General features: G+C 43.6%; 6 protein-coding genes across 8 annotated transcripts in view; 3 read left to right on the top strand and 3 right to left on the bottom strand.

The window, feature by feature from the left end:
• LOC307227595 (NADH-ubiquinone oxidoreductase 75 kDa subunit, mitochondrial-like) overlaps positions 1–6,987 on the top strand; it is a 9,786-nt gene extending 2,799 nt beyond the window's left edge. Inside the window, exons 5-19 of the mRNA XM_079996966.1 lie at positions 396–472; positions 579–660; positions 816–946; positions 1,347–1,532; positions 2,214–2,348; positions 3,606–3,720; positions 3,825–3,970; positions 4,476–4,604; positions 4,733–4,862; positions 4,942–5,102; positions 5,559–5,713; positions 5,788–5,963; positions 6,067–6,201; positions 6,616–6,688; positions 6,789–6,987. Coding sequence (XP_079853092.1) covers positions 396–472; positions 579–660; positions 816–946; positions 1,347–1,532; positions 2,214–2,348; positions 3,606–3,720; positions 3,825–3,970; positions 4,476–4,604; positions 4,733–4,862; positions 4,942–5,102; positions 5,559–5,713; positions 5,788–5,963; positions 6,067–6,201; positions 6,616–6,688; positions 6,789–6,880 — 1,923 coding nt within the window. The 3' untranslated portion in view covers positions 6,881–6,987. The remainder of the gene's footprint in view (positions 1–395; positions 473–578; positions 661–815; positions 947–1,346; positions 1,533–2,213; positions 2,349–3,605; positions 3,721–3,824; positions 3,971–4,475; positions 4,605–4,732; positions 4,863–4,941; positions 5,103–5,558; positions 5,714–5,787; positions 5,964–6,066; positions 6,202–6,615; positions 6,689–6,788) is intronic.
• An 874-nt stretch (positions 6,988–7,861) lies between these two features.
• ddx4 (DEAD (Asp-Glu-Ala-Asp) box polypeptide 4) lies at positions 7,862–18,813 on the bottom strand (the record flags this gene model as incomplete). Its single annotated transcript, XM_080023863.1, has 23 exons — positions 7,862–7,998; positions 8,082–8,189; positions 8,277–8,547; positions 8,616–8,715; positions 8,910–9,055; positions 9,138–9,304; positions 9,629–9,758; positions 9,878–10,032; positions 10,226–10,378; positions 11,872–12,014; positions 13,043–13,081; positions 13,162–13,200; positions 13,291–13,323; positions 14,724–14,759; positions 15,154–15,174; positions 15,252–15,299; positions 16,039–16,098; positions 16,309–16,329; positions 16,422–16,457; positions 16,568–16,630; positions 16,820–16,856; positions 17,498–17,607; positions 18,780–18,813. The coding sequence occupies 23 exons, from the start codon at positions 18,811–18,813 to the stop codon at positions 7,924–7,926; spliced, it is 2,025 nt and encodes a 674-aa protein (XP_079879989.1). The 3' UTR covers positions 7,862–7,923.
• A 1,133-nt stretch (positions 18,814–19,946) lies between these two features.
• On the bottom strand, positions 19,947–43,149 carry kpnb3 (karyopherin (importin) beta 3). The gene is made up of 26 exons (XM_079996965.1): positions 43,069–43,149; positions 40,369–40,449; positions 37,008–37,200; positions 36,712–36,814; positions 36,537–36,633; positions 36,265–36,369; positions 35,970–36,092; positions 35,478–35,598; positions 33,442–33,529; positions 33,240–33,346; positions 32,931–33,055; positions 30,947–31,036; positions 30,655–30,828; positions 30,176–30,394; positions 29,642–29,725; positions 29,393–29,525; positions 28,768–28,889; positions 28,391–28,487; positions 28,005–28,177; positions 27,610–27,721; positions 27,105–27,160; positions 23,774–23,896; positions 23,043–23,262; positions 22,391–22,619; positions 21,341–21,482; positions 19,947–21,240 (listed from the first exon to the last, which is right to left on the bottom strand). Exons 1-26 carry the CDS (start codon positions 43,144–43,146, stop codon positions 21,154–21,156), a joined length of 3,282 nt encoding a protein of 1,093 aa, XP_079853091.1. The 5' UTR covers positions 43,147–43,149; the 3' UTR covers positions 19,947–21,153.
• Positions 43,150–46,381: 3,232 nt separating this feature from the next.
• LOC307247992 (ubiquitin-protein ligase E3A) lies at positions 46,382–58,997 on the top strand. The gene is made up of 11 exons (XM_080024173.1): positions 46,382–46,466; positions 47,423–47,467; positions 47,902–48,200; positions 49,497–50,743; positions 50,860–51,004; positions 51,221–51,426; positions 56,088–56,252; positions 56,362–56,517; positions 56,621–56,694; positions 57,608–57,751; positions 58,825–58,997. The coding sequence occupies exons 1-11, from the start codon at positions 46,390–46,392 to the stop codon at positions 58,943–58,945; spliced, it is 2,679 nt and encodes an 892-aa protein (XP_079880299.1). The 5' UTR covers positions 46,382–46,389; the 3' UTR covers positions 58,946–58,997.
• A 3,971-nt stretch (positions 58,998–62,968) lies between these two features.
• LOC307247945 (cyclic nucleotide-gated channel alpha-3-like) lies at positions 62,969–73,102 on the bottom strand. The gene is made up of 9 exons (XM_080024103.1): positions 72,964–73,102; positions 68,140–68,324; positions 67,595–67,648; positions 67,114–67,257; positions 66,404–66,460; positions 65,954–66,097; positions 65,141–65,242; positions 64,598–64,704; positions 62,969–64,510 (listed from the first exon to the last, which is right to left on the bottom strand). The coding sequence occupies exons 2-9, from the start codon at positions 68,217–68,219 to the stop codon at positions 63,147–63,149; spliced, it is 2,052 nt and encodes a 683-aa protein (XP_079880229.1). The 5' UTR covers positions 68,220–68,324; positions 72,964–73,102; the 3' UTR covers positions 62,969–63,146.
• A 7,136-nt stretch (positions 73,103–80,238) lies between these two features.
• LOC307247942 (transmembrane protein 131-like) lies at positions 80,239–122,346 on the top strand (the record flags this gene model as incomplete). Of its 3 annotated transcripts, XM_080024098.1 has the most annotated exons (41): positions 80,239–80,368; positions 81,109–81,170; positions 83,956–83,990; positions 90,358–90,426; positions 91,391–91,511; positions 92,449–92,565; positions 93,256–93,378; positions 93,672–93,752; positions 94,772–94,922; positions 95,615–95,671; positions 95,780–95,841; positions 96,820–96,928; positions 97,109–97,217; positions 99,041–99,194; positions 99,796–99,966; positions 100,139–100,249; positions 101,089–101,223; positions 104,333–104,437; positions 104,604–104,690; positions 105,142–105,294; positions 105,440–105,515; positions 107,620–107,734; positions 107,915–108,053; positions 108,664–108,773; positions 108,943–109,009; positions 109,240–109,391; positions 109,887–110,029; positions 110,136–110,322; positions 110,417–110,602; positions 110,762–110,923; positions 111,632–111,969; positions 112,181–112,353; positions 113,476–113,600; positions 113,738–113,871; positions 114,427–114,588; positions 117,216–117,354; positions 117,552–117,673; positions 119,528–119,609; positions 119,860–119,957; positions 120,046–120,224; positions 120,304–122,346. In XM_080024098.1, 41 exons carry the CDS (start codon positions 80,239–80,241, stop codon positions 120,589–120,591), a joined length of 5,319 nt encoding a protein of 1,772 aa, XP_079880224.1. In that variant the 3' UTR covers positions 120,592–122,346. The 3 variants fall into 3 exon arrangements, with proteins under 3 accessions (XP_079880224.1, XP_079880226.1, XP_079880225.1); XM_080024100.1 differs by lacking the exon at positions 81,109–81,170 and having other exon boundaries at positions 80,283–80,368; XM_080024099.1 differs by lacking the exons at positions 80,239–80,368; positions 81,109–81,170 and adding an exon at positions 82,366–82,465.
• Between the last annotated feature and the right edge of the window lie 20,897 nt (positions 122,347–143,243).

Here is a 143,243-nt window from a genome sequence, read left to right as displayed (position 1 = left end):
CCGGCTCAGCGCTAGGAATCGTACAAGTGTGTAGAATCGTACAAGTTGTGTGTTTGGTTGAATTCCTAACCTGGTGAGGGAAAGACAACAAGGAATACTTTTCTTGCCTTCAACAGCCATGAAGTACTTTGAGCAAGTCCGATTTTCTGTTTTCCTAAATTCTCAAGCGCTTCACCCTGACCCAGTTCGTTTTTTATCCAAAATACATTACAACACAGACATTTCCTGTCATCTTATTCGGGCAAGTTAAACGGAAAACGGAAGCTGAATTATGACGCGTTTTCCGTTCACGCATCACAGCCAAGTTGCCTTTTTGTATTTGTGATGTTTTCGCGCAGGTGAATGTTATTTATCTATTATATGACTAGTGTGCACGCTGTCGTCTGTTTCCCCAGCCGGTGGCAGCCTGCGCCATGCCAGTCATGAAGGGCTGGAACATCCTGACCAATTCAGAGAAGACGCGGAAAGCCAGGTACACACTCGCACAAACCAACATTGTCCTCAACTGCCTTCAACTTTGTAAATAAAAAAATAAAAAAAACTCCTCCTCTCATGTGCTACTATTTCTTTGCCGACAGAGAGGGAGTGATGGAGTTCCTGCTGGCCAACCACCCCCTAGACTGTCCCATTTGTGACCAGGGAGGAGAGTGTGACCTCCAGGTACCTCTGGGATTAGAGCATGTTACGAAACCCGAACGATGCTAAAACTACACCATCACTCTGTTCGGACGAGTCACATGTGTATGAGGTAATAGTGGGCCCCCGGAAGCCGTTGTTTCCAGAATTTTAACCCCCACCCCGCTCGGTTTAACCAGGACCAGTCGATGCAGTTCGGCTCCGACCGCAGCCGGTTTTCCGAGGACAAGAGGGCGGTGGAGGACAAAAACATCGGGCCGCTCATCAAAACCATCATGACGCGCTGCATCCAGTGCACGCGCTGCGTCCGGTGAGGGCGAGCGCAGGCAGAACGAGCTGGCGGGAAGTATGCGCCAGTGAGAGTTGATGGGCTAGAAAAACTGCATTTTAGGAGCAATTTTTAATTATAAGATCTTTTTGGATTCAGGAAGTAAACTTTTTCGGTTCTGTGTAATATCTAAAATGGGTCGGGGAATTATTCATACAGAAAATAAGCGGGTTCCGACCGCATCTCGGGACATAGATTTTTCTCAGCCAGTACCTGTAAGACTTTGATTCGCATTAAACCGCGAGTCCTTCCGGTGAATTGTAAATGAGGGTGAGCACTTTCGCAGCCGGCGATAAATAACTTTGTCTCCATTGTTATTATAAACGTATATTCAACAATCAACAGTGGATTCCAACGTGTGTCATGTGTCATCTCGTTTCAGTTTCGCCAGTGAGATCGCTGGCGTGGAGGACCTGGGAACAACCGGGAGGGGCAACAACCTGCAGATCGGGACGTATGTGGAGAAGATGTTCATGTCGGAGCTGTCGGGCAACGTCATCGACGTGTGTCCGGTGGGAGCGCTCACCTCCAAGCCCTACGCCTTCACAGCAAGGCCCTGGGAGACCAGGTAGAGGACGTTACACTTCACTCTTCCTTCGCTAGTCCCGAGTCCTTCCTAGAGGGTTTCAAGACTTCCGCCCTGCAATGCTTTAGTGGCTTTAAGGGCTTTAACTTCGTGTGAGCCAACGGTTTGAGCCACTCCAGTCCCTTGATCTTTAAAGCCGTTCCAGTCCACGCCGTATTCTCAGAGTACATATTTCATTGGGTCTCCCCCGCTGAATATTCACATTGAACAGCCGAATCAGATTCGACTGACTGAAAATTCTCGAGTCGGGTACAGCCCTAGAAATAATTATTAATAATCTGACGTACACAAGAAATTTCCCCTATGTTTGATGGGCTGTCCCTCCCTATTTTTCTTTTACCGCGCAACAACTTTTTTTAGTTACTTAAAAAAAGTATAAAAAAATATATATTATATTTCAGAATAAAATAATATTTGTTTAACTGATGGTATTAATCGGTCAAAATTCTTATCGCCGATTAACGGTTAAACAGTTAAATATAAATATTCCTAATTCCATGTATATGCGTAATACATAATATATGAGATAGAAGTGAGGTGAAGAGGTATTTTCTAAAAGCTAGCTGAACACAGTATCTGGAATTTTTTGCGCCACATGTCCGCCCAGCTCTACTTCTTCTGATTTCACCGCCCTCTCCTCTCTCTCTCTGTCTTCCTCCACAGGAAGACGGAGTCCGTGGACGTGCTGGACGCGGTGGGAAGTAACATCGTGGTGAGCACCAGAGGCGGGGAGGTGATGAGGGTGATGCCCCGGCTCAATGAAGAGGTCAATGAGGAGTGGATCTCCGACAAGACCAGGTCAGCAGACGCACGCACACACAATGCCTCAATGTTGCTTTGTTTCTAGCCTCTCATGTAAGTCGCTTTGGGCAAAAGCATCTGCTAAATGAAAACTGCTGAGTGAAAAAGTATTTAAAATAGATAGGATTTGTTATCTTAATATATAAACTAGGGTTCGACCGTTATAAAGGATTTCCGATGTATCATGCCGATATTGGCATTTTATTAGATATCAGATGTAGGCTTGTAATGTCATAAACCTCCAGCATGAAAAGAGTCCCTCGTTAGGGCTGGGCGATATACCAAATGTTTTACGGTATATCGATATATTTTCAAACGGGATAGACTGTAGGATGAGACAATACTGTTTATATCAATATTTTAGTTATAAGTTTGATTTTGCGTTAAAATACATAAGCTGTTTCTTCTGTAAAGCCGTGCCACTCTCTCACGCTCTTCGCACAACACTGGAGGGGGAGGGATGGAGGGAGAGTCCACTTATAACACGTGACTTTGGGCTTCAAGTAGCTTTTTTGGGCTTTTTTTTTTTTTTTTTTTTAAATGTGGTTGCTTGCTACGGAAATCTGACAAGCGACTTCGCTTCGACATCGCTTTTTTCCCCCCAAACCAGAGGTGTCCAATTACCGGGCCGCAGACCGTTGCCAGGCGGTGGGGCATTTACCACAGGGCCGTGAGAAGGCGGGAGCGAGAATTTTTTCAGAAGCGATTCTGTCCGTTCTGTGGAGCCGCTCTTTTGTCTTTCTCAGGGAAGAAAGAAGAAATGTGTGAAAGGGACAGGAATCTGTTCAGAGACGGATTGCTTTGATTTCAGCTGTCATGCACCTTTATTGTGCAAATGCAATTTTATTTTCTTTGCACATTCTATTTATGAAAATGAAATAAAAAATAAAAAAAAGTAAATTCTTCATTTAAAGGCAGTAATGTATCCTGGAATTACTATAACACTTTTTTAGAAATGATATTGTCGTAAAGGATTTTGATTTAACAACATTGAATATCGGGACAAAATATCAGCATCGACAGCCTCTGTAAAATAAATATTGCTATTGGCCCTTAAAAAAAAACATCCACACTGTGGTCAGTATTTAAGATTTGAGTTCCTATTAAGTCTCAAATTTGGAAGAGATTGTTCCAGGAGTTGTTAAAATCTGTCAACGTTGCCATGAAATTTATGTTACGACTACGTTCTGTAGGTCTGGGAGGTAGTTGTTTCAGTTGAGTTTAAAGTGTGTGTGTGTGCGCGCGCGCCCTCAGGTTTGCGTACGACGGTCTCAAGCGACAGCGGTTGACTCAGCCGATGGTGAAGGACGCGACTGGTCAGCTGAGCCCCACCACATGGGAGGACGCCCTCACTCGCATCGCCGGCGCAGTAAGTCGGTATCATCAGGGTTTGTGATGAGGACGTGGCAGATTAAAGCCGCGTGTGTCGAAGGCGTGTGTGGGTTTTTTTTTTAAATGTTTTGTGCTGTGTAGTTGCAGGGGGTGCAAGGCGACGAGGTTGCGGCCATAGCAGGAGGCATGGTGGACGCAGAGGCCCTGGTCACCCTCAAAGACCTTCTCAACAGACTCAACTCTGAGAGCCTCTGTACGGAGGAGGTGTTCCCCATGGGTGGAGCCGGGTCAGTGTTACTGTCGTTAACCGAAAGAAAAAATAATCCAAATTGGAATTCAATCAAAACTTTTATTATCTTGGTGAACTGAAATGTGTTATCATAATTATAATATAAATATATTATTTAAATGGTGTGAATTAGCCATGTTAAGATAATAACATGACTGTTAGCCCACTAGGTGGTGCTGTTACTTCACTTCTAGAATGAGGTCAAGTCTTCGTAGAACTCAAACTCAACTTAATATGAAACCTTGAGATGGTATAGATGGTTAACCTCATTTGAAAAATGGAAACAAAAATAACCTTGTTGTGTGGTGTGTTGGACTAGTTCTTATTTTTGCTCATCCCCGAGAGGCTTTTGAGACATCATTTTTATTTATTTTTTGGTTCAGTCCCTGGAAGCATCGAAGCGTACTTTTTTCCCCGCCTCCCAAAGTCCCCCACACCGAGCAGGACCATCTCTGATACAGCAGCTGTGAATCTGTAGCTTCTCCGACACCTTTCTCCAACAGCACCGACCTTCGCTCCAACTATTTGCTGAACAGCCGCATCGCCGGCATCGAGGAGTGCGACCTGCTGCTGCTGGTGGGAACCAACCCGCGGTACGAGGCCCCGCTCTTCAACGCCCGAGTCCGTAAGAGGTGCGACCCGTCAGGGAGCTTTTCATTTGTTATCCGAGCGGGAAAAAATGCCTTACTGCGACTTCGTTGTGATCGATATTGTCGGTCGTGAGGTCTGACGATCTTGTGCTTCCTTCTCTCATTCGCAGTTGGCTCCACAACGAGTTGCGTGTGGCTCTGGTGGGTCGCAAGGTGGACCTGAGCTACACGTACGACCACCTGGGAGAGGAGGCCACTGTGCTGCAGGAGCTGGCCAACGGCACACACCCCTTCTGCCAGGTGTGTATAGATGACACACAGACACACCATCTGAGGACATGCCTTATGTACACACTAACCACGCAGCCCGTTCCTCCAGGTGCTCTCGGCGGCCAAGCGGCCTGTGGTGCTGGTGGGCAGCGGCGCTCTGCAGAGGGCCGACGGGGCAGCCATCATGGCGGCCATCTCCACCGTGGCTCAGAACGCCCGGGCCAGCAGCGGCGTGGAGCAAGGCTGGAAAGTCCTCAACGTCCTGCATAGGTGCCACAGAATGGAGGGATGATGAAAAGGAAAGGGGTGTGGGGGACGGGGATGCTGTCGACGTGAATGGATGTGATGTTTCACTCAAATACGCAGTCTTCCCATTTCAGGGTGTTCGCCGATCCTTGAAAAGATTTAATTTCGACACCACACCGGTGTCAAATCGAGTTTCATCTCTCTAGTCAGCGCACGCATTTTACATTGCGACCCCCTGACCATTTTCCAGATTGCATATTTCGATTTTAAATATTGTCTAATTAAAATCGAAATAGGGTTAGATTATCTCCTCGTCCCAAAGAATACAAAATGGGGTCAACTCTATGTTCCCTCAAAAGATTTTTAATTTTATTTATTTATTTGTTTGGTTTTTTTTTGAGGAGCAAACAGCCTACGTTTTTGATAATTTTCAGGTAGATTTCTCACCGTATAGTTGGAATTTTGTGTGTGCGTGTTCAGGGTGGCCAGTCAGGTGGCGGCGTTGGACCTGGGTTACAAGGCCGGAGTGGAGGCCATCAGGATGAACCCACCCAAGGTTTTGTTCCTGCTGGGAGCCGACGCAGGGTGCATCACCAGGGCAGACCTGCCCAAAGACAGCCTCATCATCTACCAGGGTACACACACAGTCTGAACCACTGTTCTACATTCACAGTATCTAAAGTAAACACCCACACCCCATCCCCCTCAGGTCACCATGGTGATGTGGGAGCGCCCATGGCTGACATCATTCTGCCCGGCGCGGCGTACACGGAGAAGAACGGCACGTACGTGAACACGGAGGGGAGGAGCCAGCAGACCCGTGTGGCGGTCACGGCGCCAGGCATGGCCAGGGAGGACTGGAAGATCCTGAGGGCCTTATCAGAGGTAGAAAGACCACCTGGGGGGAGTTAACTGAGACGGAAAATGTCTGTGGTATTGTGCGGCTTCAGTGCCTACATGCATAAGGTGTGTGTCTGCGTGTGCGTAGCTGACCGGGGTGCCGCTGCCCTATGACACCGTGGACCAGGTTCGAGCCAGGCTGGCCGAGGTCTCCCCCAACCTGGTGCGCTACGACGACGTGGAGGTGGCAAACTACTTCAAGCAGGCCAACGAGCTGGCTAAGGTACATGCAAATGAGATTTAAAGTAGCTTGACCTTTGGCCCTGATGAAAGGTAGACGCAGACAGAACTGTGCACGGGATCAAAACCCTTAAAGTATTTGTATAGGGTAGTTTTTATTGTGAACTACCTTGGTACCTGATAGCTCAGACAGCTCTTTGCACTGGGCTTATCATCTTCCATTCCTTAACTACATCCGGTTGCTTAAAATAAACTTATAAGTCTACAAAATAAAGTTCACTATCGTGTGTCATGCTGTGAAAAGTGAATTGTGGTTTGAATTCAGTTTGAAATGTTTTGTATATTGGTCAACTTACCAACACAACCAAGCTGCATGTCTCACCATGCCATCACAATGCCGGCCGAAGATTTTTGATAACGCAAAACAATTTGTTGTAATGGATTATTTCCGTTCCAGACTGTGAGTCAAACCCTCCTGGCTGACCCTCTGGTACCTCCACAACTCACGGCCAAAGACTTCTACATGACAGGTGACCCAGTGCCCCTGCCCCGTGTATTTTCACAAGAGTTCTGAGAGTAACGAAACATGCCATTTAATCACTTTGTGTATATCCATACCCCCCTCCCCAGACTCCATCAGCAGGTCCTCTCAGACCATGGCTAAATGTGTGAAGGCCATCACCGAGGGAGCGGACGCTGTAGACGAGCCATCCATTTGCTGAACGCACACCACAAATGATGATTGTGATGACATGTCCACACACCCAGTGCCATCACTCACTTTAACTGACATGTGTTCAAACATAAACAAGAGGGGGTGTCGCCTTTATTTAAATGTGTTCCTGATGCTTGTGTACAAATATTGATACAGTACAGCCTGAGGGAAGACTAGGGGGGGGGGGCTCATGCACTGTACTGAAACGCAAATGAAAACATCTATTCTACCTCTTGACTCATGTCTGGAATTCATTTGTGGATTTGAGTTTGCTAAAAAAAAAAAGCACCCTTCAGCCTCTGAAATGTTTCCACCGAAGTTTTTAAAAGATTATCAAGGTGCACAGCTATGTGTTCTAGTTGAGTAACTACTGCCATTGAAATTTCCATTTTAGATTAACTTCCTTGCTGCCATAAGTTTTAAAATGTTCTTTATTGTAATCAATATCAGGTTTTCCTCCTGTTAAGACTGCCAACTATGTGTTTTGGGATCTCCAGGCAGACAATGCAATTCATACTTTTACCCCATTCGAGCCTGCTCTAGTAGAGTAACCTTACTATGCACAATAGGATCGTGTACTAATCCCACTTAAAAAAAAAAGTAATTCCAATCTGGGAGTTGGAAACCCTGGCCTAGACCCACAGGTTCAATAGCCAATACCACAATGTTATCGATTTATCCATGAAGCAAACTGAATTTCTTAATACACATTTAGATAGAAGACTGGAAAATGGTATTTGAGTTTACTCTATACCTTTTATTTGCAAGGTAATGTTTTGAGCACCCGTGAACATCCTCTAATTATCCAATAGTGTGGCAGTCAGATTGAACACAACTTTGTATTTATAAACAATACAGAATGTCACAGGAAAAATAAAACAAATAAAACTCAATGCCTTCCAAATACTTAGAGTAAACAACTGCATGCACATGACAAACAAAGCAATTTAACAATAATTGAACCTGTGAAGTCAATTTTAAATTGTTAGTCACCCTTTTACATGGAACACAAAAGATGCAATTGAAGGAATGACGGGGCAGCGCACCAGTCTACTCCCAGTCATCCTCCCCAGGAACGGCGGCTGCTGGGCTCAGTGCAGGTTTCCCACTGTGGAAATGTCCTCCCTAAAAGGCAGACAATGCAGGTGCACAGAAGGAAGACATTGCACAAAAGGAAAACAGTTTAAAAAGCGGTCGAGGGAACCTACCGTCCTAGAATCTGTCGCGGCAAAGACCCCGCCTTGCGGGTTGAACCCTATGGTGGCTGGGGCACGGAACCAGGAGTCCTCCAGCCACGAGGGAACTTCCTGCTGCGCCTGTCCATCAAATTAAACCAATGCAATCCATTAATGTTGGGATGTTTGGGGAAGGGGGATCAGACAGTTTGAGGAGTTGTCACCTACACAGGAGAGGATTTTGACCAGGGAGCGGGCCAAATCCCTGTCCACATCGGGGTCATAGAAAGACACGGCCTTCCCGGTGTTCCCACAGCGGGCGGTTCTCCCAATGCGGTGGACGTACTCATCAATGTTGTTGGGGAGGTCAAAGTTTATGACATGTTGCACGTCCGGTATATCCAGGCCTCTGGCCGCCACCGAGGTGGCAACCAGCACGTAACATTCCCCTGAACGGAAATCTCCAAGTGCCTGCTCGCGCTCCCGCTGTTCACGGTCCCTGATAGATCAAACGTAGGTTAAGGGAAATAAAACGTTAAATAAATCACCACAGCATGTTGCACTTACCCGTGAATACTTGTCGTGGGAATCTTCTCCTGGCACAAGAATGCAGCGATAAAATCAGCCATTCTTTTGGTCTGTACAAAAACCATTGTGCGCTCAGTTCCTGGGGAAATAAATATGTACTGTATATATATATTTGTTTCCAGCCTTACCATCCCAACCGAATAGCGTTATTCTCAATGGCAGATAAACAGAATATAAAAGTCTTAGTCAAGTATCCTAAACATGCTGTGAAACGAGACCCAAGTAGCATCTTTGATCGTCTGAAAATGTAATTGACGAAGTGAAAACCCGTACCAGTGGACCAGATTATCTCAAGGAGTTTCTCCCTCTTGGCGAACTTCGTGACCTCAACAAGTTTCTGCTCCACGTCACTACAAGCTCCGCCCACTATCCCCACAGCCAGGAACAAATATTCTTTGTTCAGGAAGTCAGCTGCCAACCTGTTCAGAACCACCTCAATGTTCAGTTATTAATATTGATGACAGCAGCTTGTTTAAATTGATCAAGGTTTCTTCGGCAGACCTCTGGATGTCCTCGGGGTAGGTGGCACTGAACATCAGGGTCTGGCGGTCCTCTTTGGGAGGCATGCCAGGGAAGCCCACCAACTTGCGCATGTCTGGCTCAAAGCCCATGTCCAACATGCGGTCTGCCTCGTCCAACACCAGGTAACGAATCTTACTCAAACCAACCTGCAAAGGGGGGAAAAACAAACAAACAAACAAACAAACAAAAATAATTTTAAAAAAATAAACACTGGTGAGCGCACCAATATCGCCTACCATTTCTGTACTACTTGACTGTCTATGCAGCCATTAATTTCGATTTCACTTTTGGCAGTTAGCATTTAACTCAAGCATATCCCGTCGTTGACCTTAAAGCTGTTTTCAGCAAGTGAATTAGTTTTTCAACATTGAGCTGACAGGTCTTTATGCAGCCCTAGAGGGAAACTTGGATGAGAGCAATGGGTAGAATTAACTGATGTGTTGACAAGAGCTCCATGAACAAGATGTTACCTTTCCTCTTCCAATCATGTCTAACAGCCTTCCTGGTGTCCCGCAGAGCACATTGCATCCCCTGAGGAGTTCTCGGATTTGGTGCCCGGTGTTGATGCCACCATAAATCACCACTGGACGCACACAGGTCCTGCAGAGCAAAGACCGAAAGGTTAGATGCGTATTTAACTGCAGCAGGTTTCCTTTGCAGAACAGAAGCATATAAATCAGACTACATGTTCAAGTTCCCACAAAACACATACTACACACCCATGTGCAAACTTCCGAGCCTCCATGAATATCTGATTGATGAGTTCCCTGGTTGGGGCAACGATGAGCGCTTCGGGCTCCTGCAGCTCGCTGAAGGAAGAGGCTGTGACGCCATCAGACATGAGCTGCTGCAGGATAGGCAACAAGAACGCAGCCTGGAGGGACGAGACCATCATCAACATCCTGACACAGATGACACAACAGCTGGGTAATGGACATTTTATCACAACTAATCACGATAACATACTTTAATATTATGTCAACATCACAATATCCTTATTTGACTGAGATATTTTACAAAACAACAATTAACGCAACAGATTCCTTGCCGAGCCAGGTGGGTCGTACCGTCTTGCCAGATCCAGTTTGAGCACAGGCCATGAGGTCCCTGCCAGCAGATATGATTGGGATTGCATGCTTCTGCACTGGAGTGGGCTTCACATAGCCAGATTTGCTGACATTCCTCTTCAGGGACTCACACAGAGAGGTTTCCTCAAACGTCTAAAGAGAAAAATATTTGAAGAGATATCTATGGTTTGGGTCACAACACTGGTCAAATGCAGTTTTAGGAAGACCATCAACTCCGAAAGGAGGTTGTGAAATATGTAGGTGGTTTTCAGTCCCTTGAGTTCACTCAAGGTATTTCAATTCCACTAGGAATTCACAAAAAAGGTGACTTTCACAGCTTGGACATCTAAACTGAATACATTATATACATACATTTGAGTTTAAACTGAAAATGCATTCAAAAATACTGCGTACCTGTTGTGTATAATTATTAACCCCCACATGACAAGAAACTGATTACATGTTATACTAAACAGCCATTTTTCAAGGTACATGTATTAAAAACCTTTAAAAAAAAAACACGATAAAAGATAAGGGAGTCGTCAAAGATTAGAAAAACTTAAGTCTCCTGCAGAAACATGGCCAAAAACATGACCGGGCAAAACACCAGCAGCAAATATACAATCAAATATGTTGAAATATGACAAGTATTTCAAGAACCGTGAAAAAAGCTCCCTTTCCAGGAACCAGGGAAAAAAAGCCTAGAAACAAGACCTATTGGTTTCTTGGGACACACCCCACAAGACTAGGATTGGTTCCGTGCACTGAAAGGGGCAGGACATGTACTAGGAGGAGGGAACATCTTTGGTATATAAGGAGGTCCAAAAGCACAGTTCTTCAGTCAGGCTCCGGACCCCACTCATTGTTTATTTCTGTACTTGACTCTCAGATACACAGTAAACCTTTTCGCATCACTCTGCTCGGTTCCAGTGTTTTCTTCTAAGTTTTTGAGGCCAGAACAGATAGAAACGTCATCCAGAGATCCAGACCTTTTACTAGCCCAGGTCTGGACCTTCTTGGTCACGACAGACCCAGAGGACCAAAGATGAGAATCTCTGCCATAGACTAGATCTGTGAAAACAGTTTAAAAACTGAACTCAAAATATAATGAACACCAAATATCTAATTTCTGAAAAATGTTGTAAATAGCCAAGTTTATGGCCACTGTTTCATTGTTCAAGAGTAACATTAGCATATACAGTTCACCTTGAGACGAAACTTTGACTTCTTACGGTTGGAGAGTTATGCATTATTACCCCAAGTTTTAAAACCTTTCGTCACTAAATTATTTAATTCTCATAGGCATATTGTATTCGCCCCCGCTGGGTGGTTAACACATTGTTCTGTGGTGTGACTAACTCAGAACACAAATTTATTTTCACTTTACAGGTACTTTAAACTGAATTTCAGTTTGTTGTTCGAATTTAGAACACAACATTGAAGGTCTTGAGCTACTCCAAGCAAGTGTCAAATAACTCAATGGAATTAATCGTTAATAAAGTTGACTGGCCACGGTGGGAGTACTTTTGAGTGATGTACCCCGATTAAAAGCCACCGTCACACAATTAATTCCCCCTCTAACACCATTATCTTGCTCCCTGGTACGCTGTCCTAATAATGGGGTACTTCTGGGTGAAGTCACTTACCATGATGGCCTGTGGAGGGTTGCTGCCGCTCACGTCAACCAGAATGTCGTCATACTTGTCAAAGTTTATACCAGACTTGTAGTGAGAGAAAATAGAGGTCTCTTCCTCGGACAGAGGTGGGGGGATGTACGTCACTTTGGGCTCTGAAAACAGAAAGAAAAAAAATGAACACTTCGACCGAACAATACTTAAGACCACCAAACCTTGTCATAAATATACTTTTAGAAAGCAGCAAGGGAAATCTTAGTGCTTCTTGTAGTTTTCCATAATCCATGCCTTATGCTTTGTCTATGCTTTAGCAAAGCTACGTAGCGAAGGGTGTTATGGGTAACCGTAGGTCGCAGATGCCAATGTGCACACCTCCCAGATACTGACAACACGATGTTTTCAAAGTCAGTTGAGCGCTACCAAAAATGTTTTTTTGCCCATTACATATACTAGGAATTTATTCTGGTGAAGTTTGGTGCATTTCACTTCAGACGATTAGCATTAAACAAAAAACATTGTACCAGAGACATGGAGCTGCTGTCGAATATGCTTATTGATCAAGACCCATTTTAAATACAAATGCTGGGGTAGCTGTAAGCATCGCACCAGGCAATAAAACCAGCTTCTGCTGTCCACAAAAATTCCACCTGCCTGGTGGACCCCGCCAAGTGTCACACAATCAAACTGTGTGTTAATAATTATTTTGCAGTTTTAAATATTCTGCCTCTACGACATCGATACATCTGGGACATTTCACCACGTAGCTGGTTAGAAAACAACGCTTCTCGCCCACACGTTGCGCCAACGTGCCTGGTTTAATACTATTGTAAGGGTACATCAAACAATCAGCTTAATGAACTGCTGTTTTGTCTATTTTATCTGTTCATTTAAGCCTTGACATTTTTTTTGTTCTAAAAATTTTTACTTTGAATATTTAACTTTTAGAATGTTTTAAGGATGTCAAGGAATCATACCAAATCACATTAGTAGTATGGGGATAAGTGGCTTTTAAAAATGTCTGCTCTCCATCTTTCCACATTGGGTTAAGGCTTTGTTTACATTTCATACCTGTGTAGATTGTATTTAATCAATTTTTTCGTTAAATTTCTGTATGCAGTGGCAACAGCAGTTTTCCTCTGGGACCAATAGTTTCAACAATTACATCTCAGGCTCATTTACTTACTTTTATCAGGGTCATCTTTGTTTTCACTGTCCTTTGAACCTAAGAAAGGGCAGATATTTATATTGTGCAATTTTTTTAAATCAATTGACTATGTGATGCAACAAAAGGTATAACGAAACCTTTAAAGATGATTTCGTCGTCGTCGTCCCCTCGGTAACCTGCAATAACAGAACACAAGTTCAGGTGAAACCAGTTTAATGTGTACTAACCAATATCATTCAAGCTTCGTTGCAACAGGTTTCCCTCACCTCCAAAGCCTCCTCTTTCATTCCGTGACTCGACTTGAAAGGAGAAATTTGGAACATTTAGTACCAGCCCCAACAAAGACATGTTCAGCTGAAGTTATACTTTTTTCCCCCAATATAATATTTAGAAATGTGCCTCTCTGGGATCAATAAAGTACCCATCTTATGACACCTCATCAGTAAAAGATGTTTGAGAAATTTGTAAATCATAATTACTCGCACTCGGGGAAAAACAAAACCAAAGTAAAAACAAGCTCAAAGCAAAAACAAGTTCAGTCATACCTGACCAATGTTGAGTCAGAAAAATACTTCCACCTAATATTTTAAGTGTCTTTCTTCGGAACACCTATTGAACGTACTTAGATGTTTAGTTCTTTATGCAGAGTCCAACCCATTCTGGCATTACCAAATTCAATTCAAGGACTCTCAAAGTAGTTATTAAGCACTATTTTTTTATTTTCAAGGACTTAACGCAAAACAAATATAATCAATTTTCAATGTGATCTTTGAAAAGATCTATAACCTTAGTCTCATTGTCTGAGACATATACAGTATACTACTACAATTCTACAACCATGCTGGATTAAATGTACATTTCCCTGGCATAAAGTGCTGTAAAAGATATTATGGAAACTGTAAAGAGCAAAACCAGGGAGAATACCACAGGACTTAAGTGATGTCCAAGGACATTTCAAGCACTAAGGCACAAAAGGGGCTATTTTCACGCTATTCCAGTACTTCCAATTCCCAAGGACGAAATTCAAAGAACTTTCAAATAGATTTCTTTACATCTAGAGCCCTTATTTTCCTTTCTTCTGCCAAGACACTATGGCACCATGAAAAAACACTGCACAATACAGATAATCCGTACCACGGTTATAATCAAGCAGATATAGGTCACTGTTTTGACATATTTAAGGGCTGTTCTTTGCACGGTAGTCTTTGTATAATAAAGGTTTGCTAGTCATGATTTAGTCACGGTAGAATTGCGTTTCCTCCATGTACTTCTAGGGCTGTCCCCTACTGATTCAGCTGTTCAATGTGGGGGGGGGGGCGCATGGAGAGCTGTGTGCAGCGCAGATTTTCCACACAAAAATATATTTATGATTCCCTCATTTATAATTCCCATTGAAATGTTATCCCTGTGCATATTGTGAACTTCAATCCGTTTTACCCTGTTATTGTAATGCACACTTAAAAAAAAAACTTTCGATGTGAAGAATTTGAGTCGACTAAAGGATTTCTGACTGATGATTGGACTCGTTGACTTTTAGAGGGCAGCCCTATGTACTCATTGTTTATGGTTCTAAGACACATCAAAGCACTAACTAAATCAAAAAACAGCCATTACATCACAACTGACATTTTGTTAATTTTACTGAATGGTATAACCGCTAAGATGTGCATTCTTCATTGGGTGTTGAATGAAGTCATACCTCGGCGGAAACCTCCTCTTCCACCACAGTCACCACCTAGAAAAGAGTTCCAAGCACTCGCAGTGAGTGGGACATCTAACTAATCTGAATTGTACAAGGGACTGGAGATTCCCCAATTATGATTACACAATTAAGGTATTTCAACTGACTGGCCATTCTGTACAATCATTGCACGAATGTTTTTTTTCCTTTTTTTAAACCAATGTTAGAAATGTTGCAATAAATCAAATGTGAATTTGGTCAGATTACATCAGCATGGCTGTGAAAAGTGACCTTACCTGAACCCCCCATTTAATGTCAATACATAGCTCATTAGACAGCATAGGTCAACATATATAATTACACTATTATAGAAAGAACTATAATAGCCCAAGATGAACAAAACAAATAATTGTTAGTTGCCATCACTTTAGAAACAAAAAATACTTACCATTTTCACTGTCTCCAAATTCTGTGAAAGGGTTTTTTATAATTCATAAATCAAGAACAGCATATTATTTAACCAAATGAAAGTACAAGGACAAATACCTGATGTGAATCCAGATTCTGCACAGTTCCTGAATCCTCTACCGCCACCTAGTGGTATTAACATATATTACAAGATCGATGGGCACCATCAATTATTTCTTCAAGTTCAAGAGATTAATTGTCACATACAGTCGTACATATTTGCAGTGAAATGTCATGACACCCGGTGATTACGTACAAGCTCTATAAGCTTGGAAAATACTCAAATGTGCGTAATCGACACGTGGTGCTCGCGCAGGCGGCCGCGCCACAATCGCGATTCTGGGTTCTATAACATGCTTCCTCTTGTCTGAGCCAAGTAGATTCAAATGTGTCGTTGTGGGCGTGTTCTTGGTGATGGAACTAAGGAAAAGTAAACATGTATTGTAAAATGTCAAGTTTTTCCAACTGACTGCACACTGTTAAAATGTTTAAATATTTTGATCTTTGTAAACTGAAATACAAAGTTCTGATGCACATTCATAATGAACTGATTTCAGAAGAATCTGAAAGTCCAGTAACTCATTCTGATTGAGTAGCTTTGGATGTCTTCTGAAGGAAACTAACAAATTATACAAATTTACTTACAATGTGGTAATCATGGCGAGAAAAAAGTTAACCCTAAAACTTTGCTTTTCACTTAACGGAGTCTAGCACAGGGCTTAAATTAACTTTACACTACCAATCGCTGTCAAATTCCAGGCCAGGTAAAGTGAGATTAAAAGCCAGCTCTTCTTTGATGAGCTGTTATATTATAACTGCGTTGACAGAATGCATGTCTGATCATGTAATTAGACACATCCTTCACCTCTGCCTCCTCTTCCTCTGAAACCTGTATTGCCATTGTTCCAGTAGCTGCCTTTGCCATCTACGGAACACACAGTGGAAACCACAATGAAACAACAATCGGTGCATTGAAGTCATTCGGCTCAGATACAAAACATTGCTTCGGTTTGCGACTTAAAATGTACACCTTGATTCCTCAATTTCCAAATGACTTGTGAACCGCATGTCATATTCAGACTGACCATTGACCAAAACACAAGCTGGCCCAGTGAAGACTGCTGCAGGCACTTACCGTTCCCATTAATATCAGGCCCTGCGCAAGAAAAATGTGTATTGTTAGTAATGAACTGTGGTGCAATCAGCCTTGGAATTTCTTTCCCTTTCAAGACTATTAAAGCTAGACACCTGAAGAAAATGCACTCTTGAATCCTCTTCCACGACCTGGAAGGAAAAAAAAAAAAAAAAAAAAAAAAAAAAAAAAGTGCATTCCATTCATCTCCAGTACAATGTTATTACAGAGGAAATGTATATTACAAGGACTTTTTGCTCACCCCTTCCTATATCATCTCTTCCCGTGCCTCCAAAAGCGTAAGTCCATGCACTGCCTTGATTTTCTGGGGTTTTTTTTTTTAAAAGAACATTAGACCCACCCCCACCATTCTGAGTTAGGAAAAAACTTTGCCTCCGCTGTTCCCCAAGGTCAATCCATTTGAGAACTGCATTGGCCTAAATTAAAACAAAAACAAAAAAAACAAAAAAACCGACCATCTTGCAAGAACAAGTGTTGTTAGTGATAAACCTACCGAAGCTTGGTTTTTGGCTTGAGACAGTGGGCGTTCCCTGCCAATGCAGACGATTGCAATGAAATTGCCATTTCAACACTGATGTTTAAATCGAACAGTCACTAGAAGGCGGTTCAAGTGCACTTTACCTCTTCCTGCCAGTCTTCCATGACGTTAGTCTGTAAACAAAGCAATCAATCGACCCGTTCAGCGAGCGTTTGCGGAGCAGAAACATTTTGATGGAAACGTATTAAACAAACAATAAACAAAACAAAAAAAACTAAAAAACCGAGCATGCAGTTCACGATCTCAAGATGCGGGTGTGAAACGGTCGCTTTAGACGCGCCAAACCGCGTGCACGTGGCCACATGGCTTTTAGCTCAACCACAAAGTTCAGGTTAAAACAAACAAAAAAAAGAACATGTCACCATTAAAAACAAAAATAAAAACAAAAATAAAAAACACTGGGATACGGGTGATAATGTGGGCTGCTTTATAACATGGACAACGCGCTCATTTCGCTGTTGGAACGTGCTAGGAACAAACAACCGTTTTCGCCCTTCGGGGGCAAATTAGTTCACCGCCTCTTTTCAATTAGCGACGTTCTCTCCTACGTCCAGCTCGGCGTACAAGGCCAAGTCATTGCTGGCAATTCCCTCGACACCCCCATAGCACGGCCGTTTAACCTCTTTTCGGAACCTGGCGCAGCGGCTCCTTCCACTCGGCGTCGTCCTCTCGCACCTGCCGCCGAATGGACGAACTGATTCGCCTCAGGTCCAGCTTGGCGGGCGGGAATCTTCCTCGACCGGCTATTGGCCGCGACACATGTCAATCACCACGCCTGCCCGTATCTACCAATCACCGCATTTCTCTCTCTCTCCGTTCTTTACGCGCATTGTAAGCCCCTCCCCCAACTTAAGACCGAAGTTTATTTTCGTTATAATCATTATTTTTATTATTATTATTATTATTATTATTTTTGTGTATTGCGATCGGGTCAATGAATTATTTTTGGTGTCCGCATTAATTACCATGGGAAATATACCATTAATCAAGACACTCTACAAAGTGCGCATCATTTGAAACCGCTTTCAATTATTTGAATCAGGTTCATTCGTTCTAGGAGTTTTGTGGCCTCAAAGTTTAACCAGATCAGGCGGTGCAGCCGTGTTTTAGACCTGGTGGGGGGAGGCTTTTTTCACGGTTCGTACCACCTGACATTTTAAACAACTGTCCAAAATCGAACAAACGAAGTCTTTCAACTGATATAGACATACGTGAATAAACAAAAGGAAAATATTATCTACAAAATAAACTATAAACGCACGTATCTGATTATTTTGTTACTCCCCTCCCCTCATCTACCCACATATCAGATCCATATTGTCCAATGTATCGGATTATTATTAGCCAATCCATATTAACCAAGGATATGGAACCAGAAACTCGCACCATCGTCATCTCACTTTTAGATGTCACAGCAATTCCGTCTTAACCTGCATTAAGCGAACGATAAAGCCGAACAGGTTTCTCTTGTTTTCCTCTGCACTTCATAGACTTTATAGAAGAAGAAGAATCTTTATTCATCACATAACACACCACACTACAACACATGCATATATATATATATACACACACACACACACGAACATGCTTTTTGGGTGGTGGCCGGTGAAATGTGGCCTCTGCACTTGACCCGTCCTGGCTTGTCCTTCCTCCAGGGGGGCAGCCAGGAGCAGTGGGCAGCATTCGACGACGTGCCCGGGGACCTGCTTCTCAAATGTCCATAGCCGGTCAGACGATGATGTTGTGCACGTTCCTTACTGACGTGAGGTGGAGGAAACCCCATGTGAGCACGGGGAGAACATCCTGTATGTTCTCCCCGTGCTCACATGGGGTTTCCTTCACACGGAAAGGCCCCTATTTGGGAGATAACCCCGCCGGAGCACGGTGCCAACGACGCCCCAGACGGGAATCGAACCCAGGATCTTCTTGCTGTGGGGCAGCAGTTCCATGAATGAGTTCCCGGTGTTTTATGCACGCTCTGTATTAATTTTCTTCCATATGTTTTTACGCCGCCTGACTACTTGTACAACACTTTAAAGTGCCATGTGATTAAAGTTTCATACCATGTCCACCGCTCCGGGGTGTTAAAAACCATGCCTAACGCGATGCACCACAAGGTATGAACATTTATCGCTTTAGATTCTGTGTTTGTTAAAATACCAGAGCTGTGGACATTTTTTGGGGTTTAGATGATGTTTGGTTAATATACCAGAGGGTGCGGTACCCTTTTGTAAATGTTCATCCATATCAGCAGTTCAAGGATCTCTGCAGAAAGGACTGTTCATTCTGGTACAGTGGTACCTCGACTTACGACTGTAATTGGTTCTATAAGAACGGTTGTATGTTAAAACAGTCGTATGTCGAAGCAATTTTTCCCATATAAATTATGAAATCATCAAGGGTGAAAATAAACAAAATGCACAGCACAAACACAGTAAAGATGAAAACAATATCAATGAGCCACGAACTACGTACACACACACGATGTAGGTCGCCTGCTGACTGGCCGCCGACGCGCCAACTGCAAATTTCCACGGTCGTATCTTGGAGCAGTCGGTCGCAAGTCGATACAAATTTTCGTGACTATCGCCACTTGTATCTTGGATTAGTTGTAAGTAGATGCAGTCGTAAGTCGAGGTACCACTGTATTACAATTCAATTCAAGGAATTTCGAGTACTTTAGGCACTTTTCTCAGATTTTAAAGGACTTCACGCAAAACAAAGACCACATATATAATCTAATCTTTTTCTCAGTCTATTATTTATATTAGTTTATCTATTATAAGTGTATATTTCCAATCATGCTGGATTAAATTGACATTCTCCTGGCATCATCTGTTGTGCCAGCAATTCTGGAAAAGCACTTTTCAAGCGCTTCAGCACAAAAGGGGGCTATTTCAATGTGATAAATAAAATAAGTGCACATGGATGGCAAAAATCCATTGAATAGCTGTTTTTGTTTACTTTATGGATGAAGAAAACAAATTGGCATTTTAACAAAACCATCTTTTCAGATGCTTTTGACCTGCTCAGATGTTTTAGGGAAAGGACGACACAGACAATGTTATCAATTGGAATTTTTAATGTCGGTAGTTTTCATAATTCCATCAAACACCTGCAGGGTTGCAAGGGTTCTAAACCAAAATGTTAGCAGAAGGTGGCACGCATTTTATAAAAAAAGAAAAAACAAAAAAGAAAATAATCTACAATTCATGCTCCAACTTGCCAAACACTGCGGCTGAGACCCACTAAAAAAAAAAAGAGGAAAAAAAAAAAAAAGTTATTGCGCTTCCTCTCAAGTGCCCCTGACCAAACTTCCTGCCATCAAACAGTTCTAAGCAAACAGTGAGTAGAACAGCACTTCTCCTTCAACAGCTGACGTTAATTTGGGAGCGGCTTCCAAAGACGCCTACTGGGTCAGGGCAGCTCTTCCAGGTGACCGTGTTGATTTCCCAACTTGTTACCGATTCAGATTCTAGGAGTTAGCCACTCTTGACATATCAGTCTTCAACATACGCTCTGAGCTGTGGCGAGCACAGGCCACTTCCCCCAGGTAACACTGGGAATAAAGAATGGACAAAAGAAAAAAAAGATAGAAAATAAAATATAAGAATTCACAGGAGACGGGCAGTGATCGCCCAACGTGCACCTCCACCTTCGTCCATTTTCACAGTCCTCAAGTGTCATATCCAGTTCACGTTTCACCGACCCAGGCCCTTCGGAGCCTGACCGTCCAAGTTTTCGCCGGGCGACGTCGAAAAATGAGTCTCTCCGGGCAGAGTCAGACGAAGGAATACACCACTCCCCACAACAACAACGACAACAACAACAAAAAAAGAAAAAAATAAAAAAAGTCTGAACACAATTCAACCAGATCTTAATATTCAACATAGGGGGGGAGGGCCCTAATAGACTCCATTTATCCCATTCCCTTTGCGCAGATGAGAACCGACGACCCTCCACTGGGAAGGGAGAAAGAAAAACAAGTCTGCTCAGTGACTTTAGTGAGTGACTTCAGGTGGTGTGGTATCGTTCTCCACGTCGGTAGAGGGAGTAGGAGGAGACTGTGTGGTCAGACAGACTAGGTCGCCCAGAAAAGGGAGGGATGAGGCGAGGGGGGCTGGGGGGGCCGGCTGCAAAGAAGTCCATATACACACACGCTACAGTTTGGAGCAGGAGGAAGAGGAGGGATTCTATGGAGCAGATCCAGGTGGTTTAATCATGATCAGGTGTTGTGTTTCTTCTTCTTGGAGGAAATGGGGGCAGAATGGGTGAGGGGCGTAGGTGGCTCAAGCCGTGTTGAGAAGGTCCTGTATGGCTTTCGTGTGAGTCTTGCTCAGCGTGGATACGCACTGCGTCCAGAGTCCTCCAGACACCTGCGGGAGGAGCGACAAGCATGTAGACAGTGGTTAGAACACCAAAAAAATAAAATGAATCACATTTTTACTTGGGCCAACCGATTTGTGCGCAGCTCACCTGGACCTGTCGGATGACGTTCGCAAGGCGCTTGCTGCACGCGTCCTCACTCTTGACGGATTCGTTCGCTACTCCCTCTGCGATGATGAGGAATATTTTGGGGAGATTGGCGTTGTCTGGTCCGAGGACAATAGGATTGTTGCTGGAGTAACGGAGCGGGAGAGAGGGATCGATCAGAGCGATAAGAATGTGACATAAGAAATATAAAAACACATACGACAAAAGACGCAAATCTTCTCTCCTGTCATGCCCCAGGTCATTCCATGAAAGGAGCGCCATTTGGCTCCACGACATTTAAGTCTATAAAACAAATTATCTGTTAACATGTTTGCCATTAATTTAAAGTTCATTATTAACATAATAGGAAAATGTTACTTAAGTTTTTTTCTTAAATAATGTATTTTCATATCTGTATATAGTCATGGAAGTTGCATCACAAATATTCCAGAAAATTACATTATTATAAGAATGTCGGTTTCCCATCCACCTATCACATCAAAACATTATTTTTAGTGAAAATATGATTATTTATTTGGGTCCCTCAGTTTTGCTCTCCGTCAGACTTATTTTCCCTCCAAAACGACTGACCTGTTGCTTTAAGAGACAAAAGGGTAGTGACAATTTAAGCCTTCAGCGGAGCTCAATTCAAAAGCAGGTAAATTATGAAATTTTTTATTACCAATAATTCCATGTTTTAGAATGTTTGATGGGTCTGTCAAGCATCCTCTACTCACCCCGCCACTGATAACAGTGAGAGGAAACTTTTTTTAAATGAATTATTTGTGAAACATGTCATTCACTTAATTATTAGTTAATGACTTGTACCTGGGGTATAGTTTTGTGTGGTGGACACACACACACACACACACACACACACACACACACACACACACACACACACACACACACACACACACACACACACACACACACACACACACACACACACACACACACACACACACACACGTCAAAAAATTGATTTTGTTATTGAAACTTTGAAAATTAGAAAGGCCAAACAGCACCTATCTCATGGAATGACTCGCCTACCTCTCGATAAGGTCACACAGGAAGTCGAAGGTGTGCACCGCCTCCTCCTTGTCCTCGTTGAGGGGCAGCCAGCCGAGCCAGTGGGGCAGGATCTCGCTGACGTTGGCGCACTCGGGCCGAAACCTCATCACCTTGCCGACCGCCGAGATGCAGTTCTCCGTGGCATTGACGTTCTCCTTGGAGCGCGATTCGGCTGCCTGGATCACCGCCACCAGCATCGGGATGGCCTCTGGAGGGAGGAGAGGGCGTGGACAGGTGAAACACAAAATAAATAAAGTGTAACTAGATTACATCATTAATAATAATAAAAAAGTAATTTGTCAATGTAATGTTGCAGTGATACAACCTCCACGATTGAGGGTCATTGTATTCATGCTCAAACAGGCAGCGTCACCAGATTTGTTGTTTTTTTTCATTTTATGTGCACAGTCAACCGTTATATTCTACATTCCCCATATATTGCCATTTTCTTTGCCATTTTTTTTTACGCCTATTTTTGCCCACCTCAATTTCCCTCCGGGGATGAATAAAGTATCCATCTATGGTAATATGAAAATGCTTTTCCTCTCCAAATTGAGTGTCACTGTTCTCAGGTGTGGGTTGACTGAACTTCTACGACCTATCGGACATTGTGATCAGCTCCTTGCGCTACCTGTGCAGAACGGCCAGTAGCTCTCTCCTCCGTATTGGGCCATGACTCCTACGCCGTAAGCAGCTGCTTGCCGCACCTCGGGGCTGGAGTCACACAGTGACTGCAGCATGGGACGCAGGAAGTAGTCTGCATATTTAAAGGAGGAGGGACTGCAGTGCTCCACCACGTCGTCAAAGATGCACAGGCCCCACTGTCTGTCTGCCCAGGGCCTGTTGGGACACTGTACAGGGGAGACCATTATCAATCCATCACTTTCACTTAACAGAATAGATATTCAAACTTGGATTTGCCATGTCAATTTATACATTTGTGGGATTTAGAGAGTAGATGGATATAAAAAGGGAAACTGACTTAATAAAAAAAAAATATAAACTATCTGACATGTTTGATCCAACTCTTGATTTGAATCAGATTTGGTTTGTAAGACACTCTGATACGTAATTTTAGCCTGATAAAACTGATATTTTAAATATCAGTAAGCAGTCCAACCCTAACAGACTGATCCTCTTAAAGCTGCATTCGGTAACGTTCACGCTAATGAAATTGAGTCAGAAGACCTCCCGTGTAACATGAAGGATTGATAAATACTACAGCTATGTGTGCTTTTTAGCCAACTGTCTTCTTCTACATTCCAGACGTAAAATTTTTTTTTTGGTAGGAAGAACAACGGGTTACTCCACTGTCGAGTGAATGAACTGGCAGTGCAGGTACAGAATAATGCTGCTACTCACTATTAGCTGAACGATGAGCTGGAGGAGCTGCTCAAACCAAGGCAGCACCTTCTCTTTGTAGCTGCTGAACACAGAGTGCAAGATGTCTGACACTTTGGTCAGGATGTAGACGTCATTTTCATCCTTAAAGCGGGGTGGGGAAAAAAATAAATAAGAATGTATGAAATCTGTGCCTGATCCAATCTTCTGATCCATAGTTAAAACAAAAAATTGCAGCATCCCCCTCCTCAATTTGTTTTTGGGCTGAATTTACTCAATCGGCTGAAAAAGACACCCACTGTGCATTATTTTCCATTCCCTTTAAGTAGTCCCTGATGAGAAGCATTTCAGCCGCTGTCAACCAAACTAGCGATAGACGTTCACATTGGTGCCCACTTTTCTACGTTTTAGGTTAGCTGCTATAGTGTTGTATAAATAGAGATGGACACAAGGACACAGGCCAAATTGAAAAGGGAATTATGTTAAAATTATATACATTCAGTGCATTTTCTATAGAGCAGCTGGTTGGATGGAGGAAGGTACAGTGTCTGGGGTACAACTTGGGCAGCGAGCAGGTGCTCCCTCAGATAAAGTAGGCAGCGGCAATTGCAGCCTGCCCAAGGTACAAAAAAACCCCAAAACAAACAGGTGAGGAGATTTTTGGGCAGGGCAGGCTTTCACAGGCGCTTTATAAACTTCTCAGCGCTGACTGGTCCCCTCGAATGGAGGGTTGGGCACTGTTTTAACCCAGGAGGTGAGCAAGGCCAAACAGCAGTGCTGTACCTCGTCACTGCCTGGTGGTCAAGTGGGCGATCAGCACTCTATAGTGTTACCTCCTGGGGCGCCCTTTCACTCTCTATTCAGACCAGGCCCCGCTTCGATGGCTTCATCGCATGAAATATGCCAAGGCCTAGATCATAGTGTGGTATCTGGCTTTAAAGCCTTTTAAGTTCAAATTGATCAATAGGCCGGTTGGCTAAGATGGTAATGGCTGACATTTTTTCTCGCTCTCGGAAGGGAGGGGATTAGCTTTCGGCCGGGCAGTTCTCCAGCCTAAGTCGGACGCTGGGGGTATGTGGCAGTGGGTAGTGGTTTTGGCGGCATACTATATGCTTGTGGAAAGAGCTAGCACTGGCCAGCGAAAGGGGATGCACCTGCAGGAGACTGCAGATTCTCTCTCTCATTGAAAGACAAATGTTGTGACTTTTTGTTTGAATGAACACCCAGCAAAGCTGGTTTTCATTGTACAATCGCGCTACCCCTTAAAAGCTGCTTTCACACTTGCGTTGCAGACAATATCCAGATCAGGTCCGGACATTGTGCAGAGTTTACTATTTCTTTCAGGTAGCAAAAACAAATTGTCTGTCAGACACGTTTACACTACCTGGAAATAATCAGTTTGGTTAAGACGAGGGGCGCGGCCTGGGTAAGCATACAGGAGGCAGGACATGACGTGGTGAAGCTGCAGAGTTTTATAACCAACCCAAGATGGCGGACGAGGCTACAGACTTATCAGTAACTGACATTTTTGCATTGACACTCCATGTATTTGGACATATCCATAATGTAAACCAGAGTGGAAAGGAATAAAGAAAGCAGAAAGGAGTACACAGCAGCTATGCGCTGTGCACCAAGAACCGCACAAAGGTAAACACTTGGGGATGAAAGAGACCTCATCAAGACGCCCACGCGCTCGCTGTCAATGATCTGGACAATTACCTGCTTTGTTCACACATACCGCTCAATTGGACATTACCCAGACTTTGTACCTGGGTGCTGGCTGGGTAAAGTCTGGGTCAAATTATTCGGACATTTGCGTTTAGGCCTAGAGCTCATCTGGGTATCGTCCAGATACACTACTCACAAAAAGTTAGGGATATTTGGCTTTTGGGTGAAATTTCAGGATGAACCTAAAATGCACTATAACCTTTAAAGGTAAACTTTACTTGACCTTCTCTAAACTTTTGAAGCTGTTCAATGTTTCAGTACTTTTTGTACAACTTGCTGTTCTCTAACAAGGAGCTGAACGGCAAAATTCACAACAGGTGTTTGATCAATGAATCGACCAATACATTTCCTGGTTCAATTGGAATTGGTATTTAAACAGTCCTCTTTATCATGTTGTTCACATTTTGACATCATGAGACCAAGACGACACCTAACAATTGAGCAACAGTTCCTCGCCATTGCGAGGCTTCAAACAGGATGTTCTCAGAGGGAAGTGGCCACTGAGCTTAGAGTGTCACAGAGTGTCATCAGCAGGTTGCAACAGAGATACAGAGACTGGAAGAGTCACAGAAAGGCATAGAAGTGGACGTCCTTTGGCCACATCCCACACTGATGAGCGCTTCATTGTGAACAGTGCCCTGCGAAACCGGATGATGAATGCCACTCAACTCCAGGCATATTTAAGGGAGGTGAGAGGCACCCAAGTGTCACGTCAGACCATTCTAAACCATTTACATTGACGTGTTCTACGTGCTAGACGACCTGCAAGGGTACCTGACCACGCCACCAGGGACAGACATCATTGTCTTGAATAGGCCAGGGAGTATTTACACTGGACGAGGGACCAGTGGGCCTCAGTGCTGTTCTCTGATGAAAGTCGATTCACGTTGAGCAGAAATGATGGCCGCCAACGATGTTGGAGACGTCAAGGAGAGCGCTATGCATCAGCCACTGGCCTAATTTCATCTTCATGGATGACAATGCTCCAGCTCATCAAGGTCGCATCATTAGGGAACGGCTGCTGGAGACTGGGGCACCTCAAATGGAGTGGCCTGCACTTTCTCCAGACCTGAATCCCATAGAAAATCTATGGGATCAGCTGGGCCGCCGTGCAGAAGCTTGTAACTCTGTGCCCCAGAACCTCAATGACCTGAGGACCGCCCTTCAAGAAGAGTGGGGTGCCATGCCTCAGCAGACAATAAGTCGACTTGTGAACAGAAAGAGACGTTGTTGTCAATCTGTAATTGATGCTCAAGGGCACATGACAAGTTATTGAGACATTGACATTTTTTGTTGTGGTATACCCACCGCTGTTGTTGGCTTTTGTTTCAATAAATTGTTTAAGAAGAGGAAAAACCCATTGCATGCTTCTACTTAAATGCCCTACTTTCGTGATATAATATCACTGTCGCGTGAACTTTTTACATTTTCCATAAATTTCACCCGAAAGCTAAGTATCCCTAACTTTTTGTGAGTAGTGTAATTTCAGGGTTGCAGTGCATGTGTGAAAGCAGCTAAAGACAAGAGGACTTGCGACACAGTTTTCCTTCTTTGCTCATTTAGAAGGAGTTTATTTCCCACAGCTCGGACCTTTACACGAGATACAGAAGGTAAAAATAGTTACCTCGTCTTGCAGGCCTTCTTCTACCTGCTCATCATAGTCTTCATCCTGTCTTTTGGCTGTGAAGGATACGCAGGTTGGGATCAGTGCCAACCAAGACTGAGCTGCTTTGATTGTAAATTAAATTCTTATTTTTACCCCAAGTAGTGAAGGTATTTTTATCTTAAACGGCATTAATTACTCAGGAGTTTTGCTGGAAAATGAACAGAATCTTTAAAAAAAGATACAGATAAAAAGAGACAACAAAAATCCATATAATGTAAAATTTTATATCATATAACGTTATCACGCAGCAAGAAACATCGACAAGGCTTAAGGCCTAAATTCTGAATGTAAACCACTTCAGAGGAAAACTCATTCCCCATCGCTCAATCATCGGAGTCGCAACAAATGATAGCTGGTTGTCAGCTCAATCTTAATCTGTAGGTTAGGAAACATCGCTAGTAAATAAGAGACCCAGGTGAAATAGTCTTTCTAAGGACTGTTACTGGTAGGACTGCCCCCTCACCCTGTCTGAGCTCCTGGTTCTTAAAGTGCTCATCCAGCTTCCCTTTCAGAATGCCACCCAGCTCCTCAAAGTGTTCGTTGTTCAGGCAACCGTCTCCCATCAGCTCGATGCACTGCAGCAGAGGGAAGAAGAGGGAAACTCCTGTGTGATGCAATTTTCTTTAGTAAAAAGCACTAGCTGACCTATAGTTAAAAAAAAAAAAAAAAAAAAAATATATATATATATATATATATATATATATATATATATATATATATATATATATATATATATATATAAAAAAACAAAACCCCAAACATAAGTAACAGTCCCACAATTACAACGCTCAAATCTTTTGTTTGCTTTTGAAGCATTGTGTAACTAAAATCCCTGAATGCACACTCTCGAGGGGTTACCTTGGCAAATGAGTGCATGATCTCAGACAGGACGTCCGAGTCGGGCTCTGTGCCAATGGCCTTGATGAGCGCGTCGCACATGAAGTGCCACATCTGGGTGAGGTACTCTGGCCCCCGCACCCGCGCACACTCCAGCAAGAGTGGCATGGACTCGGCCGCAGCCACACGCACACGTGGGGAGGGGAGGGGGGTCAAGGATCATACTGACAATAGTTCGTCAACGTCACGCATAGATGAGGCTTAAAAAGAGAATTGATGTTACCAAACTGATGCAACCAAAACACAGAATGCGGTCGTGTGAAAGAACATCCAAGACCAACTCTTCACTACAAATGAATGAACTGGGTCTGATGCTCGAAAAGTCAAAATATGGACTGAAAGGATATCATCATGGAAGTAGAACTTGAGCAGTGGAACCATCAGCTTCACCACCTGCTCTGTGTATTCCACAAAGCCTTCCTTTAGCTCTTTTGCATAGCACACCTGGAAGAAAAAAGGGGGCATGGGGTTAAAAAAATATTCAAACTTTAAAGTGTTGACAGAAGAAAAAATAAAATAAAATCACATAAGCCTGAAATACAACCGTCATTTGGACTTTTAAGATTTGCCATTTTATTCAAGTAATAGGACAATTGGCGAGAAAATAGCTTAATTTCAATGTAAATTCTTGCTTAGCGCCTGAAGCCAACACAGGTTTGACAATTTTGAATGACATTCATGGGGCTGCATGCTGTTAATGTGTGCGTTTATTTCTCTTTCTCACCAGCATCTGGCATGCGGTAGCCTTCTCCTCCAGTCCTGCCGTCTTGATGCCAAAGCTCTGCTGGTCTCCCAGGTTAACGAACTCCCAACCGTCATCCTCCGAAATATTCTCCATGTCCTGAGCTGAAGGGGAGGTCACATTTGTTGACTTAAAACATTTCGATCTATCCATCTCTAGATACAAACACATTTTTTTATAAATGTATTATTTCGCAAGTTCAACATCTTTTAGGTTTATTTTTCTATTTATTTAGTTCATTTCTTTTGGCTTTATGTACACAAACACCTCTTCGCATATTTTCAGTTTATCCATATTGTTAGTTACTGCAGGTTATATATTGTCTTTAACAAATGTTCAGTGTCAATGGTCAGATCTTATCGTGAACAGCCAACAGTATGAAGCCAACAAATTTAATTGCATATTCCCACCTACTGTAATTTTCTTTCATTGCTTCATCCTTTTTGAAGTAAGCTGGAGATCAATAAAGTATGCATCTTTGTTCACTTTGGTTGGGTTGCAGCTTGAAATTGAATTCTACATTATCCCTAACCAGCTTTCATACCAACCACCACCATTCCTGTTTACTGTGGAAAGCAGGCAAAACGCAGCCTGAAAAGGGACTTACTGTCGAGGAGGGCCACTTCAGGCTTAATGGAGGCGGTCTTCATGAGGGGGCCCATCACCACAGGGAGGTACTGCTGGAACTCCTTCCCCAGGATCTTACACATACGCGCCCAGGCCGAGATCATGTATGAAATCTACAACAAGAAAAGTTCCACATTGGATCGAGAGCATCTTTCTGAATGGAGCCGTTCAGCAACACAGATAAACAAAGTTAAGCAGAGTGAGAAACCACGTTAGTAAAGTTTCCGACCTGTGGATCATCGTCTTCCAGATCGTTGAAGTCGGTCTGGGTCTTGAGGAGTAACTGCATCACGGCAGAGGCGTCAGGCATGAACTACCGTACACACAGTGAAGGGAATGGAACAGAGGGTCAGAACCTTTTACGAGTAGTATTCCACTTTTGTCTTATGACTTTCCATTACAATAATGTAACAGTAGAGACAGAGATTACAGGGTTTTCACTTTGACCCAAAGCCCTAAAGTGCATCAGAGAATGGTATTTCAGGATGCAAGAATATGCTAGATGTCTTATTTTTATTTATTTATTTATTTTTTAAATGTAAGTGCATTTAAAATTGAATTAAACACACTAACTATACTAAAATGAAAAAAACAAAACAGCACTAATATAATTGCAATACATATCTCAGATAAATCAATCAGGACTAAAATTAAACATGGATCTGCTAAAAAGATTTTTTGGTTTAGGAGTGCTTGTTTGGTGAACCTATTGCAAAGCTGGCTCATCACAGCCCAGGTGAAAAGTGTGTTTTGTGCGCCTCACCTTGTCCTTGCCGACGGCCAGGCCGATGAGACTAATACACTCGATGGTCTTCCCGCGGAGCAGACGAAGCTCCTTCTGAACAGCGTTCTCCACGATGTGCTTCAGCGAGGGCATGAACATGTCGTAGTAGGGCACAAACTTCTCCTCGGCTGTGTCGGCCACCGACGCGATAGATGTCACCACCTGCTCCAGAACCAGCTTGGTGCCCTTCTGAATTAGCTGCGTGCCAAAACACAGAAGGCATAACAAAAAACAGCGGGTAAGCAGAGTTAAGAGAATCCCTTTTACATTAATCATATACAGTTGAATACCTGAGATTAATAAATTGCATTTCCATCTGCTCATTAGTATATTTGCGTATCCCCTCTGAATAAAAGTTACGTCTGTGTTGGCTGGATTACACTTGTCGTCCCAGAATTCCATTCCAAGTGGCGATGCCCCTCTGCCCGGCTCCAACCCTGGGACTGGTTTGAACCTACCTCCTGCAGCTTGGCCACCATGATGACGTGCAGGTGCTGCACCAGGCTGTCCAGGTATGGAATAAGCAGCGATTTGGGGCAGTCCTCTGTGAAGTTGATGAGGGCAGCGGCAGCGTGGGCCTGCACCCTGGGGTTGCTCTGGTCCTCCATGGTCTGAAGCAGGGCTGAGATCACCTGAGGAGGAGGAGAGGTTGTTTTAGTGCAATTGACAAGTTGTGATGAAAAGGTCAATAAAGCTTATTTGTTATTATTATTATTATTTTTTTTTTTTATATAATATCAGCTCAATTACCTTATCGTGGAATTTCTTTTGGAAAGTCGGTGCAAAATCTGTCGCCATCTGTCCGATTGCGTTGCAAGCAGCGTAGCGCACTCTAGGGTGCTGGGAGGAAGAGCATGTAGGCAGTCAAAACCTGGATTGTTACCAGTAAATCACTCATACTGTAACTATTGTCAAGTTAACATTTTCTACCAATAGTTTATCAACATTTAATCCAATTACAAAACCCAGTTGTTAGTTATGGGCTTTTGATATCTTCTTGATTTACTTCAAATAAAAAAAATAATTTTTTAAAAAGGTCCTAAATCCACTAAATAGAGTTCTTTGCACATTGCTTTCATGGACATCGAAGTATCCAAGTATGGAAACTGACTGACTCAACACTGAAGTAGTTCGTCTTCAGGGTTAGCCAGCCGAAAATAAGACTAAATGTTTGTACAGTACAAGTGGTTTTTTTTTACGCTTTAGACTATTTACTAGGACTGGTTATAGGGCTGACGATATGTTCACTCATACACTTCTAGTCATTAGGCTTATTTACAAACACAATGCACAACATATGTCTGTCAGTCCTTCCAGCAGCATCATCTTATACTGCATAGAATAGTGTTAAATAAAATGTACATGCACAATAGAACCAATAAAAAAATATATATAAATATACTTTTTGAAGTAAACTTAAACAGCTACATTTAGCTGTCCCTGCTCATCATGCTAGTGCCATAAGGAAATAAAATGCAATTTTAGGCAAAATGAAAAGAGCCCTTGAAAACTACACACAGCACAAATCTGAGCCTTTAAATTAACAGCCTCCACATATGAAATTGAACTTAAAACTGTCCTTTCAAAACCCTGGACTTGAATGGAATGATAAATAAAATGTGCAAAAGATTTGTCCCTGTAAAAATAAATATGCACGGCCAAAAAGCCCTCAATGAATAAATGTAGTAAAATATAAACATGGGAAAATGAGACCAGCAGATGGCACTGCAGGACCTGAAGCCGTCACTAATCGGTTTAATTTGCATCTGGGAGGGAAACAAGGGTTTTCACATCTCACAGCTGAACAGAGAGTAGCCTGAAACCGTTCTAAGATAATAGAATGAATAAAATATATATAAAGTAAATTAGAGTTGGGCCAATTTCCAGTCTTACAGTCCAGTGGATGATTTCATACAGATGTCACAGAATGACAGGTATTTATCGTCATGAGACATGGCAGCAAAACCGCCTCCCACCAGCAAAAAATCTAACTAAATCCAACTTTTATTGCAATAGTAAGAAGCGATATGGCAACGTGATAAACATAATATTGTGTTTATAAACTGAGCCAGCGCCCAAGGAGCCCCGCCTCCTCTCAATCACAGTGCTGTCTTCTCGTCACTCGTGTCATTCCCTGCGGTTTGTTGTGGTTAGCTCATTAGAGCAGAGTCTCCGTGACCGGTTTTGGTTGACAAGGAAAACAGCAGGAGTGCTTCTTGGAAACACTTTGCATTTGAGGCAGAATGTAAACCTCAGAATTGGAGTGGACTTTTTTCCTTTTCCCCCTCCGTTTCTGAAGTTGCACCAGGCCAAAGTTATTTTATTTGTTATTTTGATGTGAAGAATAAAATTTAAGTTGAATGGCTGTTGTGAGAAATTAAAAATGTGTCACTCAGTTGTCCTGCTCATTGTGGTGCCACACCTAGAAGTAAAATTTAGTATACCGGTCCGGTGTTTGCCCTCTTATTAAACCGGTTATTAAACCCTTACCCCGCCCTAAAGTGAATATGCTTTGGATGAAAAACGTGAGGGTGCAGGTCGTATCCCCACAGGTCTTGGACCGTCCGTCATTTTCATTTTGCTTTGGTAAATCAATTAGGCATAATAAAAAATAAAAATCGCAATACTCAAATCGACCCACCCCCCCACCCCTACTATTTACAGCATTATAAGTGTCATAGTATTTTCGAACCATCATCCTATGCATGGCACTTCGTTAGTGTCTGACTCTTACAGGATCTGAGCAGAAGAGCAGGACAAAGCTGACGATCTCATTGAGGATGGCCTCCATCTGCTGGTGGCAGCCCTCACCAATGGCAGACAGCGCCATTAGACCGGCATGGCGGTACTTCCAGTCAGCTGGGGACACACATGGTACATTGACATTTATTTTTGTGGCTGGAATAAGTACATATGACATTGTTCTGCGAAAGGCTATAAATAATGAGAACCAACATTTTTAATAAGGCCTGCATTAAACAGCAAACCTATCCGTCAACAGATCTTCCATATCATTCCATACATTTCAGAGGCTTCTACTTACGGTTCTGGAGCATCTGCATGATGTGCTGTTTGATCATGGGCAGTACAATCTTTCCCCCCAGCCCGCAAGCGATTCTGTCCAGGGCGCTCTCTCCAGCCACGGCATTACTGGTGGGGCAGGGAAGGAATTGCTGTGAACCTCATTTGTAATGAGGTTGTAAAAGGGCTTTCCAGAGCTCGGTGTGCAAGCAGTGGTACAGTACCTGTCAAAGTCATCGTCCTCCAGTTCGTCAGCCATTGCCCACTCGTCGTCCTCCTCCAGGTCCACCATCATAGCCAACATCTGGGGCACTACGCACGCACGCACGCACGCACGCACGCACGCACGCACGCGCACACGCACACGCACACGCACACGCACACGCACACACACACACACACACACACACACACACACACACACACACACACACAGAGAGAGAACAAATGCTGCATTTCCCAAGTCCCACTAAAGTGCAAAAATGGTGTTAAGTTTTGATTTTAATGTCAGTTTCTGCCTTGTTAGAAATTCTTTGGCAACAATGCTAGATGGTTCAGGTCCAGGCACCTGGCAAAACTAATTTTCTTAACCCAAAAAAATCTGTGGGGAGGAGGAAAGAAAAAAACAAAACAAAAAAAAAACCAATTCCTGTGTGTCTTGTGAATAAAAGTTTGACTCAAATCACATAAATATGTGATTTCATAATTTGATTAACTTTTATATTTCATTTAGTGAGGTGAATCAAACTTGAGAAGTGGCACTGTGTATATGCTTCCAAAGGAGAAGAGCAAGAAGCCTGGGAAACAGGATTTGGTGTGTTGGTAACCCAGATGACAACCACATACTTTTAGGATTTGTCCACCCCTGATTCATGACCCAGATTTTTGTGATAGCAACTTATCTGGAGCACTGATAAACACCTCCAGGTCACATCTCTTAAGTTTAAGCAATGGCAAAATGGCGATTACTTAAAACTACAGTGGAAACCTCTTACAGTGATCACATCTGCCCGGTTCAAAGTGATCACTGTAAGCGGATGATTATTATAACCCAATATTTTCTTTATTTCTCATGCAGCTTACCATTTGTTATGGCATCAGTGTCTCCGGAGCCTGACACGGGACGCACAGGACTTTTGTTTCGTTCAAATTAGGAAACTGAGGAAAATAAATAAATCTAAAGCACTGTCTAATTTGGGGTTTTTTTGGGTGAGGGGGACGCACAGCGGCGGGGAGATCGCTCCCTCTCCATCACTCTTTTACGCTAACGCTGTCGGTTTTACGATTTATCAGTCCTAAAGTTTAAACTTTAAATAATTGCCGGACAGGATTTAAAGTATTTAATGAAAATGTAAAATTGTTTGGAAATCCTTGGGGGGGGGCTGTGCCGGTGCTATGCCAAATCCTGGCGGGGCTATAGCACTGGCAAGCCCTGGCCTAGCGCTGCTACTCGCGGGTTACCGCGAGGCAAAGTATCATTGTAGTACAGTTAAAAAATAAATGTCATTACAGTAATTGTATGAAAAGATCCAAAATGCACATCATAAGCACTACTTGACTACTTCCTTAAACAAATTATTTAAAGAGCATTTTATAGGCATGATTCTGTCCCAAGCTTTTTGATCATAAGCGTTTCCACTGTATTACACATGAGATTTTATAATCCTTTCCCACATGGAAATTGTAACATTGCTTGATAAAAAATATCCAGCAAAGGCAGTAGGTAGTCATTCACACATTTGCTCTTTACAGAAAAGTTCTGTATGGAGTCCCACATTCTATGACTGTTACAGATACATGATGGGTTGGGGTTAGTAAGTTATGCTCAGTGTAGATGCTATCATTAGGACAATCTGTTGGCAACGGACGTACGATCTGAATAGTTGTTTCCCCCCCCCCCCCTCTCTATCTTCCCCTCGTTCACCACACCGCCAACTCTAAATGACACGTCTAGAGTCTGGATGGCATTTTTAAGAAGAAAATAATAAAATGTAAGAATATAAAGACCTGTCCTCGTAGAGACTGGACGAGTTTCAGTTTCTCGTCTTTGCAGCCGAGCGCAACAGTTCGGGTCTTAATTTATCTGAATGAGTTTCTTTAAATATTTGTATGAAATAAATATTTGTAAAACCCAGTGGGAGAAGGGGCTTAAGAGAAATATTAGTGCAATCATCAACTATGTGAAACATACAAGCGGAGTGGTGCTTTTTTAATTTTGAGAACTGTTTAAAACTTGACAAACTGTGCTCCCGACACTCACCGCTCTGACCCACGATGGCAGTGTGTTTCCTGAGCATGGCTGCTGCAGTCTCTGACAGGGTGACAATCACTTCCAACGCCAGCTGCCTCTGCATATTGTTCAGGTTTGTGTCGGCGCACAACTGAAAGGATGGGGAGAGATGTCTCATTAATAAGGTGATCAACAAGTCCAAGTCCTGGAATTGTCAGCAGTGTTTTGGATTTAAATGGGATGGCACAATTACGAGGAGTTAATTCAAACAGAATGCTTAAGTCACATTGACGGTTCCACATGGTGAAAACATCAAGTTTTCAAACTGCACTGCTCCGTATACCAAAGACTGAAGGAAGAACTTTGGAAGATTTGGCCAGCTGGTGCAGTGTGGCCATAGGTGTGTACTTCTTCATACACAGTGGACCCCACCCCCACTTCAAATGATCAAGACCACAGAATGAGGTTGGAACGATCAATTAGCAATCACTAGCATGTAGCATTATCCAGGGCCTGACTTACCTTCAGACTGAGCTGCAGCGTGGCCTCCAGATTTGGCCTCAGGTATTTGGGAGCCGTATCAGCGATCTCCACCAGGGACTTGAGCACGGAGTCGTCTCCCTGGTAGCAAGACTCGTTCACCGCCTGTGCGTTGGAGGGAGAGAGCCTACGATTAAAAGAACGCTATGCCATCGGATCAAACTAGCCTCAGGTAGCCGGGGGCTGAACTCCTTGCGGCGAGAGGAAATACTGCAACGTCATCAATGTAGGAGATAACATTCGGGGAGGCAGTTTGTGGTGCTAGTCAAATCCTCACCTGCAGGACACCGGGCAGCAGGTCAGAGAAGTGTTTGAGCAGGGTGCTGTTGCCCTCGTTGGACAGAACGAAGGAGGCCGCGGCGCGTGCTGCAAGGGTACGGATCTGAGGGACAAGATAACGAAACAATGCTCACAATACACCAGTGCTAAAATACCAGCAGTTAAAAAATAAAATCTATCCAGAGGAGTAAGTCACTGCGTCTAGTGGCTTCTAATTTCACAAAGCAGTCGCTTGTACGTAGATGCACAGAAACCCGTTTTTGATCACACCTGTGGGTTCTCCTGGTCCTGCATGCACTGCACCAGCATGCGCTTGATAACCTCCATGTAGTGCTGCTGCTGGTTGCCAAAGATACCAGGGAAGTTCCTGAGGAAGAAAGACGTGTTTTGTCATGTGCACCTTCTTGTGATTCCTCCACAGAGTACGTAACCGCACAGAACTCACCAGAATATGTGCAGCGCAGCTTCCCGCAGGCCCACATTCTGAGAGTTGACAGAGTCAAACAGGAATTTGAGCAGCTCAGGCCACTGGTTGTTTCCATCGTCATCTAAAAAATTTTAACAAAGGTGATGGGGGGGGCGGAGAATTAGTGCAACAAGTTGAGGTGAACTACTGATAAAAAAATAAATAATAAAAATTAAAACACATCACACAGCCGAGTCCCAAGGGTTGAATGGAGCATATTTGGTTTCCTCCCCATGCTGTTCTGCTTGAGTATTTGTACTACGTCTGGTTCTCACCGATGAGGTTGCGTGAGAGCTCGGCAGCGATGTCGCAGACCTTCTTGCGGATGGTCACCGAGGTCTCCTCCTGGATGCTGGCCAGAAGCTCTGTCTTGATGGCCGCCTGCATCTCCAGCGTCAGGCCGGGGTAGATCTCCTCGAAGGAGGACGACAGCAGCCGCCGCAGCAACACTGCTGCCATCTGTTTGACCTGCAAGACACACACACACACACACACATTAATGCATACCTACAGTATTATTATGCTCTTTTTCCACCAAGTAAATATATGGTCTGAGGTCCCCAAAATATGTTTCTTTCTCCGCTGAAAATACAAATCAGGTTATGCATTCAAGCCATTCTAACATGCATCCACCCTGTCTGAAAACGGCTGTTTCAGTGGGACACACACACACCTGATTTGACAAACAATTTTTTTTCTTGAAAACCTTTGTTGTGAATATACTGATGCTCTTACTGAGAACATTGGGCTCGGAGTGATACAATACACAATAGGGCTGCAACAACGAGATAGATGAAGTTTGATTATAGAAATAGTTAGCAACGAATTTCATTATGGATTCATTGGGGCTATGTTGTTGCACGCTGTGTCGCCGAGCTGCCATGTCAAAGAAAAAATTGTTGTTTTTTTTGTTTTGTTTTTTAAACATGGAGAAAACCGTTCAACCAAAATCCACTGTAGTATGGGAGCACTTCACATTAAATTTGAGTAAAAAGTGTGCTGCCTGCAAACTAGGTAAAACTGATATTGCATGGGACGGGAGCACTACGGTAATGAGAGAACACCTGAAATTAAAACATGATGGAGCCGTGTATGAAGGGGAATCAACAGCAGGGTAAGTCCCAAAAATAATCTTAATTAAACATGTTAAGTCAAATTCACTTTAATATTACACGACAAGTGTATTAAACTTGCTGGCTAAAGGTAGTGGTAGAGCAGAGGCGGTATCGCTAACGTTAGTCTAGCGAGCTAATTAACACTTCCCCAGTAGAGCAAACCGATTATTACAATTATAATAATTTAACAAAGCTATTTCAAAGTGTTCATTTGCTGGAACTCGGTCTTCTATTTACTTTGTCTTTACATAAGCGGTTATTAACTCAAACAACAAGGCATGTAGTGAGGGTGGGTGTGTGTGTGTGTGTGTGTGTGTGTGTGTGTGTCTGTGTGTGTGTGTGTGTGTGGTGGAAAAGATTCTACCTCCAGTCCGTGGCCTGTTAAAGCTTTTTGATGCAGAAAAGCCTGTTAACATTAGTTTGTGTTTTACCTTTTTTTGTTATTTATAATTTTACCAGCTCAGGTCCATTCAAGCGATGTTAAAAAATGTTTGTGCATTTTATTTAAAAATAAATTGCATATATAGTTTTGCACATGTTGTACAGCATAGATCTAGGTCTGTTATTCCTCTTGAATCTTGAGTTAATGTTTTTTTTTTATATAAAATGATAGAAATAGTGTTTGTGTTATCCAATTAATTGATCACTCTAAGAAATAATTGACAGATTTGTCGATCAACAAAATAGTTGTTAGTGGCAGCCCTAATACATAATATACTGGTATTTTAATTTACAGCTGCTTTGCAACGCTTTTTATCTTTGTATATATTTATTGCCCAATGTCCTATATCTGAGGAAATAATAAACAAAAGTTATTTTAATTCGTAGCAATCTATTTCATACCTATAAAGACCGAATATCAGACCGAATTCAATGGCTAAATGTTATTGACATGAAAATACAACTTTACAAAAATTGCAGCATCCCACATATAGAGACCCTCGGCTAGGCCTAAATGCCTCAGACCCCTTATCCTGTTTCTGGGCTCTAAAAATATCAGCCTTGAAGTTGAAGAAAGGGAGAGGAGGCATGCAAACCGTGGGGAGAAGTTTCAAGAACGCTTAAACAGATTCATGGCACCTGCAAGGCCGGAACCTGGAAGTAGCGAGCACCATCTGGCTGCACGATGGCTGCTAAAATGTCAATCACAGTTCTCCCCCCTAAGAATTAAGAGGACTCTCTCACGATTATTATTTTTTTTCAACAATCTTTTTTTTGCACTCTTTACATAAAATATATCAAAGTGCTTGACTTAAACTTAAAACTTGGGCCGTGGAAGCCGGGAGGAGAGGCAAGCCTGAGCGGCGGCGCTGGGTGCGAGTCCAAGGAGAGAGAGACCGAAAAGAAGTTTATAATAAAAAGGGACACGACCATCCCAAGTTGTTATTTTCCGAATGGACTCCTCAACGCCTTCAGCTCTCCACAAAAGTTCCTTCTACTTCTCCTTCATTGTGTCTGTCTGCTCGGCCCCGCCAAGCGTCACAGTATTATCAAACTATGTTATAAAATAATAACAAAAAATAAGATTTGCTGTTTTCAGACACGTCTGAAACCACGCCGTGCCTTACACTGCGCCAACTCGCCTGATGAGCGTCTAATAATTTATAATAATAGTGATTGATATTGCGACTGGGATTGTTCAGAAGCAAAGGAATCTATACGTGAATGCAGCCTGATGTGAAAGCATAGAGAAAGTAAAGCGAGCGTTTCAATGCGACTGATCTCCATGGCGCACATACACCAGAATTGTCGTCTTTTAGAAATGAGATTGCATAGACGCATGAACCGAGATCGCGATCTTATTTGCGATTAATCTGTCAGCTCCAGTGCATCAAGTGCTCTACAGCAAGGACACCGCCTAACTGGCAAATGTCAGTGTTGTAATAATGAAAATGCCAAACTCAGCATGACTTGGTTTGCCTCAAGTTATATTTCCTCATTCGGTTCATCAGAGCAGATCTTGTGATTTGATGCAATTCTCGATGCCATGCTTTTCATAAAATCACCAACCTCTGCTCCAGCCCTTACAATTTAACTTTGATTTATACCGCTTAAAACAGCTCGCTTTATTGAAACCAAACCGTGCGAGTCAACAGAACATTTGCTAACATTAAGCAAATTCTGGCTTGCATGTCACTTGTATCACCTGCCAAAAAGAGTACAGGTTTGAGCCAATTCTGAAAACGACTGTCTCCTTGAGTTCATGTAATTAATTGTAAACGTGTGATTCATAGATCGATAAGGAGTAGTCTTACAAGAGGTAAATACGATCCAATCACTGTGATAACAGTCAGAATCATCATTCAAAACATGTAACAGAATTTTGTACAATACCCAACCCGGATAAAAGGTTTAACCTCTGTCCATAGACAAATGTAAAATGTTCGTATACCATGAGCCGCCGTTCTCTGCGCCCATAGACCGTTTCTCTTAAGATCCGTGGAAGTGAAAATGTCAATGGCATACAAACATCAGTTGTACGGAGTGTGAGGAGAACAGATGCGCATTAGCGGGTACAAACCTCCTCTGTGGCAGATGCATCTCTCACAGCCTGGAGCAAGAACGTTATCTTGTTTGGACCAGGGATCCCATCATATGTTTCCTGCAAGTGGAAGTAACAGACAAGGTTAAAAATATGCCAACTACTCCAAAAGTGTGTTCCTGCAATAGAGGAGACTGCAGTTTAAGGAGCGCATTTCTAGGACCCTCGTTTTTCACGACGGCACCGCCCCGCAAATTGTGGTTTTAAGGGTTTATTCCACCCAAATACTACTTTCTGTCCAAGTACTTATAGTTTTAGGTATGAGGTTAGAGATGGTTAACTTTAGGTATGAGGTTAGAGATGGTTAACTTTAAGTATGAGGTTAGAGATGGTTAATTTTAGGTATGAGGTTAGAGATGGTTAACTTTAGGTATGAAGTTAGAGATGGTTAAGTTTAGTTATAAGGTTAGAGATGGTTAAGTTTAGGTATAAGGTTAGAGATGGTTAAGTTTAGGTATAAGGTTAGCGATGGTAAAGTTTAGGTATAAGGTTAGAGATGGTTAAGTTTAGGTAAAAGGTTAGCGATGGTAAAGTTTAGGTATAAGGTTAGCGATGGTTAAGTTTAGGTATAAGGTTAGAGATGGTTACGTTTAGGTATAAGGTTAGCGATGGTTAAGTTTAGGTATAAGGTTAGGGTTAAGTTTAGGTATGAAGTTACAGTTGGGGTGTCGTCCATTTTGTCCATCTGTCCTAGAAATACGGTCCCTGGTTACCCTTGGCTGTCACGAAACTAGGGTCCTAGGAATGCGGCCCTGAAACTGCAGCCTCCCCTATTATTGCAACATGCTACTCAACAGTAGCATGTTCATATAATTTCTCATAGGGGCATTCCATAAGGCCTTCCAAATTTATTTGTGTCAACAGTAGCCTTTGAACCAATCTTCAAGAAACCCAACACATTCTCAGTGTCCAGCTGGTTTGTCAAGCTATGAAAAGAATTCATAGCTCATGTCGACGTGGGGTTTCCCATGCTTTATGCGGAGACAGGGGAGATTCCCCTGGATGTCTCCGCAGAGGACGACACTTGGATGTCTTTAAGGTTTATCTGAATCAGAAATACTTTAATAATCCCAGGGGGAAATTACTTTATCATCGACGCATTCCGCAGTTGAGGGTTGCTGTTAAAATATTGAGGAAATTCACATACTTTCAGTTAACACTGACTTTGTATTTTGTTTTCCATCTCCCAACGTTGATGGTGAGATCAACCAGTGGCATTATAAACTCTTAAAAAGGATCAGTTCAGTAGGCATCAACAAGCTTTCCAGCAAACAACGATAGTCTGACTTGCGTCAAGCTGCAGTCTGGGTCTTAAAACCCTGTGTTGCTGCAACAGTTTGTGGTGGCCGCTGTGTGTGTGTGTGTGTGTGTGTGTGTGGCTGTGTGAGTGTATGTGGCTGTGTGTGTGTGTGGCTCTCACTGCAGGACAGATTCCAATGAGCTTAGCCATGGCAGCAGACATTCAATGTGTTTCATAATGGAAAGTGCTGACCACCAGTCAGGGATGAGGCCGATAAGTTTAAAAAGACCGCATCCAAAGTCGGTGGCTGATGAGGAAGCGGGATGGACAATGCTGCAGCGTGGATAAGAGGCTAATCACGATGAGGGGAAAAAAAAACAAAAAACTGAATAGGCCAGCTAGAGTCTGGCCATACAAATCCCCTGGGAGCGACTAATCCAGTGAGTCGCATCTGAGTGAGACGAGCAGAGGCGCGGCTTTGTAGTGACGTGTGAAATTCAGCTGCGAGTTGGGCAAGCCGCGTTATTTATAAGGAGCACTCCATGACGTCATTTGCCGGACGCTTTCGCGCGAAGTTACTTACGACACGCACATTTAGGGAGCCACGTTAGTCGAGATACTTTGATATTTCTTCATCACCAGTACAGCGCGACAGAGATCACTCTGGGGGCTTGGGGAGAGTTAAGGGGATAGGGATCCATGTGAGACGGACAGGTCCAGGTGTAGTCTGAAGAGATTAGCCTCCCATAGAGCAACACAGAAATAAAACCCGCCCGGCTGCTCGATTGGGTAATATTATGGGATTCAATCAGTCCGAATAACAAGTGCGCTTCCTTCCTAAAGGGTGGAGGGGTGGCTCAACTACTACGCGTCCCCTACTCAACCGTTTGTCGACCAAATGGGTTGACGTTCAAATGAAATCCTCGGACAATGTCTCCGAACCCCCCAGAAAAAGCTCGGGAAGACCCCCCCGCGGTCACCGTAGCGAGCGTTAGCTGGGAGACGGTACACGCCCGCCGTTAGCTTCATGCTAACTTCTGACGCTTTTTCGCTAACGAAGTTCCCAGCCTAGCACGTCAGCTGGCTAGTTCGGGGCTGGACCGGGGGGGGGGGGAGGAGGAGGAAACGGCACAAACTCCCGTTCGCGGCCGGTGTCGGCTCGTGCGCGCGCGGCGTGAAACACAGCGGACGCGAGCCGCCTCGACGCCCGCCGCGGCGACCCGGGGAGCGGCGGCGGCGGCGGCGGCGGCGGCGGCGGGCGAAGTTAGCGCCGGCGGCCGACATCGCGGACACAACGCGCACACGTGGGCCGCGGTGCTCGACGGGAAGGCTCCACGCCGCGCTCGGCTAGCCCCCGCGCGCTAGGGCTCCGCGCCGCGCACCGCGGGCGACCTGACAGCCGCGGCCGTCGGCGTTGACGGCGCCCGTCCCGGTCTCACCTCCGCCTGTTTCCTGGCGCTGTTCTCGGGGCTCATCAGGTTGCCGAGCAGGAGGTAGAATTGCTGCTGTTCCGCCATTGTGGTGAGCTCCGGAATGGGGGGAGGGGGGGGAAAGAACAACCCGGTGGAAGAACCGTGAGACGAGCCCGGCAGACAGAGCGTTTCTTTTTTTTGGGGCGGGGGGGCCGACCCCGAGCTCACAATTGTGCTGCCACCCGATTGGTCGGCGTTGTCGCGTCTACTGTCCGCTGATTGGTCGGTTGTCCTGCAGCAAAATGCCCGGGTTGGCTCTCCGAGACGAGCACACCCGATTGGATCTAGCGCGGGCTGGAAAGTGGATCCGGGGACGCTATTGGCCGGAAGTGAATGTCGCCAGAGCGCGGGAAACAAACACGTTGAAACGGAGCGGCGGAAAGGGGAGCGCGAGCGGGTGTTTTTCTCGTCTCCCCCCCCACACACACACACACACACACACACACACACACACACACACACACACACACACACACACACACACACACACACACACACACACACGCGCGCGCGCGCGCGCCTCGTTTTGTTTTCAATGAAACAGTGAAAATTAGTCCGTCGAATCTTCACTGGCCATTTGGGAACTTTGTCGTGCGGCCGCGTCAAGGACAGTGAAGACAGGGCAACTCATAACAATACATGGAAACAAAAAGAACACGTGGAGACTCAAAAAAAGAAAACACGGACAACATCCACCTCGGCCGTGAAACACAGAATCTGCCGATAAAAACATACGAATGTGTCAAAAATCCTACTCTAAAGCTCTACCCGTCACTACATATATCAGTTGAAAACAAAGTTTCTGAGTTGACCAGTTCTGTAAATTTGGACCAAAAACTCACACACACACACACACACACACACAAATACTTTGTTACTGAATATATTAACGCAAACGAAGGACAAACTAAAGCCGTATGTCCTTAATTTCCCCAGAACATTTTTTTTTTTTTGTGAATGGCTCTGGCAAATCCACGCACACAAGAAATCACTTCATATCAGAATCAGAATCAGAAATACTTTGATAATCCCAGGGGGAAATTACTAACGTAACGTACTAGACGTTTTCACACCCGTTCTGGGTGTTTGGCCAGATTTTGTCTCTAGGACCCCAATCTAAGAAGATTTTTATTAGATATTATTCAGTCCAAACTTCCATACCTGTCTATTCTATAGAGAGGGAGGGATGTTACAGTGAAACCATGATCCAATCAGTCATTATTGTACATTCTATAATGGTGCCAATGTCTTGGAAAAGACCTCCCTACAGGGCATCTGGGGGTCCCTGGACCGGACGTTGAGAACCACTGTTGTAGGGTGTACACAAAATGAGACTCTTTGGGAGGTCTTCTATCAGATTTTCTAACTCATGTCCGCCTCAACTTTTCTTCCTTGTCTTCATCTCAAATCTCAGCACAATCTGTCGCTCTTCAGGCCCATTGGTTACCATACAGCTCAATTATCATCTCTATGAAGATGAGGGGTCGATCTTTGCATCACAGTGCTGATGTGGTCTGGTCCAGCCCTCTCTTTCTTCACCCCTCTCCCTCCCCCATATTTGCACACAGCAGTTAGGTGGGCTTAGATTGGTTTAACATTTAAGCTGAATAGGTCAATTTATTTTCATACATATTGGGCGTCTCTTAAGCAAGAATACTGGAAGCCACGTGCAGTGCCCTTGAAAGTTTTACATGTACATGCACAGTTTACTCCATTTTACAGATATAAATCTTATAGTTGTATTCTGTATTACATACTGCATTGTGTCATTTTCAATTTGGACTATTTGGTGTCCCGAACAGGACTGTTTTACAAAAACTATAAATTTTTGGAGGAAGTAGAAGAAATAAAAATGGTCCATTTCCCCTGGATTTCCCTAGTTTTGCATAGCACCTTTCATACACAACATGCAACTCAAAGTGCTTTACTTTAGTAGAAGGGCATCACATATAAATGCATTTAATAAAAATAGGTCAATATTATATTCAATTTCACTTTTGTGTCATCAATTCAGACATTGAAGAATCATTCCTCAATGAATGATTTTCAATCATTATTTCTCTTGAATTATTGGTCTCAAATGATTGGCTTTGAACAACTCCAGGCAATTTTCAATTAACTCTCAAAATAATCCTCACAATCGTTTAAGGCCTGAGGCCAGACCTTGGCATTCGCACCCCTCACAAAACTAGATATCCCGTAGAGTGGTAAAGACATAATTATGGGTTACATGAATAACACAAGTATTGAATTGATGGTTAACTTTATAGTGTTAATTGGAAAATGTCATAAATCCAAGTTCTCCAATTCCTCTACTTCTATCTATCTATCTATCTATCTATCTATCTATCTATCTATAGTTTGAATTTAAATCCAATATATAGACTCTCAAATTAATATATAATAAAAAAATATTAAGATGTTTTTCAAGGAGCGTCAAACAAATTTATTTTAAAGATTGTACTTACTATCTGTTATATTTATATTTAATGCAAATGCTTATTGATGTCTGAATGTTTGTATGTTGATATACAATACATTTGATAAAAAATTCAGTTAAAAAAATACATTTTAAAATGTTGTTTATTACTTGTAAGTATATTCTTTCTGATGTATTATTACTTTCTTTTTTTTTTAGTCTAGCGACTTGGAGACCCTCATCGATTCAATGCATAATATTTGCATGACCGCATACGAAAAATGAAGATATGAAATCTTCAACCATACAAAAGAGTGTCCCTTTCCAAAAGTGGCCTCAATGACATAAAAAAATAAAAGTTTAATATGAAGAGCAGGTCGAACTCATGCAGATTCCCGGGTATCTTTTAGATGGAAAAACACCAATAAAAAAAAAATCCAATATAAAGCTTGCAGTAGATCAGAAAAATAAATGAAATTGAATTTAAAAAAAAAAAATCACCTCGATAACAGTTCTGGCAAACTGTGATTCTCACGGTGCGTTTGCTGGGGCGGAAAACCTCGTCGAGCAGAGAGACGGCGCCTTTCAAACCGAACGCTCGCTCTCCCGCAGTGCATTGTGGGCTGTCGGTTCGACCGCTGGCTGATGGTCAAGTCAAGATGGCTGTAAACAGCAGAAAGAGGAAACAGCATGCGACGAGGAGGCCCTGAAGGAACTTTCCGATAAATATCCCGCCGCGCCGCCCGGAACGCATTGAGAAGACCTCCGCGTCCCCGTCTCCCCCCCCGCCCCGTCCCCCGAAGCTCGCCGGGATTGCCGCGTTCACACACTCCGACAGCGTAACGAACAAGGGAGGGAGAAAGTCTCGTATGAATTCCGACGAGAAGGAGGACTGTGAGTGTGCGCCACCACAGGCCGGACCGAGCCCCGCGGGAGCGTGCGAGCGGTGGGTACGGCATCCAGGAAAGAGCCGCGGCTCCAGGACGAGAGGCGGGGAGGGGTAGCTCGCTGCTAATGCTAGCTGGTTGGCAGCTAGCGCTGAATACTGTTCGTTCAACCAGGCAAATATTTATTAACAGTCGGATACTACCACCGAGCTCATTATATTTAAATACAATGAAAAACGCCTTTTGAAATATGAACAATGGGGTGTGTGTGTATATATATATATATATATATATATATATATATATATAGCGTTTGCAGCGTTAGCTAGCCAGTCAGTCAATGTCTAACATCTGTGTGGTAGCCGCTAGTGATGTGGTTCCCAGTCAAGAATCCAACGATTAAATTAAATGAATGGAGTAGTAAGCACCGAGTCTTGCGGTTGATGGCCGTGTTCCCGTTTATACAACTAATCCGCTAAGTTGAGGTATCTATCTTGTACAGACATGCACAATTTCCTATTTTTGACAGTGTCGATTGTTGAGACATGGGTGTATTGTCCATTGCCAAATCTGCCCATTGGTAGTTAATGTGAAGGGTTTTTGTATATTGACATTTTTTTTCCCTTTGTCTTAGTAGGTTTTTAGGTTTATTGTGTATAGCCAAATAGTTCTATCTAATTTTAGGTATATTGTATCTTGCCAATTTTTTTTCTTTTCAATCTTTGCCAATCTCAGTCTTTATTGCATATTGCCATTTTCTGAACATCTTTTCAGTGGTATTATGTTGGTTGTGCACTACCATCGCTGATTCACCCCGATCAGAACAGGACGAGCCTTGTTGCTGGAATAAGATGCTGGCTCTCATGTCGCTCCCTTGCCTGTGAACTTGGCTCGGACGATTTATGGTCCTCGATCTGCTGCGCGCCGTATTACAGGTGCACTCACCTGTCAGTGTGAAGGCAGGAAAACCTCCTGTGATAGCTGAAGTGATGATTGTTGTTATTTATTCCATCAGAGAATACGAGGAGCCTGAAACGGAAAACCCAGAAGCAAGCCGAATGTGAGTTTAACCTGAAAATCCTATTCATGGTATGCATGTAACCGCGGTTCCTTAGGTCAAACTAAAAACCTGACCCCTACATCACTCGGTTCATGGATGTGTACCTCTTTGCAGTGTTTTCTGTTCTCACCCCTTTCTCTTTCCTTTTTTGTTGTCGTCCATATTGTAGTAATTATAACTAGATTATTGCAGATTATTTTGATCGTATATTGACTGTAGATAATCAAATATAATAGTTTTTAAGTGATTGTGGGCATCAAACCTGATATCAGCTGTGCTTGTTAATGTCAGTGAAATGTCTATACGTCCAACATGTCAAAACACGTTCTAACGGACAATTCCCACGTTCATCGTTGACTTTGAGTGCTTGTGCTATACATACTTTGGCCTCGTCTCAGTGTTTATAAGATGTTGTGTCTTACCTCTGAACACAGGAAGCGAGCAGCCGCCAAACATCTAATAGAGCGCTACTACCACCAGTTAACCGAGGGCTGTGGAAATGACTCCTGCTCTAACTCGTGGTGTGCCTCATCGATGGACTTCCATCGCATGGACAACAATGCAGCAGCGGTTAAGGCCCTGGAGCTCTATAAAATCAATGCCAAACTGTGTGACCCCCACCCTTCAAAGAAAGGCACCAGCTCTGCCTATCTAGAGAGCAGTGCCCTCAACAACTCTGCTTGCAGGAAAATGAATCACAAGGACATCAATTCTGTCAGGGGTGACTTTAAAGGTAAGTCAGAGAGTTAATTAACCAATGATATCACTGTGTTAAAGTGTTAAAGAAAAAAAGGTAGTCCACTTATTTTTTAGTAATTTTATTTTTTTTATTTTTTGTTTTAATTAAATGTTTTTTATTTTTTTGCCCAATGAGAGAGTTTGGATTGGTGTGGTTCCACATCGAGGTACTGCTGATAAAATTGGACCTTTCACCTCCAAAATGAGATACATAAGCAATTACTCTGAATGCCAGAAGTCATTGCAGATATCCCCACAAACCCCCTGATGGTTTTAATAGGTACCCTTCACTCCCAGGTACAGTGACTAGGGGTGTAACGATCCACTGATACGAATCAGAAACAGGTTTTAACGTTAAAGATACGACTACATCAATACACGGACCCCTGGGTCGATCTAAGTGTGCCATGAATCGGCCGATGGCCCCATTCTAAAGTTACGAATCGGTTGACTGAAGCTTACACAATAACTTTGCCACCAACACCCTTGATTGTTTAATTTCTTGTAGTCCACCCCTCCTTTGATTTTCCTTTTTAACCATGGTCGCTTAGTGAATAGTGCACTGACTTAAATTCTCAAGCAGATGGTCTTTGTCGAAAAAACAATGCACAATGTTATGGTAATTTTTTCAAGAGATGATAACTTAGGTGGAAGTCATGGAAAAAACATTTTTTTTTCAAGTTGCCAGGCACAGGCATAACTTGTTAAATACCACTCCTCACTACGTATTTTGTTGTTGTTTCTTCAATCTTTTTATTGAATGTGCTAGTTCGCTAGCGTTGACCATAAGTAGCCACGAGTTGTATTTAAACTTTGCAGCTGCAATTGGCATTGTCTTATTCTCAGCAATGTAAGGGTGGTCTAAGCCAAACCAACAGAAAGATAAAATTACAATAAAGATTTGCCAAGCTATTGATAGTATGTCCTAGATTTCAAGTATTCGCAATGTTCTCCTGTAATTTGCATATCTTTCTTGAACCAAGATAGGTTTGATTTTGAGATTAAACCGTTTTGCACATCACAAATTCAAAAACTTGGATTCAGCGAAGTCGACCTGTTCCTCAGTGGAAGAATGTGAAAATGAAACTTCTCTTGTGAAAAGTTCTTCTCATAAATTGTGAAGTGAATGTCATGTCTCAAAGGGGAAGACAACATAAACAACATTTTCTCTTTCAAGATGCAGATGCCTTTTTCCTCATATGGTCTCCAATATTTTACATGCTTTACCACGATTCATATCCATGCAGAATGTTTCTTTGTCTTTAACAAAAAGTACAACATTTCTATTTAGATGTCAGTTACCTGACGGAGGAGAAAGTGTACGAGATCTTGGACATCTGCGCAGAGAAGGAGGACTACTCCCCTCTGATCCGAGTAATTGGCCGGGTGTTTTCCAGCGCCGAAGGCCTAGTGCAGAGCTTCCGCAGGTCCAAACCCCACACCAAAGAGGAGCTCAAGTCCCTCCAGGGTAAGGATGAGGACAAGGACGAGGACGAGAAGGAGGCTGCCGCCTGCTCTGCTGTCGCCATGGAGGAGGACTCCCCCGCCTCCTCGTCCCGGCTTGGCGAGGGTTCCTCGGGGGACAACGACGTCCAGAAGCTGGGGCCTGACGAGGTGTCCGTGGATGTGGAAGCCGTGCGGCGGGTCTACGAGCGCCTGCTGTCTAACGAGAAGGTGGAAGCGGCCTTCCTCAATGCGCTGGTCTACCTGTCACCTAACGTGGAGTGCGACCTAACGTACCACAACGTCTACTCAAGAGACCCCAATTACCTGAACCTGTTTGTCATAGTAATGGAGAACAGCAACCTGCACAGCCCCGAGTACCTGGAGATTGCCCTCCCGCAATTCTGTAAGGCTATGAGCAAGCTGCCGCTCCCCGCCCTGGCCAAGCTGGCCCGCCTGTGGTCGCACTACGGGGCCGAGCAGATCCGGCGCATGATGGAGACCTTTCAGCAGCTCATCACCTACAAGGTGATCAGCAATGAGTTCAACAGCCGCAACCTAGTCAACGACGATGACGCTGTGGTGGCGTCCACCAAGTGCTTGAAGATAGTCTACTATGCAAACATACTTGGCGGTGATGTGGACACGGAGCACAACGAGGAGGAGGACGAGGAGCCCATCCCGGAGTCCAGCGAGCTGACGCTGCAGGAGCTGCTGGGCGAGGAGCGCCGCAACAAGAAGGGTCCGCGAGTGGACCCACTGGAGACTGAGCTGGGCATCCGCACCAACGACTGCCGGCGGCCGCTCATCCCCTTCGAGGAGTTCATCAACGAGCCCCTCAACGACGTGCTGGAGATGGACAAGGATTACACATTCTTCAAGGTGGAGACAGAAAACAAGTTCTCGTTCATGACCTGCCCGTTTATCCTCAACGCTGTCACCAAGAACCTCGGCCTGTACTATGACAACCGCATCCGCATGTACAGCGAGCGCCGCATCACTGTGCTCTACAGCCTAGTGCAGGGCCAGCAGCTCAACCCCTACCTCCGACTCAAGGTGCGCCGAGACCACATCATCGACGATGCACTGGTCAGGGTAGGTGTGCCCCCATTGACCTTTAGTTCAGTTGGGTCGGTTTAAAAACTGGTTCAGGAACAAATGCTTCACTTGATTCTTACTCACTGTTTTTTCTTGTTTCATAATGGTTGTAGCTGGAGATGATAGCGATGGAAAATCCTGCAGATTTGAAGAAGCAGCTGTACGTGGAGTTTGAAGGAGAGCAAGGTGTTGATGAAGGAGGGGTTTCCAAAGAGTTCTTTCAGCTTGTGGTGGAGGAGATCTTTAACCCAGATATTGGTAGGAAGCCAAATGATGCTGGTTTTTTTTTAATCACTAGTTGCATTAGCAGAGTCATGTTCCATTCTTTCTTCCAAAATGACCATTGGTTTGAGCCAGTTATCACTAACATGTTTTCATTAGACTTGCAGTGATGTTACAATACTTTTAGTCTCCCTCTGGGTTCATTGCGCTATCCAAAATTACCTTCTCGTGTCCCCCGCTGCCATCACGCAGGAATGTTCACATACGACGAGAACACCAAGCTGTTCTGGTTCAATCCCTCATCTTTTGAGAATGACGGCCAGTACACTCTAATCGGCATCGTCCTCGGCCTGGCCATCTACAACAACTGCATCCTGGACGTCCACTTTCCCATGGTGGTCTACCGGAAGCTCATGGGCAAGAAAGGAACGTTCAGGGACCTCGCCGACTCTAACCCGGTAGGATGTTTGTTGTATCGCTAGTGTTTCTTCTGTCATCCTCTTGTTGCTCCCTTGATCTTTTGGTGTTGCATCCATGAGTGTTTATGTCCTGCTCCCAATAGTGTCCCTCTTCTACCCCATATTGTCTACTGTCTTCTGAATATGGACCTGTGATGTTAAAGAAATGAGGATCACAGTAAAAATGCCTGATCCATACGACAAGTTTTTGTTTTTTTTCAAATCTTAACATGTTGAAAATGTGAGAGACCTCACTAAGGCTGCAACCCGACGAAAGATTTTCCTTGTCGAGTATTACCCTTCAGTTCAAGCTAGTGATGGGCGATTAACCAAATGTTAGTCAATTACGATTTTGGCTTCCAATGTTTATGAAAACAAAATAATCTAGATAAACGATTATTGTGCCGCATTCAGTTTTGCAGTGATTCTCTTGTTTTGTCTTGCACGCCCCTTTCCATGACAGTGCAGCGCTTTCGCCCCTCCTCAAGCTCACTCTTAGCCCGGCTGTTGTAGTGCATGTGCGCTGGCGGTGTGACTGTACCATGTGGCATGTTTAGTTGAACTAAAGGACCGTTTACCGGGGATTTCCATGTCGAGTACCGTCCCGATCCATTATGCACATATTATATCACACATGTTAATATCCAACACAAAGTCTGACCAGCGTTGGGGTCCAGAATGTCTTCCTCCATTCTCTCCCCGGCCATCCCCACAAATGGACAGCGATCAAAGCAGCATTTTTGGTTTTTGCGCCCCTACAGTTACATCACTGTTGTAGAATTTGCTCCAGTGTCCAAAATAATTTATTTTACCGGACCAGTCGTTATTTATTTAATTTTTTTTTCAGTCAGTGTCCATTACAATCACAGGATAAAACAGATAGAAGCACAAAATGCACAGGGATAACATTTCAATGAGGAATTATAAATATATTTTCATATGTGTATATCATCCGCGTCTGGACACGGACGTGAACACGGCTCTCCATGCGCCCCAATGGCGGCAAGAAACACGGAGAGCCCAGCCCCTTTCCTCCAAATAATACCACTAAAAACAGTGTGGGGACGGGTAACGGAGGAACGGGCCATGACTCGTAGACTCGTTAAGATTATTTACTGCACATAACACGTGGAGAGGGGGGCATTGGAGAGAGAATCACGGAGAAATTGTCCCTATTACGCGCTGTTTCGTTCCATACTGTTCCATATGCACTTGTTTTTGTTCCACAAGGAGACCTTAAATAACCTACATCTAAAATAAAAACACACTGTTTTGGCGTGCGGATCACATGCACCTCATTGCTGGCGCGTGCATTGTCATTGCCGTCAGAGAGGGATACAGGTGCGCAAAATGCTCCCCAATTGCTCCCTCTCTGCGCCCCTTTTTGTGTTGTGCCCGAGGCGGCCGCCTATCTCGCCTATAGGAAGAGCCGATTTAGCCCACCCCGCTCCACCCCCGCGTGCCGCCACCGACGAATGGTCCGATATTCACATTGAACAGCCAAATCTGATTAGACTGACAAAATTATGAGTCGGGTACAGCCCTACAATGGGGTTTGAGCACAAGTTTCTGGGTTGTGTGAGCCAATGGGGTTTGAGCTTTACTCCAGATTCCGTTGTATTTCTCTGTAAACTTTCACTGATTTCACTTTATCAGTCCACAAAAATCAGTTTCTGAACAAATTTGAGGCGAGGAATAAGCAATCCAGTTGTTGAATCTTCTCCCATATTAGATCCACAAGGCCTAATTTAAAAGTTTGTTCCCATTTTCACCGCGGTGTCAGGAGCAGCTTGGAGCACCACAGGATATGGCGGGGCTTGGGGCTTTATTTGTTTCATTCAATTATGGAAATGTCGAAAAATAAATACATCCACGGTTTTGTTTGGAGAAACACAGAGTGGATTGCACGCCGCAGTCTACAGTACAGTCAACCTACTGTGGACCACACAGAAAGAAAGACAGCAAATACTTACATTTCCCTTGTTTGAAGTTATGTTGGACAGTTGGTATTAATTCCTTCCTTAGTTTCTTTTAAAAGATTTGTGCTGGTCTCTGCAGCCAACAGAGCAGTTCCCATGCTTAGCTCTTAGCTTCGATGCTAGGTCTGGTAACGCTCCAGCCGTGGGTGGAGTTACTCAGATATGAGGATGGTTCTAATTCTAATGTGTCTCAAAGCTATGTAGTACTAAGACACAAATCGGAACTGCTTGTTTCAGGACATGTCTTCTGAATCAGAACGCTCACTGAAAACTGAGTAGGTTGTCTTATTTCACAGTTTATGTTCAGCTTGGGCGATTTACGATTAAATCGTCTATCAGCGAGTGACCCCTTACCTAATCTGAAACTGGAGCAGAGGAGAGAAAGAGGGGGCGGAGGCTCTCGCCCTCTCCGCTCAGAGCTGTTGAGAAACTTCTCCCGACTCACTTCCCCTTCTACAGTCCCGTACAGAGACTTTTGGGGCAGGTGCTCAAAAAAAAAAAAAGGCACATGGACCCCCAGCTCCGGGTCTCGGTATTTTCCCACTTTGGTCAAACGGTACAGCACAGCACAGCGGAGCGCAGATCACTGGGAGGGGACGCTGAGTCGAGGCGCCTGTGATCTGCGATCCACTGTGTGCAAATCGTACCCCCCGCAATTGCGTCCCACTCTATATGCAGATCTTGTAATAATAATATAGCAACATACAATATAATCTCATAAAGAAAGATTTCAATTTATTTTGTTTCCTTTGTTTCTCACTTGTATGGAAAATGGAAAAACATAGACCTAACTCAGAGAATGGGAGTGGAGTTTTTTGCTATTCTCCTCCAGGCAGTGCGTGCAGGCTCCAGTGCCTGTCTTTTTATTTTAGATCTATTTATTTATTTTTGTTTGTTTCCTGCATGTATAAAACAACATTTTTAAACACAATTGAGTTAAGTGACTTTCCAAGCCATTACTCTGTACTGTTCCAAAAAAAACTGTGATCTTATACTATACTCAATATTTTTTACAATATATGAAATATTTATATATTCGGTCTTTTGGACTAGTCAAAACTACCATTTAAACGTTAGGGAAATTACAGTAGTTATTAGGAACATCCTTATTTTGAATGTGTCGGAACAATAAATTTTTTTATTTATATAATATTTGAAAAACATTTCACCATTAAAAAAAACAAAAAACTATAGTTAGCTATTTTTGTTTAGAACAGGTATAAACAGTATTTTTCACAGATGAATAATAGTAAAATAACTTATTGAAATAAAACCTCACAGTAAGACGCGTGTGTGTGTGTGTGTGTGTGTGTGTGTGTGTGTGTGTGTGTGTGTGTGTGTGTGTGTGTGTGTGTGTGTGTGTGTGTGTGTGTGTGTGTGTGTGTGTGTGTGTGTGTGTGTGTGTGTGTGTGTGTGTGTGTGCACCTTTGCTTTGTGAACCGACGTGACAGTGAGTGCGCTCCTTTCAGCCAGGGCACCTCCCGGCGAGGGAGGAGGGTAGGCTATCTCATACACAGAGGGAGAGACATTTCCCAGCGGCAGGAGACAGCAACTTCAACAAACAACAACATAAAACGGTAAAACTTGCCAAAACTAAAGAACGGCTCATCACCTAGCCAGACTCGGTTCCCTTCATTCCTACAAAAGGGTTATTCAAGAGAAGTTCGCAATAAAGATGCGTGCGTGCGTGCGTGCGTGTGTGTGTGTGTGTCCTTCGATTATTTTGACAACCTTTCATCCGAGCTATTTCACCCTTGGTGGGTGTGTTGCTCGGGACCCAAGGACATGTAAATTTGGTGCTATTTGGAGACACGATCCGTGAAATATTGATAAACTTTCAATAAACAGAAAACAGTGACCCGGTGGGGCTTGTCGTGAAAGCAGTCCGTTCCGACCAGGCGTGTTGGATACGTGCCGTGTAATATTGATAAACTTTGAATAGACGAGATGAACAGGCATGTTTTGAAAGGGCACTGCACTAGTGTTACAAAGTGGAGGAATAGGTTTTTTCCAGCAGTACCCTTTACTGAGAGCTACTGCAGGTAGAGGATGCACTCTGCTCGGCCCTCCAGTGTTACAGTGTGCACTTGACACTTTCTTCTCAAGTCCTTTTTTTGCAATGGTGTCCTGACACTTGACAAGTGTCAGGACACCATTGCCAAATCTGTTTATGAATGTGCAATACACTGCCTTATTTGTATTGTCTTGGTGGTTGTGGTTTCTTTTTCATGTATTGGCTCCGTCAGACTGGGGCTTTCTTGCTCGCACACTCGTGTTGATGCAGGACTGCCATAGTCAACACAACCCGGAAAATCGTGAAATATAGGAAGCGTCACTGTATTTTGGCGTGATTGATAAACGATGGAGTAGTTTCTCTTTTTGTCAAGACATTTTTATTTATTTATTTATTTATTTTTATTAAATAGTTGAGGGCAAGTGAAGAGCTGGTTTTCCACCACGACAGGGAAACAAGATTAGGAAACATTTAGGCCCGAAACGTGAACCTCAGCTCACTTCTTCAGAGTCCTCGGTTGCTTTCCCACCGCTCGGAGGAACTGTCGGAGGTTTTTTTTTTTTGTTTTTTTTCAAGAATCGCGAGGCGACAAGGAACGTGCGCGACCGATATAATTATTTTGTTACGCGAGAAAGTTTAGCAAAAAAACAAAACGTCGTCCCCTACAGGTTCTGTTCCAGAGTTTGACGGAGCTGCTGGATTACGAGGGCAGCGTGGAGGACGACATGATGATCACCTTCCAGATCTCCCAGACCGACCTGTTTGGGAACCCGCTCATGCATGACCTGCGGGAAAACGGCGACAAAATCCCCGTCACGAACGACAACAGGAAGGTACGCTGGGGGTGGCCGGCGCGCTCAGGTCGAAACTTTTGATGCCAACGCCTTCGGTTCCAGTTCCCAGATAAAAATATCTTTTTTGGTTGTGTTTGTGGGTCCGCAGGACTTTGTGGCCCAGTACGCAGAGTACATGCTCAACAAGAGCGTGGAGAAGCAGTTCAAGGCCTTCAGGAGGGGCTTCCACATGGTCACCAACGAGTCGCCGCTCAAATACCTCTTCCGACCCGAGGAGATCGAGCTGCTCATCTGCGGCAGCAGGGTACGCGCCCAGCACGTGCCACTCTGGATATTTATGTCAGCGCTTTTGGTTTAAACGGCTAATCCCTTTCTTTTTGCCGCCTCTCTCGCTCTCTCGAACGCAGAACCTGGACTTCCTGGCTCTCGAAGAAACGACAGAATACGACGGCGGCTACAACAGAGATTCTCGAATAATTAAGTAAGAAAGACGAGTCTGTGTTTGGAAATGATCCTGGCCTTCTCCAGGCCATTTTCTTGAGACATTTTTTCACTCCTATTGACTGAATAATTATTTGAAATTGTGGAAGTGATTCCAATTGTAACACAGGGAACGCTTTAATTCTTAACGTTCAGAAATACTTGAGATTTTTTGTTTTCGAGTATTCAAGTTTTTCCTCTTTAATGAAGAGAATGAAAGACTCACTTTATATGACAATGTCATTTTATTTCAAACAGTGCCTCTCTACCGCCTCACTAATATTACAGATTTCCCATAATAATGACAAAATGCGGCGTTAGATATTATTTCAACATCTTTTGTCGAAATGGTGGAATCTTTGAAGTCTTCCGTGGCTCCTGTCCCTCGGCTGCACGGTAAACAAAATATAAACAAAATATTAAACTCGGGGGCTGCATCAGTTTGCCCCTCAATCTCTGTTCTCCTTACGACAGTGTTTTCTCGTGATAAACATCTTTAATGATAAACATCAAGACAATTTTTGTTGTAATGACATCTGCGTCTTTTCTCGAAACACCATTTAAAAAATAATTTTAATCTCCCCCCCCCCCCCCCTTTTTTTTTTTTTTTTTTTTAAATATATAGTAAATAAATAAATAAAAATTAAAAAAATGGTGACGTAACAGACGAAATAAAGTATTTATCAACTGAATGCGTTACACCTCCACAGTTATCTGTTTTGTTTTGGAACCGCCGGCGGTCACCCCGTGAACTGTAGGTGTTTCTCTGTTAACTGCTGTAAACCTCAACGTCGTCCAGCCGGCGAGAGCTGTTGACGGTGCAGGGAAAGGCAAATCTCTTTTTTGTTTTGAATGCGGCATTCCGTGCACGCCCTCCTCTCACGCGCCGTCCCTGTATCCCGCTTCCGTCGCAGGGAGTTCTGGGAGACGTTGCATTCGTTCGGCGAGGAGCAGAAGCGGCTCTTCCTGCAGTTCACGACGGGGACGGACAGAGCCCCCGTGGGCGGCCTCGGGAAGCTCAAGATGATCATTGCCAAGAACGGACCGGACACAGACAGGTGAGGACGCATCTAATCGTATTGGACTTATCATTATTATTATTATTATTTTTTAACATATAACTTAAAGTCCTCTGCGGTGTCTACGGTGGTGGTGAGCTATTCATTGTTCTGGGGCATGTGCAGTCTGCCGTGCTACCTGCAGATGCCGCCAGAAGCCTGCTGGCAGCACCACCCTCCTTTACTGTTATTGCACATCATATTATTTTACCCAAATTCCCAGTTTTCACACATGGGGGGGAAAAAAAAAGGCCTGGATTGATCCTGACAGACATGGTATATTTTCACGCACTGTAATGTCTATTCCCTGCCATTAGTTGTAAATAGTCATTTTTAAAATTTGGGGCGAAACATTTTTTTTTACTTTGTGATTTCGCTACCAAGGCGAATGAGGAGGAAATAACGGGGCTGAAATCCCTGCGGGGCCCAAAGCAAGCGGCCAACCGCAGCGCTCGCAATGTGGCGGCCAGATTTTACAGAGAGGCGCGCGTCGGCGCCGCGTCGACGCACGACCATATACCGGCCTCCAGTCTCCCTGCGTTCCGAACGCAGCGCAGAGCGGGTGGAGTTGTTCCGATACCAAAGCTGAGAAGAATTTTAAAGATTTAAAATTCGAAAGGGGAGAGGCACGCTCGTAGGCCACTCAGCGGGGCGACTCCGTCGGCGTCACGGTATTTATTTCCAGATCTCGTTGAGCTGGATAACGAGACCTTGCCGGAGCCAGAGGCAGCCGTTCGATTGGCTCTGAGTTTGAAGGCACACGCCCCGGAAATGGCGGCTCTATCTAAACAGTAGTTTCCCAATGGATGCCAACCACCATTTCACTGCAATAGAAAGCAATGTAAGCCAGTTTATTTATTTTGCCTTTTTTAAAATAAACCAACTATTGAATTTAGCAAAATGCACAGCCCTCGCACTCAGTCCTCGTAGGTGGTTGATTGATCTCCTGTCTTCACGATGTGGCGACGAAGACTTTCACAGTGTTTAAGTTGGCCAGTGAACTAACCTGTCTCTGTCTGTCTGTCTGTCTGTCTGTCTGTCTGTCTGTCTGTCTGTCTGTCTGTGTCGGGCAGGCTACCCACATCTCACACCTGCTTCAACGTGCTGCTGCTGCCGGAGTACAGCACCAAGGAGAAGTTAAGGGAGAGACTGCTCAAAGCCATCACCTACGCTAAAGGCTTTGGCATGCTCTGAGGGGGGTGGATGGGGGGGTCCCTCCCCTCCGCCTGCCACCCCACCCCCCACCCACCCCCTCCCCAGCACACTGCAAAAGGACTCCTTTTCAGAATGCACCCCCCCCCATCCAGTCTTGCCCCCCCCACCACCCCCGACCTCCCCCATGTAGAGAAAATATGTAGTAGGCGGCGTAAGGAAAGAGTCACATGTAACGAGAGGGAAAACAAGCAGCAGCGTCAACACGGTTCAGACGGAAGGTGAAACGCTCCAGAGGCGCTCCAGCAGTCCTCCCCCGTCCCCGCTGCCCCACTTCTCAAACCCCGCCCCCCACCCCCCCCCTATTTTTTTTTTTCATTTGTACAGAGAGGATTTTTTTCCTTATTATTTATTTTTAAGGTTGAAATCGGTAATGTTGTTTTTTTTTTTTTTTTTTTTTTTATTATTTTATTTTATTTTTTGTTTTCCCCGTTCTTACCTGCCTGTCATGACAGCTTCCCGCTCAACGGGAAGGGGAGGGACGGTGTTTGAACGACGTGAACTGGGACAACGCGTAAACAAAATCGACGACAAATCCGCCCCCGTTTGTCGTTCCGATTTCACGAAAGAGAAACAGCTGCGTCTTTGGTAGTCGCTGAAGCTGGCGTGGCGCGCGTGGACAGCACCAGCAGTTCTAGAGAGAGTGGTTTTAGATGATCACCTAGCGAGCTGTGTTTACTTCACCACTTTTTTTCTTCGTTCCCCCCCCTTGTTCCTTTTGGAAGAAATGCTAAGGCGCCCGTTCCCAACCGTACAGCTCACAGCATTGGTTATAGTTTCTGGTTGTTGTTTTTTAAAAAAATTGTTTTTTTCCCCCCCGTTTCTTAATGTTTTTAAACAAGGTCAACTGTTCATCCAGTCAAAGCTTTTGGAGAGTTGAGTCATTTGAAATAGAATGGCACGTTATCAAGTAGCTTTTATTTTTATTTTTTCCTTTGTCATTTGGAAAAACTGCAGGTTAGACTAAAATATTGTAAGAGCTGTGTAAGTGCACTTAGACATCGTCAGAATGTTTGTTGTTTTTCGTATTGTTTTATTTTGTTTTTTTGTTGTTTTTTTTTTTTTTTAATTTCGGCGACAGATCGCTGCGATTGTTTCAAAACGTATAATTTACACATGTCTTCCTGTGTTGACGATTCTCTATTAAAAAAACAAAAACAAAAAAAAAAACGCAAAAGAGGAAGAAGAGAAAACAAAAAGGAAAACAGTATTGTACATGTCAGTGCAGTCGGGGGCCTGGACAACTCGTCCCCCGCCGCCCATCGGAGGATTTATTCACAGCTTAGACTGCTCACTGGTGAAGCCAGACTCGGCAGTTTGACGTAGCCTCGGGGCCCAACGGGCGCGTAACCAGCATAGAGCACTTTGCACGCACCGTGCCAACTTTCAGAGCCAGCTGATTGGTCCACACCCCCCCCCCCCTCCTCCCCCCGTAAGCACAGTGTGACGTCTCGCTTGGACTGAATTATTCGTCTATGAATAGTCTTCATACTGAGGAATCTGGTAAATATAGACGCCCGTTTAGCCGTGGCCTCCAGCAGGAGAGCTTACAGGAGAGCTAAATGAAGCGGCTGCGGGCGGTCTCTGAGCGTCGCCCATACAGCGTCGTTCCTCGAGGGTCTTGCATCCATTGGACACCACGTCTGTCTCTTTTAAAACTGTCTTGTGATGGCACATTTTCTTTTGTTTGCTAATGTTGCTCGCAATGCCAACTGTGAAATCTTCCCTTCCACACTGGCAGTTATCCCATTATTTTTTTTTTTTTATTGTTTATTTTTATTATTATTTTTTTCCTGTTTTGTTTAAAAAAAAAAAAAAAAAAAAAAGTTTTTTGGACAGTTTAACTAGGGGTGTAATCACTGTCTCAAAGGACTTGAGTGAGAGCCTACACGCTCTCCCCAAGTGTCTCAATAACACTTCACAAATCTTTGCTTATCTCCACTGGAGTTAGGTAGAAGGGTGGCGGGGTACACACGCGTCCACACCGTCAGACCTGGGAGTTGTCTTTTCCTTCTACTGTTGGCCAATGAGGAGTTCTGTTGGAGCAGGTGAGGGGTTTCAGTGCCTTGCTCAAAGGCACCTTAAGGGCCTTCACTCGGAAAATGCATGTCGAACTGGCGACTGTTCGGTCACCTGCTCGTTTTTCTAACCAATCAATCAGATAAATTAAACGGAACCCCTCCTCCTTTTCCCCGGTGATTAGAAGGAGTGAAGATGCATTGGAGGGTGAAAGGGGGACGCTGGTGTCATCGGGGTTATTGAAACACTTGATGGGTCGTGGTCCATAGCTCCCTGTATGCCACTAATGGGACGTGCTCGGGGCCCAGCAACAGGTACCACCGCAGCATTACAAGACGGCCCCGAGCACTCCTTTCTTTCCCATTGCTTTTGTTTTATCTTGAACCCCGGTTTCAGCCAGAAAATTGTTTTTACAGATGTTTTTTTGCTTGTTTTAGTCTGCTTGGGGGGCCAGTTGGAGGGGTGAGGGTTTGCTCACTCAGGACCGTCAAAGTGCCATAAACTTGAGGCAATCACTGGAAAGTGTATAATAATGAATTTGGGAATATTTAAGTGGGGTTTTTACGGCTCGGATGGCCCGCCCTAATTGTCCTCGCGTAGCAAATCCTCACCGTCTCGCCGGAGCTCCGCACCAAGGCGATAAACAAATCGGAGAATTATTTGGAACTTGTATTTTCTCCAGGGCTGGTTTTGGCTGTGCATTACGGTTGTCCTCCTGTTGTGTACTGCTGAAGACGCTGCTCACGTGGACTCGTACGCTTAGGACTCTAGGGCCCAATGGAGGCAAAGGGTGAAAGGTTAAGCCCTCATCTGTCGAATGGAAACAGTTCTTTGTAGGTTGGTTTGAATCAACAGTTACATTCTAAAGGATACAAATTGATTTAAAAATAAAAGGCAAAGTATTGAGTGTTGTGTAAACATGCTAAATAAAGTGACAGCTTTTTTTCAACACGCATCGTCTAGAAATCCTGATTTCCATCCGAAAGCTGACTCGAGGCCCACATTGAGCCTCTTAAGTTGCATTTCCATTTTTGTGCCAATGCTCAGGACACAGCGGGAACGCTCCTCTTGACATCCCATTATCAGGTTCACCATTCTAAAAATGAATAACCAAACTGTGGCACGCACAGGAGAACCTTTATTTCCTGACTGGACCAACTTATATTAGTCATTTCATTAAACATTTGCATAAGAGGGATATTAGCACCGGTTATTTAATTTTTACCAACGGCATGGTACATCAAGTGTGCGGAGCGCAGCCAGATCTTGCGTCAAATCTATAGTAACCACTTGATGCTGTTTGGAAGACAGCCACAAGCGATTATTAGTAATGTATTAAATAAACCACCATCGCCATGGTATACTAGTGTCCTAGTGACTGGAATTCATTACAGACATTGCATTTTTTTTGCAACTATCGTATTCAACACAGTATTCATACTAATAAATAACATAGGAACATTCTGATCAGCCACCATGCAAATAGTAAAAACGTTCAGTCATACTTAATTATGTACATTCGAAAACTAGTAGACAAAGGATCAATAATTTATTTGACATGTCATCTAAACTTGGGGAAAAATGTTCTACGATTATATTTGATGAAAGGATCTTTACATATACACACAAATATTTCTCAAATTCTCAATTTATAGTGTTTTTAAATGCTCTTCTGTAAAAATAGTAAATTACTGTATGCTATTATCAAAAAAAAAAGATAATCCCATCATATTAAAACATTTTATATTGCAAAGACCACCATTTTATACATTTAGTTAAGCTGCAAAGGTTATTATTAAAAAAAAAAAAACAAACAAACACGTATTTAAATAATTTTCAAATACATATATTATTGGCAAGTAATTACAACAAAGTAAGATTTATATTATTTGCTGTAACTAATTACAACAATGTAAAATCATATTTATGAATATAGTTTACTTTGCATGGAAGCAAATTATGTTAATTCACCATAGTATCGTGAACAAAAACAAAACATAAATGGCCGTGGCTCTACCAATGCTTTTGTGCCCAGTTGTAACACCACTTGATAAATGAGTCATGTCCAAAGAGCCTTAAGAGTGCCATTAGTTCATGCATTTTGTGTATGGATATAAGCTGGATATAGGCTTATATCCTGAAGAAATAATGCCAAACGCCTATTTCATTTGTTGTCACTGTCCACTCTCAGCGTTCTGACCTGGTTCTCCATGTTGGAAAGCCGCTGCTTGAGCTTCCGCTGGTAGGACTCGTACTGCTCCGCCATCTTCCGAAATTTGACCATCATGACTTCATAGTTGGTCATCAGCTGGGTGATCTTAACGTCCATCTCGTTCGCGTCGGAAACTGCGGCGGCCGACTCGTCAATGAGGTTGTCCTTCATCAGGATGGCCCTCCCCTTGTCCTCCAGGGCGTACTTGGCTTCTGGGTACTCCAAAAGGGCCTCCATGAGATCATCCTTGGACAGGGCGAAGAGATCAGAGTAGCCGACGCTGCGGATGTTGGCGGTCCTGCGGTTTCCCGCCTTGCTGCCCTTGATGCCGAGGATGCTGATTTCTCCGAAGTACGCCCCGTCGCCGAGGACCACAAACTGCGTGACCCCATCATCGGCCACCACAGCCAGCTTCCCTGCTTTGATGATGTACATCTCCCTGCCGATGTCCCCCTTCTTGCAGATGTAGTCTCCGGGGCTGAAAACCTGCGGCTGCAGCTTGAGGACCAGCTCAATCAGCAGGCCGGCTTCGCAATCCTGGAAGATGCGCACCTTACTCAGGGTCTCCAGATGCACGTTGATGGCAATCTCGGCCTTCAGCTTGTCCGGCAGGTTCCTCAGCACCTGTTTCTCATCGCATGTCTTCTCCTCCGTCCAGAGGTAATCAAACCACTTCACCACCCTGACCTCTAGTTCTTTGGTGACTTTCCGAAACTGCATATACTGCTTGATGGAGTCAATCTTGGCCTGGAATTCGGTACGCGCAGCATTCATGTTGGAGATCATGGCACCGACGTTGCCCACAATGGTAGCGAAAATGAGGACTCCAGTAAGGAAGTCTGCGACCACAAACAGGTACTCCACATCTCGGACAGGGGGCGGCGTCTCTCCGATTGTGGTCAAGGTGAGCGTGGACCAGTATAAGCAGTAGATGTATTGCCGGGACAAGCGTCGGTTATCAGGATCCTTGAGGTCGGGATACACCCAGGTGTCTGAACCGAGGCCGAGGGTTTTGGAGATTGCAAAGAAGAGGCAAGCGTTCCAGTGGATGATGATGATGATGTAAAGCACAAGGTTGCAGATTCGGAAGATGTTGGGGTAGTTGGTTCGGGTCTCGGTTCGGTCAAAGAACTCGAACAGGCGGCCTATCTTAAAGAGGCGGTTGAACCTCCACTCTGCGTTGTGGACGCCGATTTTTAAAAATACAATGTCGGTCGGAATAGAGGATATCATATCGAATCTGAACTGAGACGTCTTCATGTAGTTTTCTCTCAGGACCTTGGAGTCTCTCATGAGCAGCCCTTGTTCCAGAAAACCTGCGGATGAATTGAAATGTTTCGTGACTTGCAAGATTTTCAAAAAACAACTTTCAACCGCCTGTGTCTCAGTTTGCTCGAGCCGACCTGTCCTGAGTCTCACGAAGGTGTCGAGGAGGTAAAGGACATCGCTGCTGTAGTCCAAAACCAACCACACGGTCAAATACTTCTGCTGCAGCTGGTTGAAACAGGACCTTAGGGAAAGTAGAAAAGGAAGATACGTGGATATACGGACGGTTGAAAGTCACAGAAGCAATGGAATTCATCCAAGGATTGGCTCACTTTTTTTACAACCCCGGCCTTGCCAGTTGTACAGACCATAATCTAGTGGTCGATGCGATTTTTAGAGTTAAGTTTATAGCAAAACCTACTTGGCAGTCAAGAGAAGACTGCTGATCTCAAGCAATTTTGGGGCAAATTGAAAGGATTTTCCACGGAGCACAATTTCCGAAAACACAATTACAGAAAATAGTCCCGACCTGAGACTGCAGGACAGAGCTCTGCATTTGATCACAGTCGGTGAACATGTCATCTGCGCAACAGCGGCCACGCGCACGACGTGCTTTTCATTTTGCGGGCCTGGGTTGAAAGAAGAAAGTAGGTCAGACACATTATCACGGGAAGCCACACCTTGCCACGAGGATCATCAGGTTGTAGAACACGGGGATGGAGATGACGCTCAGCCAGTTGTAGTACATGTCGGTGCCTGGGTCCATGACCCACACCTCCTTTCTAGAAGAGAAAATGATGATGCCTTTTGTTTCAAAATGGCGTGGGGGAAAAACGTTTTACAAAGGCAATGTTCATAACAATAGCCAAACCAACCAAACCACGGCATTATTTTTGTTTTGACTACAGGAACTTCCGTACTTCCTCACAGTAAAACTTTTTTTGATTGAATGATCGATTTTTCTGCCCATAAAAATAATAAATAATATACACCATAGAATAATAATAAATAATATTTTCAGGTTTCCAGGGTTCATTCTGGCATCACAATATTAAATTCAAGGACTTTCAAGTACTTTTTTAAGCACTATTTTTTCATTTTCGAGGAACAAATGCAGACCAAATAAAACACATTCAGTGAATGAATGATCTTTATGCATTCAAATACAATATAATCTTAGTGTCATTGTTTATATAAGTACATATATATGTATTTAATCTTAACATCATCTACTATTATAAGTGTATTTCCAACAATGCTGGATTAAATATACATTTCCATGGCATCATCTATGTCGTAAAAGCGATTCTGGAAAATGTCTTTTCAAGCACTTCAGCCCAAAAGGGGTTATTTTCAAGGTATTCCAGTACTTAAACTTCTGAGGATGAAGTTCAAGCACTTCTTTTTGATGACATGAGTTTTATAGAATATTGCAGAATGACAAAATAAATGGCTTTGTGTTGAAAGTTTGTGTTATTGTGCGCAGTACTCACGGCGGTTCTTCCTTCTTCTTGTCGTCCTTCTTGTCATCTTTTTTCTCGTCCTTCTTCTCCTCCTTTTTCTCGTCTTTCTTCTCGTCCTTTTTCTCGTCCTTCTTCTCGTCCTTTTTTACTTCTCCCTTCTTCTCATCCTTCTGTCTGTTCAGAAAAGCAACACAGTGCATTTGATGGGGAGCCAGTCTCGCCGCGCGGTGCTAGCATTCAAAGCCCCCAAACAGGGCGGCAGCACAGAACAGATGCGCCACAAGCACACCACCGTGACTCTGCTTCTGTCTAAAGATAATAGCGAAACAAAAGTTGTGGCACAAATTCATTGTATACATCTGCCACGCAGTCACGTTTATCAGACCTGATCCATTACATTATATTAATGTTCCTTCCCAGTAACAATTAGCCTCTATTTACCTTATTTACACAAAATTTCACATCACGGGCACATCTTACTTGTCAGTGTTATTGCAGTTGTTCATATTTAGAGCAGCCAGCGGCAGTTGTTCATTGCTATAAGGGAATAAACAGACATGTTAATTCACAATAACCCAACTTCTCAACAGACCCATCTTCTTATTCACTGTGGTGTAAATACATGTGCCAGGACCTTAAAGTGGTAATCCGTAAGATTATTTTGTAAAAAAAAAAAAAAATAAAATAATAATAATCGGTATCTAAATATTTGATACTTTCTCTTTAGCTGGAGCTTTAGAAGAAACAGCCATTCAATGTATTTGCCTGACGCGTGTGCTCCTCTAAATGCTGTTTCCATTCGTGGATGCCACCACACCTTTAGAAGTGAGAAGCAGCCACGGCTAATTTGTTAAAGCGGTATAGCTGGTCGTGGTCAGTAAACTCTCGATATGGGCGAACATTCACAAAAAAGAACAGCGCTCTTAAATGAACCCCTTCAAGTGACCAAGAAAAGAAACAAAAACAAATCATTCAATCGGAAGAGGGCGTATTTTAGAGAAAATAATTTGATCGTCTGGGAGCAAAGATGCAGGCAAGGTTTCGGAAGATTTCAATTGTGGTGGTTATTTTGAAATGAAGTCGAACAAACTGAATTCCCTCCCAAATATTGAAATGGGGAAATTATACCATACTGTATACCTTTTTGAGCGAGTTGATCTCGCACGCTAGAGGTTTCAATTTGAACTCACTTCCTCCTGTGGATCTGCTCTCTGCTCTCCGCCCTCCAGGCTCGTCTGAACTCTGCGTGGCTGTCCACGGCGGAGTCTGCAGGGGCCACGCTGCCGTCCCTCTGTGGCCTCCAACCTAACGCAAAGTGCGTGAAATGGGAAAACCTATAGACAGGAAGGAGGGAATTTCGATATGTGGACATTATCCCCTCTCACAATGTGCGCAACCAATTTTTGACCTGACTCTGGAGAACAAAATAAAAAAATATTTTTATGCGTCTTCATCAACGTTTTTAATTGACATTATTTGCATGACAACTAATCGTCATAGAAAGTTTCATGTTTGTTACTGCCCGAACACAAAGCGATTTTCAATCAGGGTACTTGTCGAAATGTATGACAGGGACTATAAACTCTCATCTGCCAGCTAACAGCTACATTTTCTCATGTTTCGTTTTGATTTTGACTGGTGTCTTCAGCCAGCCCTCTTTAGAACACCCACCTGGACATGACTCCTGTTTGTGTGAAAGGTGTTTGCTGTCCATCTTCCATGGACCTGGTGTGAAAACCATGATAGAGAGACGGTCAGAACCAACACACACCTCTCCTAGTCAAAGCAAGTTCAGGTCAATGGGGGAGTTTATTCAACTTATAACTATAAACTAGGAAGTTAAGGTAACTTGACAACACAAACAACTCTCACATTTTAGATGCACAAAACTGTTTTGTTAGCGGAAGAAGCAAACAAAGTGTACTATTTTATATTTACGTTATAAACGTTATTATTGTCCACCACCCAACACTATGGTACTAAACTATATATCTCACAAAATCTGTTTAGAAATGTAAAACCTATTTGAAGTTCATGACCAAAACTTTCATTTTTATTCAGCCAAAACTCCCTATTTCAGGCTCCATTTTATGTGAAATTTTCGGGCACATCTTCTTATCCTATTCATGAAAACCCTACCCATCCCCAACCACAGCGCCACCATGGGGGGGCGTGGTCCATCCAGGGGAGTGGCCTATTCACACAGTGTCTCGAACCTGCTGCTGCCCTCCATCCGCTCCAGGACCTCAGCGGTCGGGGTGGACAGGGTCGATTGCTCTGTGCAAATTTTGGGCATGGTGGTGGTCTCCCCGTGCACGTCTCCTCTCCCTGTGAGGGGCTTTTAAGGGGGTGGTGGTGGGGGTCTTCCTCCTCAGCACCGGAGCCTCAGGTGTACAGCGCTCTGCCGAGAGGGGGCGGAGGGGGTTAGAGTGGAGGTAGATGGACAGACATACACACAAACACGTACACGTACACACACACACACACACACACACACACACACACACACACACACACACACACACAAATTTGCCTCTGTAGATTCAAAGTAGAATGAAAATGTACACAATGTTTCATAATGCCTAGTATAATAGTCATGACACCCAGTCTGAGTAGTTTCAGTTTTCAATGTAATCTCTCGACATTGTAGTCTAGTAGTAACTACCCCAGTTACTGTCACATCTATTTCAGTCCCACTCAGTTTCAGAATCAGAATTGACATAAACCAGGAATTTGTTCCCATTAGCATGAAATAAAAAAAAAAAAATGGAGAATAAAATAATAATACAATAAAATAGAATAGAATAAAAAGTGAAGTAAAAATGTAATTGAAATTGCAAAATATATATACAAATAGTCAGAAAATACAAAACAGAAATACCCAGAAATACAAAAAATATATAGAATATTCAAATGTGATACTATGCACAGGATAAATTATTGTTGTGGGCATATAAGAGTGTAAATTATAACTATGAATAATATGAATACTTTTCCCACCTCTAGGTATAGGTTTGAGTCCTGCCACGCTTAGTGTTTTTATTCGGTCGTAAAACAATGTAGTTGGGTAATGCAATAGCAACACACGCTGCAAAACAACAAATGGTGTGCTGAAATGTGAAAAATTTGCTTTAAACCAAGGAAAATGCACGATAAGTCACTCTTGTTTACAAGTAAAGATAAAACATCTCAACACTGTTTTATAAAGTAGGTTTTTATTAAAATATGCCTTTTCACATTAGATGCTAAAGTTCAGAGTTTGGTTTGGATATGAGCACATACCATATTTTTGTTTCTGTCGTTCAAATATACGGTCAGATTAAGGTTGGTTCAGCCTACCTTTTAAGAAAAACGATCACAGTTTGTTTTCACTAATATATGGGTGGTGTTTAACCACCGAGTTTAAAAAAGAAATCTGAAACATAGAGTTTATACATTCAAAGTTATTATTAAAAATAAGTCACTTGACACGTTCTGTGATTGACGTCTGACTGGTTTAGTTACAGTTACACCCACCCAAAATGTAAGGTAGGCTGTTGTACACACACATTTATTATAAACTATTCTTGAATTCATGCAGTTCCCCATAAGGAGTGATGGGGGAACCTAAATCTAAAATAGTATTTTTTTTGCATTCTTACTGGATAAATGAAAGAATGCATATTTCTACTTTGAAAATCTTATCTAATCTTATTAAAGTTAAAATAGGATATCATATGCTACAAATAGCGCTCTGGCATCATCCACCTCTCAGACAACACAATGGCTTATGGAACCAAATACCAAGTCAGGCCTAGACCAGGGGGATCACCATACTGTAAGCATTCTGTCTTCTGTAAATAGTTTGGTCCTTCCCAGTGGAGGAACACTGTGGTTGGGCATTCACCCTCACCAACAGCTATCTGACAGCAATAGGCCTTGAATGGTCACGCTGGTTCATTGCAGTTTTGTTACTACTGCCTGCTCTGTTTACATGGTTATGTTGTGTCTAACCTGTCTTACTTGGTGTGTGTGTATATATATATATATGGAGAGAGACAGAGTTTTTTTTTTTATAATAACAGCACAAAATATTATCCTCATTATTACATGGCAATGGAAATGCCATGATAGACAGACAGACAGACAGACAGACAGACAGACAGACAGACAGATAGATAGACAGACAGATAGATAGATAGATAGATAGATAGATAGATAGATAGATAGATACATAGGTAGAGCCTCAGTGTACTGTATGTGTTGTACTCTGTGTGCTATTATGTAATGAAATGTAATGGATAGATAGAAAGGACAGACAGACAGACAGACAGAGAGATAGACAGATAGATAGATAGATAGATAGATAGATAGATAGATAGATAGATAGATAGATAGATAGATAGATAGATAGATAGATAGATAGATAGATAGGTAGACAGATAGACAGATAGATAGATAGATAGATAGATGTAGATAGATAGATAGATAGATAGATAGATAGATAGATAGATAGATAGATAGATAGATAGATAGATAGATAGATAGATAGATAGATAGATAGGTAGACAGATAGACAGATAGATAGATAGATAGATAGATAGATAGATAGATAGATACATAGGTAGAGCCTCAGTGTACTGTATGTGTTGTACTCTGTGTGCTATTATGTAATGAAATGTAATGGATAGATAGAAAGGACAGACAGACAGACAGACAGAGAGATAGACAGATAGATAGATAGATAGATAGATAGATAGATAGATAGATAGATAGATAGATAGATAGATAGATAGATAGATAGATAGATAGATAGATAGATAGATAGATAGGTAGATAGATAGATAGATAGATAGATAGATAGATAGATAGATAGATAGATAGATAGATAGGTAGACAGATAGACAGATAGATAGATAGATAGATAGATAGATAGATAGATAGATAGATAGATAGATAGATAGATAGATAGATAGGTAGACAGATAGACAGATAGATAGATAGATAGATGTAGATAGATAGATAGATAGATAGATAGATAGATAGATAGATAGATAGATAGATAGACAGATAGACAGATAGATAGATAGATAGATAGATAGATAGATAGATAGATAGACAGATAGATAGATAGATAGATAGATAGATAGACAGATAGATAGACAGATAGATAGATAGATAGATAGATAGATAGATAGATAGATAGATAGATAGATAGATAGATAGATAGATAGACAGATAGATAGATAAATACTTCATTGAGACCTTGCATCAAAAAAGGCAGTACATTGTACTACACTGCACTGCAATACAGTGCAAAAAGCATTGTATTCTACCAATTTTATTACACTAAACTGTATTGTAATGCACTGTATTGTACTATAACGCACTGTATTGTACTACACTACACTGTATTGTACTACACTGTATTGTACTACAACGCACTGTATTGTACTATACTTCATTGTATTGTACTACACTGTGCTGTATTGTACTACACTACACTGTACTGTAATACACTACGCTGTACTACACTGTATTGTACTACACTACACTGTACTGTAATACACTACACTGTACTACACTGTACTGTACTACAGTAAATTGTATTGTACTACACTGTATAATAGTGTACTGGACTACACTGTTTTGCACTGCATCATCTAGCACTGTACTGCACTACATTCTACCATAGTGTTCTGTACTACTCTGTACTACACCAGACTGTATTCTACAACTGTACTACTCCGCACTGTATTGTATTACACTGTATTGTACTACACTACACTGTATTGTACTACACTACACTGAACTACACTGTACTGCACTACAGTAAACTGTATTATACTACACTGTATAATAGTGTACTGGACTACACTGTACTACACTGTACTGTACGACACTACGCTGTACTACGTTGTATTGTACCACACTACACTGTACTACACTGTACTGTACTACAGTAAACTGTATAGTACTACACTGTATTATAGTGTACTGGACTACACTGTTCTGCACTGCATCATCCAGCACTGTACTGAACTACATTGTACCATAGTGTTCTGTACTACAGTGTACTACACCACACTGTATTCTACAACTGTACTACTCCGCACTGTATTGTACCACATTACACTGTACTGTACTACACTACAATACACTGTATTGTACTACACTACACAGTACTAACTTGTATTGTACTACATTGTTCTACACTGCTTCATCCTGCACTGTACTGCACTACATTCTACCATAGTGTTCTATACTACACTGTACTACGCCGCACTGTATTCTACGACTGTACTACACCGCACTGTTTTGTACTACACTACACTGTACTGTACTACACTACACTGTATTGTACTACACTGCACGGTACTACACTACACGACACTGTCTGCAGGCAGACGGACTGACGGACAGACAGGATGACAGACAGACAGACAGACAGACAGACAGACAGACAGACAGCTAGATAGATAGATAGATAGATAGATAGATAGATAGATAGATAGATAGATAGATAGATAGATAGGTAGATAGATAGATAGATAGATAGATAGATAGATAGATAGGTAGATAGATAGATAGATAGATAGATAGATAGATAGATAGATAGATAGATAGATAGATAGATAGATAGGTAGATAGATAGATAGATAGATAGATAGATAGATAGATAGATAGATAGATAGATAGATAGATAGATAGACAGACAGACGGCTAGATAGATAGATAGATAGATAGATAGATAGATAGATAGATAGATAGACAGATAAACAACAGAACTACACTGGTTTAAACAGTGCATTCTGTTCAGTGTAGTCCTATCAGCTTCCTCCAAATCCCTTCTCTCAGATTATGTTGGCTAAAATTAGACTTCCAAGTCGGTGGGACTTGTTGATCTCTTCACTTCACTTACTCTTCACTGAGTATTCTGTGATTTAAAAAACAACAACAACAACAACAACAACAGTCGAAGCCACACACACACACACACACACACACACACACACACACACACACACACACACACACACACACAATTCATTCTTAATTACCTGGATGTTGTCTTTGGAGACCATGCAGTCCTGCGATGAATCATACATTTGATCACATATTGCTTCTTCTCGGTCCACTTCAAGTCAAAACAAATCGATCTCAAACAAAGACAACAAGAAACACAATAAAAAGGTAAAATCACATCGTTGCGTCCGGTCCCCCCCCAAAAAAATCCAAAATGACTCCGGGTGTGGGGGTGGGTGGGGGTGGGTGGAGGTGGGTGGGACCCGGCGTTTCAGCGCGCGCTCCGTCGGACAGCTCCGTTCACGGCGCGCACGTGCTGCCCTCTGTGTGGAGGGGGCCGCGTCTGGTCGTGATCCCTCGTGACGGTCAAAGCCAACAACAGCCGCTTTCAGCCGCGGGGTTGACCTCACATGAAGCCAGTACAACATTTCACGGCATGTATGTAGTATATATGATGTATGTTTGCTCGCTAAATAAGTCATGGGTAATATGCCAGACTAAATAAATCACAGCAGCGTGACAGAAACGAAGCCTGTCAATTAGAACTGTTTTGGACGACGGTGGGTGGGGAGGAAACAACCGGGGAAGCAACCTATTTTTAGCGGAGGACTTTGAGATTGGCTCTGTGTTTGTTTTTCTTTGTTTATTGTGTAATTCGTGCTATTTAAAGGGCCAAACTGCAATCAATCGAGCAATCGATCGATCAATCAATCAATCCACATGTGGCCAAATGAATTATCCTGCTAAACAGCTTACTGTACAGTATATGACTTGGTGATATTGACAAAATGAAGTACTGCACTATGATATTTTTCGCTTTTTCATTTTATTGTTAAATCTAACTTTCAATAGCATGAGTTGACAATATTTTGTGGCTATTTACACATAGATATGCAAATTATCAGCATTTATAAAGCACTTTACCACTAAGGCCATGCACTCAAAGTGCTTTACATCTTACATTCACCCATTCACACACACACTGATGGCCGTCTCAGGTGTCTTGCTCAAGGACACATCTTACATTCACCCATTCACACACACACACACACACACACACACACACACACACACACACACACACACAGATGGCCGTCTCAGGTGTCTTGCTCAAGGACACCTCAGCAAATGAGTCAGCTGAGGATTGAACCACCAACCCTCCAGTGCCCATGCGACCATTCTACCTCTGGAGCTACTGCCCCCCCCATGAGAGACGACCCTCACTAATGTGGCTGTCATGACGACGCAGGTAGAGGCGTTGATTGGAACAGCTTTCCTGCTTTCCACTTCATTAAACACTCCTGTTCTGGCCGGGGGCTTGGACATAAATGGGGCCAGAGTTCAGAATGCCGTCCCCCACCGGCCGCCATCAAAGCCTCTTAGCTTCTGGATGGCTAAAGTGGGACACGAGGCCCCAGGAAAAGACAAGTGAAATCCTTCCAGCACCATTTAGGGAGCTAATCTTAAATAAGGTGTGTCTCTGAGCTCCACTAATGCTTCAGCCCGCTGGAGCCCAAGAGGCTTTGCAAGGTAGAAGCTTATGGGGAATCAAATGGTTTGACAAAAGTGAAAGGCAAAATGAACTAAAGGTGTCACATGTGCCAGCCTACAATCAGAGAGGAGTCGTATGAAGGATAAAAAAAGGAAAACGTTTCCGATATTTCACCCTTTTTCTATTACTCTTTGTAATGCATAGTCACCATGGAATCTCCATGTAGCTCGCCATAACTTAAGGGAAATACCATAAAGCAGGTTATACGAACACAACTATTACTGTGATGTAATTAAACCAACGTGTCCAAAAAAAAAAAGAATGCATTTATGTATTGGATACCAGTACCAACCTATTGGATTGGTTGTTTGCTCGACAAGTTACGACCTAAACTTTGACCAGCACTGCAGAAGCCTCGCTGCGCACCGACAGGCGTGGGGAGATTAGTGGCCACAAATGAGATTGTTGTTTAATCTGTTGATGCTGTTTGGTCAGGGGACAGGTGCAGCCGTGGCGGATCATAAATGCACATGTTTGGATAGGTATACACAAATATGTAGACGCACATTTGAAAAAATATATGTATTGATCAAAATATTGTCTTGAGTCGAGGTAGCAGCTAGACCTTGATGAATTAGAGAACCTCCAAGCTTCTTATCCTTTGGTTTTGTTTTTGGTTGACATTAAAGGTGTTCTGTTGTTCTACTGAAGTTGTGGCGTTCAACGTAGCAAATACAACTTGGAAATTACACCATGATTCTCAATTCTGGATCCCGGGAAACCAAATCCAAATCCTCTGCACGGCCAAATTCGAAGACCGCGGTGTCAACCGCTTCCCCTTCAACTCAATCACTTAGGTTCAACAAGGTGATGAGAAATTGTGCTAAAATGTAGTCGTGGCACCAATTCATCGTCAGCATTTGCTCTTCATCTCATAACGTCACTTAAAATACATTTGGTTCGCCACTACTGACGCCCGCTCAGTGGGATGACCATGAGCCATGTGTATCGTAAGAGCCACACAGACTCTATGTTGGCCACAGTAAATGTGATGAGCTTTCATGTCAACATCAAGCTAAATGTAATAAAAAAAAAACAAAAAGAAGAAAATCTGAGATTTTGCTGGTCTCAATGTTGTATCTGACTTTTGGAACCATACTTTTTTTTTTTTTACACCTCGGCGTGTGAGCTCTTCCACAGCGCTCCGGAGCAGCAGGGGATTTGTTCGTCTCCAGGTTGGTCTTTGCAGGTCGCCGGGCCCGGGTGCATTCATAATTGGTAAACTGGATTCACCTTGTTGACACTCACGGGTCCCAGGTTGACTGTTGTGCGCTCTCCCCCGCTGGAAAAGCCCAACCTAGAAATCACTCTTCATTTTTTGGGTCACTCAAATTTTGATTTCCAATTCGTAACCTTTTTTTTTATGCAGGGGTATGATTGAGGGGATGTTCTGCATGTCCTAGATTGTCCACAACAGCAAAATAATTAGTTAAAGTTCCTTTGGAAATGTTGCCACAAATTGTTTCATTCCAGGTGACTTGAACTTGAATCAAGTACTATAACGTGAGATAAACATTTGAAGAATTTTGAAGATAATATGGGTATGAGTATCGCAAGAACAACAGATTTTAAATCCAGTTTACTCATGTAAATCTAGCCAACTTGTTCCAGCATATTTCAAAGGTGAGGTTCACACTGGTATTTGCATTGTCTTATAACTATGGTCTATTAGACTAGATTCAAAACACTTCCTGGAATTGTGCAAAGACTGAATAAGAAAATACCTCTGGAACAAAGCTACAAAAATATTATGTATTTCCACAGGAGATCAATATATTTGATATACTTGCTATGATGTAAGGATTATACTGCAGTGGTGAATGGCCATCGATTAATGGTAAGTAAATCAACTAGATATCAAGAGAAAACAATGTAGGTCGCAGTCGCACCTTGCAAAAGTATAGTTCGCAGTTGCACTTTGGAAAAATATTCGGACAATGTAAAGAGAAAACTCCAACGCCCTTTCTCAGTCTGCGTTCTTGTCTGTACTTGTGTTCTTGTGGACTTGTGGAAACGTCATCAGTCGCAGCCCAAGTACTGTTCCAATTCAAAGTGCGCATCAAGTCAAGTCAAGTCCAAATGCCCGGATGTGGACTTGCTCCGCTCGTTTTATCGAGGATGCATCGGTGGTGACTTGTGTGGACTTGGGACAGCCAAGTATCCCAGAATGCATTTCGCAGAATGACCGTCCTGCGTGGCTGTGCACCTGTTGTTCATCAGAGCAATCGATGAACACGGGTTAAAGTCACCCTTCCCCGCACACACACGGAGAGCCTTTGTTTGCTCTGATGAATAACAGGTGCACCGCCACCCTTGCTCCTGCGCCCAATTAACTAGAGCCAAGGCAGGTGTGGCTGCTTAAATGACACCACCAACTTAGAAGAAAGAAGTGTGTGTGTGTGTGTGTGTGTGTGCATACGTATGTGTGGTGTGTGTGTGTGTGTGTGTGTGTGTGTGTGTGTGTGTGTGTGTGTGTGTCTGTGTGTGTGTGTGTGTGTGTGTTATATCATACTTGTGAGGATCGGTCTCGGAATTGACAATTTTTTGGTTTTGAAGTGCACCAGAAACATGGGTCCTCACTAAGTGTATTTACTCTGACCTCACTTTGCTACCAGTACAAGAATGTGTGTGTTTGTGTGTGTGTGTGTGTTTGTTTGTTTGTGTGTGTGTGTGTGTTTGGTTGTTTGTGTATGTGTGTGTGTGTGTGTGTGTGTGTTTGGTTGTTTGCGTGTGTGTGTGTTTGGTTGTTTGTGTATGTGTGTGTGTGTGTGTGTGTGTGTGTGTATGGTTGTTTGTGTATGTGTGTGTGTGTGTGTCTGTGTGTGTGTTTGGTTGTTTGTCTATGTGTGTGTGTGTGTGTTTGGTTGTTTGTGTGTGTGTGTGGGGGGGGTTCTCCTCAAGAAAGTCTGCATAGTCAGTCATGCTTCTCACGTCCCCACTGCTCGTGCTAACAAGCTGAGTGATATGGCGTCAGCGCTTTGTCGCCGCCAATTAAATTCATTATGACATTCTGCACATTGTGTGATTACACCGTCCATCCCCAGGGAGCATCGCTTCTCCCACTTCAGCTGCTCGCCCTATGTTTTCTCAGGTGGTTTCTCTCGATCTTGTATCGGCCTATTGACTGTGACCCATGTGAGTTGCAGCGACGTCACAAGGTCCGGTAATGATCTATCTGGCTTTAATTGCATGAGGGAAATACATAAACCCGATATATACAAGATAACATAAAGATGTTATTAGTCTCCAGGGGTGAAGGCGTTACTGCATCATTTCAGTCAAGAAAGAGTAATTAGAATTACAAATTTAAATGAAATTTGTACCCGTCTATCTACACAAGTTAGCATGAAGTAGCACTATGCTAACCCGTCAAGTGGCTGGTCACCCAAACCAAAACTTAAACTCAGGCAGTCATAGTTAGATACACATAGCTAGCTCTTTTTAAATAGAAGCACATATAAGAGGTTATTCTGTATTTGATTAAATATCTAAATCTTAGGAATCACAAGATTTTCCAAGAAAGAGTCCATTGCAAGTAAGCACCCTGGTTCTTTTGGGTTGGGGGGGTGGGGGGGGGGGGGCAGTTGGTTCAATCGCAACTAAAATGTGAAACAGGCTCCCAAAACAGTCAACCATCTTGTACATAACGACACGCCCGTTGGTCGGGGGCGCCTTCATAAATGTTCATCCATGATTTGTGTGTTCAATTTCAAGAGGGACATACCTGATGTGGCTCTGCCGCCCCCTATTGTAGAGTGGATGCTTCTGAAACCATGCACCAGGGGGTCTGTTCATTGTGTGCATCCGCACGTAAGCCACAGCACTGACGTTGAGACTGAATAACATGCCCCTATGGTTAGATGGGAAGTGAATAATAAATGGGGGTAAGCGTGACGACCCATCGTTATTGGCAGAAAATTGTATTGTAAAATTTGACATCATTCCCCCCATGAAGATGGGATCTTGAATCTTGAAAGAGAACAGGATAAAGCACAAATTAACAGAGCATCACACATCACTGTATTGTACTTCATTGTATTGCACTAAACTGTATTGTACAACACTACACTGGATTGTACTACATTGTACTGTACTCCACTACACTGTACTACGCTACACTGTACTACATTGTACTGTAGTTCACTGTATTGTACTACACTCTACTGTGCTGTACTACACTGTATTCTACTACACAACACTGTATTGTGCTGTACTACACTGTATTCTACTACACTACACTGTATTGTACTACATTGTACTGTACTACACTGTATTGTACTGTTTCACACTGTATTGTACTGTACTTCACTGTATTACACTACATTGTATTGTACTACATGTATTGTACCACACTGTATTGCACTACATTGTACTGTATTACACTGTATTGTACTACACTGTATTGCACTACATTGTACTGTACTACACTGTATTGTACTGTTTCACACTGTATTGTACTGTACTTCACTGTATTACACTACATTGTATTGTACTACATGTATTGTACCACACTGTATTGCACTACATTGTACTGTACTACACTGTATTGCACTACATTGTACTGTACTACATTGTATTGTACTACACTGTATATACTACAACGTATTGTACTACACCGTATTGCACTCCAGTGCACTGTAGTGCACTACATTGTACTGGACTAAATTGTACTGTATTACACTGTATTGCTCTACACTGTACTGTACTACATTTGATTGTACTTCACTGTACTGCACTACATTGTACTGCACTACATTGTATTGTACTACATTGTACTGTACTACATTACATTGTACCACATTGCACTGTACTACATTGTATGGTACTACATTGTACTGTACTACATTGTACTGTACTACACTGTATTGTACTACACTGTATTACACTGTACTGTACTACACTGTGTTGTACTACACTGTGTTGTACTACACTGTATTGTACTACATTGTACCATACTACATTGTACTGTACTACACTGTATTGTACTACATTGTATGTACTACATTGTACTGTACTACATTGTACTGTACTACACTGCATTGTACTACATTGTATTGTACCACATTGTATTGTACTACATTGTATTGTACTACATTGTACTGTACTACATTGTATTATAATACACTGTATTGTACTACACCGTATTGTACTACATTGTATTGTGCTACATTGTAATATACTCGATTGTATTGTACTACATTGTATTGTACTACACTGCACTGTTCTACATTGCACTGCACTACATTGCACTGCACTACATTGCACTGCACTACATTGTACTGCAATACATTGCACTGCACTACATTGCACTGCACTACATTGCACTGCACTACATTGCACTGCACTACATTGTACTGTACTAGATTGCACTGCACTACATTGCATTGCACTACATTGTACTGCACTACATTGCACTGCACTACATTGCACTGCACTACATTGCATTGTACTACATTGTATTGCACTACATTGCACTGCACTACATTGCACTGCACTACATTGCATTGTACTACATTGTATTGCACTACATTGCACTGCACTACATTGCACTGCACTGCATTGTACTGCACTACATTGTACTGCACTACATTGTACTGCACTACATTGTACTGCACTACATTGTACTGTCCCATCTCGTCCACAAACAGCGCGCGCGTCACCGTGGTCCCGCCTCGTGCTGCCTGGGAGGCACGCGCCGCCCCTCCTCTCCTGTCACATCACACTGACGTCACACACGGCGCGCGCAGACCAGAGGAGAATGGCGCAACCGTCCAGACGTCCACAGATCTCCACTTTCTCAAAGTTTGCGAGGGCAAAATGGACGTGCCTCGTACTCTCTCGGATTCTCTTCGTGGCACTTTTCCGAGCGGCGCAGGCGAACAAACAAGGTCGGTGCCCGGTGTCGTTGTGTTCAAACGGAAAACTAAAAGCTGTGCGAGCGGAAGTTAGCCTAGCTGCATAGCGTTTCGGTGCTACGCTGTGGGAGCTGACGCTAGCCGTGGCTGACGTTAGCGCTAGCCTCCACCGTGGAAAATGACAGCCACGTCAAAGCACCGTAGCAGCCCCTCTCAAGAAGCCGCTGTTGCCTATTTCAGAAGAGGCTTAACGTGTCTATGTGTTCGTCCGCTCCTGTGTATATGCGCTGTCTTCATTGTCGCACAGTCGTTATGTTCTGGCTCGCTAGCTGAAGTGTAGCACTTTTGGAGTCAGGGCAGTAAACCTAGCTAGCTCCGAAAACACATATTTGGGTCCATCGTTCGTTTACAAGGAGTGTTCAGCTGTCTGTCCGCCACACCTGTTCTTCTTCATGATCTAATAGGATTTCCTTGGTACATGACACAAGTGTTCACACAAGTGTGTTCATGTTAGGTGTTGTCGCTTAACGTGCAATGACAGTTACATTCCTTGAGTGAGTAAAAGTCACTTTTAGTGTAACAAACCTAGATCCACTGTGTTCAACATTGCACCTACCCAGCCAGCTGCTGCTTTGATAAAGTTAGAAGACCCTTCCTCTTCGTGAAATATGCAATGCTTAAATCATCTGTGATACAGTTACGGGTTGTCTCTGATGTTTCTTTGATGTTTTCATTCCATTGGCTTATACCGTGGTCTCACTCTTTGTCTACAGCTTTCATACAGACAGACACAATCCTGGAGGTGTTTCACTTTGGCGATGAAGGTCTCCTCCAGGTAAGATGATACCCCACCCCTGATAACACTACTCCGGAAGAGAGAAACTATCAGGGCTATATGCTCTTTAACTTCATGTCCCTCTTGGGGTAAAGTCCACCTTATTATCCTTTTAGTGACTTTCACTTTCTCTGCTTTCATGGCATAACTTTTATTGTCGACTTAACTGAAAGTCTGTTTAAGCTTTCCGCTTAAACAATGTTCATTTTGAACCTATGCAGCAGCCCACTGTGGACTTGATGTGTAAAGTCTTTGCAATGGTAAAGCTGAGTCCTCGGCGCCCAGCCATCATTTGATGTGCCTGAGTCCCGTGACAGTTTTTTTTACCAGCGCAAATGGCAAAGCATTAGTCTCAGGTCATATAATACTGTGGCTGCTATTGTCACTCGATCTTCCCACCCCCCTGTTTTCATTCGACCCGAGGCTCTCTGCTGTATTTGTTGACCTCCATTGACCTGCTGAAAGCATCATTCTACAGGTTGCTTCTGCTTTCATTATTTATGGTCGCTTCTCAAGTGCGGCGGCTGATTCCCAATAGGTCCTTGATCATCACGTGAGGGGAAAGATGCAGAGGATAGAGAGAGTGTGTGTGTGTGTGTGTGTGTGTGTGTGTGTGTGTGTGTGTGTGTGTGTGTGTGTGTGTGTGTGTGTGTGTGTGTGTGAGAGAGAAATGTAGTATGTACTGCGCTGTTTGAATGCCACACAGAACAGGTTGGACTGATTACTCTATTTATATCCCTCACTGAGCACTTTATTAGGAACACCTGGTCACCTGCTTGTTCATGCAATTATCTAATCAGCCAATCGTGTGGCAGCAGTGCATAAAATCATGTACATACAGGTGAGCAGCTTCGGTTAATGTTGGGATTCTCACACCCAACAGTCTCTAGAGTTGACTTAGAGTGGTACGAAAAACAAAAAACATCCAGTGAGCAGCAGTTCTGAGGATGGAAACGCCTTGTTGATGAGCGAGGTCAAGGGTGAATGGCCAGACTGGTTGGAGCTGATCTGTGGTGATCAGAAAAACATCTCAGAATGCACAACACGTTGAACCTTGAGACGGATGGGCTACAACAGCAGAAGACTACGTTGGGTTCCGCTTCTCTCAGCCAAGAACAGAAAGCTGAGGCTGCAGCGGCCACAGGCTCACCGAAACGGAACAGTTGAAGACTGGGGGAAAAACAGCCTGGTCTGATGAATCTCGATTGCTGCTGAGGCACACAGATGATAGGGTCAGAATTTGGCACCAACAGCATGAATCCATGGACCCAACCTGCCTTGTGTCAACAGTCCAGGTTGGTGGCGGTGGTGTAATGGTGTGGGGAATTTTTTCTTGGCACACTTTGGGCCCGTTAATACCAATCATTCATTGCTTGAATGCCACAGCCTATTTGAGTATTGTTGCTGTCTTGCTGACTATGTGCATCCCTTCATGACCACAATTTACCCATCGTCTTGAATCTTGAATCTTCTAAAGGCTACTTCCAGCATGATAATGCAACATGTCACAAATCAAAAGTCCTGCCAAACTGGTTTCATATATATATTTATATATATATATATATATACATCTCCCTTATGGATATTGTGTTTTGTCTGATTAGAATTTTCGTTCGATCATTTTGAGTTTATATCCGGGATTGGCAAAATCATGGTCTTGTTGGGTATCTCTACTGTCCGTCATGACAAATACATCCCGTGATCTGATCACGCTTACGTGATAGGACCTTTGCACACAGGCCCTCCCATAGATATAGATAACGTAGATGTAGATGACCCGTTTGCAATTTGACTTGTGTCTGCATGCCCGCAATATTGGGCCTGTCAAGATCCGCTAGTTACACAATATGTATTGAGAGATGCAGACTTAACTACAAAATTGACTGTAACTCGCCTAATTCTAAACCGATTTTCATGAAATTTGGTTCAGAATATATATATATATATATATATATATATATACACACACACACACACACACACACACAGTGGTACTTTGACTTACGAGTTTAATTCGTTCCGTGACAGAGCTCGTAATTCAATCTGCTCGTATAGCAAATCAATTTTCCCCATTGAAATTAATTGAAATGCCATTAATCCGTTCCAGCCCCCAAAAAAACACTACCTGTTTTTAAATAAGAATTATGTATTTATAAATAACAAATATTGTATTAAAAACATAATATCACGCTATCTCCTGCAAGCTGCTGGCGTAATACCCCTTATCGCCTCCTTCTGCTTCAGTATGCTACATATCATAGAAGTACTACGCTCGTACTGCCTCTCCAATTCCATCACACGCACACCTCGCTCATGTTTTTCCATGATTTCATGCATTAATTCAATCAACATCATCCACTTCTTCTCAGCACTTGCTTTCTTAGGACCCATGGTTAGAAAAAAAAAATTGGCAAAATAACTGGACAAAAAGCACAAAATGCGAGCACAAAACACAGAAGAGATGCTTCCACGGTCAGGTAACCACGTGAAGTGAAGGAGTGAGACGCGGGAGGCTGGCCGCCACGCCAGCTAGTGGCGGCGTACCTGAAGCTCGCTCCTCGTAACTCACATTTTTGCTCGCAAATCAATACAAAAAAAATCGACGGAACGACGCCTCATAACTCAGAAAACTTGTATGTTAGTGCACTCGTAACTCAAGGTGTGTGTGTGTGTGTGTGTGTTATAAATTTATAACACACACACCCCCCATGTGCGACACTCCATAAAGAGTGTGTTTTGTGTCTTGGTGCCGCCCCTGATCTGTTCTGCTTCTTATATTTTACAGGCCGAGCCTGACATGAATTCATATCATCACAAAAGGTAAGCTGTGCCAATATTTCCTATTTTTAAATGTAGGCTTTTAGCTGGGTCAGCTGTATCACACTAATTTTTGGCATTTGTTTCCTCTCCCTTGAGATGAGGGACAACTATATGAATACAATTCATATAGTGATTGATACGCAGGCATTCTTGGTTAAGTACAAACTCGGCATTAAAATTCTTCTGAATATAATTACTGTGAGCTCTTTGTTCTGTATGCAGGCTTTCACACACGCATACGTACACAGACTATGTTATTCTATAAATGATATTTCCAGTCTAAGGAACTGGAAATGTTCTGGATTGATGTTAGAATCTCACTGTGCCACTACACTGATTAGATTAGCTTTAATTTTATCTATTTAAAAGGTGCTTTGACGTGCCAGTGGAAAAAGTCCACGCAGGGGTGCCACACCTTGGCTTCACTTCCAACCCAGCTGTCAGTGTCATTGAGTGTGACTGGTTGCCTCAGCGAGCTGGGGGAAGCTTCCGGGCTTTTTCTAAACCATCTGTTGAGGGGTCGATAGTCAGAAGTGTGTTGTTTTTGTTGTTTTTTTTCTCTCTGCAAATGCATTGTTGGGGTAAAAAGTTACTGTATAGCACAAGTAGGAGCAGCAGTTTGGAAACAGAACATTTCTAGAACTTTTTTCCTGAAGGACTACATTGACGGTGTTGACGCCTCAATATGCTCACCTTACATTCACTGTCAGGTCTATTAACTTTCGGAGATGGGCTTATTGCTTAACAATCTTTGTTGGTGTGTGCAAGCACTTCCTTGTGTTCCCTGCTTCCTTGGGCTTTAATTTCCTGAAGTCAGAAGGTTTGTCTGTTGTGCTTTGCCTTTTTTTTTTTTTTTTTTTTTTCTTCTGTCCAATCACAGTCTTCCAGATCAGAGGCTTGTGCTATTGTGTTGTAAACACGCCCACATCGACACGTTTGAATCTACTTGACTCAGACAACAGGAAGCATGTTATAGAACCCAGAATCGTGATTGTGGCGCCGCCCCTTGAGGCTGCCTGCGCGAGCACCGCGTGTCGATTAGGCACATTTGAGTATTTTTCGAGCTTATAGAGCTTGTGCGTAATCACCGGGTGACATTTCACTGCATATATGTACGACTGTATGTGTGTGTATGTGACAAATAATTTCTTGAACTTGAAGTGTGTGTGTGTGTGTGTGTGTGTGTGTGTGTGTGTGTGTGTGTGTGTGTGTGTGTGTGTGTGTGTGTGTGTGTGTGTGTGTGTGTGTGTGTGTGTGTGTGTGTGTGTGTGTGTGTGTGATGAACCGAATGACTGACAGGGGACGCACCCACACTCCCACATTCCTAAGGGATGACATGTTGTTTCTTGGGTTAGGTGCAAAGGCTGGGCTACTTCAAATAATTGAAGTCTAGATATGTATACTACCGTCTGTTGCAGAAAAAAACTATCCACGAGCATGAATGCTGCACTTAATTGCAGTGGAAAGGCACACTTTGTGTTGTGGATAGTGGCAACAGTTTGATTTGAACACTGAATTGCAACACAACGCTCAGTGCCTGACTCGTACACCCAATGCCATTCGTATCAGTAGTTGGAAGTTAAAAACCAACTAATTTCACATAGCCTCCAATTCATGAGCTAACGAAACAGCGCTGTTGTCTATAACAACGGAGCTGCACAATGCATTTTTCTTTAACTGGGAAAGTATGCAGCACAGTCGAAAACTAATTATCTCCAAAAGTGAACTGGATGTCGGTGGGGAAGCTACTACTTTACCGACACTGGCTGCTCTTATGTATTTAACAAGCTGACTTGATAATGGCAGTCAAGGTCCATAGGCCTAGCCTTGACACATTTTATTAGGTTTTCTGATCAACATTATTGCAAGTTGCTAGGAACAGATGGTGCCTGAATAGCCCCCATTTGTGCAAGTCTTTGTCTCTTGATATGAACCGAATACTCCAGCTAACACTTCCCAAACCTCCCCAAGGGCTCAGCCCTCTCGTTTGTATACAAACTAGCTTCTCAGATACAGACAAACTAACTTGATTCATCTCCGTCTCTATAAATTACCATAGCAAAACCAACCCAAATACATTTTCAAAAGTTCAGTGTTTATTTTTTTTCCTGCCTCCATTTGAGTGCACATGCTTTTGTACATGCTACATATTTGTGGACAACAGAAATTACCATTTATTTTAGAGAAACACAAACTTTTATCTCAATTGTAACCAACCTCTACCACAGACCTCAAATAGCGTGTGTTCTATTAATCTCGTATTCCATCTTCCATCTTCCTAGAACAGGAAGTTGTTGGTTGTTTGCAACATTAATCAAGCCCTCTATTCAGAGAACTTCACACTTCCCTGTCTCCAGCAGACGTTGTGTTACTGTTGCTGTCGTTATAAAATCGTATCCACCACCATCACCACCACTGCAACCCAGATACGCTCTCTGACTCCATCTGAAGTTCTCAGATCATTTATGTAGTGTGTGCGCTTGCAGAAATGTTTATGGCTTTCTGTCCGTCTACATTCCCTGGAACGACATTGTAACAACTAGGCTTTTTCTTTCTTTCTTTGGATTGTTTATGAAGATATTCCATGAATGCACCCCATATGTTTGTAAATGTATTGGCTGACTTGAACCTATGAGTATGCTCTCCATCTGTATTATTAAAACCATTTCATTTCAGCCTTTTCTGAAAGCTGAGAGGGGAAGATTATTGCAGCATTTTCTTGGTAGCACCCATTCCAAGAATTAAAGTTATCTGTTCTTCATACACGAGTGCTTGAGCGGCCTCTGAAATCCCAAAGAGTGCAAAACAAAAGAGAAATTATACAAGAGAAGACAAAGCCAAAAAAGATATGTTAATGTGCTCTCCACCCCCTTACACATACCGCACAGTGGTTAAATTGTGGAGGTTTTTTCAGATTCCGCTTTATGCATGGCCTTGTATTGTATCAGTTCATACCTTGCATGGATTGAACATGAACAAGAATGCATTTTTGATAATACCTCGTCACAGATTCAATCCAACAAACCCTAAATCCAGTTCACTGGCCCTAGCCTATTTCTAGTGGTCAGTGGTAATAAAAAGAGAAACAAAATGTGAAAGCAGTTCTTTGGACTTGTGGAATGTTCTCCCTGACATAGTGTGACAGACGGAGGTCAAACTTTATTCTCAGTTGCTGAAGTAAATTATGTCTCTACTTATAAATCACCAATGGTTGAGAGTCCCAGTTCCTCCCAATCAGCACCTTATCCATCTGTGGCGGTAAAAATTAAAGGTATTTTTTGCAAATGGAATGGTTTGTAAAAATGGAAACATCAGGCAATTTGTGAACCTTTTTTTTTTTTTAATTAGTTGATGTTGACACCAACCAATTTAGTTGGGGATTCTGTTTTTAGAAAAATATATGCTCCTTTTCTGCTTCTTTTTAACAAGTTCACGGCTCAACATCAACGCTTGCCCCCTTGCCTGGGGCAAGTAAACTCTGTGTTTGGGCAAGTGGAATGCCTCATGCAGTTGTCTGATCGGGAAAGTGAAAAATAAATGTAATCTCTATTAAGAAGCCCATACTGCATTATCATCACAGTTTCTGAAATTGTTAAAAATGTAATATGGGCTTTCTATTATAATCTAGTGCAGGTTTCACAGCTATAAGCACAGTAGTTTTTGAAATATACCAGATTTTATGTGGCCAGTGTGGAAAAAGGACGGTAAAATCCACATTATTCCTGTTTTCACAAATAGAATAATACTTTGACAAATCAGAAACTGTTAGAAATGCAATATGGACTTATTATAATATAGTCCAGGTTTGACAGCTATGATTACAGTAGTTTGACTACTATAAGTACGGATCTAGACATGGTTTTAGGTGGTCTGCGTTACAAAAGTTGAAAGATTCCGAGGAGTTTTAATGCACCATAAAAACAGGCACTGTGAATTGGCTGCTCACTTCAACGTTAAGTTGAAATTGAAATCTGCGAATCAGAAGCTAACTTTAGAGTCGTTACTGTACATATATGCAGTGAAATGTAATTTACACCCGGTGATTACGCACAAGCTCTATGAGCTCGAAAAATATTCAAATGTGCGTAATTGACATGCGGTGCTTGCGCAGGCGGCCGCAAGGGGCGGCGCCACAATCAAGGTTCTGGGTTCTATAACGTGCTTCGTATGTGTGTGTATGTGACAAATAATTTCTTGAACTTGTATTGCTGAAGTGGAGCTTTTCCAGCTGAGCTGGGTGTGCAAGTGGAGGGGGCCACGGCTCTCGCCGCTGGAGCCTGTAGCTTGTGCGTTCTAATAATTTAAAGAAAGAAAGAAAGTGAAAGAAAGTGTGCTCCGATTCAATAAAATTACATTCTACAATAGGTCCGTCCACTTGATTTGTCCACTTGGGGAGCAGAACAGAGTACTGGCAGCTTGTGAGAGGTGCCAGTATGCGCTCCATAAGAGTAGTAAACGTCATGGATATGATTTGGATTGTGATATCAAAAATAAGAAGATAATGTTAAACCGAGCATGATGCTTTGATACGATGAGTAGAATTAGGAAAAAAGTCAGATCAGAGAAGAACAGAAATGTCCAGAGTGGACAAGGACACGGAGAACAGATTCACTTGAAGTAGTGTTGAAAAGTTTCTCTTTTCAGTGAGCCAGATGAAGAAACCGCTCTTACAGCTCCCAAGCATTTCTTTTAACTATGAAATTGGATGAAATATTTGTTTATTTATTCCACTACAAAAATAAACATAATTTATAATGATTTAATGTGATTGGACTCAGTTAACATCCCCTAAAACAAATTACACAATTATAATGAAAGCAAGGCATTTAATGGAAAAAAAAAAAAAAAAAAATCCTATCCTCTTGTCGTAAATCCAATATGAATATTTTTCTTGCTCCATTGTCTTCAAACGCAGTGAAGATTGCAATGCTGCGCAGAAGATCAACATTACCGACAATACACAATTATTTTTTAAATACTTACATTTCCATCGTCTGCAGTTTTTTCGCAGACAATTGCTATTAATTCCTCTTTCTTTTAAAATATTTTTGCTGTACTGTGCAGCAAACAGAGCAATTCCCATGCTTAGCTCTTAGCCACCAGACCGGCTTATGCTGGCGCTCAGTCAGTTTTTTGTTTGTCTCCACCCACTGCTTAAGTTGTCTTATTTCACAGTTTGTGTGTTAGTTGGCTCATCAGTCTCAGATGTATGTGCATAAGCACTGAAAATGTCAGTTTCATTTTTGTCAGTTCAAGAGGTTATTTGTCACAAACATACACATAGGGTCATACATATATGCAGTGAAATGTCATGACACCCGGTAATTACGCACAATAAGCTCTAAAAATACTAAAATGTGCGTAATCGACACGAGGTGCTCATATGTATATATTATTGTGAATTTAGGGTACAGCCTTACTCTAGTTTATACTTCCCCATTAAGCTGCTGCAATGACTGAATTGCACCTAAGGGCATCCTTCTTATCTGATCTTCATTTGATTATTGCACTGCTGTGGATTTTTATCTCTTGGCCTTTTAATTTCTTGGCATTCATTTATTTGATTTATGGTGTACAGCTCTTAAATATATACTCAAGAGTAAAATATTAAACCTCCATTTGCTCATTTGTTTTTAAAACCAGGTTGTTTAAAACAAAATCTTGTGTGATTAATTTATTACTTTACTGGTGTTATCGCCAGTGGACAAAAACCCCAGAAGTAGTTCATATTCTTGATTTAACCACTTCCTGTCAGAAACACCAATTTAGCTTCTGCCTTCCGCTCAATGTCTTCAAGTTCAAGAGATTATTTGTCACATACATACACATGCGGTCGTACATATATGCAGTGAAATGTCATGACACCCGGTGATTACGCACAAGCTCTATAAGCTCGAAAAATACGAGAAAGTCTGTTCTAACTCTCTATCACTTTCAGTTTTAACCTTTCATCCTCGATTGGACAAAAAATGTGCAGACCTCAGTTTAAATCTGACGTTGTGTAAATTCAGCTTTTTAAAGCGTACATATTCCATAGTGTCACTTTTGTATTATTATGCCATGTTGGCCTTGTCTATTGGTTTTTCTGCCATGTGGGCTAAAATGTGCCTGACTTTTCAATACTGTCAGAAGGTGTGTGTGTGTGTGTGTGTGTGTGTGTGTGTGTGTGTGTGTGAGAGAGATGTAGTATGTAATGCGCTGTTTGACTGCCACACAGAACAGTTTGGACTGATTTTGTGTTGCTGCGACACACACACTGTCAAACGTGTGCCTTTTCTGAGTGCTGTGGGGCTGCTCTGGTAGACATGACTGGTGAGTGTTTCTTGTTAGTAAACACCCCCCCCCCCCCCCCCCCCCCCCCCCACAGCGTGCCTGCACAGAGGGGGAACAGCAGGCCCATACGATTCGAGCCACCGATGCTCGACTTCCACGAGCAGTGAGTAAACTCCCCAACAAGAGCAATTATCTGAGCTAATCGCAATCATTTCATAAAATTGTCAGATTACATCATTTTGTGTTTTTTTTCCTCTTAATGTCAAGTGAAATTTAAGCCAGTGTTAGAAATGTAAATCTATATCATGTAAATGAGGAGTGTTTTCATCTGCTCAGTTGCGAAAAATTAACTGTTCCAAAATGTTCCTATGTTCAGTGCCAGCCTAGCCTGACAATCCTCCAAGCTGCTGAGGACAACTAAGGATCCAGATATTTACTGTCCTGGGTATCATCATTTTAGTCATACAAATGGCTGGGATAAATATTAATAGTCTGTTTTGTTAATTTTATGCGACTATATACATACACAGTGTGAGTGTGATGAACTCCGGAATTGATGAATAAATAATGTTTTAGTTTCGACTTGCCGATTCAGTTCAGCAAAAAATTGTGGTTGAGGATGTGAACGGCTGTAGGCTTTATCAGTCTAACGTAGGCCGCTCCATCTAACGTAGGCCGCTCCATGCTCGCTGTCTGATAAGGCCCATCACAGAGCTTAGCTCAGCATTGTGATTTATAATCTCAGACCATCTAGTCAGTAGGAAACGCAGAGAAACACCTTTTCCATTTCAATGCACTTTGCATTAAATGCAAAGCACTGTCACCAGTATGTTAACCCTGGATCAGAAAACTCTGGTTCATACCCTGTCATAAGATGTTGTATGTATTTTGTAGTGCAGATGAGACTCCTTATGTCCTCTGCTGTGTAACCATTATATCCCTGTAAGAAGAGGCTAAACACAATCATTTCTTCATGTTTTCTGGACCAGATCTTTATCAATTTACCTATAAACAGTGTTGCGTTCTTGCCCTTGTGTTTTGGCTTTACTGCATGACATAAAGCTACCACTGTCAGTTTTTGCTCATAATCTTTCTGTCTCGTGTCCCTTCTCTTTCCCTCCTCCAAGGCCTGTTGGCATGCCAAAAATGGAAAAAGTTTATTTGCACAATCCTAGTCCAGAAGAAATAAGCTTAATATCCATATCAGCCACAACAGCACATTTCCATGCATCGTTTTTTCAAAACAGGGTAGGTATTTGTACTTTTTGGAGCGTTTCTCTCTTTTTAAAGCATCCTTTTGTCATCAAATGGACGTCCCAATTTAACGAGTAGCATTATTTATGAAGTCCTCCTATTCTCATTCTGTGTACCTGCGTTCTCTTAATCTCTGTAATTCAAATTTAGCAAAAGCTTTGCCACTGTGGCCCGTTTTCCCCGCCTATTGCCTGGTTCGGAGACTCTGACCCGCCAGTTCTGTGCTAAGTTGGCCTTGTCAGAAAGGAAGAAATACCAGCATGCCAATCGTAAACTAAACGTTGTAAACTACCGATTTTTTTCACAAGACGAAGAGACTTTTAACAGCACCAAACCCTGTGACCTCGGCGCTCTCTCTGTCTTGCAAAACTCCTACATTCACTGCTGCTGTGAATGTTATTATTAAAGGACCGTACCGGCATCAAATTGCCTTCTAGCCTGTTTACTTGGCAGCACACACTTTACATTACCCCCGACCGTTTTACTCATGATGCCTTACATTTTTAGATAATTTTCTTGGTTCCATTTGAAAAGATGGAAGCGCCATTACTTTTACCGAATACAAAATATGGCAAAATAGAGGAACTTTGACAAAAATATGTGTTGCTGTAGTTGTCAGCGGGACTGACAACTACAGCAACATACAGTGAGGTACATTTAAGGTAGGTTTCTCTCCATATTGTTTGTATTTTTCAAAACCCCCCCCCCCTATCATCAGGAAAACGGCCGCGGTGGTGTAAAATCCACCTTGAATTGTCAGTGTTTTACCAGCTGTGGTAGTTTTAATTAATTTAACAGTCTAAATATATACTGGGTGTTTGAGGTTCAAGCCTTTAAGCCTTGCCTTTTATTGTTAAATAAATTTTAACCGAAATTAATTGGATCCTTTATCCTTCTGATTTCAAACTTGGTTTCTTTCCTCTCCCTGCAGATAATTCAGCCAGGGGGGAATACTTCGTTCGACGTGGTCTTCCTGGCACGAGTAGTTGGCAATGTAGAGAATACTTTATTTATCAATACCTCACATCATGGAGTGTTTACATATCAGGTCAGTCCAAACCAAATGACGTGCTATTAAATTGTAATAAGTATCAAATCCAAATAAGGGAATCAAGACATTAGATTTGGACAATGTCTAAAGGCTGGTTAACACTTTTCAACAAAAATAAAACGCATGAATAATAAAATGCATCCAGTGGCGTCATGACGGGCACGAGACTCCATTGATGGGAGACAGAAAAAGACGGCCTTCAGTAATTGATTGTATTGATTGGTATATCGGTCATACTAATTTACAAAGATACAGACCTAAGTATTCACAGATGAGCAATCCAAAATCAACAGTTTGGTTGAGCCAGTCCCTGATTTTGCTATAATATGAATATAAATCCTGAAGTAGAAGGGAAACCTCTGAGAAAGGAAAGGGACTGTCTTAGTCGGTAGATGAGGATGTTAAGAAAACAAATTGCAGTTTTATACAGACTTGTAGTTCAATCCACCCAGCACAGACGATTTTATGGATTACCAGTAAAGTATTTGAGCAGTGTTTCTGAATGAACCCTGTGCCGCTGAGCCCTAAGAGTATATCAACTTTGACTCCAAATGACGTGGTCAGATCTCAGGTCTACTCCGATTACAAATTGTTTCACAACCAGTCCCATAGAGAGGATCATGTCAGTTGGTGTGTCGTAATTCTTGTTGTTTTTTTTTTTTTTAACGCGTGGTTCTTTTGACCCAGGTGTTTGGTGTGGGCATCCCCAACCCGTACAGATTACGGCCGTTCATCGGTGCAAGGGTGCCTGTCAACAGCAGCTTCTCACCTCTCATCAACATCCACAACCCTCATAGCGAGCCTTTGCAGGTAAACGTTGCTGAAGAAAGATGTCGCGGTGCACATCTTTCTGCACAGGAACCAGTTCAGGCCTCCATTGGAATCTGTGACAGTTAACCCTGAGGCAAAATTTATGATTTAAGATTTATATTAGCCCTTAACCATCAAGGTATGTCAGAATATCAATTTAACCGACTGATTTGGGCAACAGCATTTAAACATGGTTTTTCATTGCTTGTTTTTATTTTTTTCTCTCATAGAGGATTCATTTCGCATGCAAATGACTCACAAAGGTCATGTTCTATTTCTGGACGTCTTCACAGGTGGTGGAAATGTATTCCAGTGGAGGCGACCTGCACCTTGAGCTGCCCACTGGTCAGCAGGGAGGCACGAGGCAGTTATGGGTGGGTACTATCTCGAGTAATAACAGTAGTATTTTTTTAGACAAGGGTACTAGGAAATGGGATTCCAAGATAATGGACTTGTCCAGAGAATCAGCATTACAGTGGAACTTGGTAATTCGTGGTGTTTACTAGAGTTGTGACGGTATGAATTCTCCAGCCGAATATCTTCAACCGAATCAGATTTGACTGACAAAATTCTGAGTGGGGTACAGCCCTAGAAATAATTATAATAATCAGACCCACACAAATTAAATCCCCCCTATGTTTAATGGACTGTCCCTCCCCCTCGTGCTCAAAGGAAGTGACGAGCGGAGAAACTAAAAAAAAAATGTTTCGTTTCTCCAGAAGTTCTTGAAGCGGAGAAACTGAAAAAAGTTTTGTTTCTCCAGAAGTTCTTGAAGCGGAGAAACTGAAAAAAGTTTTGTTTCTCCAGAAGTTCTTGAATAAAAAATGATTGTGTTTATATTTCATATCCAACACCATATGCATGCCTTTAACTTTCAGCAGCAAAAAAAATGAAATACAAAACATGTAAATTTTATTATTTGGGGTGACGGTAATGAGCTCAACGATGCCGTGACGTCCCGTGACCACAGTGATGCGTTGTCGTCACTGCCCCAGCGTTTACCAACATGGGTTCCAAAACAGTGATCAACAGCTCCCTAATGGGTTTTCAAAGGATGTTTTAAATCTTTTTTTTTTTTTTTTTTTCCACAATATTTATTTGCTCAACTTCATTAAGTAAGTTTTTGTTGTGATATTTGCCACTTTTTGTCAGTTGAAATTAAATGTTAACCACACAGACGTTGACTCAAGGCAGATTGAGTATACAGTAAAGAATTGTATTTTATTTTTTATTTTTTTTACTACAAAGAATTATGGGAACCTCCTGGATTAATGGAAGCTGTAAACACCTCATTTTTCTCTCTTCGTATCTGAGAGTCTGCTCAATCATGTCTCTGTGTCCTTAAACCGAGCTTCTTCTTTCTATTCCCCGGCGCCATCTTTCTGTTTTTCAGGAGATCCCACCGTTCGAGACCAAGGGGGTGATGCGGGCGAGCTTCTCCTCGCGTGAGGCCGACAACCACACGGCTTTCATCCGGATCAAAACCAACGCCTCGGACCCAGACCAATTTATCATCCTCCCTGTGGAGGTGGAGGTCACCTCAGGCACGTGCACACACCCGGCCTACCTGCAGCTGGATGGTTTACGGCTTATCAGTGGTGAAACTGGGCATACAGAGGGAGGTAGACCTTTAATTACATCATCAGTGGTTTAATAAATAAATAAATAAATAAATAAATATTTGTGTGTGTGTGTGTGTCAAATTGGTTTGTTTTACTGATTAATGAAGTTTGGTTGGCTTTTTTTATTTATTAATTTTAAGTCATGAAAGTTAGCATTCAATTTCTCATGTTCTTGCTCGAGTTTTAAAAAGCCCAGAACAGATTCCTCCGCCCCGCATTTAGAGCTCAGTAACAACAGTTTGCCTATCCAGCGATTAGAAGCGCAATTATTTAATTTCAAGTGGCTAAAATTCGCTGCTTTGAGAAGCCTTCATCGGTATTATCTGATTGAGAGCAGCGTTTCAGATTGCCCCACCACCACCACCACCCTTTGGACTGTTTGGAAACATTGCAAAGCATTTTAAGCTTCATTTTCGTTTCAATATACCACATTATCGTTTTGTGACTGTCAAGGATCACTTTAGCGGGTGTTAAGAGTTCCTTTTACGGGAATCAGCAGACAGAAATAGCGGAGGTGGTGGGACGGCATTAAAAAACAAAACACATTTTATGTCATTTTACTACATCGTGCTGTAATTGAACTTATATTACTCTTAATTCTTCTTTGTCCACAGCGCCAGGGATCTACTCCTCCATAGAAATGTTAGACTTTGGCACACTTCGCTCACAAGGTTACCCATTTTTACTTTATCTATGTTCATGTTGTATTTCCTCACTTTTATAAATGACTGAAATGTTTGGTTTGTTGATCCAAGTACAATTCTCTTGAATGTTTCCAGATAAACCAAAGCAGTTGAATTTGCATCTGCTTAATTCTGGGGCAAAAGACGTACAGATTACAGTGAGTATGCTCAGTCAATACAAAACAATAGGAATTGGCCAAGAAAATGCCAATTGGTGCATCTCTAGTTGGTAAACATGTTTGGTAACTGAACGAGATGATTTGTATACTGTATATAGTTAGCCGTAGTAGCTCACATACGTTGTGATTGGCCTCGTTAGGAGACGCTGCTGTGTGAATAACTGATGGTCATTTAGCTGCAGTAACTCAAACGCCACGGAGACTCCATGTTACACTATTGTGGTGCTCAAAATATTTTCCCAATGTTGGCAGGTCTGTATGTAGTACTTGCTTATCTTTAACTGCAATACTTTATTGATGAAGAGAGACGATTAGGTTTATTAGTTTTATTTTTTAAAATTAGTTATATCATTATAGTTTTATTTTTTAAATTAGTTATATCATTATAATGTGCCTTAAAAAGGTCTTTAACTTAATTTAACTCTGACACCTGCAGTCACCATGTATACAATGCTTACATTTTTGACATTATAGGCAATGAAGGGCCGTACCGTTGCAGATGAACAGTTGAAATGTTGACTCTGTCCGTTTCTTGTCCTTGAATTTATTTAGACAGAAAATAGCAAGATGTTATCATCTTTCTTGCTGACAAAGTGTCTTGTATTCATGGCTGAAAATGAATGCTTGTTGCAAAATCAGTGTGGTTGTACGCACTGTGTCATTATGTCAAGTCCATCTTCCAGTCTTTTAAATATTGAGCTTGAAAAACATTTGCCCAAAAGCCAGTTAAAAGGCCTATATTGTATAAAAGTCCTATAAAAAAATATTCTTTCTATCTTGTGTACATGTGCTTTCTGTGTCTTTGTATTATAAAACAATCCTACTCTGTTCCCTTTATCACTCTTCTATGATATTATCTGTCCCAGATAGTATTGTGCAATGACTTTAAATGTATGAGGTAAATACTAGAAATTTGTTTTAAACGTGTCTTTTATCTGCATTTTTGATTTTTTCTAGAGTATTCGAGCGAGTCCATCAAATGATGCCGTGACTATAGATTTCAAAGCAATCACACTGAAAGCTGGAGAAAATAAATATGCCAAAGTTGCCAGTATACATTTTGATGGTAAGTTGGAAGTACATTTTTATTTATTTATTTATTTATTTATTTATTTATTTATTTATTTTTGTGAACAATACTCTCATCTTCAAGCATCATGTTTTCACTTCAACTAAATTGTCAGATTTGAAGGATGACGTTTTGCTCTGTAATTGAATACATATTTTTTTCCTTCTTTATTTCCAGCTTCAAAAGTTCAAAAATTATCACAGTCTTCAGGTAAAATAACAGTGAAGGCAAAAGAGAAGAGCTACTCGAAACTTGAAATCCCTTACCAAGCTGAAGTTTTAGATGGGTATGTTTTTCTTTCATTCTTATTTTAATGTGTATAGTTACAAAAATATACAGGTACTCCTCACTTCAGTGATGTAAGTGCACAGTGATTGGTCCAGACATAATGCCACGGTGATTGGTCGATCACATGAGCCAATACCGCACTGGCAACCAGGATATTTAAAAACCTGTGTAAGGCTGTCTTTATTTACACAATTTATTACCAAAACATTTGCGTAACCCCCCCAAAAAATGAAAACCCCCCCCCGCCCCAAAAAAACCAGCACCCCTCCACCCTGACCTTGCTGCTTCCCAGGGCCGCTGACTACTCCCTGCCCACCGCCTTTCCCATCCACCTCCCTCGCCTCCGGCACACTGAGGACAGTCCGCCCCGGTCGAGTCACATCACTCTGAGTGGGGACCATCCCACGTTTAGCGGTCACCAATAAAAAATAAAAATAAAAATAGAAAACAATAAAAATAGTGTTTTTTTTATTGTAGATGTATTTAGTTCATGTATTCTATTTTCTGACGTTAATTGAATGAAACAAAAAAATCTGCGTGTGCTGTGCGGGTGTGAGCTCTTGCCTTACGAAAGTCGGAACCTATATGGTCATATCATATTATAGGCCTCATATGAGTGAAGATTCAGCAACTGGATGGCTTATTTCTCAAAAAGTCAAATTTGTTCAGAAACAGATTTTGGTGGACTGATAAGGTGAAATCAGTCAAAGTTATGGATTAAATACAACAGGGATCATAGAACCCGTTCCAAAACCCCATTGGCTTGCGTCACTTCAGAGTTCCAACTGGCGGTGTGAATGCAACCAGAAAAAATGCCTTTGAAGGTATTTAGATCTTGGGGGACCTTCCTAGTTCCCCTCAAGGAGTCCCCAGAACTGTTCAGTCCGAAAAAGCCTATTGAGGCCACTGTGCTCCTGGGAACAATCAAAGCTTTATAAATAGTTTTATACCCTTGCCCAAACTATTCCTTACCACAATTTTATTGCGGAGGCCTACAGAGAGTTCCTTGGCCTTCATGGTTGGTTTTTGTCTTGAGATGCAGTGTGAATTGTGGGACCTTATATGCACCGGTGTGAGTCTTTCTACACTATGTCCAATCAAGTTCCAGGCACATCTCAAGGATAATGAAAAATGAATTAAACAGATTGGAAGCATAATTACTGCTTTGATGAGCAGTTTTTGGCAGTAATCAACAGGCGGCTCGCTTCATGTGTGTGCGTGCCGCATGAAGTCGACCGGACTAAAAGTCTGAATATATTTCGCGTTTATATTGTAAAAAATATTGTGTATGTTATAAGAACCATTTTAAACAGTTAATCACATTCTTCAATAACCAAATGTTATTTTAAATGCCCCGACGGCGTGGTGCACCCAAGCCCCGCAGGGCTGGGGAATGGGAAGGCGCAGTGAGTAATTAGTGTACCTCCACCTAAGCCAGTTTGTGGCCCTGGAGGGGCACTGTAAAGCCGACAGCTGTCCCGAGAGCGTGGATTTACAGAAACCGAACTGTATTTATGTATGTATTTATGTACAGTATGTGTACAGTATATGTTTTGGGGATTCATTCACAAAATAATTCTCCACTTTACAAATATCAAACAAAATTCTATGTTTGAGAAATATTTCTGGCAAAACTCTTGCAAACCCAGTGACGGTTGAGTTTCTGTCATTTACATTTTTACGGTCCATCTTCTGCTGTATAGCCCAGTTCAAAATGTGATCTGTCGCCACTGAAAATGTTCCAGGGTTTGTTGCCTATGGGGGTACGGTATTTATTTATTGATTACCTTCATCCAGTAAGTGCTGTTGTCTTTGTGGCAGGTATTTGGGTTTCGACCATACGGTTACCCTGTTCCACATCCGCGATACTGTGACGGAGCCCACAGTGAAGCCCATCCACCTCACCAACACCTTCCACTTTGCCATCCGCATCCACCACGTGACCCTGCCTCCAGAGGCCAACGCCATGTTCAAGGTCTTAACTTGTCTGCCCATAATCTTACCCCGCAGTCTCTTGAGACTGTTAAAGGGATAGTTCTGTTTTGGGGAAAGTATCACAAGAGCTACGCTAGTTGATCCTCTCTGCAACCTTGTGTTGAGCTAACACAGTTAGCATACCTCTCTGTATTGTACACACAGGGATGAAATTGGTGTTGACCTTCTCGCCTGAATCTGGGTAAAATAAGCAAATTGCTAATTTCCCTCAAACTGGAGTATCCCTTTAAATTAAACTTGAAACCACAGATTAGTGCGGCTTGTTTATTTCTTTTCGATAAGAAATTAAAGTTCAGTAACGCAGAGGTTGCCAAACAATTTTTCTGGCCAGGCCCGTTGGCGGTCTAAACTTGGGCTACGCTCTGGCCCATTGCAGAACTAAAAGAAAAACTAAGCAACATCATAAACGACACCAGCTGTAGGTGGTGAAGCGTTGGAGAGCGCATGATGACAGATACATTACAGTACATTGTTAAAGCTGCTGCCTCTGTGGACTATAACGGACACTTGACTCTGCATCCAAGACGTCAAACACTCTGAAGCCCTTTTTTTTTTTCCCCCCCCCGCCCCTCCCCCCCCAGGTGTTGAACTTCACCCAGCCGGTGCTGATCCCCCCACAGGAGTCACGTTACATCTTCTCTTTGGAGTTCTGCCCTCTGCGGCCTTCCAAGCACATCGACAGCAACATCCTGCTGGTCACTAACGCCTCAAAGTTCCACCTTCCCATCAGGGCCTACACAGGCTTCCTGGAGGTGATGCCAGAGGAGCGCGTGCAACATGAGCACACATCCACACAAAGCCACCGGGAAACTAGACAAGAATATTGAATGCCAAATATAACACACACACACACACACACACACACACACACACACACACACACACACGATAATACACTCTCCCTCTTTCTCTTTCTGCTTCCAGCCCCTAGCCCTCCTCCCCAGTCTGAATGAGCGCTTCCTGGACTTTGGCGTCCTCAGCGCTACCGACACCAGCAGCATCTTGTTGGCCGTTTTTAACAACAACCCCATCGAGGTACAAGGCAGGCGGAGGAGGATTTGTGCATGTATTTTTATTTTATTCTTTATTTTTTTCATGTTTGCTTTTGTTTGTTTGTTTGTTCCAATTGCATTATTGCTTTAGCTGTATGGAGTTAATATAGTCTCAAAGCTATTTAGAAGCACTCAGATTTAATTATGTGTAAATAGTTTTGCCGTATGGGGATTATTTCTAAAAATGTTATCAGATTTGGGAAGCTGGAAATTGATCGACAAATGTATAGCTGGAACCAAAAAAATTTTGACTTTCACTTATATTTGTCAGATCACAATCTTTCTTTCTTTATTTGTTCCGCAAATGTATTTGCACACAATTCATCATCGCATTTCATTCATAATCATTGTATTGATGAGGAAATGGTTTTGAGACTATACTATCTCCGTAAACCGTCAACAACCTTAAACAACCTTAAACACTTTAAGATACTGAAGACTGGTACAACTGACAATCAGCGGACCATTAAAGAAGCGAGGGAATAACATTGAGACATTAGAAATTAAGTTTAATAATCTTTGTTTTTTTTATCAGTCACAAAAAAAAAAAAAAAAAAAGAAATAAAGCATCACTTCTACAGTGCAGCAACAAGGATTTGGAGTTCACAAACCATCCCGTCAGACTTGTTTTAGCTGTTTTTGAAGTTGATGAGCTATGGGAAATGACTGCTGTAATCCGAACACCCAGGCTTCATTTCCGCATCTATGAAAAACCTGAAAAGTCTCCTATCATAATTGTAGGTGTGAATCTCTGCTGCTCCACATTCTGTATTAAAGTATCGCGCACATCTAATATCTCTCTCTCTCCTGCATTCCCGTCAGCTGGTGCTGCGGCCCTGGCAGGTGACCGGGGAGAGTGTGAGCATGGAGCTGCTGAAGGCCGAGCAGGGCAACAGGACCAGCTTAGTGGCCCGGGCCGGGGAGCTCCACAATGCCACCGCCTCTACTCACAAAACAGTAAAAGATAACACTAGAGTTCACAGATGTCATGTCACGTGAGAATTGTATTTTTCTCCAAAGTTTTCCAGATGGTGGCTTGGCTACATTTACTACAACTTATCAAACCCCAAACAATGGCAGACCTGCCAACCTGCATGCATTTTGTGTACCAACTACGCAATTCTTAGTCGAAATACGCAGGTTCGAAATGCCAGCTGAAATTTTAGTGTGTGTGTGTGTGTGTGTGTGTGTGTGTGTGTGTATTTGGCTTTCGGGTGAAATTTATGGAAAATGTAAAAAGTTCACGCTACAGTCATATTATATGATGAAAGTAGGGCATTTAAGTAGAAGCATGCAATGGTGATTTCCTCATCTCAAACTATTTATTGAAACGAAAGCCAACAACAGCGGTGGGTTTACCACAACAAAAAATGTCAACGTCTCAATAACTTGTCATGTGCCCTTGAGCATCAATTACAGCTTGACAACGACGTCTCATGCTGTTCACAAGTCGACTTATTGTCTGCTGAGGCATGGCACCCCACTCTTCTTGAAGGGCGGCCCTCAGGTCATTGAGGTTCCGGGGTACAGAGTTACGAGCCTCTACACGGCGACTCATCTGATCCCATAGGTTTTCTATGGGAGTCAAGTCTGGAGAATGTGCAGGCCACTCCATTTGAGGTGCCCCAGTCTCCAGCAGCCGTTCCCTAATGATGCGACCTTGATGAGCTGGAGCATTGTCATCCATGAAGATTAAATTAGGCCTGTGTTGTTCATGCAGGGGCACAATGGCTAGATTCATGATGTTATTGAGGTAGTATGGCCTTGTCACTGTACCATTCACAAAGTGTAGGGCAGTTCTGTATTGACTAGACACATCTGCCCACACTGTAACACCACCACCACCAAAGGCTCGCCTGGTGACAACAGTGGCTGATGCATAGCACCCTCCTTGACGTCTCCAACATCATTGGCGGCCATCATTTCTGCTCAACGTGAATCGACTTTCATCAGAGAGAACAGCACTGAGGCCCACTGGTGCCTCGTCCAGCGTAAATGCTCCCTGGCCCGTGCAAGAAGATGATGCCTGTGCCTGGTGGTGTGGTCAGGTACCCTTGCAGGTCGTCTAGCACGCAGACCACGCTGATGTAAACGGTTTTGAATGGTCTGACGTGACACTTAAATGTGCCTGGAGTTGAGTGGCATTCATCATCCGGTTCCGCAGGGCACTGTTCACAATGAAGCGGTCATCAGTGTGGGATGTGGCCAAAGGACGTCCACTTTTATGCCTTTCTGTGACTCTTCCAGTCTCTCTGTTGCAACCTGCTGATGACACTCTGTGACGCTCTAAGCTCAGTGGCCACTTCCCTCTGAGAACATCCTGTTTGAAGCCTCGCAATGGCGAGGAACTGTTGATCAATTATTAGGTGTCGTCTTGGTCTCATGATGTCAAAATGTGAACAGCATGATGGAGACGACTGTTTAAATACCAATTCTAATTGAACCAGGGGAAATGTATTGGTCGATTCATGGATTAAACACCTGTTGTGAATTTTGCCGTTCAGCTTCTTGTTAGAGAACAGCAAGTTGTGCAAAAAGTACTGAAACATTGAACAGTTGGACATGTGCATTCAAAAGTTTAGAGAAGGTCAAATTAAGTTCACCTGTAAAGGTTATAGTGCATTTTAGGTTCATCCTGAAAGCCGAATATCCCTAACTTTTTGTGAGTAGTGTATGTGTGTGTGTGTGTGTGTGTGTGTGTGTTTATTTTGTAATTTAATGATGGAAATCAATCAATAAATAACTATACTGTTCATTTATTGGGTATTCAAACGACATCCCTGGGATTGGACCAGATGCTACAACCTGCAGTTGTGTAAGACCTCCCTCTCCTCTCACTTATCAGCCACTGATAGGCAGTGGTACTTTATTATCCACCGAGACGTAAAGCTGCATTGATGAGGTGACTTGGTTCTTGACGAGTCACTCAGTAAAACAAGTCGTTTTATTTGATTCACTTGGTTTATACGCATGGTGAGCGAAGGAAGACTTCCAGTGAACAAGGGCGAGGGAGAGTGGCCATTTATTTTATTTTTTTGTAATGATTGCAATTTATTTGCAAAGTACCATATTACTACAATACAAATGTATCTTTGCACTTAAAAGTGAACGAGACTTTAATTTGAAGTTTGAACTGGACATTTCCGTGTTAGTTATATGTTGGATCCAAAGTTACAGGTTGAATTACACTGAAACTTGGTGACAGTCCCATATTAAATTTTATTGGAACTCAGTGACAGTTTCATGTTCTATTATTGTTCCATAGTGAATAATGAACAATAATAAACACTGTGTCAAAATCAGAAATTTCGCTATTGTAGTAACTAAATATTGCAGCGTTAGTCTGTATGTGCAGCTGTCCAATCGCGTGATCAGATCACAGATGTATTAGTCTTCGACGTACAGCAGATCGGAAATCGGAATCTGCAGGTCAGATTAAATAAATAAAAATCTGAAATAACAATCGGACAGGAAAATTGCAATCGGTGGGTAAACATGTTTGGTAACTTTACAAGATGATGCATTTCAAGGGGTATATCCTAATGAGATAAATTACTATATATATAGTCAGCTGTAGTAGCTCGCATACGTTGTGATTGGCCTCTTTATGAGACGGCTGCAGTGTGAATAACTGATGGAGTCATTTAGCTGCAGTAACTCAAACGCCACGGAGACTCTGTGTTACACTATTGTGGTGCTCAAAATATTTTCCCAAGGTTGGCAGGTCTGCAATGGGTTTTGAGAAATTCCTGCTCATGCAGTTTAAGTATGGAGCTGTGTGGCTCTTGGGCAATGTACCTTAAAGGATAAGGTTGTATTTCTTTATATTCACAAAGAAAAGTAGTTAAGGCACGTAAATCTAAACACTCTTGGAGAAACCACAGTACAGTACTTTTGAGAAATTGAGCACATTTCACTGTTAATTTTGCACAAGATAAGCAAAGAGAAAAACCACGGCTTATGTGAGGCCCTGATCCCCAATGAGCCCTTACCATACAACAGTGTATTTTGAGTTGTGTTCGTACACTCTCAGCCTGTGGAAATGATGAACGGGTTTGATCTGCAGGTGATCCTGGCGTCAGGCTACTACGCCCTGTTCCGCATCACGCTGTCTGCCAAAGACCTGGAGGGGCACTACAGCGCGGCCATACACATCACAACCGATTATGAGGTATCATGTTTCACGTTTTTGCGGGGGGGGGGGGGATTTCTGTTTTTGTTGTTGACACACAGTTTACATTGATTTCAATATGATAATTGCTGTCTCCCGGTTTAATGATTGCAAAACCACCCTAAATCTTAATTTGATGTCTTTACTTTCCTGTTTTTACCACCAGATTTTGACTGTACCAGTGAAAGCAGTGATCGCAGTGGGCACACTCGCCAGCCACCCTAAGCACATCCTACTACCTCCATCTTTTCCGGTGAGAGCTAAAGGAAAAAAAGCTGACTGTTGCCATTATAATTGCCAAAAGGCAGTCCCCCCATACTGCAGAAATTGCAAGTCAAAGGAAAAAAATCCGTACATTCTGCATGAAACAACTGGACATATTTGAGCACTCATCTATTTCATTTTAAAAACACCTTGTGTGGATTTTTTCTTTCACAATGCAACAAGATTTAGTGGAAAATACAAGGTCAGAATCGACCAGTTGCAACATCTCAATGCTGCCAAATATTTGGCAAATATTCATAATAGCTAGTGAGTTGCCACTTCTAGTGCATATAATGGGTAATCAACCTTTATTTGTCTTTTCAAATGCATAAATCTCTTACTAATAAAGATTAATTAAACCAAACTGTCCACGGCAGCCTCTTAAAGTACTCTATTTGCACACATCAGTATCATATTCATCTTAGTTTCTCTGTCCTCAGGGTAAAGTAGTGCACCAGAGTTTCAGCATCATCAGCTCCTTCTCCCAAAGGGTGAAACTTCTCCACATTCACTCTCTGACCCAAGACAAGCGCTTCTACCATCGGAGGCTAAAGACCAGCCGCGACGAGCTGGAGCCCAAACGCAAGTCTAAGGTGAGACGCCCCGGTCTGCTCTCTGCACCCTGCTAGGCCACTGTCCCCAAAGTATATAAACGCACATGTTGCCTTTTTGAAAATGAAATGACTTCACTATTATCACCTTGTGACGGAATAGAGTCTGTTTCGGTCCTCACCTCAGGTTGCGAAGATCTATTTTGACGCCAGCCTCCAGTGTGGCGAGTACTGTTACGTGGGAGTCCCCTTTATTCTAAAATGTAAGTATTTAAAGTAAGCTAATCTCTTGGTGTCGTATGGTTTGTGTGAACTGCCCATGTGAGGCTTTGCTGCGAAGCAGGATCAATTTACAACTTGGAAGTGTATTTTCCTGATGGCGAACATAAAACACAACATCATTAACATCATTAACTGCTTAATTGTGCTTTGATGTGCATGAATTAAGCTGAATTTGTCTTTTGCTTTTCATTGCTGCCATTTTGCAAACTCCATTAATTTGTGTACATTTCTTGCTGGTGCTGCAATATCTACTCCATAAATCAAATGGCGCAAAGTCCGTTAACTGCACATTTTTTCACCATATGTAATTTATTTTTGACTGCAAAACCTTTACAAGGTGCAGCGCTAAAGTTTTTTTATGTACGTGGCTTCCAGTCAGGTCTAAACTTAGAAACCAGCCTTGTCTCACCTCAACAGCAAGAAAAAGTTGGAGAATGAGATAATTACTTCTCATCAAATAATAAATATAAATGATTCAATAAACTATTAATAAACAAATTCAGAAGTTAATGCCAGCCAACAAAATACTAAACGAACTCAAGTCAGCCACTACAAGACTTGATAAGCAATCTCCTTTTTTGATCTTTTTCATTGTTAGAATTTTTTCATCCTTCTTTCAAAACTTTGTTTGGGTAGTATGATTTATAAAAAAACAAAACCAAAAAAAACCAGCCCGTGTTGAGTCACGTGCAGATAAGTCAGGATTTCAAGTCAGGACAGTTATCTCTTTATCCCGACTGGTCTTTTATGGGTCCTAGCTCTTGGCAGCTGACATGACATCAGTTTTCCTGAATGTTCTTACCAAGTTCTTGAGGCGCTTGAAGCATGTGAATTTTGTCCTCAGAAATTTAAGTACTGGAATGCCTTGAAAAATAGCCTTTTGTGCTGAAGCGCTTGAAAAGTCCTTGGAAAAAAACACATTGAAATCTTTGAAAGCGTAACATAAGAAAGATTTTCCAGAATCTCTTTTATGACATAGATGATGCCAGGGAAATGTAAAATTTAACTCAGCGTGGTTGGAAATACACTTTATAATTTATGGCATTGAGATTTGTGTGTGTGTGTGTGTGTGTGTGTGTGTGTGTGTGTGTGTGTGTGTGTGTGTGTGTGTGTGTGTGTGTGTGTGTGTGTGTGTGTGTGTGTGTGTGTGTGTGTGTGTGTGTGTGTGTGTGTGTGGATGAAGACAGTACTGTATATAATAGATAATACCAACATAAATAATATAATTTCGAAATTAGATTTAAGATTATATTTTAATGAATAAAGATCACATTTGTTTTGCGTGAAGTCCTTGAAAATGGAAAAAAATTGTGCTTCAAAAAAGTCCTTGAATAACATTTTGTAATGCCAGAATGAACCCTGTTTTATGTCATTTTGCCAAATAATGTGTACATTGCCAAATAATTACATTTGGCAAATTCTCAATTTTGATTTAATCACAAAATCAGACTGAATGTTATTTATATAAATGGCCCTTCCACACAAAACTCACAACTATAGATCAGGCTACATGAAATGGTCATTAAAGTTGTTTATTTTGTTTACACTTCCTATTTATCAATCTTGTGTTTTTTTTTTTGTTTTTTTTTTTAATCTGCGTGAAAGGGTTTAGGTACTCAAGTCTGAAATAGAGTGTGGTCTGAAGTTTGAATCTTGACGGTCACGTTTTAGACTCGACTCTACAGCATATTGACTCCATTTGAATCTTAGTCCAACAGTGTGGACATTCTGGACTCTGCAATGTCTGCAAATCCAAATTGATAGGAAGCTATTGCATTTTTTTTAATTGTGTCATTGATTATTTCTCTCTTAAAAAACACAAAAGGAGTGAAAAAAATACATCTATCAAAGATTGGCCTTTACTCAAATGTATTTTATTTTTTTTCAATTCTTGTCTTGAGTTGTGACTCTCCACTCTAAAATCCACAAGCTTCAGTCTTGGACTCGACTCTTGGACTCGCCCTCCCTCAAAGGCTCTCGTCTTGACGCACTCATCTGAGGGAGTCTTGTCTACAGCGCCGATCTGTTTTAAGCAGACCTACAGTATTTGTGTTAAACTGACCTGGGCTGACTTGTGTGTTCCAGCGGAGGCCCGGCCATCCGGTCTGGTGATGCAGGAGGACATGTGGGACGCCGATGTGGATTTATATCAAATGCTGAACAAGAGATGGAGACAGCTGAAAGAAAACTCACAACATATGTAAAAATAAAATAAAAATGTTGGAGATTTAAAAAGTACTTTTAGAAATTGCTGTCTACCAAAATGCAGCGCTAAAGAAGTGTGGCTTAAAAACTCAAACGAATAAAAATGTAACATAAAGGGATGTGCAGTAATGTTATCCTCATTGCTGTTTGAGCATAACCTTTTCTCCTCCAACAGAGCTGAGGCCGTGTTCGAGGCCAACGCCGACCTCCAGAAGAACCTGCAGACCAGGGTTCTGGCTCAGCTGAAGTGGCCGGCCATTGTCAACGCCTCACGCCACATCGTCTTTCCCCTCACAAACATCAACAGCTCCTCGGTGAGAGGACGCGACTGCTCGGCATTGGACGGGCACTTAACTGAGGAGGCAGCTTGGAGTGTAGAGTTGACATTAATTTGGTTGATAACCTCGGTGACAACCATGGGAGTTGTCATTAGGGCCGAAGGATCGCAAATTAATAGAATGCAATTTTCAAATTGTAAAATAGAATGAAAAAGGGGAAAAAAAAATTTTTGCGCTGTGAGAGGCTTGAAGTTTAATCAATCAGTGAATATTGTGCTTTGGTTGAAGGTTTTTATTTTTACAATTCAGTCAAATAAAGATGTTATTCATATCAATTCATGCATCAATATTAATCTGATTTCATCATAACATGTAGGCCTGGCCTACAGGAAAGAGCAGTTTATGTGTTGACTGTATCTAAGGTTACCATAGAAATATATCATAGAAATACCATAGAAAGATGTATTTCTTGTGTTTAGTGAATAATACAGAAGATAAAGAACTTCAAAAAAATCGCACACTAAATCGCAATCCCAATATTGGTCTAAAACATCACAAGTAGATTAGCCGTGTTGATCATGTGACATCATCGTGATTGTTTATTCATTCCATTATCATCAACCTATTTTTTATGACCCGGCTGTAGGAGGTTGAGGTGACGTTGGAGAACCCGGCCGACAGTCCCCTGTTGATCCAGATCTTGCCGCTGGCGCTGTACGCCAACCTCTCTGCCGTCACTGCCAGTCTGGCACAAATGTAAGTGTGAAAACAATTGCAATGGTCTGCCTTGATGCTTTGTACACGCCTGCCTGTTTAGTTTATAATTATGTTAGAACTTCTAAGACAGTGGAAATAACAGAGCCTGGGTTTATTTTTTCATTTTTTCATGAAATTTGCACCCTTCCACTTGATCTTTTCATGGCAGGTTCCCCCTTGAGAGACTTGACAATTTTGAACCCAGCACACTGGAATTCCTAATCTACAAGAATCAGGTTTGTCTACACACTCGTAACGACTATGCTACAGTATAGACTTTGTTGTCCTGAAGAGTGTGTGTGTGTGTGTGTGTGTGTGTGTGTGTGTGTGTGTGTGTGTGTGTGTGTGTGTGTGTGTGTGTGTGTGTGTGTGTGTGTGTGTGTGTGTGTGTGTGTGTGTGTCCCCTTTTTCGTCAAAGTAGAGTGGTGCTAGAACTAGGCTTGACCAGTGTCCTGTTCCCTCACAGAGCACTCTGGTTAAGGGTACCGCGGGCTTTGTGGAGGGGGCGACCCGGCCTCACGTCTACAACCTGCCGTTGCAGCCGGAGGAGCAGAAGTCCCTCAGGCTGCAGTTCTCCCCCAGCGGCAACCACACGGTCACCTCGCTGCTCATACTGAGGTACGGAGGAGCATCTGGTGGACTTCTCTCCATTTTCAGTAAACATCAGTGCCACTTAACGGTCAAATATCTTCAGTGCCGTTAGTTTCACTCTCGCGAGACAAAATGGGTTGCTGCATTCACAAAATTAAATTGGAGCTGTGTGGAATCGGGTACACTGAATGTATAGTATATTCTCATCTGATCTCTCATCTAATTTTAAAAGATTAAACTTTGCAGTACTTTCCCTAAAATCTAATAAAGGAATAACAAGCTAATTACCAACTATTATGTCGAAATGTTTGATATATTACTGGCTACTGCATACTTATCAATTGTGAGCAGAAAAATAAAGTGTTATCCAATTATTTCTTTATTGATCCCCCTCTCAACATGTCGTTCCAACCTGCCTGTATGGAAACACAAAGTGACGGACTCAGTATATGGTTTTTATGTCAGAGAACCCATGATCCATGTTTTTAACTCTTGAACCATTTTTTTTCCCCGTGTGTCCAGAAACAACCTGACAGTGGTGGACTTCCTCATAGTGCAGGGCCAGGGCTGCTACGAGAGGCTGAAGTTGGGGGGCAAGTATCCCGGTCCAGGGGGTTTCCTCCGCTTCAAGATGGTGGAGTCGCACCTCAAGGAATGCACAGACAGTACGCGTCTCCCTGGCTCAACACAGACAACTCAACATGCCTTAACGAATATTATTTGCGATGTCACTGCGTCTGAAATGTGACATTTTTTTGTTAATTTCTTTAGAAAATACGCCAAAAGAGCCCAACTTCACCCTCCGAAGGTCCTTCAAGATGGAGAACACCGGTCAGCTGCCCATTGACATCAAGTCCATCGAGATAAACGGCCGCCCCTGCGAGGGATTTGGTTTCAAAGTGCTCAACTGCCAAGAATTTTCTCTGAAACCGAACACCTCCCGAGACATGGTTGTCATGTGAGTTCACAAGCTCCCAGTGGTTTCCCATATCAGTGTAGTTCACCGAATTAACATTATTGACTGGAAATCTTTTGCGGTCCTCCACCCGCAGGTTCACACCAGACTTCACGGCCTCCCGGGTGATCAGGGAGCTGAAGCTGACCACGGCAGGGGGCTCCCACTTCCTGTTCTCCCTCAACGCCTCGCTGCCCTACCACATGCTGGCATCGTGCTCCTCCGTCCTGCCACGGCCCAACTGGGAGCTGGAACTGTACATCATCATCTCTGTCATCATGAGGTTCTAATTATTATTATTTTTTTGTGCTTTCTAGGGAGGAAGTGGTATAAAATGGGGAAACGCAGATTTACGACACATTTGACAGGTGTTTTTTGTGTAACTGATTTATGACGGAGCTGATGAGGAATGGTCGCCCGACGTGCGCTTTGTTCCCTGCAGCGCCATGTTCCTCTTGGTGGTGGTGACGGCCTACCTGGAGGCCCTGGGCATCTGGGAGATGTTCAAGAAGCGCGTGTGCTACGAAGCCTCCAACAACTCCATAGAGACGGGCAAACCTTTTGACCTCAGGGAAATTGTACGGCTTCAGAACAGCACCTCGCAGTACGTCTTCCCAACTCCTCACGAATAAATATCTAAATATCTGAAATGTCTAAAAGGCAGAAAGATAATTTTGGTGTAACTAGTATACACTATAAGACGAAATGCCAGCTTATTACTGCTTATCCGTCATATAACTAATATAAATTAAACGCATTTAATTGATATGATCCTTTTTTTTTTTTTTTTTTTTTTACCTTAATCACATGTGTACTTAGAGTAGCAAATGTTGAATTAATTCAATTACCTGAATTATTTCCTGAATTTCCTTCCGGGGATTAATAAAGTCTTATCTTATCCTTTGTTGACAGTTGTAGCAAGTTCATTAGAGAACTAACTTGATAGGATAAACTCTTACCAGCAAAGTAGAGACCTAGGTCCTCTCTAGTTTACGAGGCAACAGTTGTCTCGTTAAGTATTTGTGTTCTGCCAGTCATCAGTCAAACATCCTGCTTTTCCTTGAGCGAAATGAATTGCGAGTTCTAAAAATAGATGAACAAGATACAAACTGGTTCTGCATATCAGCTCTTGTACTCATGGGCATTGCATATTTTGTCACACTAGTGTACGAAACACTTAAAACAAAACAGTAACAGACTAACTAACAAACTAGCTATTTTGGAACAGGGCCTCCCAAGATTTGTTCATTTTTTAATTAATAGGTAATTGTATTACTTTTTGTATTGGATTCTTTGTGCCTTCCTCCTCCAGGGCTGGCAGCCGGAGCACCAGGGGGGGCCACAGCCGCTCCCCACCGCAGGCCCCCGCACCACCCTCCCAGCCGGGGCCCAGAGCGTCCGAAAGCAGTGCAGCGTTGCAGAGCCAGCAGGCCAGCCGCAAGACCCGCACTTCAAGCTCCAAGCAGCAGCAGCCGAGCTCCACCCCCGCCGCAGGCAACCAGCAGAGCACGTCCCCTCCCGCCAGAGGGTCAGGCCCCCCGCAGGACGTGCAGGAATACGGCAGCCTGGTGGAGGTCATGGACAAGGACCTGGAAAGACCGGAGCTCGCTGTCGAAGAGCTGGAGTCGACGGCTGGCGCTCAGGTCAAAGGTATGGACAGAAAATGTCATCGCTTATACACAAGCAAGATGGCTGACGTGAAACTACACAAAACTATGCATAGAACTCACAAGGATAAGTTCTAATAGCTGTATATCCTTTACGTATGTAGCTATGATTCTCCCCCTGGAGTTCCAAGCCTTCCAAGCTGGTCCCAGTGTTAATGCAGATTGGTTAGGTTGGTGCTTCATCCGTATTCCAGGAGCTAAAGGGAAGCTGCAGCGCAAGCAAAAGGTGCAGAAGAGGAAGGAGGAGGGGGAGAGCAGGCCAAAGCGGAAGACTCAGGGAGAGGAGGCGCCCATGGTGGACAACGACGACAGCTCCTCCACCACGACCGAGACCTCCAACACAGACACGGAGGCTAGCCTCAAAGAGGTACCGCCACCCTCACACGTGTAGAGCAGTGAAGACTCTACAGAGAACTCAACTGCAGCCTATTATTCATTGGAATATAGAGTATAGGAAAGTATGTCCACCTCTCCCTCAGTTACCACACCCATTCTCAATTGCATACCAAGCTCACAAACTAGTACTACTAGTACTTGGCTCCAATCCTGATATTTCTCCAATATTTGTGTGAAAATGCTGATAAATCTCAACCAGTCCAAAATGGGAAACATGTGCATCAGCATTTTCAATGCTTGCACGATAGGCACGTGTTTTGAATAATATGTGACAACATGTTGTAAGAGCATAATCTTATATTTTGGTCTGAAATCTCTTGAAAACTAACAAAAATATGGTCTGCTATGCAAGCGGATGAATAAGACTATAGAGCCTAAGAAAAGTGTTTCAAGATATTTATTTGTCACGTAGGAGCATACATATATGTAGTGAAATGACATTGCAACTCAGAGATTATGCACAGTAAGTATTAGAAGAAAAGAAAGAAACAGTCTTTATTTGTCACACGACACTCGACATGCTTGCACACACACACACATGCACATGCTTGATGGTGGCCGGTGAAATGGCTCCTCTGCTTTTGACCCATCCTGGCTTGTCCTTCCTCCGGGGGCACAGCCAGGAGCAGTGGGCAGCATACGTGGACGCGCCCGAGGACCAGGTGATAAGTGTCCATCGCTGGTCAGACGATGATGGGGGCATGTTTTTGGTGGGGGTCCTTACTGACGTGAGGTGGAGGAAACCCCATGTGAACACGGGGAGAACATGCAAACTCCACACAGAAAGGCTCCTGTTTTTGGAAGATAACCCGCCGGAGCACGGTGCCAACAGCGCCCCAGGCGGGAATCGAACCCAGGACCTTCTTGCTGTGAGGCAGCAGTGCAATGCACTGCGCCACCGTGCCACAGCTGTTGCAGTTGTGCATTGGTTTTTAATTGGAACACATTCCCTTCAGAATAAAGAGGAATCATCTCAGATCAAGATTTAAATGCTCATAATATGTTGCTCTAAGGCAAATTGTAGTTAAGTAGTTTGAATTTTAATAGGGTGGTGGTGGTTGTTGTTTTTGTTGTTGTTTTTTCTCCCCTTTAGGAGCCAGCCATAAAGAAAGGCAGATCGGTGCCACTGGAAAAGGAGAAAGAAGAAACACCAGAAGCCAGTGTAAAGTCCAAGAACAAAAAGCCAGCCAGTACAAAGGAGAAAAGCCAAACTTCAAGGTGAGCACCCTCTCCCCGCCTCTGTGTGTCCGATCCAGAGGAGCTTCCAAAGATCCAGTTTTTTTAATGTTCCTCACCTCCTCGCCTAATACATGTATTTTTTTATTTTCATTTTTTTATCCCTCCCGCTCCTCCAGTTCTTTGGAGCTGCCGTACGTCACTCCGCTGCAGAACAAACGCAAAGCCTTCGCCTCCAAGAGCGTGATGAACCAAGCGCCGGGCATCGCTTCACCAGCCAGCGGCAACAATGTTTTACCTTCCAAACCAAGAGGTCAGTCCTCATCGCATGCGTCATGTGTAAACCCCTTGCAGAAAGAGTGTTGCTACCCCATACTGCGTATTCAAAATTCTTCACTCAGTGATCTGTGCGTGGAAAGACTCAGGGGATAAGTAGACAGGTTCGAATTTGGGATGGTCAGCCATTGTCGTCCTCCCACTATTCTGGCTTGTGCTTATTGTTTGCTCGGGGATATTCTTTAGGTTTCTCTGTGCACAACAAGTGGAATCTAACAATAGATGAAGGAAAAATATTTAGTAAAAAAAAAAATAATATTCCAAAAGTCCCTCTAGTCCAATAGTCCATCCATGTGTAATTTGCTCTTGACAGCTTTTATATTTTAAATCGCATGCCAACAACTGGATGATCAACACACTAAAGGGCCAAACCCCGTTGTAACTAGTGGATCTGGCTATTTCAAATCCATAAGACGTGTAACGTCAGGATTATGAAGCAGATGTTCGATGAGCTCTAGTCTAGAATACTCTCAATTGTGTCGTTTCCCAATCAATCCCCCGTCTGATGCCGTTTCTGTCTGATGGGGTTTAGTGCCTCATGGGAAGCTGGAGGACCTGCGTCTCTCCCCGCTGGCCAAGCTCCTGCCCAGCGGAGCCAGGAGTAGCAGTGGCAGCAGCAGCGGGTCGGAAGGAGAGAACAACATCTCGCCACCGCCGGAGTGGGACTGTGTGCCTCTCTACAAAACCACCAATGGTGAGACTCGAGTCCACGTGCTGTTTGGAGGGTTGATTGCTCATATTGAATTAATAAGTGACCAGCCCGAAGTGCGGGAGTCCTATTGTTTTTGTTTGGATTACTATTAGCCTCCTAGCCTCCTCCTTCTCCTGTGAGTGTGCCTGGTGCTCAGAAACTGTGGAACCTGGACACAAAACTAATGAATTGTATCCGGGGCAGTCCAGATATGCTTTTTATCCAAGTGTGATGAACATCGGACCATATCTGTAGGAGGAGTTAGTAAAAAAAACGCAATGTTTTTCTGAATGAGCGAAAGAAACCAGACGTAGGGTAACGGAAGAAACTGAAAGTTTCAACAGAGGGACTGGAAGTAGTTGAGCGCTTTGTGACTTATCCAATTTGGTATGTTTTGGGGTCCACAGACCTGCCAACCTGCACACATTTTGTGTAACAACCACGCAATTCTTGTTCAAAATACGTAGGTACGAAATGCCAGCTGAAACTACCCCAAAAAAAATAAATATATATATATTACTGTAATTAAATGACGGAAATCAATCAATACAAAAAAAACCCCTACATTTATTCAGTATTTAAACTACATCTACGCATTGTTGTAAACTGACAGAGTGCACATAGGCAGAAGCACAGAGATACAGATCCGGGAGTGACAACCGCTGTTGGAACACCACCACATAGGAGGAGGAAGCAGCCCATTCCTGATAAACTCACAAACTAGGTGTTTTACTTCACTGTATTACCAGTAGACCAGTTCAACATTTAATTGAACCGTATTCTCCTTGAAACAAAGCGCAGCGCATTTTTAGCCACGTTTATAGGTATTGAACTGTATTAGCCTTTGAACAAAGAGTCGCGCATTAATTAACACAATTAATTGAACTGTATTCTCCTTTAACCAAAGCGCAGTGTGACGCACAACCACAACGCGACGTTATGTAGCAAAACAGCTTTTTAGCAAATCGTATAATGTTTCGCCGAGACAATCTCTGTTAAGGATAGGTGAATGCCACATGACTATAAAAGTGCACCTTGGAACGTAATTAACTTTTAGGGCAATATGGACACGAATACAATTATGTAAATACATAGCCTTCTAAGGAAAGTTGTCTTCCGTATCGTCAATCGAGATTGTACATTGTTTTGTCACAACTCGCAGTGCAGTGACGTCTAGGAGTTTCGCCGTCTTTCCAGCAGCAGGTGAATTGTTGTCACATTGGTGCATTTGCTGCGACTTACCTGGACCCTGTGCATTGCTGCCTGCAGCTTTATTTATGATTATCACACTGATGATTAATATTATTGTTCTCACGCATCGTGCTAAGGACAGGCATTATACATTTCCCAGCCTCCACTCTCTCAACTGCAAACAGCTGCAATCCAGTATCAATATATTTCCAAATATAATTTGGTATTGCAGTTGCACAAGCAGAAGGGTTGTTCTCAGGAAACCACCATAAAACATGTCTGAATTGAATTGATACACATATTCTAATGCAAGTATTTAAAAATGACTTCTGCTGTGTGTTTTTTTTTCTGTGTATGTGTCCACTACTGTGGGCTGCAGCGCGATTCGCTCCACATTTCTCCAAATCAAACTCTAGATATATTTATTTAATTTTTCGACGTTTCCGTAATTGAATGAAACAAAAGCCTGAAGCCCCGCCGTATCCCTCCTGACACTGCGGTGAAAGTCAGAAGAAACTTTTAAATGAGGCCCTGTAGATCTCATATGAGTGAATATTCAGCAACTGGATTGCTTATTTTTCACCTCAAGTTTGTTAAGAAACAGATTTGAATGGACTGATAAGGTGAAATCAGTAAGTTTACAGAGGGAACCAGAGTAAAGGTCAAATCCCATTGGCTCATAGAACTAGGGGCCACAGGAGGGTGGCTCCTCCCACTGAAACAACCTGGTTTTCAGACAGGGTGGATTGGATGCATATGCATAATCTGAGTGGTATTTTCAGAAAAGAACATTTGAAAATGTTTTGGGGACCTCAGATGTAAATGTACTTGGTCAAAATGAGCATAATGGGTCCTCTTTAACTATTTTATTATTTTTGTATTTTTTTTCTGTGCTTTTCTGATCAAAAAATGTATTACTGTAACGCGTCCGGACAATCAAACCTGGCTGTTACGGTAATTATGCACTTTATCTTTGCTGAGCTTAGTGTAAAATGGCAGAACACACAATGACGGTGCAAACAATATTTTTGATCTAAATGTTAATTTTAAACATTACAATAGAAAAGAGTTGTGAGGGAAAAGTATAGTACATGGTTGCACTGTCATTGTGTGTTTTGCCATTTTATGCTAACCTGAGCTAAACTGAGCTCAAGTGCATTCATTACAGAAGCAGCCATCTTTTATTTTTGGATTTTTTTTTTTTTTAGAAACGCACAGAAAAATAATAATGTAATATTAAAAACAACTAAGTGACCAATATAGTATGCCGTTTAAGTCACCTCAATAAAAGTATCGGTCGTAAAACTGAATCGCATATTAATCACAGGTGTGAATTGTGCCGGAGCAGATATTGACTTATCTGGAGGATGGATAGCTGGTGTTGTGTCAACGTGCACGTTTGGGCTGTGTGATCTGAACGCGGGGTGATGTCTCCCCAGCTGTGGACAGTCTCCAGCAGATCTCCATGCAAACCATGAACGCCGACCCCTTCCTGAAACGACCCATCGGAACTCCTCCGCCCTCCTCTGCCAGCCTGTCCAGCTTCCTCTCCCACAGCACCACGGCCTTCACACCCTGGTACAGCCTGAGCTCTCTGGAAGAACTTTTGTTTAGCAAGAAAGTATAAAAATGTTGACTACGCCAATAATAATTGTTCTTGTTTTACACTGTGCGCACCATGGACCCAGATTCCATTAGTGTAATATTGTTTAGCTTTCATATGTGTTAGTTGTCATTAACAGCCATTTTGCCCCCCCCCCCCCCCCCCCCTTCAGTGAAACCGCAACCAAGGTTCCTCTTGGCAGTAAAAGCAAACTCATCAAGTCAGTTTCGCTTCCGGGTCAAAATGGAAACCCCACCTTCGCTGCGGTGGCAGCAGGTTACGACAAGAGCCCCGGTGAGGACCATTAATTTCACCAATAATGCCCAATATTTTAATAGTTCAGCTGAATACTTTCCAGAATTTTCACTTGCTCAATAAGATAAGGTATTTTTCAGGGATTCTTTTAGTACCAAGACCTGTACAGAGGGAAATGGACATTAGTTGTGTTTCAGTAAAAACATACACCGATCAGCCACAACCACTGACGGGTGAAGTGAATGACATTGATCATCTAGTTTCAATGGCACCTGTCAAGGGGTGGGATATATGAGGCAGCAAGTGAACAGTCAGTTCTTGAAGTTGATGTGTTGGAAGCAGGGAAAATGTGAAAGCGTAAGTGTGGGAGTCTCTGCCCACCGGTAGGGGTTTAGGGAGGGAGACGGAGTGTTTCTGGCACTGGGGCGCCGACATGGTGTGACTTTTATTAAATTAATTGAACAGAAAGGCTCGCTGGCCAAAAGGATAAACAATAAATAGAACAGTAAGTCGGTGGTGCAGGAGGAAGGACAGCTTCACTGGCTCCTGGTCGGCTGACAAGCCCCCAGGTGCCGATCCCTCTCTGCAAGACAGACAAACATTTTTTTTTTGTCTCCCCGCCCCAGATCGGCCGAAGCAGGGTCGTGCGGGCGCGGGTTCGGCCGATTTGGGGCAGCTGTGCAGCCACGGGAAGGAAGCGACCCTGCTGTCTGCAGCCTTAACCACTCCCCTTGGTCCGCCACAATAAGGGTCCGAGCAACTTTGACAAGTGCCAAATTGTGACGGCTAGACGACTGGGAGAGCATCTCCAAAATGGCAGGTCTTGTGGGGTGTTCCCAGTGGTTAGTACCTACCAGAAGTGGTTCAAGGAAGGAGAAGCGGTGAACCGGCGACAGGGTCATGAGCGCCCAAGGCTCATTTATGCGCGTGTGGAGCAAAGTGTAGCCCATCTGGTCTGATCCCACAGAAGAGCTACTGTAGCACAAACTGCTGAATGCTGGCTATAGCAAGAAGTTGTCATCACACACAGTGCATGGCATCTTTCTGCATATGGGGCTGTGTAGCCGCAGACCGGTCAGAGTACCAATGCTGACCCCTGTTAACCGCTGAACGCGCCTACAATGAGCACATAGGCGTCAGAACTGGACTATGGAGCCCTGGAAGAAGGTGGCCTGGTCTGATGAATCACGTTTTCTTTTACATGTGGATGCCTGGATGCGAGTGCAATGTTTACCTGAGGAAGAGATGGCACCAGGATGCATTATGGGAAGAAGACATGCCGGCGGAGGCAGTGTGATGCTCTGGGCAATGTTCTACTGGGAAACCTTGGGTCCTGGCATTCATGTGGATTTTACTTTGACACGTACCACCGCCCTTAGCATTGTTACAGACCAAGTAAACCCCTTCAAGGGAACGGTATTCCCTGATGGCAGTGGCCTCTTTCAGCAGCATTATGCACCCTGCTAGCTGCAAAAATTGTTCGAGAATGTTTTCAACATGACAGAGTTCCAGGTGTTGACTTGGCCTCCAAATTTCCCAGATCTCAATCTGATCAAGCATCTGTGAGATGTGCTTGGGCCCCACCTCGCAACTTCCAGGACTTGGAAAGGATCTGCTGTTAACGTCTTGGTGCCAGATACCACAGGACACCTTCAGGGGTCTTGTGGAGTCCATGCCTCGAGCTGTTTTGATGGCATGGGGGGGTTACACACAATATTAGGCAGGTGGTTTTAATGTTGTGGCTGATCGGAGTGTATTCATAGCTTAGAAAAACTGCTCTGCCCGGGCTATGAATTTTCTCCAGTAGAACCTAATGAAGTGACACATGAGAGCGCCAGCCAAATCGCTGTCCATGCTGACACTCTGTCTTCCTGCTCCGTTCTCCACCTCCAGGGGGCAGCAGCTCTTGTCGAGGCTCTGTGAGTCGGACCGGCCCCACCCCCCCGGCCTCTCTGGACAGGGACTGCACAGAGAGGTGAGTCCAGCACGGGTCTACCTCCTGCTGCACCGGGGCCGTCTGGCCTGTGTTTATTTTGTGGAACACTATTATGGGGTTTTCCCCAAATCTTGTCAAATTTATGAACTGGAGGAAAAAAAAAACTGACGGGCAAAGCTTTATCGTATGTGCTCTGATTGTGAATTCCATGTATAAAATTTGCTGAACGCAGGAAACAAGTTGTTTTTTACTACCTGTTCACTTGCTGTTTTGTGTGCGTGCTCGTCAGCCCCGGACCTCTGAGCCCGATTGGCAACGGTAGAAGCCCCAGTATGAGCAATACGTTCTCAGCGTTTGGAACCAGCAACCTGTTCAACCTATCAGGAGGTGAGGAGGCGTTGGAGATATCGAAAACCGTCGTTTACTCTCGAACCACAGCGCCTCTCTTGACGTCTCTGCGTTTTTCCTCCAACAGTGTTCAGCGGCATGACGTCTTGGAGAAGCGCCGAGCCCCAGCAGAGCTGGATGGACTTTCGCCACATCACCCCTCCGCCGCCAACCTCCGCCGCCGGCTCCACCTCGGGCTCCGTGTGGCCCAGTGAGGCCCTGGAGCCGTGGCCCTCCAGCACCAGCTCTGCGGGCAGCGCCTCCACTGTAAGACACACACTAGCATCGCATTGGTTGAGCTAACGTCAGATGTTGCGACTTGAATAACATCCTCCTCCCCCTTCAGTCCATCCTGGGCAACAGCAGCCTGTGGTCGTCCAGCCCCCCGTTCAGCCCTTCCATCTGGTCCACCAGCGCCGACTCCTCCCCCCTGCACACCTTCTCCCCGCCCGCTCCCTCCCATCTGGCCGCCCTGATCGGCAGCTCGGACAGTGGGGGCTCGGAACCGTCTGAGGTGCCCCCCTCCACCAGCCAGCTAAGCCCCACCTACAACCCGTGGAGCATGTGGAGGCCAACGCTGGGCAGGCGGAGCTCCGAGCCGTGGCCAAACAACTCGGACAACGGCGCCAATTGAGTCACTCCCAAGATTCACTGCGTGTGTGAACTGTGTACTGCGTGCGTGTGTGTCTGTGTGTTTGTCCGTCTGTGTATTTGCGTGCAAGCATATGTACAACCATATGGCGTTGCCAGCCTCACAAATGGTTGTATGGCGTTATATTTGTTCCTCATTCCTGAGCGAGCAATGGGAGAATTTTCTCCGATAATTGATGTGTTTGCAAAATATACTTTTCTGCGCTCAAAATCTCCGTTTGCTCGCTCAGGAATGAGGCACAAATATAACGCCATACAGCCATTTGTGAGGCTGTGTCTGTCCTCGTGCTCTACAGCCGTTCTCTGCATACGATCTTGTTTCTCAATAACAGTATGATGCACAAGTCTGGTAGCCATGGTGTTGTGACCCCAGCTATCTAGGTTTCCATGACAACGGGACCCCAGCTAGCTGGGTTTTCATGGCAACCTGACCCCAGCTAGATAGCTAGCTAGGTTTCCATGTTATCATGACCCCGACAAGTTCGGTGTCCTTGACATGACCGCCAGCTAGCTAGGTTTCCATGGCGATGTGACCCCCAGCGAGGTAGGTTTCAATAGCGTCAGGACCAAAGCTAGGCGCGGTGACCCTATAGTGTCTGGACCACAGCCGACTAGGTTTCCATGTTGTGACCCCCACTAGCTTTGTATCCATGGTGTTGTGACCCCAACAAGATAGGTGACCATGCATCAGGATCACAACTCTTAGGGTTTCCATGGCGATGTGTCCACGCTTCGGTATTGGATGTACTGAAGGGACAAGCGTCTGCTTGAGAAGGGCAAAGCATGTGGACAGATGAGCCGCTTTCAGTGATAGGTTCCCTCTCCCTGCTGGTCCAGGTGCAGGCGTTATTCTACCTCCTTAGTGGTAATAGTTTGGGTACGACGCTCCTAGAGCCTTTTTATCCAGGAGCCAGTTCTACAAAGAAATAAAAGCAGGAAGGAACGTAGGCAAATTGACATATAACCTTTTCATAAGTTCACGGGAATCATTATTTATTCAGTTGAAGTTGACTTAAAGGAATGGCCGCATCGAGCTTCCAGATTTTCTGCAGTATTTTGTATGGCCCCCGCGCCACTTCAATAAGGGATTTCTCGTACACTTTTAATTTGAAAATCCTTGCCCCGTTCTTAGTGGTTTAATCAGAGGGTTAAAAATGTTGAGAATTTTAACTTTTGTCGGACTGGCACAGAGCTTTGTGTTGTTCTTTTTGCCGGCAGTTCTTCTGTTGACAGAACATTTAAGTGCAATCGTTGACGCCAAAAGAAAACTAAAGGGGGGAAGAGAAAAGTAAAAATCTTGACTTTAAAGTGAAGCCTGCTTTTATTGTGTTCTTACGTTTCACTTGTAAAAAGCTAAATATCAAAGCACCTTGTTTTTAATCCTGAGCTTTCTGTTGGACTATGAAGCATGCACTTCAGATTGGAAGCCTTCGCTGAAACAGAGGAAACTTGAATTATGAAAACAGTTTTTTTAGCTTTACGGTCGTAATCTCGAGAAACCAAGTCCTCCAATCTATTTTAAGTTTAGAATCCTACTTTCCAGGAATAATTCAATTGGTGAGAAAATGTTTAAGGTTATTTTTAAAAGTTGGCTCTTGGTTTTATTTGCAGGAAAAAAAAAAGTTGTCTTCACTTTTTACATTGTAATTATTTTTTTTTTTGTCAAACTCCCACAAATGTTCTGTTTCAGCGTCAGCCTCGCAGCTGGGACATTTAAATAAACCACATCAAACAAGCATATTTTTTGATTTGCTTCTTTAATATGTATATTTTGTTTAGTTCAGCAGGGAAACAAAACCCTCTGTGATCAGAATTGTTCACTGAAGGGATAAGTTGCTAAATTATTTCTCTACTGATGTAACAAAAGGTGCTTCATAGTCGAAATAAGTTACCGATGTTTGACCATTAAAAAAAAAAAAAAAAAAAAAAGGTAAGTTAGACTAAAACCTTCCTTTTCTATGTTTCCATTAAATATGGAGACATTTACTTCACCTTTTTAAGAAATATATAAAGCTAAATCATGTCTAATTTGTAGTTTTTACAGTAATTTTCCCCCGTTTTTCACCTTTTTAGTGAAATAATAAATGGGTTTGCTGGTCATTTTGAATGATGATTGTGTCATCTTAAAAATGGTACAGTCACTTCGCTGTGCATTGTCGGACAGACAGTACTTAGGCAATGTTAATTTAATTCACATCAAAGTCTATGTCAGATCTGTGTACATTTGAAGGAAGAGGATGCAAACCAAAAAGGGTGATGTATAAGTTGCAATAATGGGGAACTGCTGCGAGCGGGTTAGCACTGCTATAACAATGCAAGCTGCAGCATTTTATTAAAAACCCATGTTTTTTTTTTTAAATAGATGATGAGGATTTAAGCATTTGAAGTGCTCTCGTTGTGTTTTCAATGTCTTCTTAAAAAGTCGCATCCCTTATCGTGGAAGTTTTAATTTGCCAAAAACGTTTTCTTTTTGATCGATGGCCTGATGACGACCTCAAACAGGGTCCGTGTTGAATTCCAAACACCAAACAATAATGAATAATGATTAATGAATAAATCAATAAAAAAGCACCAGTGAAAATTGCATTTCAAATGCAGATTTATTTGCAATTCATCTGCAGCTCTTCCATTTGACCTTCAACCCTAACCCTGCAGATAAGGGTTTTCCTTGATGTATCCACCAGGAATGGGGTGCATCACACGCAGCCAGCCTCATGACCCACATGTCTGCTCCGGTAACCTTAGTCCTCCGCTGCCCTTTAACTTGGATTGGATCGAGTTTCGGCGTGACCAGAGCTTCCGCTCATTTCCACCTCCAGATGAGCTGTGTCATTACGGCGCTCTGCCGGGGACGACACTGTGTTTGCGAACGCTCCCCCCTGGTCCTCCCCCGCTCCACCATCCCAGCCAAGTGGGGTCAACCGCAGCTCAGCTAATGACCGCCAGAGGCCGCACCAAGCTCGCGCCGACCCCCATGTCAGTCAACGGGAAGGGGAAGAAAATCAAAAGCGTCTCCCTCTTGCTCCACGGAGGATGCATCGAGGCTTGAGGACGTGCGGGGAGCGAATATGACCGGCGTCATGAATCCGACTTGTTGGTGTTGCGTCAGTCCTACTCCCACAGAGACGTGGCCCGTCTCGAACGCCTCCTCCCACTTTTTTTTTGTCCCCGCGCGGTTGCCCTTCGGGTCCCTCGTGTGGCTGTGCATCATGGGAAGTGGAGTCTCCGGTCAACACGGAGCGACACAGTTGGGGAACGTTCTCCGCGCCTGTTTGGGTGGAGGTGGCCCGCGGTGTTCCCGGCGAGTCTGGTTGTAAACGCCCCTTTGGAACTCAGAGTGGACGTTGCGATGGGTAGCCCGGGTGTTTCGGCCCTCTTTGAGGTCATAACGGCGTTCGTCCGCCAGGCGGCGGCAGAGTCCCGTGAACGTGAAGCGAAACGCTCACTCCGTTCACGTTCTTACGCGCGCTCGTCCGGGCCCCCTCACTCCGGGGCCCCTGGGGCTGCCTCCGCCCTGGCGCCCGCTGCCAACGCGTCTATGCGCCAAAGAAAAATGAGCAATTCGAGGGGACACGTGTAAGTCTTCCCACGGTCGGTGGTAATCCTCGTGCAATTACACTTGCGTGGAGTGATGGAGCCTTTTGCGGTGTTTGCTACCGACGCTCAAAGGCACATTGGTGTGCGGGCGTCTCACAAAGGTGGGGCTCCGTAAACGCACCCTGGGAAGGCCTAAAAACATACAGCGGACGCACGCCGCCAACGGCAGCTTTACATCCTCCCGCGCCCACTGCGGCGAAGAGCACGACGTAAAGAGACGCCTGATGCAAGCCTTGGGCGTATCCATGCGTTTCAGAGGAAAAGCTGTCCCAATATTTGATACTCAATAAGACAGCCATTTCAATGTATTTGCTCCTCCATCTATATTCTGCTTCCGTTTGTTTGTGGCGGGGGTCCGCCTTTCGCCACCAGGAATGCGAAGAGCGTGGCACATCGGCGGCGAGTGGAGGTCCAAAACACCGCTCCCGCCGGGGCTGTCCAATTAGGACACAGCAAACCCTGGCCCAGTTTGCGTGTTCCCATGACGGAGCACGCATTGAAGGTACGCGTCCGACCGGGGACCTCGGCCTTCATGATGTTTCCGTTAAGTTGGGGTTTGGGAGACTGCCGACTCTCTCTCTCTCTCTGTCTCTCTCTCTCTGTCTCTCTGTCGCCTCTCTCTATTGTATTGTTTCTCGCTCTCCTCACTCTCTGACGGTGGACGGGATGGAGGGAGCTCCATTTTCCCGTCACCTTGACAGAGAACGCTGGCTGCGTTGCCTGGCAGCAAACCTTTTGAGCCCGGCCAGGGGAAGAAAATTAAGGAATTCTATCTCATGTGTTGGAGAATGAAATGGAGAAAAAAAATAGGGAAAATTGCCACAGTCAGAGGCTAAATATAAAAAGTAGGTTATTCCCATTATTTCCCCTTGTAACCGAAGAGCCCCGCTTACGTCCCATATCGTCTCATAAACTCCATGACTGGACGATGAGAAAACACAAAAGACGGAAATGAATCACAAAATGAACATCTTTAAAAACCTGTTTAGGTATTTATATGATTCTTTCTATAGTCATATTCCGGGCACGGTAACAGATCTAATGGACACCCTTGCAAAAAAACAAAAAGCCGCATCATTTTCTCCGCTCCCTAAAAAAAACAAAAACGGACGACCTTCTGGGTATGAATGCTTCCGTGTGAAAGCGTCCGACATGCCACAGCAACTTGCCGCCACAGGACGCACATGAACTCAGGTGTCTGCCAGGTGGTATTTTTGGATGCGGCTGGAATCAGCTTTGCTGAGCGTGCACGCTCAGCAAAGCTCACCTGGTCAGAGGACGAGTAAAATCATCCCTCGCGTACCCCGAAAAAAAAACAAACGAGAGGTTTTTGGGGGTTTTTTTTCACCCATTTTAGTCACACGCACATGGAAAAGACCTCGGCTGGACGTTTTCATACCGACGTCCTTTGGTCTTTGACGGCTTCGTTAACTCCAGTGGGATTTGCACCCCTTGCGTTTTCGCTGAATTCTTGAACTCTCTACCTAATATACTGGTCATATTATACCAGTTATATCGTGTTAGTTATACCAGTTTTGGGGTGATACACACTACGGTGCAGTTTAGAATCGACTGATTCAATGGCTGCAGCGCTGGACACGGTGCGGAAAGGCAGTCACGACACACATTGGATTGGAAGCTGCAGCTCAGCCCCGTGTGGCTGTGTGTTTGTGTGTGTGTGCGCGTGTGTGTGTGTGTGTGTGTGTGTGTGTGTGTGTGTCTGTGTGTGGGTCTGTCTGTGTGTGTGTGTGTGTGTGTGTGAGAGAGTGTGAGAGCTGTCTGGGAAGCACTGTTGCGGTGCGATAGGGATGAGTCACAGCGCGAGTTCTCTGGGCGGCCGCTGTGAATGCTAAGCAGAGCAGAATGCGAGCTCGCGCCATCGATCCCCATCGTCTGGGAGAGAGAGAGAGAGAGAGATGTTCGTTTCTTTTCCCCTCCCCGGATGTTTTGGTGGGAATCAGCGGCGCTCATTCCTCCACTCATCCACCCGTCCATCCCTCCTTTGTCTCCAATGTCTTTTCTGTTTCCTCTTCTCTCTCCTCTCTGTGTTCTCTCAGGGTTGTTGGAGATGGCTGCTCATAAGAAGACCAATGGATTCCTATGGGATCAATGATTCACTACTTAGAGCCATGTTGCCAGCTGAGACCAAACAGGAAAAGACAAAATATTAAGGACAATTCCATAAAAGTAAACGATGCCGCTTTACTCACCAAAAGTCTTTTTTTTGTTTTTTTTGCAAGGTCAGTGTCTCCCTGTTTTCCATGTTCCATGCATCCCCGCTGCCACGGTTGTGGGTGGGAGTGGGCTTGTTCCACCAAATTAGTACCAGTCTCAGATCAGGGACTTCAATTTGAGGCTTGCAGAGACTCTTTGAACTAATCCAAATACCGCTCAAAGATCATTTCAAAGAATTACGATGGGAAAACCCGGGCACATTGTTTAGCGTGTCATTTGTGAATTGCGATTCATGGGTACTGGATCGAGGCTCAGTGTGAAATTGTGGAAAATTGGCAGTTGGCTTTGGGTGTCATGAGTGAGAAATATTTTCTTGCTTTTTTTTTTTCTCTTTTTGCAAGATAATTGTATTATTTGACTCTTAAAATTGTAAATTTGCACCTACGGTATTAACCTTTAAGCAACCAGGCTGTACGGCTCTCAAAGGGTGGTTGAGCTTGGTCCGACTGACCGTTTTTTCAGAGCCGCTAAAGGTCAGTGCACTCAGAGTGATGACATAACTCCTTCCTTACCCAAGACCGTCGGGGGAACTTGAACGGACCCCCCTCCCCAACCTTGGTGGAGAAAGTGGCATGAAGCGGCTTCATATTTCCTAATTTGATTCAATGTGTTCAGCAAACAACTCAATCTGCCTCGACTTTTTTTGTCGAGGCAGGCGCAAACACTTGTTTAAGCTCTCAACTCTGATAACATATGGCCTGCGCTTGCTTCTGGGTTGCCAGATACGGTAATCTGTAGATTGTGGTATCGTAATTAAATGTTTTGTTACATGGGCTGGCTTGGATCGCGTTTCTTTCACATGCCACTGATGAATTGCCCTGCGGACCTCTCTTTTACCTTACAGCTTTCCTCCAAAAATGATTCGTACAGCGATGGACGCAGCCATCGAGAGCAGTTAACCAACTCGCTCAAGGGCACTTCAGCATGCTACCAGGAGAGAGCCGGGGGTCAAACCGGTAATTTTCCGATTGCTAGGCAACCCACGCCACCTCCTGAGCCACTGCCCTGAGTTTAGATTCTGTTGTGATCGAATTCCACCATTTGAGAGACAACCACACATGCCCTGACCTTCACACGTGCAGCAACAAAATTGTTGGTGCACACTTGTCTCCAGAGGTGGGTAGCGTACTAGACTCCATTAAACGAACCATTACTTTAAAATGAATTCCTTTAAAAGGACGCATCGGGTCACACTGTGACTCAATGCATAGCTTCAGGGGGAATCAACTGGCTCCCGTGAAATACACCTGCAGTATCTCAAAAGCTGAGTTATCTAAGCGATACATCTTGCGTTTTATGTTTTATGTTTTATGTTTTATGTTTTTAAAACACTGGAGTAAGGCGAATGAATCAGAAAGGTACAGTTTCTTCTGAAGATAGCTTAAATAAATCCTGCATGTTGCTCTTTGCTGTATAGGTGGATTTTAAGCATTGAGACCATTCCCAACCCCTCATATAACGTCAAAATCAGAACTCTCTCCATTGGAACCTTGCTGAGTAAGGAAAAGAGCCGCCACGACCGGAAAGAAACACCTGATATCCTGCAGGTACCACAACAGATAGATATCATGGCGTAACCCTTTGAGAGTCCGTTTGTTCCATGTTCGAAGCCATTTTGATGCCACCTACCGTCACTTTCACCTGCATAAAATGGAGGGCAGAGACTTACAGGAAGCCCAGACTTTGGTAATCGTAAACCCGGAGTCCCTTGATTCAGAGGACTGCGGGCGTTACTTGTCTTCCCATTAACCTTTAACCCCTGCACTGCTCACTCACTAACCCTTGTATCTGGGGGGGCAACAACCAATTCAGGGCCAAGGCTGGGTGCCTCTGGTAACATCGCCGATCAAAGCCGTATGTTCCCTCCCTCAAGGTGACCTTTAAACCTTCCATCATGGTGGTCCGGTTGGCTAGTTTTGCTGGCGAGATGATGAGGGGCCGAGTGGCTTCCTCGTCTCCGTCCTTATCATCACCAGCTTTGCCGCTGACTTTGCAATGACATTGCAGTAGCAGCCGAGACGAAACTGAGGCTGGCTACACAAATGGATTCTGAGGAGGAAAAGGCGGCGGTGTGGAGGAGAAAAATGCTGCGTCAGCACCATTTGAGACCATTTCCTGATGTGTGTGTGTGTGTGTGTGTGTGTATGTGTCGGTGTGTAACGTTTAGCTTGAAGCTGATTGTTACAGGACACAGTGTCAATGCAGGTAACACTATCTGTCCTGTAACAAGCAGCTTCAAGGTGTTTGTATTCAGAAATCTGTGTGTGTGTGTGTGTGTGTGTGTGTGTGTGTGTGTGTGTGTGTGATTGTATTGGTCATAGACAGGTTTACGTGTCCTGTCCCTCTCTCAAGCCTATGTGTGTGTGTGTGTGTGTGTGTGTGTGTGTGTGTGTGTGTGTGTATATGTAGGGCTGCGTGTCTGCTCTGCGCAAGTCACATGCTCCGGCCTCGGTATTGTTTGTGACCTGCTCTGTCCGGGGATTGTACCAAATCCCTGCGACGGTCTGATCCCGCTGGGCTGCAAAGCATTCCTGAGACCTGGCGACCTGTAAAATCCCAAATCCACACTGGCATCGGGGGGAGGGTGTGTGTGTGTGAGTGTGTGTGTGTGAGTGTGTGTGTGTGTGTGTGAGTGTGTGTGTTTGTATTTGTGTTTGTGTGTGTTTGTATCCACCTCAGTGACTAGCATGAAAAAGTATTCTGCATGTGTCTGTGCTGTTTGTGTGTTTGTGCTAGTATGTGTGTGTGAAGAAGAAGAAGGATTGTGTGTGTGTGTGTGTGTGTGTGTGTGTGTGCGCGCGCGCGCGCGCGTGCGTGTGCGTGTGTATTGATGTACCCGCGTCAGTGACTGACGTAAAACTGTTTTGAGTGTGCCGGTGCTGTAGGTGTGTATGTGTTTGTAAGAGAGAGAGAGAGAGAGAGGGTGAGAGAGTTGACTGTGTGTGTGTGTAATTTCAGGTTTACAGTGCTTGTGTGAAAGCAGCTCCAGTATCTATTCGTGAGTAGGAGCTTATGTATGTGCATATATTGACACATTACACACGTTTATGTGTCTCTGTACATGTATGTGTGCAGGTATGTCTGTGTGTGTGTGTGTGTGTGTGTGTGTGTGTGTCTAAGTATCTATTTGTGAGATGGAGCTTATGTGCGAGCTCACTTCGACACATTACACACACATTTATGTGTCCTGGCACATGCGTCCAGATGTGTGTGTGTGTGTGTGTGTGTGTGTGTGTGACTATGTGTTAATGTGTCCACGTCAGTGACCAGCATATAAAAGAGTTTTGCGTGTGTGTGTGTGTGTTTATCACTGTGTGTGTGTGTGTGTGTGCTTTTATTTATGTGTGTGTGTGTGTGTATGTGTATGTGTGTGCGCACGCGCCAGTGTTTGATCTATGGTCCGCGCACAGCAGCTGGTCCTGGCGCAGCCGAGCGTGCACTACATCGTACTGCTTGGGGTCGCAGGGTCACAAATAGGAGGGATTCCACGCCGTCCACACACACACACACACATTGATTCTCACAAATACCCTCCTCTCATCCTCCTCCTCTTGTGTTTTCAGATAGATTTTATAATAATAACAACTCACACTTATTGGTTCATTTTTTCTCGCCTGGTTTCCATAAGTTGAGGTAGAGGTTGTGTGACAGGTCCTTGTGCTTTATTCCGGCTCTACAGTTAAATCTGAATAATGAGGATGGAAAGAGAAAAATCCATCTTGTAGTCTGTAAAAAGATCCAATTTACTGTGCAAACGTTAAATATTAATGTGGATTGGTGCTGTTATGATCATTCACAAATTTTTGCTGCTGTAAATGGACTGAGTTTGTTTCCTTGATGGTTGTTTCCATAACGATGCTGTGATGCATCCTAACCACAACTCAGGATTTATTATAGTGTCTGCAGGAAATATTTCATCCCTTTCTGCTCCATCAGTGTTGAAGAATCATACTCATCGATCTGTTAAACAAGAACTTTCTCAAAAACAAAGAAGAAAATGCAAAAAGGCATATTTCATCATGGATGGTGAGATTTATCAATTAAATTTTTGATTGAATTGTACTCAAGCTGAGCTTGCGTTATCACAAGGTCTTATTTCATTTTTAAAAAATAGGGAGCAACAGATCATTTTAAATGTTGGAAATTCAAATCACGTGAAACAAAAATGCCTGTTGTGCAAAATGACTACTAAGAATGATTTCTCACTACTACTACTATTGAAGTGCTAATGCATGTAACCGACTGTCTGTATTCATCATTTATGCCTAACTTTAATAACTATAACACAGGCAGGTAGCTTGCCTGGCAAACTCAGCCAAACTCCATATAAATACACAGATATCCTCAGTATATATTTAATTTCACATATAAAAGTAGAAAGGGTTCCAGAACATTTATAGGCCTACAAAGTACAGAAAGTACACTGTTGAGGCTTCCTCGCTTACGATGTCATGATTCTATTGTTCAACACATCCTCCATTCCTCTCATTAAGTCATTTCCATGTAGTTATCATCAAGAAACGGAATTGATATGTTTGTCTAGATGTGGTCTAGTTTGGAAAATACCTGAAGGTGTCCGTGATCGGTTGCTTCCCCCTTTGAAAACGATGCTTTTCAGAATGGAACACGATTGAATTCCATATCCATGTTCGCGTGGCATCACAGGGCCAGAGGAATATCTCCGCCGGCCCGAGAGATGGAACGCTCTCTGCGTGCAGAGCATTAAAAGGCCTTTAATGAGTTTAGTGCGCTCTGCTCGGCGGCAGTTGGACTGTTTATCCTCATCTGTCGTGACTTTTACCACGATCACCATGTGTGGCAGTTTTGCCTACCACACGCCACCCAAGTGCCGTTTTCAGGGCCCCCCGGCACAAAGATACAGAAGACAGGGGTTGTAAACACCAGTGTATTGTAGAGAGTTGGCTAGTTGGAATTAGCCAGGAGCAGATAGACGTGTCATGACACAGGCTCCTCTCCTGAGTGTGTGTGGGGATGGGGGTTCTAACTTGTTGCCCGTTATACCAACCAACGAGCAACAGGTATGCAGCCACTCTGACCCAATCACCAAGATCCAGGTCAGGTGTGGCTGCTCAAACCACACCAACCCCACACTACATACCCCCGACACCAAACTGAGGCCAGGGAAAATACCTGGCCCAAGCCTACCCTGCCCCTGCACCAAGCAAAGAACAGAAAAGAAAGAAAAAAACGCCTAAAATACGGATGCTGTGACAGGGTTGCTATACCTTAAATAATAAAAACACCGGACTCTAAAACAGGGTAATGTCCAAAAAACTAACTAACTAACTGGTCCCCTTCCAGAGGACCTGGTTCCCCTAAACACCATGGTCGACCGGTACCTTCCCCCAGAGCGACGATGCAGACTCCCCTCCTCTTATTTGGAGCGTGGGACCTCGAGCTGCTGTGTTGGCTGGTGGAGGTGTGGCCAGTCTTGGCTGTGGCGGGGGCTGCTTGGAGGGGTAGCCTGGCTGCAGGGCTGCTGGATGGACCTGGCGGTGGCTGCTGGGCGGAGAAGCTAGCTGCCAGCGGGTTACCTGTTGTGGTTGCTGCGCCTGCAACTTCCCCGGTCCTCCATCGGACACCCAAGGTGCTGCTGCTGCCAGTCAGGAGAGGGTTGGTGCTGGAGCCAGGGCGTCTTCGGATGGCCCTTCTGTTTCCCTTCCCTGTGGCGGAGAGTCCCTGCTCAGGTGGCAGTTTTGCCTAGAACCCGCCACCGATGGGGGTTTTAACTTGTTGCTCTTAAGATCAACCAACGAGCAACAAGTATGCAGTCACTCTGACCCAATGACCTAGATCCAGGTAGGTGTGGCTGCTCAAACCACACCAACCCCCACCACACCATGTTAAACGCAGCGCTCTGTATCTCCAAGTTCTGCAAAGCCTGAGGCGGGTTAGAGCTTTTTGGAGAGAACTGGGTGCTGGGTGAGGATCTGGTGAACGGTGCGTGTTTATGTAATGTGTGAGTCATCAGTTACATTGAATTCAGACAGCGCAGCGCACCTGACCTGAGTGGGAGTGGGTACCCCCCCCTCCACAGGGCAGTGTCTGAGTGTCTATCTGCCTGTGTGTCTGTATGTGTGTGTGTATACATAATTTCTTTGTGCAATCAATATGCCACTTGACTTTTGACGGGGCTCAATGGTGACATTTATCTGCGGCAGAAAAATAAACAAACCAAAGCTTCATCCACTCGTGCTATATATGGATATTTCGACCTCAGTTAAAAAAAAAAATACTGTCTTTTAGAAAATCTCTCGGTACACGCAAGAACACAAAAAATATTTAAAACACTCACCTTAGCAAGTGTCAAACACCACAGAAGAACATTAGGAGCATGCGCATTGAGCTTCTTCATAATAATCATACACAACACTGTATGGGTGCCATTCCCTGCTTGGAGCTGTAGAGACTTTTAATGGAGACACAAACAACAACATACTATGTTTAATACTACGTTTAAAGAATAAAATCCGTATACATGTGGACAAGGCCTAAAGCTTTAAAGTTAAAGGGTAGTTTTGCTGTTTTTCAACCCCAATGGTTCCCGTCACTTATAACTGTTGATAGAGTGTGAGGTTGCGCTATCAACAGTGAACAATGAACCCTGTACTGTTCAGAAACGTACCACTCTGCTGCAACTTCTCACTGTGCTTCAATGCAGTCGAATGGGGCAAACGTTCAAGGCTTGAAACACTCAAGGCTTTGTATTTGAGCTAAGCATGCTAGCGTTCAAGGCCGTTTTGGTCAGCAGAGATCGGATTACAACCCACAAACTGATTTCTCAACTTTCGAGTCACTACTTATCTAAGATTTCAGGAAATGTCAGGAAAGTGGGCCTCCCTCCAAAGTCAGATAAGAGGGCCTCTTGTTAAACTAACGCACCGAGGAAACTAGTTCGGGGCCACGTATATCCAGTCGAACGTGAGTCGTGTCTGTCCAGTAATTCTGGCTGGTCGTCAGCCCACGCACATGACAGATTGGTGTTCACCTGAGAAACTGCCCCGAAAGCCAAGGGGGTGACGCTGAATTAGCAGATGGGAAGGTTGGGAAGCAGTGAGGTTTCTCATTTTATTATGAAGTGGCTCGATTTCCCCTCAGTCCACAGTTGTGTAAGACACAAAGTCATATGGGGCGGGACGGGGGGGGGGGTACAGCTGTTGCTAGGCTGCCGCAATGACGACATCTAGCAACCGATGCTACCTGCAGTTTCCGGGGATGTGTGTGTGTGTGTGTGTGTGTGTGTGTGTGTGTGTGTGTGTGTGTGTGGAGCTCCATGTGACTCCCTGCAGCAAGGAGTTTTACGGTTTTGACGTCAGCACCGAGGGGGATCCTGGGAAAGGAGACAGAGGACATGTGAAGGTGTGCTGTAAGAGTCTCTCTCTCTCTCTCTCTCTCTCTCTCTCTCTCTCTCTCTCTCTCTCTCATTCCCTTTCCACACATCAATAATGCTGAGCTACAAATAGAGAGAGAGGCAATGTGTTAGAAGGTGCAGAAGAGATGTTTTGAAGGAAGAGTTACTATAAATAGCTGGCCGGTGTATGATTGGAATGTGTGGGCTTCCACACAAGGACACTGTGTCAGTGGGCTGAAGGGAATCGACGAGGTGGTGCACTCAATCCATCCATCCATCCGTCCGTCCATCCTTCCAGCACCAGGCTCACACTGAGACCTTTTGATGAAATGCTAGTCTGAATGAACACTCCAAGTCCAAGTGAAGGTAAAATGTTTTGTTGAAGGAGCTTAGACACAGGGTGGTTAACATCTTGTTAAAATTCTTCTGTGGGGGTCCACGTGACTGAGAATTTTGTCGGAGAGAGGGGGGGGGGGGGGGGGGGGGCATCTTTCATCTATGCAAATCTGGCCACTGCTGTATTGTAGTTAGACTAGAAGCAATCTGGAAGCATGAAGTAAGCACACACACACACACACACACACAAAGCTCTCTGTTACACCAGAACTCCCATACTGCGCAATTCTTTCTCACCACCTTCCCGCATTCAGTGCAATTTTGGCAGAAATTAAGGGTGCAATAAGTGACAATTTACACCCATCAGCCACAACATTAAAACCACCTGCCTAATATTGTGTAGGTCCCCCTCATGCCACAAAAACAGTTCTGACCCGCCTAACAATGCTTAGGGCGGTGGTACGTGTCAAAGTAACATCCACATGAACGCCAGGACCCAAGGTTTCCCAGCAGAACATTGCCCAGAGCATCACACTGCCTCCACCGGCTTGTCTTCTTCCCATAATGCATCCTGGTGCCACCTCTTCCTCAGATAAACAACGCACATGCACCTGGCAGTCCACATGATGCACAAAAGAAAATGTGATTCATCAGACGAGGCCACTTCTTCCATTGCTCCATGGTCCGGTTCTTACGCTATCCATTGTAGGTGCTTCCGGCGGCAGACAGCCGACAACGTGGGCACTCTGACAGGTCTGCGGCTACGCATCCCAGTACGCAGAAAGATGCACTGTGTGCTCTAACCCTTTCTATCATAGCATTAACCAGCATGAACCTTTTCAGCAATTTGTGCTACAGTAGCTCTTCTGTGGGATCGGAGCAGGACGGGCTGGACTTCACTCCCCACGCACATCAATGAGCCTTGGGCGCCCATTACCCTGAGTTCACTAAAGGAGTTGTAGGTGACAGTGAAACTCCACTCTGTATCCAAAGGAGCCGTGGTGGCGCTGTGCCCAAAGCTGCTCCCCTCCCACTCTCACTCCCCATCAACTCCTGGTGTTTGGGTCGACCTTGCCAGGGTCCCCCCCCCCCCCCCCCCCCCACATTCCCTGCTGGTCAGGGGCGACGTGTGTTCCTTTCCTAATCCTGTCTCTTTTGTGGTGGTGTTGTTGGTGGTTCTGGTGTGTGTGTGTGTGTGGGGGGTGGAGCGGGGGGGGGGGCAGGGTGTAGTGCCCGCTGGCCGGCACGCATTGACCTGCGGGGAATGTGCCCCTCAGCTTCTTCTTACAGGGAGACGAGGGGGGAAGGTGGGGGGCGACATTGGCTTGACACATACCAGGGCGAGCATCTCCACTATCGACATCACACACTGTGTGCAGCAACTGACAACTTGTAGATGCTGATTATTGATCGTATACAATGCCCACACATTGTTTTAATACAGTAGATAGAAAGATAGATAAATAGATAAATAGATAGATAAGTAGATAAATAGAAAGATAGATTAGTCACGGTATGATAGATAGACGTATGGAGTCCAACAGGATTTGAAACGCACACACTCACACGACAGTGACACCCCCCCCCCCACCTCCCTGGACCCAATCATAACACATACCACAAAGCATGGAGGGCTTATTGGTGTAAAAGCAGACTTTCTCTGGGGCCACGGTGGATAGAAAACAACTCTCCCAGGGAGACAAAATGAACGGCTATCCCACAAGAATTCAAAAACAGCCCCGCGTTAGTGGAGTGATAAACTAGCCACTGGAAATGGGTCAAACAGTATCCCATAGAACCGAAGCACACCAAGAAAAAGGAAAGTGCAGGCCAAGAGGCCGTGTTCTGTGAGCAGGGTCACAGAGCAGCTTATTGTTAGAGACGTTGACGATATTCCGAAGACTACGTTGGAAACCGCAACTTAACATTATGATTCCTCACATATTTACGAGGTATGTTTTTTGTCAGTCTACTTATAAATATCTAGGTAGATATAAGTCTAGTATTAGAGGTGTGAACCTTTACTGGTCTCGTGATTCGATTCAATTACGATTCCCCTGTCAACGAATCTCGATGCATCTCGGTGTATTGCGTTCCCAATTTTCTTGATGGGCACCAAGGCCCGCAGCGGGTCGGCACAGGTCCTCAAAGCATGTCCGGGGATTCCGTCTGGACCGGCTGCCCCCTCGGTGTTCACCCGTCCCAGAGCCCTCCTCATGTCGTGCTCCGAGTCGCCGACTGTGCGTACCTCCGGCTCATTTCTGTTGTGCTAACCAGAGGGCTAATGCAAAAGCATCAGCACTCACTGTGATGGTAGCTCTGCCTCTGTAGCCCACAATAGTTTCAAACGTCTGGTGTCAAACCGCTGCAAGTGAGACTCCGCTCCTTCCCTGCACCGACGCTTCGCCTTTTTCACAGCCCTCCTCAGTTGGCATGACGCCGCTTTGTAATCGCCCATGTTCCCTGACACAAGCCACGACGCGGAGTAAGCAGCGCTGCGGCCGTTAGCCCTGAAGCTCGTTACCACTTTCGTAAACTCACTGACATCATCGGGGTGGAGCGAAACACGGCCCAGTCGACGTCACTCAGCACGTCCTGCGGCATGGCTTCTGATTGGCCGGTCCAGCGCCTGATCTCCCTCATCACCGGAGCTTCCCGGACATGCCGTTCTTACCACACTAGATCCCTTTTTTTCTTCTTTCATGTAGGCCAGAACACACTTCCAATCTCCCGACCACGTTCCACCACTGCATCGATGCAGGACCGTGCATATCCGCATCGCGATGCATCTTGAAATCGAGAAATTTCCACACCTCTATACAGTATACAGTATACTGTATCAGTGCTGTACATTATACGTCCATCTATGTATTTTGCAAAAAAAAATTCTGTTTCGTTTTGGGATATTTTGTCTATATTTGACTATTTTATTTTGTAACCACAATGTACCAACCCGCAACATGACAAATTCCTTGTATTTGAAAATGTACTTGGCCGAATAAACAATGATGATGATGTTCGATGTATGATATGGCTTCTGTCTGTGTGAGTCACTTGGCAGAGTGGAGGAGCCACTGGACCAAAGCTTGGTTCAGTGGTTTTCATAGTTTAGATGAGTGAAGTGGGAACTTGGAATCCGTCACTCGGAAGCTTCTTTGTTGTCCTCTTACCACGGCTCTGTGTTTTCCTGAAGGTCTTCCATTGATTTCCAGTAGCTTGTGCTCCGGGTGGCCTCTGCGCATGCCGATCGCTTTCCTCGCCCGATATCTTTGATGTTTAATGATCACATGGATCCAGTTAAACAAGTGGAAAGAATCCCCCGGGAGTACCGCCCTGTGACACAATTGGAACTGCTGAGTCAATGCAAAGTAATGAGTTGTAAAAACCCAAAACGTGCCAATGTTTTTTCAGACTCCTTATGTATAGGCTACACCTCACCCTCAAGCAGACTCCATCTTGCCTCTGACGCCTCGGTGTCTTTATGCTTCCCCTCTTTTATCGGTGTGACACCGTCCAAACCGCCCACGTCGAGTCAAAGACATACGACCATTTCTGCTGCTGTGACTCGACAACAATATTCATTCAACCCTTTAGAATGTGATTCATAACTTCACATGGACAAATGCAATTACCTTATCGGGGGAGGGGTGAAAACAACAATGGGATATTTTGCATTCTCCCTCATCTCATCTCCCCGCCCCAGCCGTTACCCAGGAGAAGCTGCCCTGCGTGTCACATGATAACTCCCTTATCAGCGGCAGTGACCTTGCGGCGGCCCGGTGGTGCGTGCACTAGATAGGGGTCACGCTACGCCCATTCTCCACGCTCTCCCGATAACTGGCACATGAGCCGCCCCAGAGAGCTCCTCCAGCCACAACCGCAGAGCCTCCTGGCGTCAAGGTGGACCGTTCGACCGTAACAATCTTGCTTATCTGAATGGCTTATTGCGGTGTATTTATATTTTTGCTTTCAAATAACAACCAGTATCTCCTTCTAAAATGTCCATCGGTAAGTTGACCTTAGACAACACAACCCCCAACCAACAACCAAACCATGGACTGGGGAGGCTGTGATGTCACCTGCTGCTCTCCACGGTGTGTGTCCCGTGTGTGCAGAGTGACGCACCTGGGAGCTCGCGCTAGACTATGGCTTAAAATAGTGATGAGCCTCTCGTGTGTGTGTGGGTGTGTGTATGCGTGTGTGTGTGTGTGTGTGTGTGTGTGTGTGTGTGTACCTGCCGTCTGCCAGGGAGGGGCGATCAGTCTTCCTGAGTGATGATGATGATGATTATACCCCCTCGCTCTTGTCACCCTTGCTGCCATACAGCTGAACAAGAAATGGACGGGAGGATAACAGGAGGATGGATAAGAGTTCTGTGTTTTGTTGCTGTATATACATCGATCAGCCACAACATTAAAACACCTGCCTAATATTGTGTAGCTCCCCCTCGTGCCGCAAAAACAGCTCTTACTCGTCGAGACATGGACTCCACAGGACCTCTGAAGGTGTCCTGTGCATCCTGGTCCCATTTGTTCCCCAGGTAAACAATGCACACACACCCGGCCATCCATATAATGTAGAACCAGACCAGGCCACCTTCTTCCATTGCTCCTTGGTTCAGTTCTGACGCTCACATGCTCATTGTGGGCGCTTTCGCCGGTGGACAGGGGTCAGCCTGGCCACTCTGACCGATCTGCAGACACGCAGCCCCATACGCAGCAAGCCGTGATGCACTGTGTGTTCTGACACCTTTCTATCATAGCCACAAGACCTGCAGTTTTGGGGATGCTCTGACCCAGTCGTCCAGCCATCACAATTTGGTCCTTGTTAAAGTCGCTCAGATCCTGACACTTGACCATTTTCCCTGCTTCCAACACATCAACTTCAAGAACTGACTGTTCACTTGCTGCCTAATATATCCCACCCCTTGACAGGAGCATTGGGAAGAGATGATCAATGTTATTCACTTAAGGGGTTTTAATGTTGCGGCTGATCGGTGGTATGTTGAAACTGAAATACAAGCACATTGTAAAGGAGGTCAAGACGTTGGAGAGCAGTTGCGTGCGTTTCTCCAGTCAGGCCCATGTGGAATGGGCCCCGACTCATCTGGTTTGCAGTTGAATCGGGGATGTTGCCAGACTATATGCACCACTAACCACTACCAGGTTCGCGAAATGACCCTCTCCCTCGCCTCCAGAAATTAATTTCACCTTTGATTCATTCATATCAAATCACAGAAGGTTATTTATCCACAACAGAAGGACGAACCAGGACGTTCTCTGGGGTCTGTCATTCCTGTCAGTAACAGACTCCTAAAATCAGAACAACATTCTCAAATTTCGGGACAATGGCGGTCGAGCCCAGAGGTTTGTCCACTTGGCTGTATTTCATATTGAATGTAGCAGGCAGCAATGTGAGAGAGAGAGAAAGAGAGAGAGAGAGCAGCCACATCCTGCAATCCGGCAAAAAGAACCTCCTGCCTCCGCCCTGACCATCTGAGCTCTACCTGCTTCTACCTCAGTGCTGATCAGAACCCTGATGTTTGACCCTTATGAAAGGAGGATCGCTGTCCCTGCACTGAAGTTGGTTCCATGGCTGAGAAACAGCTGCATCACTGTCTCTCTGCAGAAATATCACATCTAACCTCTTATGCTGAATTAATTCCACAACCAGAGCGGAATCTGCTGCTTTCTCCCACTGTTGATATTTAAAGAGCCAATTCTGAGCTTGTGCATAGGAGTAAGTGCGGGAGAGAAGAGGGAACCAGTCGAGAAAACCAGCAAAAGGAGAGAAAACACCCTGTGAAAAACAGCCATCCTAATACCTAAGTATTTCTTTAGCCGGTACCTCTTTTTGTCATCAAACACTGCCCCTGCTGACTTCCTCAACAAGGCCACTATTTTAATAAACTTTCAGGAATCACGGAAATGATCCGTGACTTTAACAGATTTCCCAAATGTCGTGTCTAGAAACCCAACTATTTTATCTAGGGTATACAGGTCTCCATTTGGGGCCTAGGAGTCTGTCACTGACATGTCTGTCAGAGAGGGAGAGAGAGAGAGAGAGAGAGAGAGAGAGACATTTCTCTGGCTGCAGGGAGAGCGTTATTTTTCAAAAGTGACATTGGCGGAGCTCTGGCTATTGATGCGGATGAACCCCATTATTCTTCTGTGACAGGAACAGTAATAGTTTACAAGTATCCAAGAAAGAAAGAAAAATAAAGAAGATTTAAAATAACACGGTTATACAGAGCAGAGGTGTATATATACTGTATATATAGACTAGAGGTCTTGTTTTTCTCGGCCTGTGTGGTGCCTTCCCATCTTTCTTCTTTCCTCAAGGTCTCCTTCTATCTGCCCCCCCCCCCCTTTCTCTCTTGCTAACTCGCCCGCCGAGTCTCCTTATACTGGAGAGCTGCTTTAAGTTACAGCGACACAATGGAGGCTTGTTTGTCTCCTGCAGCCGACACAGAAGCTCTTGTGCTGTACAGTAGGGCCGTGAAACACAGGACTTTCACTATTCCTCTCTCTGTCTTTACACCATGATGACCATGGAAACCAATCTCCGTGTACCATGGTAGATGGAGAAGGGTTTCCTTCTCCCCTTTGTGTTGATTATCAGGTTTATTTAAATTAAAAAAAAAAAATTAATTTTTTTTTTTAATTTAAAAAAAACAACTTTCTAATTCCTAGGCCATCCCAGAAAATCCTATAGTGTTCTGTAGAGATTTCTATGAGATCCAATAGGTTTTGGTTGCTATTGGAATTCCTATAGGAATCCTGCAGGAATTCTATAGGAATTCCAGGATATTTTGGCACAATTTCAATAGGAATTTGAAAACTATAATGCATCCTACGTCTTTCTATAGGTATTCTATATATACTAAGTGTTTTTGGAATGGGTACTTTGCTAAAAGTATTGAATTGAGTCACTTTAGCAGGGTACCACATTCACCCGCTGAGGTACAAAGTGTTATCCTGGTTGTCTCTTCACTGCTTTCTCTCTCTCCCTCTTTTTATCTCTCTTTCAATCTCTCCCTCCAGTCACCTCCTAAAAGGTCTCTTCTTTGGTTTTTCAGTCGAATTGTAACCAAACTGAAAGAGAGTGGTCAGGATGGCCGACAAAACAAGAGATGGATTGTAAAACGTGGAAGTTCATGTGTACGCTGATGATGTCATCATATTATATAGTAGGTGGGGGTTTGAGCTTGTGCGTAATCATCGTGTGTCATGACATTTCACTGCATATATGCACGACCGTATGTGTATGTATGTGACAAATAATCTCTTGAACTTGAACTTGAACTTGAACTTGAACTTGAACTTGGGATTCGGCTTTGAGCTTTAACGTTTGAACTATTCGCTCTGACCACCTGTAGAGACCTTGTTACCATCTTGTATCCCGGGCAGCGTCCATCAGCCCGTTATCTCAATGACCCGCCTGAGCTGAGGGCCCCAAAGAGGGAGGAAGAGAAAGGGAGATGCCGCCGGAGAGACGGTCAGAGCTGTTCAAGATTCAAGATTCAAGATTTTTATTTGTCACATACATATACATACTTCCATACATATATGCAGTGAAATGTAATGCAACGCACCCGGTGATAGCCGGTGTTTTGGCCACACAATATTAGTGGTTACCAGTGGTGGTTTTAATGTTGTGGCTGATCGGTGTATACTTCTGTCTGTCCATGTGCCGTCCCTCTCATCCTCCGTCACTTGGAGTAAAGGATGGAAATGACTCACAGGCACCGAGGGCCCAGTCTGGAATTTAACATGTCAGTGGGAATCCGACGAATAGGAGCGAGGAGGGAAAAAAAGGTGGTGGATAGTTAAGTCCTTAAGAGAGCTGCTGTTCGTGGCTGCACTGGTTGCATTTTGGATATCCATTTAGCTTTTTACAACAGGTTCCTTTCTGTAAACACAAATGCAATGTTGCACGATCAACACTAGTATCGCTCCAAACCGACAATTACTTGTTGGCCAAAAGTCAAAGCTGCGCTGTAGATTCTGTATCTAGCAGAGGTGTATTTTAAGTCCAGCTCTCCATTTCCCAGCGGAACCTCCCTCCAGTTCCTGTGTGCAGTGGGTGTGGCCAAGAATCTAATATAAAATATTAATTCAATCCGTGTAAATGTCAATTGTTTCAGACCGTACACAATATATCAAATTTGCTTGTCAAGGTCTTTAAATAAGGTCTAAAAGCATTATTTTAGGAGAGTCCATGTGTTTACTGGGAGACAAAGAGCCAAGAGCCACAGAAATAGGAAAAAGGGCCCAGATATTCTAGCATTTAATTTGTAATCATGCAAATATAAGATGGTGATCATGGCCGGGAAATGGAGGTGTGTTGTGAGTCGACTGGTGGAGTGGCACAGATGTGCCTCTGGGGATCAAGTATCTGTGGCCGGTGGCTCTGCAGGACTGTTACTGCCGCTGAATAAGTCATGTCAGGCCGACGTCCTGCCGCAAGGTGATCTGGCTCAGGGGTGTGTGTGTTTGTTTGTTTAGCATGGGTAGGCCTGTCCACAGGGTAGTGTATGTACGTCCACACCCATGTCTGCAGGGCTTCTGAAACATGGTATTTCCTTTCCTTGCTGCACTGCGATGTAGAGCCACAGCCCCATGCCGGACTTCCGTTCCTCTCTACTCTACGTCCCAGATGTCACTGCTGTCATTAGACCACTGTTAGACCAATGCTGCCTAAGGGTCTGTGTTTTTTCCCTGGGCTGATGGCGGTTCATGCTCTTATTACATTTCTCTCCTGGAATGAACATCTGCCTATGAATCTACCGCATCTGGCCATCTAGGTTCAGACACATGGCACGTTTGACCCTTATGTGGAACAAGCTTCTGAAATGGTGTGGCTGAGCAGTAGACCACAGCCAGACACACAGTCTTCAGGATGCATGTAAGTTGAGACCGTGCTGTTTGGAGGGAGCAGATGCCCCAAAGCCTTGCTTCCAGTTCCAAGTTCACCCTCACAGGCCTGCCTAGGAAATGAGGTCCAGCAGCGGTCAGTCTGTGGACACCTCTGTCCGGAGAACCCCCACCTTCTCCTGCACGGAGACCCGATACCCTGCGCTCCTGTGACGGCCG

Source organism: Zeus faber, assembly GCF_960531495.2.
Source record: "Zeus faber genome assembly, chromosome: 2".
In the NCBI taxonomy this organism is placed as follows: Eukaryota; Metazoa; Chordata; class Actinopteri; order Zeiformes; family Zeidae; genus Zeus; species Zeus faber.
Note: the sequence above shows the minus strand (reverse complement) of the source record. Positions and strands in the feature narration are given on the sequence as shown.

What these genes read in the sequence shown, in the direction of transcription:
- LOC307247992 (XM_080024173.1), top strand. Translation starts at nt 46,390, where the DNA reads ATGAATTCCGACGAGAAGGAGGACTGTGAGTGTGCGCCACCACAGGCC. An exon ending in TCACGAACGACAACAGGAAG is followed by an intron (nt 56,253 to 56,361) that starts GTACGCTGGGGG and finishes GTGGGTCCGCAG; the next exon opens with GACTTTGTGGCCCAGTACGC. An exon ending in AACGGACCGGACACAGACAG is followed by an intron (nt 57,752 to 58,824) that starts GTGAGGACGCAT and finishes TGTGTCGGGCAG; the next exon opens with GCTACCCACATCTCACACCT.
- kpnb3 (XM_079996965.1), bottom strand. Translation starts at nt 43,146, where the DNA reads ATGGCGGAACAGCAGCAATTCTACCTCCTGCTCGGCAACCTGATGAGC. An exon ending in TGCCATCGTGGGTCAGAGCG is followed by an intron (nt 33,530 to 35,477) that starts GTGAGTGTCGGG and finishes GTGCGTGCGTAG; the next exon opens with TGCCCCAGATGTTGGCTATG. An exon ending in ACGTCATCCGACAGGTCCAG is followed by an intron (nt 21,241 to 21,340) that starts GTGAGCTGCGCA and finishes CTCCTCCCGCAG; the next exon opens with GTGTCTGGAGGACTCTGGAC.
- LOC307247945 (XM_080024103.1), bottom strand. Translation starts at nt 68,219, where the DNA reads ATGCCCAAAATTTGCACAGAGCAATCGACCCTGTCCACCCCGACCGCT. An exon ending in CGGATGGAGGGCAGCAGCAG is followed by an intron (nt 67,649 to 68,139) that starts GTTCGAGACACT and finishes TTTTCACACCAG; the next exon opens with GTCCATGGAAGATGGACAGC. An exon ending in CTGATGATCCTCGTGGCAAG is followed by an intron (nt 64,705 to 65,140) that starts GTGTGGCTTCCC and finishes ACTTTCCCTAAG; the next exon opens with GTCCTGTTTCAACCAGCTGC.